The following is a 144,179-nucleotide window of genomic DNA, read 5'->3' as shown; positions in this document are numbered from 1 at the left end:
AACTTCCATTAAATATTAGTCAAAACCAAATATTAAGAAAAAACTTAACATTAAAAAGAAAGCTTGATTATGTATGTGTATTGCAATGCATTCAGAAAATGAACACAATTATTAAAATAACAATTGAGAGGGGTATCAAGATGGTGGAATAGGAGAATATGGAGCTCACCTCTCTCCACAAACACCTCCAACATGCAACTACAGGTGAAACAATTGTCATGTAAATTTAACTGGAAATGGGGAGAAGAGCTCCTATAATACCAAAGCTGAAAGATCTCCTTGTAACTGGGTGGGACAGAAATAAAAAGGCTTCAGGTCAGGATCTCTGCCCCTGAGAGGTAACTGTAAGCAGGAGAAGGTCCACATAAGTGAACCCTAGCCCTGGAAAGTAAGCAGGTTGACTTACAATCTGAGCAACCCAGTCCCGAAGTCCTAGGCAGAGGAGATATGCCTCCTTGCCTGCTGGGAAATCTACTGAGATTTGTTGACGGGATGAATAAGCCTAGACTCTATTCATGAGGATTATGCACATATTGGCTTGCTAATAATCAGGGTGGAAAAAGCCTTGCACTGGCTGCTGCCACCCAACCATACTTCCCAATCTGAATGAATGAACACTCAAGCCCTGCTAAACTCTACATCACAACCTGGAAGGGAATCAGGGCAAAGATTAAGTCTAGCTACAAAGAAATAGATCCAGATACCTGGGGTGTAATCTGGACAGAGGTTTGAACATCATTGTCAATGCACACATTGGGGCAGCAGATTTAACTGGGCAGACATTGTCAGCTTGTGCACAGGGAGGCATATCTATCTGGGCAGACATCTTAAGAGTATGTACTGTATGGCACCACAAGAATGCGCAGCAGCTAAGCACTGAATCTTGGGCAGACAGGCCCTGGGAAGGCATATGCAGTGTTTTGTTTCCCAGCCTGAGCACCCTGGCTCCACTCACTCCACAGCAGAGCTTAGAACTAGATCTGGGGCAAACAGATCCTGGGAGGTTTCTGGCTCAAAGACAACCCAGATCTCAGGCAGCAGCATAGCCTCCTCAATCCCACAACCACAACACCCAAATCCCAAACCCCAGCCTATTCCACACCAAAGTGTAGCACGTGATCAGGGACAAACACAACAAAGAAAGGGACACAATATTGGGATGCTTCTGAGCAGAGCCATGGACACATACATGGGCAGTCAGATTTGTTGTGACCTCATCAGCCTCACTGGCTTCAGTAATCACCTCCTTGGGGGTAGGGCATGCACACAAGTGCAACAGAGTCTAATAGAGCCCAACAATTATGATTTCTACTCTAATAACTGGGAGCATACACAGTGCCCCAAAGAGTACAGGTACAGTGGCAGCCACAGAGCAAAGAGGAAGGCCTGCCTCACATCCAGCATAGACACTAGACACTACGAAACCAACCACATATCCTGTCATGGGAATAATAGCCAGCACATACTGATGAAGGATTTAGCTAGCATCCATACCAAAACCAGCCATTGCACCAAAAATATTGGACACACCATCTATACAGGGATGCTCCTGCATTAAAACACCCCTTCAAAACTACAGCAGATAACTGTTTCTCCTAATTTATAGAGAAAGAGGAAATAAAGTAAAATAAAATGGCAGAAGAACTATTCCCAATTTAAAGAATAAGAGAAATCCCCTGAAAGAACAAATAATGAAACAGATATCAGCAATCTTCTAGACTGAAAAATGGGGATAATAAAATGCCAAAGGAATTAAAGATTATCAGTAGAAATGCAGATCACCATAATGAGAAACAATACCATATTGTTTCCTAAAGAAGAAACAATAAAAAAGATATGTCAATTGCTGAGAAAAATATAGAACCAATGTTATAGCACACTACATGACACAGACGAATGAAAAAGTGATTTGGAAAATAGAATAAAGGAAACCATCCAATCAGAACAGGAGACAGAAAGACAAATAGAAAAGTAAAGTGGAAGCAACATATGAGATCTATGGAATAATATAAACTTGCTAATGCATGCATAATAGGTGTTCCAGAAGAATAGAGAGATGGGGGATTAAAAAATGTATTTAGGAGTTCCCGTCGTGGTGCAGGGGTTAACGAATCCGACTAGGAACCATGAGGTTGCGGGTTCGGTTCCTGCCCTTGCTCAGTGGGTTAACGATCCGGCGTTGCCGTGAGCTGTGGTGTAGGTTGCAGACGTGGCTCGGATCCTGCATTGCTGTGGCTCTGGCGTAGGCCAGTGGCTACAGCTCGGATTGGACCCCTAGCCTGGGAACCTCCATATGCCGCAGTAGCGGCCCAAGAAATAGTAAAAAGACCAAAAAAATGTATTTAAAGAATTTATGGTTGAAAAACATCCAAACCTAAAGAAATAAATAGATATTAAATTACAGGACACAGATTGTCCCCAACAACAACAAAAAAAACCCAAACAGATTCATGCAACCTGTAATATGCTGCTTACAACAGACTCACTTAAGGGTGAAATATGTGTGCACATATTGAAAGTGAAGGGCTGGAAAAAGATGTTTAATTAAAATGGAAATGAAAAGAATGCTGGGGTAGCAATACTCATTTCAGATAAAATATATGTTAAAACAAAGGGCATAGGAGTTCTATTGTTGTGCAGTGGGTTAAGGATCTGATTTTGTCATTGCAGCAGCTTGGGTCATTGGTATGATATGGGTTTGATCCCTGGCCTGGGAACTTCCACGTACATTGGTCATGGGCAAAAAAAAAAAAAAAGACAAAGATTGGCATTATATAATGATAAATGGTTCAGTAAAATAGGAAGATATTATACTGATTAACTTATATACATACAATCACCTAAATATATAAAATAAATACTAAAAGACATAGAGGGAGAAATGGGCTGTAATACAATGAAAGTAAGTGGCTTTAATGTCCCACTGACATCAATGGATAGATCATCCAGATAGATAAATTAATAAGGCAACAGGTGTCCTAAATTGCACAATAGACCAGTTCGACTTAATTGACATCTACAGGAAACTACATCTAAAAACATCAGAATACACATTCTTTTCAAGCATAAATGGAACATACTCTAGGGGAGACTGCATACTTGGCTACAAAACAAGCCTCAAAAATTTAAGAAGATAGAAATTATTTCAAGCATCTTCTCTGACCAAAACAATATGAAACTAGAAATCAACTGCAGAAAGAAAAATGGAAAAAGTATGAACACACAGAGACTAAATAACATGTTACAAAAAAAATGGGTCAATGATGAAATTAAATATCAGGAAATACCTCCAGACAAAGGACAATGAAAACACCTTAGGAAAACCTATGGGATGAGAAAAAACAATTCTAAGAGGGAAGTTCAAAATGGTACAGACCTTCCTCAAGATACAAGAACAATCTCAAATAAACTACCTAATCTACTCCCTAAAAGAATTAGAAAAAGAACAAATAAAACCCAAAGTCAGCAGAAGAAAGTAAATAATAAAGAACAAAGAGGAAATGAATAAAATAGTATTTTTAAAAATAGAGAAAATCAATAAAACCAACAGCATGTTTTTGAATAAAATCAAAAAAACTTCTGGTCAGGCTCACCAAGAAAAAAAAGAGAGAGGAACTGAATAAACAAAATAAGAAATTAAGAAGGAGAAAAAACAACTGAAAGCACAGAGATACAAAAAATATCATAAAAGAACAGTATGAAGAGTTATATGCCAACAAAGTGGAAAACCTGGAAAAAATGGACAAGTTTCTAGACAGCCTACTAAAACTTAGTGAAGAAGAAACATAATTTGAAAAACAGATCACTACAAGTGAAATTTAATCTGTACTTAAAAAAATAAAGCCCTCTGCAAAGAGAAATCCAGGAGTGGACAGCCTACTTGTAATTCTGCCAAATATACAAAGAAGATATTATACCTATCCCTCTCAAACTATTCCAAAAAAAATGAATAGGAGGGAATAGTCTCAAATTAATTCTATGAAGCCACCATCACTCTGTTACCAAAACCAGAAAAAGAAAATACAAAAAAGAATTAGAAGCCAAAATTATCTATGAAAATACATGCAGAAATCCACAACAATGCTGAATCCAACAATACATAAAAATTATACACCATAATCAAATTGGATTCATTCCAGTGTCACAGAGATGGTTCAACACACTCAAATTGATCAATGTGATACATCATATTAACAAAAGGAAAGACAAAAACCACATGATCATATCAGTAGATGCTTTTGACAAAATTCAATATCCATTGAATTTCAATATCCATTCATGGTAAAAACTCCCACAAAAGTGGGTATAGAAGGAACATACCTCAACATAATAGAAGCCATTTATGACAAACCCATGGAGGATAGAATACTAATGGTTAAAAGCTGTAAGTCTTCCTGCTAGATTCAGGAAAAAGACAAGTATGCTCACTCTCACCATTTCTATTAAACATAGTATTGAAAGTCCTAGCCACAGCAGTCATACAAGAGAAAGAAAAAGTCTCCAAATTATAGGGGATCAGGAGAAGTCTCAATTTCTGACAGCAGGTCAGACTGCCAGAGTTGCAACCCAATACATGTCAAGAGCCCATGTAAGTCCTGCCTGCCCATGATGGGGTTCCACATGGTGTGGGGGCAACAGAAGCTGAGGAAAGTGATTGACTTTGAGGGACAAATGAGTTTCAGATACACTGGGGGCTACAATTACTAGCTCTTGTACAAATGGCTCATCAGAAGCAACCAGGACCAGCCAGGTATAGCCCAGACCTTGTCACAAACTGAGAGCCCAAAGGGACCCTTTGGCTACTGCAATGCTTCCTTCTGGATCAAGGGTACCAGTACTGGGAGAGGGGAGAGCTCACATTTAAAGAGAACAGAGTCATCTTGGAGATGACTCTCAGGGCTTTTGCTCCATAAAATTTGGATCTGATCACACCCCTAATAGGTTAATGATGGTGACTGAGCAGAGAAGAAACCCCACCTCACACTTGACTCCAGCTCTATCCTCTCCATCTCCAACTTCATATACTACCAAGGCAACAGCTTCCAACACACCCTGAGGAAAGATGTGCCTTATGTTCAGAACAAATCCAGCTCTCCTACAAAAGGCTCTGTGCATACAGAAACTGTATAGTGACACCCTCATTTAAGGACACCTCTTCAAAACCACACAAGATAACAGTTTTGCCTAAATTCAAAGAGACAAAGAAATATAATAAAAATGAAAGCACAGAGAAGCTGGTTTCAATTGAAAGAACAAAAGAAAACCACTGAAAAAAAAAACAAATAAATAATAAAACAGAAATGAGCAACTTACCAGATAAAAATTCAAAGCTGAACACAGTGAACATTTTAACAAGGAACAAAAAGTTATAAAAAAGAACAATAGATAATGGGAGAATTCAACAACTGAAAAGAAAAACACAAGGAGGAATGACTAGTAGACTTAGTAATGCAAAAAAGGGAATAATTAAATGACCTAATCAAAATAGCAAAAAGAAAAAAAAGGAGAAAAATTTAATGAATCTCTATAATACCATTAAGCATGAAAACATTCACATTATAGGGGTACCAGAAAAAGAAGATAGAGAGAAGGGAGTCAAAATATATATGATGAAATTATGGCTGAAAACGTCCAGAACCTAAAGAAGGAAACAGATATCCAGGTACAGGAACCAAAGAGGGTCCATCACAAGATGAATAAAACAGACCCCCACTAAGATATATCATAATTAAAATTTCAAATGTCCAAGACAAAGAAATAATTATGAAGAGAGTAAGAAAAATATGCAGTCATATACAAGGCAGCTCCATAATGCTATCAGCTAATTTTTCTGTAGAGTCTTTATAAACCAGAAGGGAGAGACATGATAAATTCAGTGCTCGAGGACAAAAAACCTGCAACCTAGGATCCTCTACCTAACAATATTACCATTTAGAGTTGAAGGAGATATAAAGACCTTCTCAGACAAAAAAAAAAAAAAACCCTTAAAAGTTCATCAATACTAAACCTGAAACATTGAAGTGTATTCCCTAAGTAGAAAAGAAAAGGCTATATAGCAATAAGTGAGAACCTATGGGAAAGAAAAATTCTCACTAGGAAAGGATATAATAAGGACTGAGTATCAACTACTTAAATGAGCTAATAGAAAGATAAAAGACAAAAAATTGTAAAAATAACCATGATTACAATAAACAGTGGAAGGTATAAACAGAAGATGTAAAATATAACATTAAAAACACAGAATGTGGAATAAATGAGTAAAAAATACATCTTTTAGACTGTGATTGAACTTTAATGAATATCTGTTTTTTAAAAATTAGATAGTAAACATATATGAACCCTAAGGTAACCACAAGTCAAAAACCTATAATAGATACACCAAAATTAGAAAGAAAGAACAGAAGCTTACTACTAAAGAAAATCATTGAAAGGGGAAAAAACAAGAAGAAATGAACAGATAAGAACTAAAAAAGAGAAAACAGGAAATAAAATGTCATTAAGTACCTATAATTACTTTAAAAGTAAATGGACTAAATTTCCCATCAAAAGACATATGGTAGCTGATTATATTTAAAAAGATCCATATGTATGATACATACAAGAGACTCGCTTCAGAGCTTAAAACATAGCAGATTGAAAATGAGGGGGTGGAAAAAGATGTATTATGTAAATTGAAACAGCAAGAAAGTAGAGGCAGCAATACTTATACCAGACAAAATAGACTTTAAAACAAAGGCCATAAAAAGATAACTATAAGCATTATATATGATTAAATTGATGGATACAAGAAGATATTGCATTTTTTAACATATATGTACCCAATACAGGAGCACTTAAATATATAAGGCATATGTTAACAGATATAGATGGAGATCAACAATAATGCAATAATAGCAGGGGACATTAACATCCTACCTAGATCAATGGATAGTCCATCCAGACAGAAAATCAATAAGGGAACAGTGGTCTTAAATGGCAAAATAGATGAGTTGGACTTAATAGATATCTATAGGAATTCATCCTCAAACAGCAAAATACATATTATTTTCAAGTGAACATGGAATATTCTCCAGGAAAAAATCACATACTAGGCCACAAAACTTATCTCAACAAATTTAGGATGATAGAAATTACATTAAGAAGTTTATTCTGACCACAATGGTATGAAACTAGAAATCAATTATAGGAAGAAAAATGGGAAAATCACAGACATGTCAATAATAAAAATAAAAGATGGTATTACTTTCTAGTTGTGATTTCCTCCATTCTAATAGAAAACAATCACTTAAAAGAGCTAATATACAGATCTAAAAGAAAAAAAAAACATTGTAAAAGTGACAATAAACACAAGGAACAACGAAAGGACAAACATGAACATGTTAAAAAAAAGGACTTCAAAATCATAAAATGTGGGAAAGGAAAGTAAGAAAATATACAGTAGGTTTTTTTTTTAAAGAATGTTTTTGAGCCTATATGACTATCAGGGTAAAGCAAGTAGATATAGTAAGGAGGGGTTAACATACTTAAAAAATAGGGCAACCACAAATCAAAACCAAATGCCACATTCACAAAAATGAAAAAGAAAAGGACACAAGCATAAAATAAAAGGAAATCATCCAACTGCCCCCCTCAAAAGAAAGAGAAGAACAGAATAAACTGGAAACAAGGTTTAAAATGGAAATAAACACATATTTATCAATAATTACCTTAAACGTCAATGGACTGAATGCTCTAATCGAAAGACATAGACTGGCAGGTTGGTTACAAAAGCAAGAGCCGGAGTTCCCGTCGAGGCACAGTGGTTAACAAATCCAACTAGGAACCATGGGGCTGCGGGTTCAGTTCCTGCCCTTGCTCAGTGGGTTGACGATCCGGCGTTGCTGTGAGCTGTGGTGTAGGTTGCAGATGCAGCTTGGATCCTGCATTGCTGTGGCTCTGGCATAGGCTGGCAGCTACAGCTCCAATTCGACCCCTAGCCTGGGAACCTCCATGTGCCACAGGAGTGGCCCAAAGAAATAGCAAAAAGACAAAAAAAAAAATAGCAAGAGCCTATACTATGCTGACTGCAAGAGACTCACCTTAGGGCAAAGGACACATATACATCAAAAATGAGGGAATGGGAAAAGGTATTTAATGCCAGTGGAAAAGACAGGAAAGCAGGTGTTGCAATACTCATATCAGACAAAATAGACTTTAAACAAAGGCCATAAAGAAAGACAAAGAAGGACACTATTTAATGATGAAAGGATCAATTCGAGAAGAGGATATTACATTCATCAATATATATGCCCCTAATATAGGAGCACCCAGATACCTATGACAAATACTAACAGACATAAAAGGAGAAATTGATGGGAATACATTAATATTAGGAGACTTTCACACCCCACTCACATCAATGGACAGATCCTCTAGACAGAAAATCAATAAGGCAACAGAGATCCTAAATAACATAATAGAAAAGTTAGACTTAATTGATATTTTCAGGACATTACATCCAAAAAAATCAGAATATATGTTCTTTTCATGTAACATACTCAAGGATTCAAAAAGCTAACCTAGACAAATTTAGGAGTATAGAAATTATTTCAAGTAACTTCTCTACCACAATGGCATGAAACTAGAAATGAAATGAGAAAAAACTGACTACATGGAGACTAAACAACATGTTATTAAAAAGAATCAATGAGGAAATTGAAAAGGAAATTAAAAAATACCTTGAGACAAATGATAATGAAAACACAGCCATTCAAAATCTATGGGATGCCATAAAAGCAGTGGTTAGAGGGAAGCTCATAGTGATATAGGGCTTCCTCGAAAAAGAAGAAAATTCTCAAATTGACAACTTAATCCACCACCGAAAAGAATTAGAAAAAGAACAAAACCCCACAAACCAGTAGAAGGAAGGGAATCATAAAGATCAGAGAGGAAATCAATAAAATAGAGATACAAAATCAATAGAAAAAATCAATAAAACCAAGCTGCTTCTTTGGAATGGTAAACAAAATTGACAAACTTCTGGGCAGACTGACAAAGAAGAGGAGAGAAAGAATCCAAATAAACAAAATAAGAAATGAAGAGGGAGAAATCTCAACAGATACTGCTGAAATACAAATAAAGTATGAGAATACTATGAACAATTTTATGCCAACAAATTTGACAACCTGGAATAAATGGACAACTTTATAGAGACTGCCCACCTTTGGTATATATACACAAATGGAATACTACTCAGCCATAAAAAGGAAAATAATAATGCCATTTGCAGCAACATGGATGGAACTAGAGACTCTCATACTAAGTGAAGTAAGTCAGAAAGAGAAAGACAAATACCATATGTATCACTTACATCTGTAATCTTATATACAGCACAAATGAAACTTTCTACAGAAAATAAACACGGACTTGGATTACGGACTTGTGCCAAATGGGATGTGGGATGGACTGGGATTTTTGGGGTTAATAAATGCAAACTATTGCATTTGGAGTGGATAAGCAATGAGATCCTGCCTGCACAGGGAACTATATCTAGTCACTTGTGATAGAACATGATTCAGAATAATGTGAGAAAAAGTATATACATATGTATGTGTAACAGGGTCACTTTGCTGTAAAATAGAAATTGATAGAATGCATTAAATCAACCTAATGGGAAAAAATAAAAAAATAAAAAAAGCATGGTATTAAATGATCATTTGTTCAATGAGGAAATCAAAGAGAAAATGAGGAAATACCTCAAGTTAAAATGGAAACCCAACACTCCAAAATATATGGGATGCAGCAAAAACAGTTCTACAATGGTAGTTTATCATGATACAGGCCTTTCTGAAGAAACAAGAACAATATCAAGAAACCTATCCCAAAGTCAGAAGAAGGAAGGAGATAATAAAAATCAGACAGGAAATAAATTAGAGCCAAAAAAATAGAAAAGATCAATGAAACCAAGTTAGTTTTTAAAAAAGATAAAATTGATAAACCTTTATCCAGGCTCATCAAACAGAAAATAGGGGAGATCTAAATAATCAAAATCAGAAATGGAAAAGGAGAATTAATAATCAATACCACAGAGATACAAAAAGTCAGAAGACAATATTACAGACATGAATATGTGAACAAATTGGATAACTTAGAAGAAATGGACAAATTTCTAGAAACATGTAAACTGAAGAGACTGAATCAGGAAGGAAAAGACAATCTGAAGTCTGATCACTAGTAGTGAAACTGATTTTGAAATAAAGCAAAGTCCCAGCAAACAGAAGCCAATAACTAGACAACTTCACTGGGGAATTCTAACAAACATACAAAGAAGAACCTATACCCATTCTTCTAAAACTATTGCAAAAAATTGAGGATAGAACATTCCCAAACACATTCTATGAGGCCACAATTACCATGATACCAAAACCAGGCAAAGGCAATACAATTAATGAAAATTACAGGACAACATATTTGATAATTATAGATGAAAAATTCCTCCATAAAATATTAGCAAACTAAATTGAACAATACATTATAAGGAACACATAACATGATTAAGTGGGATTTATGCCAGAGATGTAAATGATTGTTCCGTTTCTGCAAATCAATCAATGTGATATATCACATTAACAAACTGAAGAATAAATATCATATTACTATCTCAATTGATGCTGAAAATGCTTTTAACAAAATTCAACATCCATTTATGATGAAAACTCTAAACAAAATTGGTATAGAGGGGGCATACCTTAACACAATAAGGGATATTTTTGACAAACCCAAAGCCAAGTTCATATACAGTGGTAAAATCTAAAAGCATTTCCTCTAAAGTCAGGAAAAAGATAAGTTTGCCCACACTCGCCACTTCTATTTAACAACAATAAAACAAAGAAAAGAAATAAAAGGCATCCAAATTGGAAGGAAAGAACTAAAACTGTCACTCTATACAAATGACATGACACCATACATAGAAAACCCAAAAATATCCACCAGTAGAGCTATTAGAGGAATTTCTGCTCTGGCACAGTGGGTTAAAGATCTGACTGCAGTGGCTTGGGTTGCTCTTGGGGCACAGGTTCAGCCCCTGCCGGGGCCAGCTCAGCAGGATGGAGCTGGAGAACGGGTGCTGTGGACCTTAAGGAAAAATAGTTAACATAAAACAAGACATAGAGACATTTATCTTAAGTAAAGGTGGGAGCCAGGGAACTCAAGGTCTCAGGGACCAAGCGCGCCCTCAAGAATCCACACTGCTTTTATTGTGATCTTCAGATGAGATCAAGTGAGGAGTGGCTATGGGTGGATGATACAGGGTTTGTTTACTATTATATAAGTTCTTTTACTATTTAGAAAGCCACTTAGGTGGTAAAGGGTTAAGCTCTTACTCTGACCTCTAGGCACATAAGCTTAAGTCACTTATGCCTTTAGGTCTTTGCTCTTAAGCTTAAGTCATTTACCAGCACTGTGACTGTTTTTCAAAGCAGGAAGATGGGATAAAGTAAGACAAGAAGATGGGATAAAGTAAAGAAGGACAAGATGGAGTTTTCAAGGAAACATGTCTTGCAACAAGCCCCCAGCCCAGCTCAATGGGCCAAAGGCTCTGAAGCTGCTACAGCTGCAGAGTAGGTTGAAGCTTCTGTGGTTCAAACTTGATCCATAGCTTGAGAACTTCCATATTCCAGAGGTATGGTATTAAAAAAATGCTATTAGAAATAACAAATGAATTCAGTAGTTACAGGATATGAGATTAATTAATATACAGAAATCTTTTGCCTTTCTTTACATTAATAATAACCAATCAGAAAGAGAACACATGAAACAATCCCAATTAAATTCATATAAAAAAGCATAAAATACATAGGAATAAACTTAACCAAGGAGGTGAATGTTCTATGTTCTGAAAAATTATAAAACATTGAAAAAGGAATTTGAAGATGATACATAGAAATGGAAAAGAACCCCATATTATTGGATTGGAAGTGCTAATATTTTTCAAATGTCCATAGCTCTGAAAGTAATCTACTGACTTAACACAATTCCCATCAAAACACCCACAACATTTTTTCACAGAACTAGATCAAATAATCTGAAAATATTTACGGAATCACAAAAGACCCCTAATTGCCAAAGCAATCTTGAGAAAAAAGACAAAACTGAAGGTATTACTCTCCCACTCTTTAGACTATACTACAAAGCTAAAGTAATCAAAACAGTGTGGTATTGGCACAAAAACAGATATATTAGTCAATGGAACAAAAAAGAGAGCTCAGTAATAAACCCACTCAGTCATGGTCAATTAATCTACAACAAATAAGTCAAGTGGTAAAGGACATTCTCTTCCATAGGTGATGCTGTAAAACTGAACAGCTACATGGAAAAAAATGAGATTAGAACAATTTCTTTCACAATATAAAAAGGAAACTAAAATTGGTTAATGGACTAAATGTAAGACCAAAAATCATGAAAGTCCTAGAGGCTAACATAAGCAGAATCCTCTTTGGCATAAGTCATAGCAATAATTTTTTGGCCCTATCTCCTAAGGCAAAACAAATAAAAGCATAAATAAATGAGACATAATTAAACTTAAAAGCTTTTGCACAACAAAGGAAAACATCAACAAAATTAAAAGACAACCTACTGAGTTGAAGAAAGTATTTGCAAATGTTATGACTAATAAGATTTAAGATCCAAATTATATAAACAGTTTAGACAATTCAATAGCAAAAAACCCCCACAAACAACTATTAAAAATGAGCAGAAAAACTGGACTGACTTTTTCCAAAGATGTCATACAGATGGTGAAAATGCACATGAAAAAATGCTCAACCTCATTAATCATTAGGGAAATGTAAATCAAAACCATGACAAAAGGACCTCCCATCATGGCTCAGCAGTGATGAACCCAACCAATACCCATGAGGATGCAGGTTCAATCCCTAGCCCTGCTCAGTGGTTTAAGGATCTGGCATTGCCATGAGCTGTAGCGTAGGTCACAGATGCAACTTGGATTCTGCATTGCTGTGGCTGTGGCATTGGCTAGCAGCTACAACTCAGATTTGACCCCTAGCCTGAGAACTTCCATATGCTGCAAGTGCAGCCCTAAAAAACAAAATAAAAAAAAGATGAGGTAACACCTCACACTTGTTAGAATGGCTATCCTCAAACAGATCAAACAGTGACAAATAACAAATGTTGGCAAGAATGTTGAAAAAGGAGAACACTTGTACACTGTTTTGGGGAAAGTAAATTGGTATAATGACAGTCAAAAACATTATGGAGTTTCCTCAAAACAACTAAAAACAGAGATATCATATGACCCAGCAATTTCACTCCTGGGTGTATATCTGAAGAGAATAAAAACACTAATTAGAAAAGATAAAAGATAAAAACACCCCAGTGTTCATAGCAGCATTATTTGTAATAGCCAATATATAGAAGCAGCCTAAGTGTCCATCAACAGTTGAATGAATAAAGATGTGAGATACACACACATGGCATGGAATATTACTCAGCCATAAAAAGAATATAATCTTGCCACTTGTAACAATGTAAATGGACCTATAGGGTACTATGCTTAGTGAAATAAATCAGAAAATGACAAATACTCTAATCACTTATATGTGGAAACTTAATAAACAAATGAGTTTATATAACAAAACAGAAACAGATTCATAGGTATAGAGAAGAACTAGTGGTTACCAATAGGGAGAAGCAATGGGTGGTTGCTGAGATAGGGGTATAATATTGAGATACAAACTACTATGTATGAAATTTATAAACTGCAAAGATGTATTATACAGCACTGAAAAATATAGACATTTTTTTAATAACTTTAAATGGAATGTAATCTATAAAATGTTGAATCAATGTGTTGTACCTCTGAGACTACTTCAACTATAATTTTAAAATATTGACCAGTGAGGAAATCAGCCAAGATAGAGGAGGAACGCTAGACAACTGATTGAAGCAGTTAAAATGGAAACAATCTTCCACAACAGTCAGTGCTACAGCAACTATATGTGGGTTCCAGCAGGTGTCAGGAACTAAAAATCTAACCTTAGAGATAAAATTCAAAGAGAGAGCTGGGGATGGCTACATAGAAAAAAATAGTTGGCCATCAGGAAACAGTCTGGAGATGCTAGAGTATAGGGCAACCAAATTTGAGGGCATAAGCTGAGGCAGCCCATTTGGGCTTAGAGGCCAAGTGCCATTGTTTGGGATTGCTGGAGGGAAGGGGTAGGAACCACTGCTATAGGCTTGTTCCCTGAGCACATTCTCAGGCTGCAGCTCATTCCCAGGCTTCAGCTCTGGGAGCCACTCCACAGCAGCAGCTCCCTAGCAACATCTCAGAAGAAGCTCTGCCCTTAGGGATACAGAGAACTTGGAGCAGGTGAAGTAACCACCTTGGGGAATAACATACCCTCCTAGCTCTTGCCAGTGGCCCCACAGGAGCAGCACCCATTCCAGGCCAGAAGAGCTGTGCTGTACTCTGCAATGCGGCTGCAAACTTCCTGACTAGGGAAAGCACAAGCTCTGAGGCTCTTTCCAGTATCCCTGCAAAGGCTCAGAATAGAGAAACCTGCTCTGCACCAAAAGAACTGAGAAAGGGCAGCTGGTGCACACTCCCTGTGGGAGCTGTGTGTCGCACAGCTGGAGTTAATCACAAGTTACAAGATAAAAACACAGAAAAACAACTAAATGATGAGGAGATAGACAATCTACCTGAAAAATAATTCAATGATGATATCAAAAATTATCCAAGATCTTTGAAAAAGAATGGAAACACAGATGGAGAATTTAAAAGAAATGTTTAGCAAAGAGCTAGAGGATTTAAAGAGAGAGATGAATAGCACAATATCTGACATAAAATGTACACTAGAAGGACTCAATAGCAGGGTAACAAGGCAGAAGAACGAACAAGTATGGTAGAAGACAGAGTGTTGGAAATCACTGCCACAGAAAATGATAAAGAAAAAAGAACTACAAGAGTCTAAGAGACATCTGGGACAACATTAAACGTACCAACATTCACATAGGAGTTCCAGAAGGAATAGAGAGAGAAAAGGGGCCAGATAAAATATTTGAAGAGATTATAGCCAAAAATGTCCCTAATATGGGGAAGGAAACACTAACTCAAGTTGAGGAAGCACATAGAATTCCATACAAAATATATCCAAGGAGAAAAACAGTGAGACACATACTAATAAAATGGACAAAAATTAAATACAAAGAAAAAATATTAAAAGCCATAAGGGAAAAAAAAAAAAAAACAAATTGTATACAAGGGAACTCCCATAATGATAACAGCTGGTTTTTCAGCAGAAACTTTTCAAGTCAAAATGGAGAGTCAAGATACATATGAGGTGATGAAAAGGAATCACCTAGAACCAAGAATACTCTCCCTAGGAAAGCTCTCATTCAGATTTGATGGAGACATCGAAAAGCTTTACAGACAAGCAAAAGCTAAAATAATTCAGCAGCTCCAAATCAGATCAACATCAACTACTAAAGGAACTTCTCTAAAGCAGAAACGGAAAAGAAATAATTAAAAACAAGAACATTACAAATGAAAAAGTTCACTAATAAAGGCAAAGATAATTTAAAAGGGACACATATGATATCAAGACTATCAAGCATGAAGAGTTCCCATCGTGGTGCAGTGGAAATAAATCAGACTAGGAACCATGAGGTTGGGGGTTTGATCCCTGTCCTTGCTTAGTGGGTTAAGGATCTGGTGATGCTGTGAGCTGTGGTGTAGGTTGCAGAAGTGGCTTGGATCCTGCATTGCTTTGGCTGTGGCATAGGCCAGCAGCTGTAGCTCTGATTTGGCCTCTAGCCTGGGACCCTCCATATGCCAAGGGTGTGGCCCTAAAAGGCAAAAAAAAAGCATGAGGAAAGGACAAATGCAGATCATTGAAAATGCATTTGAAATTAAGAGACAAGTGACCAGAAACAATTCTGCACACATGTAGATGACTATATCAAAGTATAATGGGAAAAACAAATCAAATAGATATAATGATCACACATAAAAAAGCAAGGCAAACATAACACTAAAGATAGTCAGCAAATCATAAGAGAAGACAACAAAAGAGGAAGGGAAGAAAGGAGACCCAAAATAACAATAAAAATTAAGAAAATGGCAATAAGTATATTCTTATCCATAATTACATTGAATGTAAATTTATTAAGTACTCCAACTAAAAATCACAGGCTCACTGAATGGATATAAAAACAGGACCCATGTATATACCGTTTACAAGAAACCCACTTTTGATCTAAGGTTACATACATACTTAATGTGAGGGGATCAAGAAAATATTACATGAAAATGGAAATCATAGAATAGCAGGATAAGCAATACTCATATCAGACAAAATAGATTTTAAAAAAAAGAAGGTCACGTGATGGAGTTCCCATCATGGCCCAGGAAAAATGAATCTAACTAGTATCCATGAGAGTGCAGATTCAATCCCTGGCCTCGCTCAATTGGTTAAGCATTTGGCATTGCTCTGGGCTGTACTGTAGGTCGCAGACATGGCTTAGATCTGGCATTGTTGTGGCTATGTCATAGGCCAGTGGCTAAAGCTCAGATTCAACCCCTAGCCTGGGAATCCCCATAAGCCATGGTTGTGGCCCTAAAAAAATAAACAAAAAAAGGATCAAAAGAGACAAAGAAGGGCATTACATAATGATTAAAGGATCAATCCAAGAAGAAGACATAACAATTGTAAATATGTATGTACCCAAAACTGATAACACAATGTGTAAGTCAACTATAACAGCCATAAAAGAAGACACTGACAATATCATAATAATAGTGGGGAATTCACCATGCTACTTACAGCAATGGACAGGTCATCCAGAAAGAATCAACAAGTAAAACTAGCCCTTAAATGACACACTAGACCAAATAGATTTAACTGATATCTACAGAACATTTTACTCCATAGCAGCAAAATATATTTTCTTCTAAAATGCACATGGAACTTTCTCCAGGATAGATCACATCTTGGTCCACAGATTAAGCCTTGGTAAATTTAAAAACATTGAAATTATTTCAAGCATTTTCTTTAAAATGCTACAAGACTAGAAATCAACTAAAAGGAATAAACCACAAAACAGAAACAAACTCTGGAAGCTAAACAATATGCTACTAAACAACTAAGGGATAATTGAAGAAATCAAAGAGGACATTAAAAAATACTTAGACACAAATGACATTGAAGATACAGCAATCCAAAACCTATAGAACACAGCAAAAGCAGTTTTGAGAGGGAAGTTTATAGCAATAGAATCTTATTTCAGGAAAGAAGACAAAACTCAAACAACCTAATCTTACACCTAAAACTTCTAGAGAAGGAAGAGACAATGTCCAAAATTAGTAGAAGAAAAGAAATCATAAAGATTAGAGCATAAAGTAATGACACAGAGACAAAGAAAACAATAGAGATCAATGAAAACAAATGTTGGTTCTTTGAAGAGATCAACAAAAATGATAAACCTTGGAGTTCCATTGTGGCTCAGCAGGTAAAGGACCCGGCCTTATCACTGCTGTGGAATGGGTTCAGTCTTTGGCCCTGGAACTTCCACGTGTTGTGGGTGCAACCAAAAAATCAATAAACAAAGGCAGAGAGGGAGCAGAAAAAAAGGAAATTATTTTTAAAAATTGTAAAATTTAGCTAGACTTATCAAGAGAAAAATGGAGAGGGTTCAAATCAATACAATTAGAAATGAAAAAGGAGAAGGTACAACTGACATCACAGAAAAACAAAGGATCATAAGAGACTACTATGAACAACTGTACACTAACTAATTGGACAACCTAGAAGAAACTGACAGATTCTTACAAAGGTACAGCCTACCAAGACTGAAACATGAAGAAAGAGAAAATATGAACAGAACAATCACAAGTACTGAAATTAAAAATGTGATTTAAATACTTCCAAAAAAAAAAAAAAAAAAAGACCAGGACCTGATGGCTTCACAGCTGAATTCTATCAAATATTCAGGGAAGAGTTAACATCTGTTCTTCTGAAATTCTTCCAAAAAATTGCAGAGGAAAGAAGACTCCCAAGCCCATTCTAAGGGGCTACAATCACCCTGATACACAAACCAGACAAAGATAACAAAAAAGAAATTTGCAGGCAAATATCATTGATAAATATAGACACAAAAATCCTCAAAAAATATTAGCATACTGCATACAAATATATATTAAAATATCATATAGCATGATCAAGTAGGATTTATCCCAGGGATGCAAGGATTCTTCAATAGCCACAAATCTATCAATGTGATACACCACATCAATAAACTGAAAAAATAAAAACCATATGATCATCTCAAGAGATGCATAAAAATATCTTTTGCCCAAATTCAACACCCACTCCTGATAAAAACTCTCCAGAGAGTGGGCATAGAGGGGAACTACCTCAGTATAGTAAAAGCTGTTTATCACAAATCCACAGCTAACATCATTTTCAATGGCAAAAAACTGAAAGTATTTCTGCTAACATCAGGAACAAGACAAGGATGCCCACTTTCACCAGTGTTATAAAATGCACTTTTGGAAATCCTAACCATGTAAATCAGAGAAGAAAATAAATCCAAATTGGAGTTCCCATCATGGCTCAGCAGAAAATAATCTGACTAGTATCCATGAAGATGCAGATTTGTTCCCTCCCTTGCTCAGTGGGTTAAGGATCCATCATTGCCATGAGCTGTGGTGTAAGTTGCAGTGGTGGCTTGGATCTGGCATTACTATGTCTGTGGCTTAGGCTGGTGGCTACAGGTCAGATTGAACTCCTAGCTTGGGAACCTCCATATGCCCTGGGTGCAGCCCTAAAAAGAGAAAAAAATGAAGGATGCCAAATTGGAAAAAAAAAAGTAAAACTATCACTGTTTGCAGATAACATGATACTATACCTAGAAAATCCTAAAGACATTACCAGAAAACTGTTAGAGCTCATCAATAAATTTGGTAAAGTTGCAGGATACAAAATCAATACAGTGAAATTGATTGCATTTCTATATACTAAAAATGAAAGATCAGAAACATAAATTAGGGAAACCATTACATTTACCATCACATCAAAAAAATAAATAAATAAAAGGCCTAAGAATAAACCTACATGAAAGGACAAAATTCCTGTTTGTGAAAACTCTAAGACACAGAGGAAAGAAATCAAAGATGACAGAAATGGAAAGACATACCATACACTTGGATTGGAAGAATCAATATTGTCAAAATGACAATGTTGTGTGTAGACTGTAGTATGTAGTATGGTGATCTACAGATTCAATGAAATCCCTATCAAAATACTAATGACATTTTTCACAGAATTAGAACAAAATATTTTAAAATTTGTATGGAAACACAAAAGGTCCCAAATAGCCAAAGCAGTATTGAAAAGAAAAAGTGAAACTGGAAGAATCAAGCACCCTGACTTCAGATTATACAACAAAACTACAGTCATCAAAACATTATAGTACTGGCATAAAAACAGAAATATAGATCAATTGAACAGGATAGAAATCCCAGATATTAACCCATGTACCTGTGGTCAACTAATCTATGACAAAGGGAGCAAGAATATTCAGTGGAGGAAAGATAGTGTCTTCAATAAATGGTGTTGGGAAAATTTGACAGCTACATGTGAAAGAATGAAATTAGATCATTCCCTAACACCATACACAAAAAATAAATTCAAAATAGATTAAAGACCTAAATGTAAGGCCAAATACTATAAAATTCTTAGGTGAAAACATAGGCAGAACATGGATGGAAATAGACTCTCATCCTGGGTGAAATAAGTCAGAAAGAAAGATAAAGAAAGATACCATATGATATCACTTCCATGTGGTGTCTAACATATGGCACAAATGATCTATCTACAAAACAGAAAAGATCTTGCACATATAGGACAAACTTGTGTCTGCCAGGGTGGAGAGGGAGGAGGTAGGATGAATTGGGAGTATGGGGTTAGTAAATGAAACCTCTTGCATTTGGAGTGGACAGGCAATGATATCCTACTTATAGCACAGGGAACTACATATCTAGTCACTTGTTATGGAATATGTTGAAGGATAATGTGAGAAAAATAATGTATATATATGTGCGACTGGGTCACTTTGCTGTATAGCAGAAATTGACAGAACATTATAAATCAATCATAATAAAAATTAAAAAAATAACAATCCACAAAAAATCCTTATGTCAATATTAATTAAATCAAAATGGAATAAAATAACCAATAAAAAAGAAAAACAGTAGCTAAATTAGAAAGAAACACAATCCAACTATATGCTTCCTATAAGTCTCACTTTAAAGACAAACATTGAAAGTTGGTGGACAGGAGTTTATGCTGTGATGCAGCAGTTTAAATATCCAGCATTGTCTCTGTGTAGCTTGAGTTTGGCCCACTGCAGTATGTTAAGCTGTGGCATAGGATTGTGGATGCAGCTTGGATTCAATCCCTGTCCCAGAAACTTCCATACGCCACAAGTGCAACCAAAAAAAAAAAAAAAAAAGAAAGAAAAAGAAAGTGAGTGTACTTCTTTCTCTCTAAAATTAGGAGCAAGCAAAGGGTGCTCATACTCATAACTCATATTCCACATACAGAAAGTCTTAGGTAAGAAAAAAAAAGAAGACACCAAAATCAGAAAGAAAGAATAAAAATTATCTCTGCATATGGCATGATTATATACATAGAAAACCAAAAAGATGTCACCAAACACTGCTAGAATTAATCAAAAACTCAGTAATACTGCAGGACATAAAATCAGCATGCAAAATGATTTGCTTTCCTATGCACTAACAATGAAATATTTGAAAGAGAAATAAAATAATTTCCCCTTACAATAGCACTAAAAAAAAAATACGAGACTTCATAATATATGTTACCAAGTGGTGGACAGGTCTCTATGCTGAAAACTATGAGACATTGAAGAAATAAACTGAAGACACAAATGAGTGGAAAGATTTCCCATATTTATGGATCATAATAATATTGTTAAAATATCAATACTACCCAAAGGCATTTATAGATTTGTTGCAATCCCTGCAAAAATCCAATAGCATTTTTCACAGAAATAAAGGCAAACAATATAAAAATGAGTATAGAATTTCAAAAGATTCCAAATAGCTAAGGCAATCTTGAGAGATAAGAACATAGCTGGAGACCTCATGTTTCATGATTTCAAACTGCATTTCAAAGTTTTAGTAATCAAAACAGTATGGTTTTCACATAAAAACATTAACATGTAAAAATAGAGCAGAAAAGAGTCCAGAAATAAAAGGCAATGCATCATGGTCAACTAATATTTGACAAGGGATTAAAAACTCTCAATGGGGAAAGATAGTCTTTAGTAAATGATAGTGAGAAAATTGGGTATTCACATGTAAAATAATGAAAGAAGAACCCTATCATACACGACTCACAAAAATTAGCTTCAAATGAATTAAAGACTGAAATGTAAGACCTGAAGCCATAAAATTCCTAGAAGAAAACTCAGAGAAAGGGCTCCTTGACATTGATTTTGGCAAAGATTTTTAAAATTTGAAACCAATGCCTAAGACATCCAAAGCAAAAATCAGCAAGTGGGACTACATCGCAAGTTGCTTCTTCACAGCAAAATAATCAACAAAATTAAAATAAATCTACAGAATAGAAAATATTCTCAAATCATGTATCTGTTATAGGGTTGTTATCCAAAATATGTAAGAAAATTCTACTAATAAAGAGCGATCATCCAAATAACTCAATAGAAAATGAGCAGAGGGAGTGACCTGGGCCCACCAGATAAGTAAGGCACCATTGTTGAGAAGTATGAGAGGACAGGGGTATGGACAATAATAGGAACTTCTTTCTTTGTGCACATGTAGGCTCTCAGGCAGCAGGACATCTCTTACACAGGTTTCAGGGGCGGGTGCAAATCACAGAATCTACCACAGACTGAGAGGTGGAGTGGCCCACCACCACTGAGGGTCCCTTGACCAAGCACCACCTGACCCGCCAGTCAACCCAAAGGTTGCTCCCTGAAGCCAAGCACTTCCCAATGCCCAAACCTCTCTAGGAATGAACACACCACCTTTGCAGCTGTCAAAAGCACTTGGCCCTGACCCCACCTCCGTGTGTGTCGCTGCCACTGCCAAGGGCCCTCAAGCCTGGCACAGCTTTAGCCTCCAGCTCTCCATGGGTTCTGCCATTGCCAAGGGCCTGGTGACCAGGTGCCCCATGCAGGCACTACTCATTGCCCCACCTCCCAAGAAGAACACACAGGCTGTGCAACTGCATCTCCCCTAATAGGGGACAAATGGCCTGCACACACTGAGGAAAGAGGCAATAAGCATCCAAATCAAAATCAGCCCTCACACCAAAAAAAAAAAAAAAAAAAAAAAAAACCAAAAAAACAAAAAAACAAAAAAACAGAGAAAAACTGACTGCATGGAGACCAGATATCATGCTATTAAAAATCAGTGGTTCAGCAAGAAAACAAAAAGTAAATTAGTGGACTTACTAATGAAGGCCATTCTGACTGGTGTGAGGTGGTATCTCATGGTAGTTTTGATTTGCATTTCTCTTATAATCAGGGATGTTGAGCATTTTTTTCATGTGCTTGTTGGCCATCTGTATATCTCCCTTGGAAAAATGTCTATTTAGGTCTTTGCCCATTTTTCAATTGGGTTGTTGGCTTTTTTGCTGTTGAGTTGTATAAGTTGCTTGTATATTCTAGATTAGGTGCTTGTCAGTTGCATCATTTGAAACTATTTTCTCCCATTCTGTAAGTTGTCTTTTTGTTTTCTTTTGGCTTTTCTTTGCTGTGCAGAAGCAGGTCAGTTTTATTAGGTCCCATTGGTTTATTCTTGCTTTTATTTCTGTTGCTTTGGGAGACTAACATGAGAAAGTATTCATAAAGTTGACATCAGAGAATGTTTTGCCTATATTCTCTTCCAGGAATTTGATGGTGTCTTGTCTTACATTTAAGTATTTCAGCCATTTTGAGTTTATTTTTGTGCATGGTGTGAGGGTGTGTTCTAGTTTCATTGATTTGCATGCAGCTGTCCAGGTTTCCTAGCAATTCTTGCTGAATAGACTTTCTTTTTCCCATATTATGTTCTTGTCACCTTGGTCAAAGATTAATTGACCCTAGGTGTCAGGGTTTATTTCTGGGTTCTGTATTCTATTCCATTGGTCTGTCTGTCTGTATGGTACCAGTACCACACTGTCTTGATGACAATGGCTTTGGAATATTGCTTGAAATCTGGGAGAGTTATGCCTCCTGCTTGATTTTTGTTCCTCAGAAGTGCTTTGGCAATTCTGGGTCTTTTGTGGTTCCATATAAATGTTTGGATTGTTTGTTCTAGTTCTGTGAAAAATGTCATGGGTAATTTGTTAGGGATTGCATTGAATCTGTAGATTGCTTTGTGTAGTAAGGCCATTTTTACCACATTAATTTTTCCAATCCAGGAATGTGGAATATGTTTCCATTTCTATACATCTTCTTTAATTTCCTTGATTAAAGCTTTATAGTTCTTGGTATATAAGTCCTTTACCTATATTCCCAGGTATTTGATTTTTTGGGGTGCAATATTAAAAGGTATTGTATTTTTGTATTCGTTTTCTAAAGTTTCATTGTTAGTACACAGAAATATGACTAATTTCTGAATGTTAATTTATAGCCTGCTACTTTACTGAATTTGTTGATTGGTTTAACCAGTTTTTCTGTTGAGCCCTTAGGGTTTTCTATAAATAGTATGATGTCATCTGCATACAGTGACACTATTACATCTTCTCTTTCTATTTGGATGTCTTTTATTTATTTTGTTTGTCTGATTGCTGTAGCTAGGACTTCCAGTACTATGTTGAATAAGAGTGGTGAGAGTGGGCATCCTTGTCTTGTTCCAGATTTTTGTGGGAAGGCTTTCAGCTTTTCTCCATTGAGTATTATATTTGCTGTGGGTTAGTCATAAATGGCTTTGATTATGTTAAGGTATGTTCCCTCTATACCCACTTTGGCGAGAGTTTTGATCATGAATGGATGTTGGACTTTGTCAAATGCTTTTTCTGCATCTACTGAGATGATCATGTGGCTTTTGACTTTTCTTTCATGACTGTGGTGGTATTCCAGGTTATTTATTAAAGATTCTTCTTGTTTTATGAGGCAAGCTGATATTGCTATGAACTTCCTTCTAAGAACTCTTTGCACCATCTCATAATTTTGTATGGATGTGCTTTCTTGCTTCTCTCAAGGTATTTTTTAGTTTCCTTTTTATTATTATTTATATTTTTAAATAGTTATTTCCCTAATATGATTTTTTATAATGTACTGCATGGTGACCCAGTTACAAATACACATACACATTATATTTTCACACATTATCATGTTCCATCATAAGTGACTAGACATAGTTCCCAGTGCTACACAGCAGGATCTCATTGCTAATCCATTCCAAAGGCAATATCTGCATCTATTAACCCCAAGCTCCCTAAGCACCCCACTCCCTCCCACTCACCCTTCGCAACCACAAGTCTATTCTCCAACTCCATGGTTTTCTTTTCTGTGGAAAGTTTCATTTGTGCCATTTATTAGATTGCTGATATGTGATATCATATGGCATTTGTCTTTCTCTTTCTGACTTATTACACTCAGTATGAGAGTCTCTAGTTCCATCCATGTTGCTGTAAATGGCATTATTTCATTCTTTTTTTATAGCTGAGTAGTATTCAATTTTGTATATACACCACATCTTCCTAGTCCAATGGTCTGTCAATGGTCATTTGGCTTGTTTCCATGTCTTGGATATTGCGAATAGAGCTGCAATTAACATGTGGGTGCACGTGTCTTTTTTACAGAAAGTTTTTTTCTGGATATATGCCCAAGAGTGCAATCGCTGGATCATATGGTAGTTCTTTGTATAGTTTTCTAAGGTACCTCCATACTGATCTCCATAGTGGTCATACTGGCTTATATTCCCACCAACAGTGCATGAGGGTTCCCTTTTATCCACACCCTCTTCAGCATTTGTTATTTGTGGACTTATTAATGATGGCCATTCTGACTGGTGTGAGGTGGTAACTCATGGTAGTTTTGATTTGCATTTCTCTAATAATCAGGGATGTTGAACATTTTTTCATGTGCTTGTTGGCCATATGTACCTCTTCTGTGAAAAAATGTCTATTCTATTCAATAGAGTATTAGAAATCCTACCCACAGCAACCTGCCACACATAAAGATACGAAATCTATCTAAATTGGAAGGGAAGAGGTAAAATTGTCACTATTTGCAGATGACATGATTTTACATATAAAAAACTCTAAGGACTCCATACAAAACTTCTTGATCTGATAAACCAAATCAGCAAAATAGCAGGATACAAAATTAATGTTCAGTAATCATTTGCATTTCTATATACTAACTATGGATCATTAGAAAAGGAATATTAAAAAACCTTTAAATCATACCAAAAAAAATAAAACTAGTCATAAACCTAACCAAGGATGTGTATAACACTTCAAATTATAAAACCTTAGTCTAAGAAATTAAAGAGAATTCAAAGAAATGGAAAAATATCCCATCCCCTTGGATTGGAAGACTTAATATTGTTAAAATGGCCATACTACCCAAAGGAATCCTCAGATTTATTGTGATCTTATCAAATTACTTGTGACATTTTTCACAGAACTAGAGAAAAAAAAACCAAATTTTATGTAGAACCATAAGAGACCCAGAATTGCCAAAGCAATACTGGGGTGGGGACAAACAGGAAACATAACTCTCCTTGATTTTAACAATGTGACAAAGATACAGTAATGAAGACAGTGTGGCACTGGTTCAAAAACAGACATGGGTCAATGGAACATAATAGAAAGCCAAGAATTAAATCTACACACTCATGGTCAATTAATCTTCAGCAAAGGAGGCAAGAATGTAAAATGGGAAAAAAGTCTCTTCAGCAACTGGTGCTGATTAAACTGGATGGTTTCTGTAAATCAATGAAACTAGAACAGACTTTCACACCGCACACAAAAAGAAACTCCCAATGGCATAAAGACTTAAACATAAGATATAACACCATCAAAATCCTGGAAGAGAACATAGGCAAATCATTTTTGGGCATAAATCGTACAAATGTCTTCTTAGGTCATTCTTCCTAGCCAATAAAAATAAAAACAAAATAAACAATGGGGCCTAATCAAACTTCAAAGCTTTTTTCAAGCAAAAGAACTCATAAAACAATGAAGAGACCACTTATTGAAAAGATAAAATTGCTGCAAATGATGCAACCAACAAGGGCTTAATCTTTAAGGTATAAAAATAATTCATAGAACTCAACACCAAAAAACAAACAAAAAAACAATCAAATTGAAAAATGAGCAGAAGACCTAAATAGACATTTCTCCAAATAAGACATACATATAGCCAGTAAGGAACATTAAAAACCTATCTTCAAACAGAAACAAACTCACAGACTTGTGCTTGCCAAGTGGGAGGGGAGAGGGAGTGGGGTGGATTGGGAGTTTGGGGTTAACAGATGCAAATATTACATTTGGAATGGATAGACAATAAGGTCCTACTCATAGCACAGGGAATTCTATCCAATCTTCTGGGACAGACCATGATGGAATGTAATTTTTACAAAAGAACGTGTATATATATATATACATATACATGTGTATATATATGACTATATATATATATGTATATATATGACTGAGTCACCTTGCTGAATGTGTGTGTATATATATGTAATGTAATTTTTACAAAAGAACGTGTATATATATATATATATACACATATATATGTATATATATGACTATATATATGTATATATATGACTGAGTCGCCTTGCTATACAGCAGAAATTGGCATAACACTGTAAGTCAATTATACTTTAATTCTTAAAAAAATAAAAAATAATAGATAAGTGCTGGCAAATACATGGAGAAAGGGGAACCCTAATGTTATTTTGAAAAGAATATACATTGATATAACCACTATGGAAAAAAGTATAGAGAGTCCTCTAAAAATTAAAAAAGAGCTGTTATATCATTCAGCAATCCCACATCTGAGTCTATATCCAAAGGCAAAGAAATCACCATTTCAAATTATTATTTGTATCCCAAATAATTGCAGATTATTCACAATAGACTAGACATGGAAACAAATTAATTGTTCATCCATGGATACATGAATAAAGAAAATATTGTATGTGTATATGTAATGGAATATTATTCACCTATAAAAAGTGGGAGGCAAGGAAGGTTAATATATAATGATCAAAGGATCAATCTAAGAAGATACAACAATTTTAAATATCTACGCACCCAATATAGGTTCACCGCAATATATAAGGCAACTGATAACAATCTTAAAAGGACAAATTGACAATAACACAATATTAGTGGGGAGCTTTAACACCCCTACTTACAGCAATGGACAGATCATCCAGACAGAAAATAAATAAGGAAAGACAGGCTCTGAATGAAGCATTAGACCAGGTGGACTTAAAAGATATTTATAGGACATTCCATCCAAAAGCAGCAGAATACACATTCTTCTCAAGTGCACATGGAACATTCTCTAAGATTGATCACATCCAGGGCTACAAGTCCAGCCTTGGTAAATTTAAGAAAATTGAATTCCTATCAAGCATCTTTTCCAACCACAACACTATTAGACTGGAAATCAACAACAAGAAAAAAACTGTAAAAAACACAAACATGTGGAGACTAAACAACATGCTACTAAACAACCAATGGATCACTGAAGAAATCAAAAAGGAAATGAAAAAATATCTAGCAGCAAATGACAACAAGAATATGACACTCCAAAACCTATGGGATGCAGCAAAAGCCATTCTAAGAGGAAAGTTTATAGCAATACAAGCCCACCTCAGGAAAAAAGAAAAAGCCCAAATAAACAAGCTAACTTTACATCTAAAGCAGCTTGAGAGAGAGGAGCAGACAAGACCTAAAGTTAGTAGAAGGAAAGAAATCATAAAGATCAGAGCAGAAAGAAATGAAATAGAAAAAAACAAAAAAAAAACATAGAAAAGATCAATGAAACTAAAAGATGGTTCTTTGAAAAGATCAATAAAATTGATAAACCCTTAGCCAGACTTATCAAGAATAAAAGAGAGAAGACTCAAATCAATAAAATTAGAAATGAAAAAGGAGAAGTAACAATGGACATCACAGAAATTCAAAGGCTCATAAGAGACTATTATATGCAACTATATGCAAATAAAACAGAAAACCTAGAAGAAATGGACAAATTCTTAGAAAAGTACAATCTTACAAGACTAAACCAAGACAAAAGAGAAAAGATGAATTGATGAATCACAAGTCCTGAAATTGAAACTGTGATTAAAAAACTTCCAACAAACAAAAGTCCATAACCTGATTGCTTCACAGGAAAATTCTATCAAACATTTAGGGAAGACCTAACACCTACCCTTCTGAAAACATTCCAAAAAACTGCAGAGGAAGGAACACTTCCAAACTCATTCTATGAGGCCACCATCACCCTGATACCAAAACCAGACAAAGATACCACAAAAAAAGAAAATGACAGGCCAATTTCTCTGATGATCATAGATGCAAAAATCTGCAACAAAATACTAGCAAACAAAATCCAACAATACATTAAAAGAATTGTACATCATAATCAATTGGGATTTATTCCAGGGATACAAGATTCTTCAATATCCACAAATCAGTGTGATACACCACATTAACAAACTGAAGAATAAAAACCATATGATCCTCTCAATAGATGCAGAAAAAGCCTTTGACAAAATACAACACAAATTTCTGATAAAAACACTTCAGAAAGTGGGCATAGAGGGAACCTACCTCAACATAATAAAGGCCATATATGAAAAACCCACAGCAAACATATTCTTGATATGAAAAACCTGAAAGAATTCCCACTGAGATCAGGAATAAGACATGGATGTCCACTCTCGCCACTATTATTCAATATAGATTTGGACGACCTAGCCATAGAAATCAGAGATGTAAAAGAGATAAAAGGAATAAAAATTGGAAAGGAAGAAGTAAAACTATCACTATTTGCAGATGACATGATACTATACCTAGAGAATCCTAAAGACTCTACCAGAAAACAGAGCACATCCATGAATTTGGCAACATCGCAGGATACAAAATTAATACACAGAAATCGATGGCATTTCTATACACCAACAATGAAAGAGCAGAAAGAGAAATTAGGGAAGTAATCCCTTTTACCATCACAGCCAAAAGAATGAAATGCCTAGGAGTAAACCTACCTAAAGAGACAAAAGGCCAGTATTCTGAAAGCTACAAGACACTGATGAAAGAAATCAAAGATGACACAAATAAATGGAAAGCTATACCATGCTCTTTCTTTGGAAGAGTCAATATTATCAAAATGACTATGCTACCCAAGGCAATCTATAGATTCAATTCAATCCTTATCAAATCACCAAGATCATCTTTCACAGAACTAGGACAAAATATTTTAAAGTTTCTTTGGAAACGCAAAAGACCCAGAATAGCCAAAGACACCCTAAAAAAGAAAAATGGAACTGGAGGAATCAGGCTCCCTGACTTCAGACTATACTACAAAGCGACAATCATCAAAACCATATGGTACTGGTACAAAGACAGAAATATAAATCAGTGGAACAGGATATAAAGCCCAGAATTCAACCCACACACCTACAGCCAACTAATCTATGACAAAGGAGGCAAGAATATACAATGGAGAAAAGACAGCCCCTTCAATAAGTGGTGCTGGGAAAACTGGACAGCCACATGGAAAATAATGAAATTAGAACACTCCCTAACACCATACACAAAAATAAACCTCAAAATGGATTAAAGACCCTAATATAATACCAGATACTATAAACCTCTTAGAAGAAAACATTGGCCAAACACACTCTGACATAAACGACAGCAACATCTTCTCAGATCCACCTCTTAGAGTAATAACAGTAAAAACAAAAATAAACAAATGGGACCTAATCAAACTTAAAAGTTTCTACCCAGCAAAGGAAACCCTAACCAAAATGAAAAGACAACACTCAGAATGGGAGAAAATATTTGCCAATGAATCGACTGACAAGGGATTAATCTCCAAAATTTATAAACACCTAATACCACTCAATAGCAAAACAACAAACAACCCCATCGAAAAATGGGCAGAAGATCTAAACAGACAGTTCTCCAAAGAAGACATATGGATGGCCAAAAATCTCATGAAAAGATGTTCAACATAACTCATTATTAGAGAAATGCAAATCATAACCACTCTGAGGTACCACCTTACACCAGCCAGAATGGCCATCATCCAAAAGTCTACAAACAGTAAGTGCTGGAGAGGGTGTGGAGAAAAAGGAACCCTATTACACCATTGGTGGTATTGCAAATTGGTGTGATCCCTGTGGAAAATAGTGTCCTCAGAAAACTAAACATAGAACTCTCATTTGATCCAGCAATCCCACTCCTGGGCATCTATCCAGAGAAAACCATGACTTACACAGACACATGTACTCCAATGTTCATTGCAGCCCTCTTTGCAATAGCCAAAATATGGAAACAACCTAAATGTCCATTGACAGAGGAGTGGATAAAGAATATGGGGTACATATACACAATGGAATATTAGCCATTAGAAGGAACAAAATACCTTCGTTCTTAGCAACATGGATGGACCTACAAATTATCATGCTAAGTGAAGTTAGCCATACAGTGAGACACCAACATCAAATGCTATCACTGACATGTGGATTCTGAAAAAAGGACACTATGAACTTTGCAGTACAGATTTCCAAAGGAGACAGTTTGGGTCATGGGGGGATATGCTGGGGGTGTGGGATGGAAATCCTATAAAAATGGATTGTGATGATCATTGTACAACTATAAATGTAATAAATTCATTGAGTAATAAAAATAAAATAATATAAAATAAAAAGTGGGAGGGAGTTCCTATTGTAGCTCAGTGGCAACCAACCTGACTAGTGCCCATGAAGATGCGAATTTGATCCCTGGCCTTGTTCAGTGGGTTAAGTGTCTGATGTTGCTGTGAGATGCAGTATAGGTCACAAATGCAGCTTGGATTCTTCATTGCTGTGGCTGTGGCATAGGCCAGAAGCTGCAGCTCCGATTCAACCCCTGGCCTGGGAACTTCCATATGCCCTGAGTGCAGCTCTAAAAAACAAACAACAAGCAACAACATGTGTGGACCTTGAGGGTATTATGATAAATGAAGTAAGTCAGTGAAAAACACATACATATGATACCACTTTTATGTAGAATAAAAAAATGTAACTCAAACTCACTAGAATGATGGTTGCCAGGGGCTAGAGCTTGTGCAAAATGCAGATATATTTTCAAACAATAGAAATTTCCAGTTAAAAAATGAATACATTCTGTAGATCTAATATTCAGCATGGTGACTATAGTTAATAATACTGCATTATATACTTGAAGGTTGTTAAGAGATGTTGTTAAATGTTCTCATTACCAAAAATATGTAATTATTTGAGATTATATATATATATATATATATATATAAACTAGTAACTATCATTTTGTAAACCTTAAACTTACACAGTCTTATATGCCAATTATATCTCAATAAACATGGGGTTGGGGAAGGAGAGGAGAGGACAGTTCCTGTGGCAAACTTTAATAAGACCACTTAAAAAGGATGCTGGTCATCTTTTTTGGGGGGGGGGGTTTCTTTTGCTGTGCCAAAGCTTGCTAGTTTGATTAGGTCCCATTGGCTTATTTTTGCTTTTGTTTCTCTTGCTTTTGGAGACTGACTTGAGAAAACATTTGTAAGGTTGATGTCAGAAAATATTTTCTCTATGTTCTCTTCTAGGAATTTGATGGTGTCTTGTCTTACATTTAAGTCTTTTTTTTTGTCTTTTGTCTTTTTAGGTCCATACCTGTGGCATATAGAGGTTTCCAGGCTAGGGTTCCAAGGGGAGCAACAGCTGCCATTCTATGCCACTGTCACAGAAACGCAGGTACTGAGCCATGTCTGTGACCTACACCACAGCTCATGGCAACACCAAATCCTTAACCCACTGAGTGAGGCCAGGGATCGAACCCGTGACCTCATGGTTATTAGTTGGGTTCGTTAACCACTGAGCCATGATGGGAACTCTTCATTTAAGTCTTTAAGCCATTTTGAATTTCTTTTTGTGCATGGTGTTAGGGTGTGTTTCAGTTTCATTGATCTACATGCAGCTGTCCAGTTTTGCCAGCACCACTTGCTGAAAAGACTTTTTTTCCCATTTTGAATTGCATCCTTTGTCGAAGAAGAATTGACCATAGGTGTCTGGGCTTATTTTTGGGTTCTTTATTCTGTTCCATTGGTCTGTATGCCTGTTTTGGTACCAGTACCACACTGTCTTGATGACTGTGGCTTTGGAATTAATGCCTGAAGTCTGGGAGAGTTATGGCTCCTGCTTGGTTTTTGTTTCTCAGGATTGTTTTGGTAATTCTAGGTCTTTGTGGTTCCACATAAATTTTTGGATTGTTTGTTGTAGTTCTGTGAAAAATGTCATGGGTAATTTGATAGAGATTGCTTTGAATCTATAGATTGCTTTGTGTATTATGGCCATTTTAATGGTGTTAATTTTTCCAGCTTAGGAGCATGGAATATCTTTCCATTTCTTTGAATCCTCTTTAATTTCCTTGATTAATTTTACAGCCCTCAGGATATGTCTTTCACTTCTTTGATCAGGTTTACTCTCAGGTATTTGATTTTTTGGGAAGCAATTTTATTTATTTATTTATTTATTTATTTATTTATTTATTTATTTATTGCTTTTTTGGGCCACTCACGTGGCATATGGAGGTTCCCAGCCTAGATGTTGAATCACAGTGTAGCCGCCAGTCCACACCAGATCCACAAAAAAGCCAGATCTGAGCTGTGTCTGTGACTTACACCACAGCTCACAGCAATGCTGGATCCTTAACCCACTGAGTGAGGCCAGGGATTGACCCACAGCCTCATGGTTCCTAGTCAGATTTGTTTCTGCTGATACACAGTGGGAACTCCTTTTTTTTTTTTTTTTTGGAGGGGGTGCAATTTTAAAAGGTATTGTATTTTTGTATTACTTTTCTAATATTTCATTGTTAGTACAGAGAAATGTGACTGATTTCTGAATGTTAATCTTAAATCCTGCTAATATTCGCTGAATTTGTTGATCAGTTCAAATAGTTTTTGGGTTGAGTCCTTAAGGTTTTCTGTATGTAGTATCATGTCATCTGCATACAGTGACAATTTTACCTCTTCTCTTCCAATTTGGATACATTGTATTTCTTTTGTTTGTCCAATTGCTGTGGCTGGTACTGCCAATAGTATGTTGAATAAAAGTGGTGAGAATGGGCATCCTTGTCTAACAAAATACATTTGAAGAGGGTCACAACATTCAATTTTTATTTTTTAAAAAATTTTATTATAATTGGTTTACAATGTTCTGCCAAATTCTGCTGTACAGCAAAATGACCCATATATATATGAATATGTATATTCATATATATATGAATAAGTATATGTATATTCATATATATATGAATAAGAATATGTATATTCTTTTTCTTACATTATCCTCTATCTTTATCCATCACAAGTGATTGTTTATACTTCCATGTGCTATAGAGCAGGATCCCTTTGCCCATCCACTCCAAATGCAACAGTTTACATCTACTATCCCCAGACTACCAATCCATGCCCCCATACCCCAGGCAAACACATGTCTGTCCTCCACATTCATGACCTGTTTGTGTTTTGTAGATAGAACATTGCGCCATATTTTAACTCCACATATAAGTGATGTAATATGGTGTCTGACTTTCTCTTTCTGACTTACTTCACTCAGTATGAGAGTATCTGTGTCCATCCATATTGCTACAAATAGCATTACTTTGTCCTTTTTATGGATGAGTAGTATTCCATTATATATATATGCTACGTCTTCCTAATCCATTCATAGGCTGATGGGCATTTAGGTTGTTGCCATGTCTTGGCTATTGTGAATAGGGCTGCTATGTATATACTGATGGATGTATCTGTTTCAATGAAAATTTTGTCCTGATATATGCCCAGGAGCAGGATTGCTGGGCTATACAGTATTTTTATATTTAGTTCTCTGAGGTATTTCCATACTGTTTTCTATAATCATTGTACCAATTTACATTCCCACCAACAGTATTAGAGGGTTCCCTTTTCTCCACACCCCTTCCAGCATTTGTTGTTTGTTGACTTTTTAGTGATGGCCACACTAACTGGTATGAGGTGGTACCTCATTGCAGTTTTTATTTGCATTTCTCTAATAATTGGTGATGTTGACCATTTTTTCATGTGCCTGCTGGCCATCTGGATGTCTTCTTTGGTGAAATATCTATTTAGGTCCTCTGCCCATTTTTCAATTGGGTTGTTTGTTTTTTTGTTGTTTAGTTGTTTGTATATTTTGGGGATTAAACCTTTGTGGGTTGAGTCATTTGCAAAAAATTCCTCCCATCCTATAGGTTGTCTTTTCATTTTTAAAAATGGTTTCCTTCGCTATGCAGAGGCTTTTGATGACTGCAGCTTTGTGGTAGTGTCTGAAGTCAGGGAGCATGATTCCTCTAGTTCTGATTTTTATTTTCAGTATTGTTTTAGCTATTTGAGGTCTTTTATGTTTCCCTACAAATTTTAAAATATTTTGTTCTAGTTCTGTAAAGAATGTCATTGGTAATTTGATAGGGATTGCCTTGAATCTGTCAATTGCCTTAGGTAGTATTGTCATTTTGGCAATATTGATCCTTCCAATCCAAAAGCATGGTATATTTTCCCATCTATTTGTGTCTTCTTTGATTTCTTTCTTCAATGTCTTATAGTTTTCATGTCTCTTGTCTCTTTAGGTAGGTTTATTCCGAGGTATCTTATTCTTTTTGATGCAATGGTAAATGAGATGGTTTCCCTAATTTCTCTTTCTAATCTTACATTGCTAGTATATAGAAATGCAATTGATTTCTGTGTATTAAATTTGTATCCTAAAACTTTACCAAATTCATTGATGAGCTCTAATACTTTAACACATCTAGTTTGTTGTTTTGATGATTAATATGGCAATTCATATATTAAATTACAGAAGGGTTGACTTTATCATTAGCATTTTGGTTTGAAGCTTCATAAAAACCATGTTAAAGAGAAAATAACCAGGGAATGGTAAAATATTCCATCAAAAACAAACAAAAGAATGAGATATTAAAATATTTATATAATTAATGACACAATGAAATATAAGTTATTTGTTTTATGGTCAGGTTAAATGTTTCATCATGTAAAACATACAATATTTCAATATGTGAGGGTATGAAATAGTTACTGAAATGGACTGAAAAGAGGCTGACCTTTTAATAACCACTTAGAATTTTGAAATTGAATACAAGCAAGATGTGTTCTCTGAATTGATTGGGGTTTCATGGTCAATCAGTTTTGAAAATAGGTTTCTCTGCACATATTGCTTAATCGAACATTTAATGACCTTGCCTGTGATTGCCAAGACTCATTGTGCAGTTTAAAACTGTGCACAGGGTAGTTGATACATCTGCGTATGAAATGGATTAGAGACCACAGCAGCATAAAAATCTTAGGGCTACTGTGACCCCTGGTGGAGGTAGAGAAGAATGCCATCAAATCTCCCAAATAAAGGAGTTTAGGTATAAGCTATATATAAAAAAATACATAATACTGGAAAGAGTCCTCACAGATGTGTAATTGGGTTTTGCAAGAGCTAGTAAAAACACATTTTAGAAGTGGTTCAGTTGAGATCTAAATGTTTTAGGCATCCCAATACAAGAGTTTTCTAACAGGGGGCATTCCAAAAATCAAAAGTTTCATGAGACTCAATCATGCTACTTCAGAGCATCTCAATGAAGGAGCAACAGACCTCTAATTCTTTGGTTAATATCTGAAAATTCTAGGAATATCAAGTTTTGAGAAATGACCTTAGGACAAAGTGGCATAACAAACTGAAAGAAGGCAATAATTATTCTCTCTCATAGTTTCCTATAAATACCAGTGAGGCCATGACAGACATTAGCCAGTTTCTCATAAAACTAAGTCAGTTTGCCAAAAAAGGGCAGGTAGGTTCAATTTGGCCTAGTTCATGGATCTATGCACTGACAACTGCAGAACATGTGAAAAGAGACCACTAGAAAAGTGGTTTTATTTGAAGTGCTCTTAATGTAATACAGCTGTGGAGATTTAGACAAACTGACAAAACAAAATATTTAAAGGAGACATTCGTATCTGAATACTTTATTTGTGATAGAGATATTCTTTGTCCATTAATGATACTTGGTCAATTGGATAAACATTAATAAAAAACATGAATCTTTACTTCTCTTTTGCATGTATAGAAAAGTCAATTATAAGGGATTGAACATAAGAGAATATAATTATGACCTTGCAGGTAGGTTGTGAACAGGTAGATATGTTTACCAATATTTGTTTCAATATATATTATCTGTGTTATTTTGGGGACTGTTTCTATTGATTGATTTCTCTCCTCATTATGGGTTGTATTTTCCTGCTTCTTTGCATGTCAGGTACTTCTTGATTTGATGCCAGAAATTGTGAATTTTACATTGCTGGATGCTGAAGTTTTTTCTTTTAAAAGCTTTATTCTCTGACACAACTAACATATTTGGAAGCAGTTTGAACACTTGAAGTTTTGGTTTTAAGAGATTTTAAGTGATACCAGAGCTACAAAAATATTTTGATCTAAGACTAATTTGTCCTGTCTTTGTGGGCAATATACATCTGAATACTGTATCTGATATCCCACTCATTAAGAGATTTGGTCACTTAGGTATACAACAGTACTCGAAGAAACACTGTAAATCAACTATGTTTTAATAATAATAAAAGGAAGAGATTTTGCTGACTTTGGCTTTTTGGAATGTGAACTCTTTACATCCCTGTTTGAGCTCCAAGATTTTTCTACCTAAACCTTTCTGATTGTCTGATGGTAGTTTCTTCACATACATGATCAGAACCCAGTGGAAGACTAGAAAGGGGAGGTCTTTGCACATCTCCAGAGGTCTCACTCTGTGCAGACTTTTCCTCTCTAGTGCTTTATAAAACTTTGCCTTCCTCAAATCCTCAGCTCTGTCTCCTCTACTAAGTGAAAACACCAGACTCTTTTGGATTCTTGCTTCCTGCATTACCTCTTGGAACCTCCTTTCTCACAGTAAGCTAGGGTGATTATAGGGTTTATATATATATTTTTCCTACTCTCAAGGATCCTGTGAGGCTTTGAGGTCCAGTGTTTAAAAATCACTGTTTCATATATTTTGTCTGTTTTTCTCCCAGTTTTATTGAGAAACAATTGCCATATATCATTTTATTAGGTGTATATCATGACAGTTTGATTTACATATATTGTTAAATGATTATGACAATAGATTCAGCTAACATCCATTTTCTCATACAGATACAATAAAAAAAAGAAATAAAAAAGAAAAATTCCTTGTAATGAGAATTCATATGACTTACTCATTTAACAACTTTCTCATGTATCATGCAGTAGCATTAGCTAGTCATCATGTTGTATATTAAATATCTAATATCTATTTATCTTGTAGTTAAAAGTTTGTATCTTTTGAATTCCTCTCTCTAAAAAAATTCACCCTTTTCTCACTCTCCACCTCTGTCAATCACAGTCTGATTTCAAATATCATAGGATACCACTTATATGTGGAATCTAATGATACAAAAGAAGTTATTTATGAAACAGAAACAAACTCACAGATTTCAAAACCAATCTTATGGTTACCATAGGGGAAACAATGATGGGGAGGGAGGAATTAGGAGTCTACAAACAACATATACACACTACTGTATAAAACAGATAATTAACAAGAACAGGGATATAGCACAGGGAAATCTACTTAATAGTTTGTAATAATCTATATGGGAAAATAATGTGTGTATATATATATTATATATCTAATGTGTGTATATATATATGTATCTGATTTAATTTGTAGTACACCTGAAACTAATATAGCTTTGTAAGTTAACTATATTCTAATAAAATTAATTTAAAAAGAAACAAATTATAAAAAAGAACTATCATATCATCCAGCAATTCCACTCTTGGGAACATATCTGAAGAAAATGGAAACACTAATATGAAAAGATAATTGCACCGTAACTTTCAGAGTAGCATTATTTACAATAGCGGGATATGAAAGCAACCTAAATAGCCATCAACAAGTGAATGGATAAAGCAGAGTATCCATCCACAAAAAAGAATGAAGTTTTGCCATTCTCAAAAACATGGATGGATCTGGAGGCTATTATGCTTATAAGTCGAATAGAAAAAGACAGATACTGCATATTATCAGTTATATGGGGACTCTAAAAAATGAAATGAATGAGTATAATGAAACTGAAACAGACACATGGACATAGAGAACAAACTAGTTTTTACCACTAGGAAGATGGCAGAGGAGAGGGGCAAGAAAAGGGTATGCGATTAAGAGGTACAAATAACTATGGATAAAATAGATGTTACAAGGATATATTACGCAGCACAGGGAGTATATCCAACATTTTATAATAAATGTTAAATAGAGTATAAACCATAAACATTTTGAATCACTATGTTTTACACCTGTAACTAATATAATATTGTAAATCCTATCGATTATCCTGAATGAGTATCCTATCCTGGTGATGCTTTATTTTCACTTAAAAATTTTAAAAAAATGATTCTTATTTCAATCATCAGAATCTAAAATATTTATTCACGTGAGATTGCACACGAAAATTTTATCTTTCTCTTCATTTACCAGAATATCAGTATTCTGAGCCCAAAGCCTGAAAACCCAAAGACTAAAATAAAGATAATTCTCCCAGGTAACAAATGTGATCTTTTGAAGGCCTGATGAACCAGTCTTCCCCAGGCCTCAACTATATGGCATATTGCAACTTTGTCCTTCTTCATGTTATGGAATTTTCTATAAATTCTATAAATGAAATTTTCCTTATTTTGCTAACAGTATAGTTTTGAGAATTAAATTAGATTGTACACATAAAAACACCCTTTGAATTAACCAAAAATAGTAATAAAAACATAAAGAATTGTGAAAAAATCACAACTCTGATCTTTTCTTCTTTGGGTTGTTTTTTTCAGATTTCACATTTAAGTGAAATGTTTGCCTGTTTGCCTGACTTATTTCACTTAGCATAATATCTGCCAGGTCCACCAATGATGTTGTAAATGGAAGAAATTCCATGACTTTATGTCTAAAAAATATTCCACTGTGAGATATATGTATGGAATATGGTATACCACAACTTCTTTATCCATTCATCCATCAATGAACATTTCAGATGTTTCCTACCATGGCTATAGCAAATAATGCTGCTCTGAACATGGGGAAGCATATATCTTTTTTCCTCATTCTGTAGCTTTTATTTTAATCATCTTTTTTAAAAATAAAGCTTATTGGAGTATGGTTGACTTACAAAGCTGTTTAGTTTCAGGTGTACAACAAAATAAATCAGTTATACAAACACATATATCCATTCCTTTTCAGATTCTTTTCCCATAAAGGTCATTACGCAGTATGGAATTCATTACCCTGTGCTGTGCAGGAGGTCCTTGTTAACTATCTACTTTACATGGAGTAGAGGTAGTTTTTTCTTTTCCTTTGGATACATTAACAGAGGTGAAATTGCTGGATCATATACAGTAGCTCTTTTGTTTTTAAATTGTAATTTCCCCAATAAAATTTTTTTTCTACTGTACAGCATGGTGACCCAGTTACACATATATGTATGCATTCTTTTTTCTCACATTATCATGCTCCAGCATAAGTAACTAGACATAGTTCCCAGTGCTACATAGCAGGATTTCATTGCTAATCAATTCCAAAGGCAATAGATTGCATCTATTAACCACCAGCTCCCAATCCACCACACTCCCTCCACCTCCCCCTTGGCAACCAAAAGAAGATTCTCCAAGTTCAGGATTGTCTTTTCTGTGGAAAGATTCCTTTGTGCCATATATTAGATTCCAGATATAAGTGATATTATATAGTATATGTCTTTCTCTTTCTGACTTACTTAACTCAGGCTGAGAGTCTCTAGTTCCATCCATGTTGCTGCAGATGGCATTATTTTGTTCTTTTTTATGGCTGAGTAAGTAGTATTCCATTGGGTATATATACTACATCTTCCTAATCCAATCCTCTGTCAATGGACATTTGGGTTGTTTCCATGTTTTGGCTACTGTGAAGAGTGCTGCAATGAACATGTGGGTGCATATGTCCTTTTCAAGGAAAGTTTTGTCTGGATATATGCCCAAGAGTGGGATTGCTGGGTCATATGGTAATTCTATGTAGAGTTATCTAAGATACCTCCATACTCTTCTCCATAGTGGTTGTACCAGCTTACATTCCCACCAACAGTGCATGAGGGTTACCTTTTCTCCACACCCTCTCCAGCATTTGTTATTTGTGGACTTATTAATGACAGCCATTCTGACTGGTGTGAGGTGGTAACTCATGGTAGTTTTAATTTGCATTTCTCTAATTATCACTGATATTGAGCATTTTTTCATGTGCTGTTGGCCATCTGTGTATCTTCCTTGGAGAACAGTCTATTCAGGTCTTTTGCCCATTTTTCCACTGGGTTGTTGGCTTTTTTGCTGTTGAGTTGTATAAGTTGTTTGTATATTTTAGAGATTAGGCCCGTATCAGTTGAATCATTTGAAACTATTTTCTTCCATTCTGTAATCTGTCTTTTGTTTTCTTTTTGGTTTCCTTTGCCATGCAAAAGCTTGTCAGTTTGATGAGGTCCCATTCATTTTTTTTTTGCTTTTATTTCTGTTGTTTTTGGAGACTGATCACAGAAAACATTTGTAAGTTTGATGTAAGAGAATGTATATAGACACAAAAATTCTCAACAAAATTTTGGCCAACCAAATCCAGCAACATATAAAAAGATCATACATTATGTCCAGGTGGGATTCATCCCAGGTGCACCAGGATGGTTCAACATATGCAAATCAATAAACTTCATACACTACATCAAGGAAAGAAAATCAAAAACCACATGATCATCTCAATAGATGCAGAAAAAGCATTTGACAAAGTCCAACATCCATTCATGATCAAAACTCTTACCAAAGTGGGTATAGAGAGAATGTACCTTAACATAATCAAAGCCATTTATGACAATGCCACAGCAAATATAATACTCAATGGAGAAAAGCTGAAAGCCTTCCCACAAAAATCTGGAACAAGACAAGGATGCCCACTCTCACCACTCTTATTCAACATAGTTTTGGAAGTCCTAGCCACAGCAAATAGACAAACAAAAGAAATATAAGTCATCCAAATAGGAAGAGAAGAGAGACAAGATGGCAGAAGAGTAGGGGGACACGCTCGCCCCTTCCCACAAACACAACAACAACAACAAAACACATCTATAGGTGAAACAACTTGCACAGAACAGAAATAATCTCTGGCAGAAGAACCTAAACTCCAATAATGGTAAGACATAACTGAGTAAAACAGGAGAAAAGAGGAGAGTTGAGAGAAGGGGAATCTGGGCTGGAAAGGCACTCCTGAAAGGGAACTGTGGAGGAGAAAGGGATCCCACACCCTGGAAACTCACCTACTCAATGGAAAAATCAACTGAATCAGAGGGATCTCCAGATGCAGAGAAGAATGCAGTGATAAGTCTGAAATGTGAAGAGCAGAGAACTGAACATATCATCCAAACTACTGGCACAGTCACCAAAAATGGAGATGCTTGGGTGGGGGCTGGGCACTGAGACCTCGGCTCTGGAGGTTAGTCCCTGGGAACGGGCTGGGGTGGGCGGTGTGGAGACTGCTTGGGAAACTAGAAACTGGCCAGTCGGGTTCACAGGGAAGAGACCATCCTGGGGGTCTAGGAAGCAGTCTATCAGATTGGCGGGGCAGAGACTGCCTGGGAGTCTAGAAAGTGGAGCGTGGCGGGTGGAGGGAGCAATACGCTAAGGGCTGGGGAGCGGAAAGCCACTTCAGAGGGAACCTGGTAGAAGAGCTGGATCTTCAGAGGGAACCTGGTAGAAGAGACAAGGGGCCAGACATTTTTCAAAAGAAGACACATGGATGGCTAGTAGGCACATAAAACAATCCTCAACATCTAATTATAAAAGAAATGCAAATCATAACTATAATGAGGTACCATTTCACACCAGTCAGAATGGCCATCATTAACAATTCAATAACAAAAAAAAAATGCTGGTAAGGGTGTGAAGAAAAGGGTACATTCCTTCACTATTGGTGGCAGTGTAAATTGGTACAACCATTATGGAAAACAGTATGGAGGAGCCTCAGAAAACTAAATATAGAACTATCATTTTATGATCCAGAAATCTCACTCCTGGGGGACAAAATTTAATTCAAAAGGATATATATACCCTTGTGTTCATTGCAGCACTATTCACAATAGCCAAGACATGGAAGCAACCTAAATGTCCATCAATATATGAATAGATTAAGAACCTGTGGTACATATATACAATGGAATACTGTTCAGCCATTAGAAAGGACACATTATGCCATTTGCCACAATATGTATGGAACTAAAGATTCTCATACTAAGTGAGGTAAGTCAGAAAAAGAAAGACAAATACCATATGATATCACTTCTATGTAGAATCTAACATATGACACAAATAATCTTATCTACAAAACAGAAACAGATTACAGACATGGAGAGCAGAGTTGTGATTGCCAGGGGGCAGAGGAGAAGGAATGGGATGGATGGGGAATTGGGGGTTGATAGATGCAAACCATTACATTTAGAATGGATAACAAATGGGGTCCTACTGTACGGCACAGGAACTGTGTACATTCCCTGGTATTAGAACATGAGAAGATAGCTTAAAAAAAAGAATGTGAGGGGATGGGTCACTTTTGCTCTACAGCAGAAATTAAAGGAGCATTGTAAATCAACTATAGTTTAATAAGAGTTTTTTTTTTAAATTGGCAGACTTAAATAGACATTTCTCCAAAGACATACAGATGACCAGTAGGCATATGAAAAAATGCTCAATACCACTAATTTTTAGAGAAATGCAAATCAAAACTGCAATGAGATATCACATCAGAGTGGTCAGAATTACCATCATTAAAAGTCCACAAATAAATGCTGGAGAGGGTGTGTAGAAAGAGGGAAGCTCTTTCACTGTTGGTGGGAATGTAAATTGGTACAACCACTATGTAAAACAGTATGTAGGTTCCTCAGAAAATTAATTATGGAACTACCATATGATCAAGCAATCCCACTCCTGGGCATATTTCCAGATAAAACCTTCATTAAAAAAGATACATATACCCCTTAATTCATTGCAGCACTATTAAAAGTAGCCAAGACATGGAAACATCTTACATGTCCATCAATAGATAAATTGATTAAGAAGATGTGGAATAGTACTCAGCCATAAAAAAGAAAAAAGCAATGTCATTTGCAGTAACACAGGTACAACTAGAGATTCAAATACTAAGTGAAGTAAGTCAGAAAGAGAAAGAAAATTACAATATGATATTACTTATATGTGGAATCTAAAATACGGTGTAAATGAATCTATCTACAAAACAGAAACAGACTCAGGGACATAAAGAGACTTATGGTTGCCATGGTGAGGGGGAGGAGGTAGCATAGAGAGGGAGTTTGAGGTTGGTAGATAAAAATTACTACATTTAGAATTGTTAAGCAATGAGGTCCTACTGTACATCACAGGGAATGATAACCATTCCCTTGAGATAGAATATGTTGAGAAAAAATGTATATTTATGTATGATTGGGTTATTATGCTGTACAGTAGAAATTGACACAACACTGCAAATAACCTATACTCTAATAAAGATAAATAAATTAGAGAAAAAAATTGTGGTTGTATATAACATAGAGACCACAAATTCTGACATGTATGTGGAGATAAGGGAACTCATATGCAATGTTGGTGGGTTCGTAAAATGATACTGCCTGGCAAACAATATGGAAGATGCTGAAAAGATAAAAAAATAGAACTACTAGAATTTGAAGGTGTCTTGTCTTATATTTAAGTCTTCAAGCCATTTTTAGTTTATTTTGGTGCATGGTGTGAGGGTGTGTTCTAGTTTCCTTGATATGCATGCAGATGTCCAAGTTTCTCAGCAATACTTGTTGAAAAGACTTTTTCCCATTTTATGTTCTTGCCTCTTTTGTCAAAGATTAATTGACCATAGGTGCCTGGGTTTATTTCTGAGTTCTTTATTCTGTTCCAAAGTTCTGTATGTCTGTTTTGGTACCAGTACCACACTGTCTTGATGACGGTGGCTTTAGAATATTGCCTGAGGTCTGGGAGAGTTATGCCTTCTGCTTGGTTTTTGTTCCTCAGAATTTCTTTGGTGATTCTGGGTCTTTTGTGATTCCATATAAATTTTTGGATTGTTTGTTCTCATTCTGTGAAAAATGTCATGGCAAATTTGATAGGAATTGCACTGAATCTGTAGATTGCTTTGGGTAGTATGGTGATTTTTACAATATTAATTTTTCCCACCCAGGAGCATGGAATATCTGTCCACTTCTTTACATCTTCTTTAATTTGCTTGATGAATGTATTATAGTTCTCAGCATATAAGTCCTTTACCTCCTTGGTTAAGTGTATTCCCAGGTATTTGATTTTTGTGGTGCAATTTTAAAAGGTATTGTATTTTGTATTCATTTTCTGTTTCATTGTTAGTACACAGAAATGCAACTAATTTCTGAATGTTAATTTATAGCCTGCTACTTTGCTGAATTTATTAATCAGTTCAAGGAGTTTTTGGGTTGAGTCCTTAGGGTTTTCTATATATAGTATGATGTCATCTGTATACAGTGACAGTGTACCTCTTCTCTTCCTATTTGAGTATTTCTTTTGTGTATTTATTTTATGTTATTTTCCCAATATGTTATTTTTTTTCTACTGTACAGGATGGTGACCCAGTTACACATACATATATACATTCTTTTTTCTCACATTATCATGCTCCATCATAAGTGACTAGACATAGTTCCCAGTGCTACAGAGCAGGATCTCCTTGCTAATCCATTCCAAAGGCAATAGTCTGCATCTATTAACCCCAAGCTCCCAATCCATCCCACTTCCTCCCCCTCCCATTTGGTAAACAAAAGTCAATTCTCCATGTCCATGATTTTCTTTTCTGTAGAAAGGTTCATTTGTGCTGTATATTAGGTTCCAGATATAAGTGATATCATATGGTATTTGTCTTTCTCTTTCTGACAAGTTTTGATTTTTAAAAATTTTATTATTTTTCCAGTGCATATATATATATATGCACTGGAAAAATATATATATATATATACACATACACACACACATATATATATATATATATATATATACACACATACATATATATATATAAATAAAATATATATATTTATATATATAAATAAAAAAAATATATATATACACATACATACATACATATATATATATATATATGTATGTGTGTGTGTGTGTGTGTGTGTGTGTATTCACACACCACATTTTCCTTATCCATTCACTTACTGATGGACACAGATTATTTCCATATATCCTCTTGTTTCATCTTAAATGATCTTGTCTTACCTGGGGAGAATGGCACCTACCTCAAAACTTGATGTGGCCTTACTGCTTTCTTTTTGATTGGGTTCCATCTTGCTCACTGAATCTTGCTTACATATTTTTTCTTTTCATTGCTGTCTTGGTTATTTATAAGTATGCGGCCTTTCCCTTCAGGAAGGAAATTCTCCTGCTACATGGTCAATTTTTCCAGTTTCTTCTCCAGTGCTGGGAGAAGCATGCTCTGCTTTCCTCTGAAATAAAGCATTTCATGTGATTTGTGTCCAGGAAATTATTGTCCCTGACACTTGAGTTCATCTGACCTGACTATCTCATCACTGTTTCTGCAAGTGGATTCTCACAATTGGGATATCTAGAGGCCTGCCCTATTTCTTTTTCTCCCTGACGTAGACACACTCTCTTCAGAACTTTGGTGACAAGCATTAGATAAACTCCAAAACATTTAATCTGTCATTGAAGATTTTTGACCTTGTAAGGGAGAGATCTCAGCCACAGCTCAAAATGATTTATCTCTGGTTATGAAGAGCATAAAATCTTTGAAGACTGAAAAAGATTCACCCACCTGGGCACATCACAGTGAGAGGAATCTATTTACTTTGGCACTAGGAACCATGGCCAAAAGTATTAAGCTCTTAATCCTTTTGAATGATTGTGGATCCATCTCACACATGCGAAAGTTTTGCAATGCACTGATGAGCCCACTCTCTTAGTTCCGTGTCTAATCTCACCAGGAGTTTCTCACCCAGGTGTTCCAAAATGCCAGTGTTTGAAATTTCAACAGTGATCTCAAATACAGAGAGACAACACTTAGCTGGGGAATTGATTGGAAGATTTGAAAAAGAAGGTCAGGTTGCTGAGGAATGAAACTTCCAAATACTCTTTTTCTCATTATTGTCTCTGCTGGGAAAAGTTTATTTGTTTAATTAATTTATTTATTTTCTTGCTTTATTATTTAATTTTTTCTGCTGTACAGCATGGGGACCAAGTTCTCCTTACACGTATACATTTTTCCCCCCATCCTTTGTTCTGTTGCAATATAAGTATCAAGACATAGTTCTCAATGCTACTTGGCGGGATCTCCTTGTAAATCCATGCCAAGTTGTATCCAATAACCCCAAGCTCCCGATCCCTCACACTTCCTCCCTCTCCCTCTGGGCAGCCACAAGTCTATTCTCCAAGTCCATGATTTTCTTTTCTGTGGAAAGGTTCATTTGTGCTGGATATTATATTCCAGTTATAAGTGATATCATATGGTATTTGTCTTTGTCTTTCTGGCTCATTTCACTCAGTATGAGAGTCTCTAGTTCCATCCATGTTGCTGCAAATGGCATTATGTCATTCGTTTTTATGGCTGAGTAGTATTCCATTGTGTATATATAACACTTCCTCATAATCCAATCATCTGTCAATGGAAAACTGGGTTGTTTCCATGTCTTGGCTATTGTGAATAGTGCTGCAATGAACATGCGGGTGCACGTGTTTCTTTTAAGTAGAGTCTTGTCCAGATAGATGCCCAAGAGTGGGATTGTGGGGTCATATGGAAGTTCTATGGATAGATTTCTAAGGTATCTCCAAACTGTTCTCCATAGTGGCTGTACCAGTTTACATTCCCACCAGCAGTGCAGGAGGGTTCCCTTTTCTCCACACCCCTTCCAGCACTTATTATTTGTGGACTTGATAATGATGGCCGTTCTGACTGGTGTGAGGTAGAATCTCATGGTAGTTTTGACTTGCATGTCTCTTATAATTAGCGATGTTGAGCATTTTTTCATGTGCTTGCTGGCCATCTGTATATCTATCTTGAAGAACAGTCTATTCAGGTCTTTTGCCCATTTTTCCATTGCTTGATTGGCTTTTTTTGCTGTTGGGTTGTATAAGTTGTTTATATATTCTAGAGATTAAGCCCTTGTCGGTTGCATCATTTGAAACTATTTTCTCCCATTTTGTCAGTTGTCTTTTTGCTGTGGAAAAGCTTATCAGTTTGATGAGGTCCCATTGGTTTATTTTTGCTCTTATTTCTGTTGCTTTGGGAGACTGACCTGAGAAAATATGCATGAGGTTGATGTCAGAGAGTGTTTTGCCTATGTTCTCTTCTAGGAGTTTGATGGTGTCTTGTCGCATATTTAAGTCTTTCAGCCATTTTGAGTTTATTTTGGTGCATGGTGTGAGGGTGTTTTCTAATTTCATTGCTTTGCATGCAGCTGTCCAGGTTTCCCAGCAATGCTTGCTGAATAGACTTTTCTTTTTCCCATTTTATGTTCTTGCCTCCCTTGTCAAAAATTAATGGACCATAGGTGTCAGGGCTTATTTCCGGGTTCTCTATTCTGTTCCATTGGTCTGTCTGTCTGTTTTGATACCAGTACCACACTGTTTTGATGATTGTGGCTTTGTAGTATTTCTTGAAGTCTGGGAGAGTTATGCCTCCTGCTTGGTTTTTGTTTCTCAGGATTGCTTTGGCGATTCTGGGTCTTTTGTGATTCCATCTAAATGTTTGGATAGTTTTTTCTAGTTCTGTGAAAAATGTCATGGGTCATTTGATATTGAATGGGTCATTTGCATTGAATCTGTAGATTGCTTTGGGTAGTATGGCCATTTTTACAATGTTGATTTTTCCAATCCATGGACATGGAATATCTTTCCATTTCTTTACATCTTCTTTGATTTCTTTGATGAAAGTTTTATAGCTCTCAGCATATAAGTCCTTTACCTCTTTGGTCAGGTGTATTCCGAGATATTTGACTTTTTGAGGTGCAATTTTAAAAGGTGTTGTCTTTCTGTATTCCTTTTCTAATGTTTCATTGTTAGTACACAGAATTGCGACTGATTTCTGAATGTTAATCTTATATCCTGCTACTTTGCTGAATTTATTAATCAGTTCAAGTAGCTTTTGGGGTTGAGTCCTTAGGTTTTTCTATGTATAGTATCATGTCATCTGCATACAGTGACAGTTGTCTCTCTTCTCTTCCTATATGGATGCCTTTTATTTCTTTTGTGTGTCTAATTGCTGTGGCTAGGACTTCCAAAACTATGTTGAAGAGCAGTGGTGAGAGTGGGCATCCCTGTCTTGTTCCAGATTGGAGTGAGAAGGCTTTCAGTTTTTCCCCATGGAGTATTATATTTGCTGTGGGTTTATCATAAACGGCTTTGATTATGTTAAGGAATGTTCCCTCTATACCCACTTTGGCGAGGGTCTTGATCATGAATGGATGTTGGACTTTGTCAAATGCTTTTTCTGCGTCTATTGAGATGATCATATGATTTTTGACTTTTCTTTTGTTAATGTGTGTATGATGTTGATTGATTTGCATATGTTGAACCATTCTTGTGAACCTGGGATGAACCCTACCTGGTCATGTTGTATGATCTTTTTGATATGTTGTTGGATTCAGTTGGCTAAGATTTTGTTGAGAATTTTTGATCTATATTCATCAATGATATTGGGCGATAGTTTTCTTTTTTGGTGGTATCTCTGTCTGGTTTTGGAATGAGGGTGATGGTGGCATCATAGAATGTCTTTGGGAGTGTTCCTTCTTCTTCAACCTTTTGAAAGAGGTTCAGGAGGATGGGCACCAATTCCTCTTTATATGTTTGATAAAATTCACCTGTGAAGCCATCTGGTCCTGGACTTTTATTTGTAGGAAGTGTTTTTATGATATCTTCAGTTTCATTTCTAGTGATCAGTGTGGCCAGTTTGTCTGTTTCTTCTTGATTCAGTTTTGGCAGGCTGTAAGATTCTAGAAAATTGTCCATTTCTTCCAGATTGTCAAACTTGTTGGCATATAGTTGTTCATGGTATTCTCTTATGGTTTTTTGTATTTCTGCTGTATCCATTGTTATTTCTCCTTTTTCATTTCTAATTTTGTTTATTTGGGTTCTTTCTCTCCTCTTTTTAGTGAGTCTGGCCAGGGGTTTGTCAATTTTGTTTACCTTTTCAAAGAACCAGCTCTTAGTTTTATTAATTTTCTCTATTGTTTTTTGAGTCTCTATTTTATTGATGTCTTCTTTGATCTTTATAATTTCCTTCCTTCTGCTGCCTTTAGGTCTTTTTTGTTCTTCTTTTTCTAGTTCGTTTAGGTGGAGGGTTAAGTTGTCAATTTGGGATCTTTCTTCTTTTTTGAGGAAGGCCTGTATTGCTATGAATTTCCCTCCGAGCACTGCTTTTTGCAGCATCCCATAGATTTTGAGAGGTTGTGTCTTCATTATCCTTTGTCTCAAGGTATGTTTTAATTTCCTTCTTGATTTCCTCATTGACCCATTGGTTCAATGTTGTTTAGTCTCCATGTAGCAGGTTTTATCTCATTTCCTTTCCTATGGTTGATTTCTAGTTTCATGCCATTGTGGTCAGAGATGATCCTTGAAATAATTTCTATGCTCCTAAATTTGTTGAGGTTAGCTTTGTGTCCCAATATGTGGTCGATTCTTGAGAATGTTCCATGAGCATTTGAGAAGAATGTGTATTCTGATTTTTTTGGATGTAGTATTCTGAAGATGTCAATTAAGTCTAACTTTTCTATTGTTTCCTTTAGGCTCTCTGTTGCTTTATTGGCTTTCTGTCTAGAGGATCTGTCCATTGGTGTGAGTGGGATATTAAAGTCTCCTACTTTGATTGTAGTCCCTTCAGTTTCTCCGTTTATATCTGTTAGTATTTGTTGGAGGTATCTGGGTGTTCCTATATTTGTGGCATATATATTGATGATTGTAATATCCTATTCTTGAATGGATCCTTTAACCATTAAATAGTGTCCTTCTTTGTCTTTCTTTATGGCCTTCATTTTAAGGTCTATTTTGTCTGATATGAGTATTGCAACTCCTGCTTTCCTGTCATGTCTATTGGCATGAAATGTTTTTTCCCACCCTTTCACTTTCAATCTATATGTATCCTTTGTCCTAAGGTGTGTTTTTTGTAGGTAGCAGACTGAAGGTTTTTGCCTTTTTATCCACTCAGACACTCTGTGTCTTTTGGTTGGAGCATTCAGTTCATTGACATTTAAGGTGATAATTGCCATTTTAAACTTCATGTTCCAGTTGATTCTATGTTTCTCCATTCTTCCTTTATTTTTTTGGTTGGGCAGTCTCCGGTTATTATCTGCTTGAGTGTTCGTTTTTTTTTTCCCATTTTTTTGCAAATGCAATGTTTGGTTTTGGCTTGTGGTTGCCCTGTTTTTTAAGTATGCTAACCCCTTCCTATAATTGTGTGTTTTGGCCTGATGGTCCTGTAGGTTCAAACACTTCATTACTATACTGAAATTAAGAAGAGAAACAAGCAAACAAAAAAAAGAGTCTATTAATTTCCTTACTTCCCTTGCCCACATATTATGATTTTGATGACTCTTTTTTTTCTCTTTAATTTTATTTTGTTTGAAACTTGTTCATTATTAAATCCATATGCTGGCTTATTTGAGTGACTGCTCTCTGATTATGGTTTCCTCAATCATCCTTTCTTTTTGGTTTAGAGAAGCCCTTTCAATATTTCTTTTAGCCTGGGTTTTGTATTGCTCTATTATTTTAGCTTTTGTTTGTTGGAAAAAATTTTTATGTCCCCTTCTATTTTAAATGATACTCTTGGTGGATAGAGTATTCTAGGTTGCATATTTTTTCCTTTTAGCACTTTAAATATCTCTTGCCAGTCCCTCCTGGCCTGTAGTGTTTCTGTAGAGAAATCAGCTGATACCCTTATGGGGCTTCCCTTGTAGATAACATTCTGCTTTTCTCTTGCTGCCTTTAGGATCCTCTCTTTATCACTAACTTTTGCCATTTTTATGATAATGTGTCTTGGTGTGCATCTATTTGGGTTCAACTTGTTTGGGGCCCTCTGTGCTTCCTGTATCTTGAACTCAGCATCCTTTAGATTTGGGAAGTTTCCATGGATAATTTCTTCAAATATATTTTCCATCCCCTTATATTTTTCTGCTCCTTCTGGAATTCCTATTATGTGTAGATTGGCCCGCTTTATATTATCCCATAGGTCTCTTATATTGCTTTCCAGTTTTTTGATTCGGTTTTCTGTCTGTTGACCGGATTGGGTGATTTCCATTATTCTATCTTCCATATCACTGATTTGTTCTTCTGCATTATTCATTCTGGTTTCTACTGCCCTTAGTTCCGTTTGCATCTCTGCAAATGAATGTTCTAGTTTTTCTTGGCTCCTCCTTATATTTTCCAGTTCCTTTCTGAGGGTGTCTGCATTACTGTTCATATCTTCTCTTAATTCCTTCAGTATTTTCACTATTTCCCTTTTGAACTCAAAGTCTGTCAGGCTGCAGAGTTCTTTTTCATTATTGACTGCTTTAGGTGAGTTCTCCTGTTGGTTTAATTGGGGGTGGTTTCTGAGCTTCTTCATCTTGCTTGTTGTTTTCTTTTTCTTGGTGGAGTTGTACTGTCCTTGGCCAGGCAGGGTTTGCCTTGGCACTGCTGTGGAATGTTTCCAGAGGGTTGGCTTTGTTGGTCAGTCTTCTTTGAGGCAGTGTGGCTTTTCCAGAGGGTGGGCGGGGCTGACAGAGTCTCTCTGAATCAAAGAGGACTTTCTGAGGGCAGACAGGACTGGAAGGTCCACACTGTGATGGAAGAAGATTTCACTCGACCAGGCACAGCTTGCTCTTGTGTTTTTGTGCTGTGGGGCTCCTGCAGGGGGCTGATGGTGCTGGTTCCATGGGAGTGCAGCACCTCCCATGGGCTGGAGCAGCTAGATGGGCCACTGAGAACCCAAGGGGCTCTTTCCCAGGGCAGCTGGACTCAGATGGACTGCCTGAAAGTGGAGGCAGATTTTTCATGGCCCGGCTGCACTTTTTCTAGCTTTTCTGGGCTGTGGGGGCTTTTGCAGGGGTCTGGCAGTGCTGGACAGCTGTTCTTCAGGAGTGAAGCACCCCCCAAGGGCTGCAGTGGCTACCTGGGCCGCTGAGAACCCAAGGGGTTCTTCCCCAGGCCAGCCCGACTCAGAAGGACTGCCTGAGAATATAGGCAGATTTTTCATGGCCTGGCCAAGCTTTTTCTAGCTTTTCTAGGCTGCAGGCCTTTTACCAGGGGCTGGTGGTGTTTTTGGTGCTGTTCCGCATGGGTTTACCCCCTCCAAGGGGAAAGCAGGCCAGGGCAGGTAAAGCCCCTGCGGTGGTAGGCTTCTGGCAATTGTTGAGACCAGCCCTCTGGGATGGCAGTCAGCCTCAGGTCCAGCATGTGCGTGAGGGGTAATGCCCTGGGAAGCACAGCTTTCTGATAGCTGGTGGGCCAGTGAGCTCGCTGTGGGGTGGGGAGTATTCTATGGTGGTCCACTCCTTCTTCTCTCCCCTCCCCAACACTGGCACCTTGTCTCTCCTGCAAATCCAGCTCTTCTTCCAGGTTCCCTCTGATGTGCCGTTCCACTTCCCAGCTCTTAGCGTATTGCTCCCTCCCCCGTGACACTCTGCTTTCTAGTCTCCCAGGCAGTCTCTGCCCTTTCAAACCTGACAGACCGGTTCCTAGACACCCCCAAAGACTGTCCGCCTCCAAGCAGTCTCCGCACCCCAGCCTGTTCCATTCCCAGGGACTAACCTCCAGAGCTGAGGTCTCGGTGCCCAGCCCCTGCCCAATCGTCTCAATTTTTGGTAGTTCAGATGATCTGTTTGGTTCTTGCTCTGCTTTTCAGTACTCTGACTTACTGCTGCACTCTTCTCTGCAGCTGGAGATCCCTCTGATTCGGTTGATCTTTCCGTCGAGTAGGTGACTTTCCAGGGTGTGGGATCCCTTTCTCCTCTATAGTTCCCTTTTGGGAGAGCCTATCCAGCCCCGATTCCCCTGTTTTACCCAGTTATGTCACGAGATTCTCGTCGTTATTGGAGTTTAGGTTCTTCTGCCAGTGATTGATTGCTGTTTTGTGTGAGTCATTTAAACTGTAGATATGTTTTTGTTGTTGTTCTTGTGTTTGTGGGAGTGGGCAAGCATGTCCCCCTACTCTTCCACCATCTTGCCTCCCCTTATTGTGTTCTTTTTTACGGCTGAATAAATAGTATTCTTTTGTGTATATATACTACATCTTCCTAATCCAATCATCTGTCAATGGACATTTGGGTAGTTTCCATGTCTTGGCTATTGTGAATAGTGCTGCAATGAACATGCAAGTGTATGTGTCCTTTTCAAGGAAAGTTTTGTCTGGATTTATGCCCGAGAGTGGGATTGCTGGGTCATATGGTAGTTCTATATTTATTTTTCTGAGGTACCTCCATACTGTTCTCCATAGTGGTTGTACAAATTTACATTCCTAACATTATTGGAGGGTTCCCTTTTCTCTACACCCCCTTCAGCATTTGTTATTTGTGGACTTATTAATGATGGCCATTCTGACTGGTGTGAGGTGGTACCTCATAGCAGTTTTGGTGAATGTTTGATAGAATCCAGCTCTAAAGCCATTGGGTTATGGACTTTTGTTTTTTGGAAGTTTTTAAATCATATTTTTTGTTTAAGGGCTTGTGATTTGTCTATTTCTATTTTCTATTTCTTCCTGGTTTGGTCTTCGTAGATTGTAACTTTTTAAGGATCTGTTTATTTCTTCTAGATTGCCCATTATGTTGACGTATAATTTCTTATTGTGGTCTCTTAGATTCTTTGTATTTCTTTGTGTCACTTGTAACTTCTGCTTTTTCATTTCTAATTTTATAGATTTGAACCCTCTCCTTTTTTTCTTGATGAGTCTGATAAAGTTTCATCAAATTTGTTGATCTCTTCAAAGAATGAAAATTTGCTATCATTGATCTTCTCTATTTTTCTTTATATTTCACTTTTTTTCTACTCTGATTTGTATTATTTCTTTCCTTCTACTAATTTGGGCTTTGTTCTTTTTTCTCGTGACATTTTTGGTATAAGGTTATTTGAGATATTTCTTCTTTCATGAGATAAGATTTTATTGCTATAGTCTTCTCTCTCAGAACCACTTTTTCTGTGTCCAATAAGATATGGATTGTCATATCTTAGTTGTCATTTGTCCCTAAGTATCTTTTGATTACCTATTTTATTTCTTTAGCGATTCATAGGTTATTTAGTTGCATATGGTTTAGCTTCTAGGAGTTTGTTTTTTCTTTTTTTTATTTTTTTCCTTATTGGTTGGTTTCTAGTTTCATAGAACTCTGATCAGGGAAAATGCTTGAAACAATTTCAGTTTTTTAAAATTTACCAAGCCTTGATCTCTTGAACAATATATGATCTATCCTGGAGAATGATCCATGTATTCTTGAGAAAAATGCATATTCTGCTGCTTTGGGATGGAAGGCTACGCAAATATCCGTTAAATCTATCTGGTCTAATGTGTTATTTAAAGTCTGTGCTTCCTTGCTAATTTTCTTTCTGGATGATCTGTCCATTGATGTAAGTGGGGTGTTAAAATCCCCCACTATTATTGTGTTTCTGTCAATTTCTCCTTTTATTGTTGTTAGCAGTTGCCTTATATACTATGGTGCTCCTATGTTGGGCACATAGACCTTTAAATTATTACACCTTCTTCATGAATTGATCATTTATTATTAAGCCGTGTCTTTCTTTGTCTTTTGTGACTTTCTTCACTTAAAAGTCTGTTTTTTTATGATATGAGTATTGTTACTCCTGCTTTTCTTTCATATCTATTTGCATGCAATGCCTTCTTCTATCCCCCCACTTTCAGTCTGTGTGTGTCCTTAGGGCTGAAGTGCATCTTTTCTAAACAGCATTTGTATGAGTCATGCTTTTGTATCCATCTGACCAGTCTATGTCTTTTGGTTGGCACATTTAATCCATTTACATTCAAAGTAATTATGGATATATATGTATTTATTGCCATTTTCTCAATTATTTTGGGCTGGTATTTTGGGTCTTTCCCTTCCCTGCCTCTTTTGTTGTCCTCTCTTGTGATTTGCTGACAATATTTAGTGTTCTGCTTGAATTACTTTTTCTTTTTTATGTGTAAGTCCATTATAGTTTTTGGTTTATGGTCCCCATTAGATTTTTATACAACTATTTTTATGTGTACAGAATTATTTTTGGTTGTAGGTCACTTAATTTCAAATATTTTCAATGTTGTCTATTTGTCCTCTCCTCTTCTCAAGCTTGCTAGTTTTGATATCATAAATTGTCAATGGGTGATTTTCCCACTTTTATATTTTCTTTCCCTTTACCAGTGAGCTTTTTCATTATTAATATTCTTATTTTAAATTGTTGCTTTCCCTTTTCTACTTAGAAATTTTCCTTTAGTAGTTGTTGTAGAGCTGATTTGGAGGTGCTAAATTCTCTTAGCTTTTGCTTAACTGATGTGCTTTTGATTTCTGCATCAAATCTGAATGAGAGCCTTGCTGTGTAGATTAATTTTGGTTCTAGGTTCCTTCCCTTTCTCTTAAATATATCTTACCACTCACTCCCTTCTATCTTTCAGAGTTCCTGCTAAAAATTAGCTGTTATTCTTATGAAGGTTCCCTTGTATATGATTTGTTGCTTTTCCCTTGTGGCTTTTAATATTTTTTCTTTGTATTTAACTTTTGTCAGTTTGTTTAGCATGTTTATAACTTTGTTTTGCCTTGGGTTTATCCTGTATAGGCTTCTCTGTTCTTCTTCAACTTGAGTGAGTGTTTCCTTTCTCATATTATGGATTTTTTTTTGCTTTAATCACTTCAAATATTGTCTTGGCCCTTTCTCTCTCTTCTCCTTCTGGAACCCTATGATGTGAATATTGGTACATTTATTGTTTTCAGAGATGTCTCAAACTCTCCTCTGTTTTTTCTTTTTCTTTTCCCTGTGTAAATGATTTCCACTACTGTCTTCCACCTTACTTATTCATTCTTCTACATCAATTATCCTTATATTGATTCCTTCTAATGTATTTTTCATTTCATATATTGTAGTATTCATTTTAGTTTGCTTGTTCTTTAAATCCTCCAGTTATTTGTTCAACATTTCTTGTAACTTCTAGATTTGGGTCTCCATTCTTTTTCTGATATCTTGAATAATCTTTGCTGTTATAACTCTGAATTATTTTCAAGGAAGATTTCCTATCTCCATTTCATTTTTTTTTCATTTGTGTTTGTTTTGTTAGTGTGTGTCTGAAAGCTATTTTTTTAGTCTTCTCTTATTGTTTAACTATGTTTATATTCCCCTTGACAGCAGATATGTAGACGCACCTGTTGGTGCCCACCCCAGGAGTTCTCAGGGGTTGTAATGGCTCTTGTGTACCCAGAACATGTTATGGGAGCAGAGATATCAGGTTACCTCTTCTGGAGTTGGTGACTGCTAAGGATGGTGTCTGTGAGGGAGGTGACATTGATTTCCAGTTCACAGGGGTGACTTTGTAGTAGAGGGGATAGCATTGTCTCCTGTTACCCCTCCCACTACCAGTCAGCTCTCAGAAACATTTCCTATAGCTCTTGGTTCTCTTTGTCATAGATCAGGTGCTGCTAGTGTGAACTCTGCAGGAACATTGGGCAGAGCCACTGAGCTTGTGCTTTTCCTGATTTACAGATCTTGTGGTGAACAGGTGTTGGGAACCCTCCATAGGCTCTTTTAGAGCCATTGCCAATAGCACAAGTTCTGGCAGATCCATTCAGCAGAGACACAGATCTTGTGTTCCTCCTGGCTGTACAGTTTTTAGCTTTCATTCAGAATGGACATTGATGGCAGCTCTTCTGGCATGGGTTGGGCACCACTAGATGGAGACCACTGGCAGGAGCTGGGAGCTCATGTTGATCCCCCAGTTACTCCACCTGCTCCAAGTACTCTGTAGCCCTTAGGGTAGGGCCATTTCCTAGCTGTAACTATGGAGTTTCAGAGGCTGAATGGGTCCAAGAGTAGAAGCTGACAGTGTCCTTCAGCCTGAGAGTGTGCTTGGGAAATAAAGCTGTCATGGTGGAGTCTGCCCCTTCCTTCCAGAAATCCCAAACAATGGCGCCTGACTTCTAAGCCTGAGTTGTCTTTGCTTATGCCCTCAATGGTGGTAGTCCTATACTCTAGTCCCTCCAGGCTGTTTACATGCAACCAACACTGTTTTTTTCCCCACATAGCCAGCCTAATCTCTCCCTTTGAGTCTGATCTCTAAAGCCAGAGTTTTAGTTCCCAACACCTGCCGGCACCTGTATAGTGTTGTCCCTAGAAATAACCATTTGTGGAAGATTGTTTCCATTTTAATTGTTTCACACCAGTTGTGTAGAGTTACCCCTCTGTCTTGGCTGATCTTCTCACTGGTAGGGGACTTTCCCAGGGTGCAGAAGCATTTCCTTTTCCAGCTTCTTCCTAGGGGTGCAGATCCCTTCTCACTTCCTTTTGCTTCCTTTCCTTCTTTCTTTTTTTACTGTCTGGCTTTGGTAAATTTTTTCTTGCTCTTTCATAATACTGTGGTCTTTCGTCAGTTTTTAGGAAGTGTTCTGTGCAAGTAGTTACACATGTAGATAGATGTATTTTCAATGTATTTGTGGGAGTAGGTGAGCCTAACATCACACTACTCTGCCATCATTTTTGTCTCTTTGACAATGACTTTTGACACTAATGCATATTACTTTTAAAAGGAAGTGGAAATATATAAGAAAAGAAAGAAAGTTTATTTTATTTTCAAACTAAAGTTAGAAATTTATTTTCTGAGATGAAGGCTTAGCTAATGGTATTGAACAGCAGAATGTATAATGCAGAAGAATGAAGTGACTTGGAAGAATAAATGAATTCACTCAATCAGAATAGCGGACAGAAAGTCAAATTAAAAAAAAAAGACATCAATGTAATTCTATTGGGTAATATAAAGCCTGAAAACATATTCTTAATAGGGATCCCAGAAGGTGATGGATGAAAAAAGGGGATTGAAAATGTGTAGGAAATAATTATGGGTGAAAAGTTCCCAAATCAAAGAAACAGGTATCCAGATACTGGAGGCACAGAGGGTCACCAAAAAGATGAACACAAACAGACCTATAACCAAGACATATTATAACAAAATAACAAATGTTAAATATAAGCAGAGGATTCTAAAGACAGCAAGAGAAAAAGAGTTAAATGCAAGGGAACTCCCTTAAACATATCAGTTGATTTCTCTACAGAAATGTCACAGGCCAGAATGGAGTGGAAAGATAACACACAAAGTCCTAAAAGGGAAAAATTTGCAACCTAGAATAAACTACACAGCAAGATTTTTTTTTGATGGAATGAACTTATTTTACTTTTTTTACATTTTATTTTTATTTTTCCATTATTGTTTATTTACAGTGTTCTGTCAATTTCTACTCTAAAGCAAAGTGATATATATATATATATATATATATATATGTATTTTTTTCATATTATCCTCCATAATGTTCCATCCAAAGTAAGTGATGGGATACAGTTCATTGCTTATTCACTCCAAACACAATAGATTGCATCTATTAACTGAAAATTCCCAGTCCATCCCACTCCCTCCCCCTCCATCTTGGCAACCACAAGCCTGTTCTCCACGTCCATGATTTTATTTTCTGTGGAAAGCTTCATTTGTGCCATATATTAGATTCTAGATGTAAATGATATCATGTGGTATTTGTCTTTTTCTGTCTTACCTCACTCAGTATGAGAGCCTCTAGTTCCATCCATGTTGCTGCAAATGCCATTATTTTTTTTTCTTTTTTATGACTGAGTACTATTCCATTGTGTATATATACAACATCTTATGAGTCCATTCATCTATCAATGGACATTTATGTTGTTTCCTTTTCTTGGCTATTGTGAATAGTGCTTCAATGAACATGCTGGTTCATATGTCTTTTTCAAGGAAAGAATTGTCTGGATATATGCCCAAGAGTGGGATTGCTGAGTCATATGGTAGTTCTATGTATAGCTATCTAAGGTATCTCCATACTGTTCTTCATAATGGTTGTACCAATTCACATTCCCATCAAGAGTGTAGGAGGGTACCCATTTCTCCACACCCTCTCCAGCATTTGTTATTTGTGGACTTTATATTGGTGGCCATTCTGAGTGTTGTGAGGTGGCACCTCAGTAATTTTGATTTTCATTTCTCTAATTATTATTGAGGTTGAGCATCTGCACATCATTTTGGAGAAATGTCTATTCATGTCTTTGGCCAGTTTTTCAATTTGGTTGTTTTTTTTTTTTTTTGAGTTGTATAACAAGTTGTTTGTATATTTTAGAGATTATGCCCTTGCCAGTTGAATCATTCAAAATTATTTTTCTCCCATTCTTTAGGTTGCCTTTTTTTTTTAAGGTTTCCATTGCTATGCAAAAACTTGTCAGTTTGATTAGGTCTCATGGTTTATACTTGCTTTTATTTATGTTGCCTTGGGAGTCTGGCCTAAGAAAACATTTGTACAGTTGACGTGAGATAAAGTTTTGCCTATGTTCTCTTCTAGGAGTTTTATGGTATCTTGTCTTACATTTAAGTCTTTCAGCCATTTTGAGTTTATTTTTGTGCATGGTGTGAGGGTGTGTTCTAGTTTCATTGATTTACATGTGGCTGTCTAGTTTTCCCAGCACCACTTGCTGAAAAGACTTTTTTTCCCATTTTGTATTCTTCCCTCCTTTGTCAAAGAAGAATTGACCATAGGTGTCTGGGTTTATTTCTGGGTGCTCTAATCTGTTCCATTGGTCTCTATGTCTGTTTTGGTACCAGTACCACACTGTCTTGAAGACTACAGCTTTGTAACATTGCCTGAAGTCTGGGAGAGTTATGCCTCCTGCTTGGTTTTTGTTCCTCAGGATTGCTTTGGCAATTCTGGGTCTTTTGCATTTCCATATAGATTTTTGGATTGTTTCTTGTAGATCTGTGAAAAATGTCATGAGTCATTTGATAGGGATTGCATTGAATCTGTAGATTCTTTTGGGTAGTATGGCCATTTTTACAATAGTAATTTTTCCCACCTAGGAGCATGGAATATCTTTCCAATTCTTTGAATCTTCTTTAATTTCCTTGATTAATGTTTTATATTTCTCAGCATATAAATCTTTCACCTCCTTGGTCAGGTTTATTCCCAGGTATTTATTTTTTTGGAGTGTGATTTTAAAAGGTTTTTTAACTTTATATTCCTTTTCCAAAATTTAATTTTTAGTATACAGAATTTCAAGTGATTTCTGATGGTTAATCTTGTATCCTCCTACTTTGCTGAATTTGTTGATCAGTTTGAGTAGTTTTTGTGTGGAGTCCTTAGGTTTTTCTATATATAGTATCATGTCATCTGCATAGAGTGGCAGTTTTACCTATTTTCTTCCAATTTGGATACCTTTTGTTTCTTTTGTTTGTGTCTAGGACTTCCAATACTATGTTAAATAACAATGGTGAGAGTGGGCATCCATGTCTTTTCCCAGATTTTATTAGGAAGACTTTCAGCTTTTCTCCATAGAGTATTATATTTGAGGTGTGTTTGCCATAAATGCCTTGATTATGTTAAGGTATGCTCCATCTATACCCACTTTGATAAGTGTTGTGAGACATGTTTTTATAATATTTTCTTAGCCTCTTTGCTGAAAACTCCATCTTGTCCTGCTTTACTTTATCCCATATTCCTGCTTTACTTTATCCCATATTCCTGCTAGGAAAAACAGTCAGAGTGCTGGTAAATGACTTAAGCTTAAGAACAAAGACCTAAAGGCATAAGTCATTCATAGGGTCAGCTGAATGAGGACATAATACATTGGTCTAGGCACACCAGACCTGTGCAGATTGGCACACCATTTGCACAAGCATGATATGTCCTCTAAGGAATAAGAGAAAGAGGAACCTCATGGCCAAGTGGTTTATGAGTGGTCGTTAGCAGAATATGCATTAGCAAAGAGAACCAAAGTGCAAACCTAGGCACACTGGGTTGCCACAAATAGACATGCCATTTGCAGAAGCACAGTGAGGATTCTCTGAAATGCTATGCAGAGATAGCTAACTCAAATGCTAATGATTGTTATGTGCCTAAAGGTCAGAGTAAAAGCTTAACCTTCTACTAGCTAAGTGACTTTTAAAATAATAAAACAACTTATAAAATAAGAAACAAACCCTATATCCTCCACCCATAGCCCCTTCCTCACTTGACATAATCCTAAAAAGCACAATAAAAGCAGTGTGGTTTCTCGAGGTGGTGCTCTTGGTCCCTGAGACCTTGAGTCCCCTGGTTCCCACCTTTACTTAAGATAAATGTCTCTTTGTCTTGTTTTATGTTAACTTTTTTCCTTAAGTTTCACATTACCTGTCCTTCAGCCCCATCCTGGTGAGCTGGTCTCAGCAGGTAAGAGTTTTGATCATGAATGGATGCATTTTGTCAAATGCTTTTTTGCACCCATTGACATAATTGTGTGGTTTTTTACTTTTATTTTGTTAATGTGGTGTATGACTCTGAATGGTTAGTGTATGTTGAACCCTCCTTGTGAACCTGGGATGAATCAAACTTGGTCAGTTTCTATGATCTTTTTTATATATTTTTATAGTTTTTAAATATAAGGAGAAATAAAGGATTTCTTAGACAAGCAAAACTAAAAAATACAGCAATAGTAAACCTAACCTAAAAGAAATATTTAAAGTTCTTTTCTAAATAGAAAAGAAGTAAGAAGATATAAGATAGAGGAAATCACAGTTGGAAAGCAATCACATAAACAACACATGTACAGTTCCAAAAGAAAAACAAAAACCCATTTGTGAAAGCAATGATAAACAGAAGGAACATGAAAAAGACAAAGATGATGATGAAAACATTTTATGATGCCAATCATAAAATGTTGGAAAGCAGTGTAAGAAAATCTACACTCTTTCTTAGATGTGTTTGAGTCTATATGACTACATTCTAAAGGATGCAGATATAGGAAGCATTTAACATATTTTCAAAATGCCAAACACATATCAAAAACAAATAAATGATTCATCAAACCCCAAAAGATATGGACACAGGCATAAAATAAAAAGAATTTATCCTACCACATAAAGAAAAATAATGTAACAAAGAAGAAACACAGAATCAACTGGAAAACTTGGTTTTAAAATAGCAAGAGATACATAGGTATCAATAATTACCTTAAAAATCAAAGTACTGAATGGTCCAGTACAAAGATGTAGAGTTGCAGACTGTATAATAAAACCAGAGCTTAGTTTTTAAGCTAATATGCTGCCTAGAAGAGTCCTCTTTGCAAAGGACACACACAGATTGAATGTGAGTGCATGGGTAAAGATATTTCTTGCAAAGAAAGAGACGGTTTCAATACTCATACCTGACAAAATAGACTTTAAAACAAATGCCAAAAGAAAGATAAAGAAGAACATTATTTCATGATAAAAGGATCAATTCAGCAAGGGGATATTGCACTTGTAAACGTATATGCACATAATATAGGAGCAGCCAAATACATAAAACAAATACTAACATACCTAACAGGAGAAATTGATGGGATAGAATAACAATAGGGGACTTTAACAACCCACTCACATCAGTAGACAGATATAGACAGAAACTCAAGACAGCAACAGAGATCCTAAATGACCCAATAGTACAGTTAGACTTAATTGATATTTTCAGACATTACTTCCCAAAATATACAATTTACATTCTTTTCAAGGATACATTCTTTAGGATTGACCACATACTGGGGCACAAATTTAACCACAACAATTTAAAAAATAAGTAAATCATTTTAAGCATCCTCTCTGACCACAATGATATGAAATTAGACAACCAAGGGGGAAAAATGAGAAAAACCTGGCTGCATGGAGACTAGACAACATGCTACTAAAAAGCCAATGGGTTGGCAAGAAAATATAAAAGGAAATTTATAAACACCTTGAAACAACAATGAAAACAAAACCTTACAAAATCTATGGGATCCCAGAAAAACACTTAGTGGGAATTTCATAATGCTGGAGGCCTCCCTCAGAAAAAAAAAATAAAAATTGTAAATAAACAAACTACCTTATCACCTAAAAGAATAAGATAAAGAAGAACATAAATCCTAAATACACAAGAAGGAAGTAAATAATAAATATCAGAGATCAAGTTAATAAAATAGTGATTCAAACAACAAAAGAATCAATAAAACCAGGATCTGGTTCTTTGATATTGTAAACAAAATCAACAAATGTCTGGTCAGGCTTACGAGGAAGAAAAAAGGAGAGAAGGAGAGAGCCCAAATAAACAAAATAAGAAGAGAAAAAGGAAAAATCTCAGTGGATACTGCAGAAATACAATAAAAGCAAAAAGAATATTATAAATAATTGTATGCTAACAAATTTGAAAACCTAGAATAAATGGACAAATCTAGAAATATAAAGTTCACCAAAACTGAGTCAAGAAGAAATAGGTAATTTGAACAGGCAGAATATTAGAAATAAAATTGTATATGTAATAAAAAATACTCCCTACAAACAAAAGTTCAGTACCAGAGGGCTTCAGAGGTGAATTCTTCCAAACATACAAAGAAGAACTTATACTGATTCTTCTTAAACTCGTCCAAAAAATTGAAAAAGAAGGCATATTCCCAAAGATACTCTATGAATCCACCATCACTGTAATACCAAAACCAAAGATACTAACAACAAAGAAATTTATAGGCCAATATCTTTGATGAATATAGTGCAAAAATTCTCAAAAAAATTAACAAACTAAATCCAAAAACTCATTAAAAAGATCACAAACCAAATGGGATTCATCCCAAGGTTACAAGAAAAGGTCAACATATAAAAAAAAAATGTAATAAAACAAAGTAAATAAAAGAAAAATCTAAACCCACAGGATCTTCTCAATAGATGCAGAAAAGGCATGTGACAAAAATTCAACATCCATTCATGATTAAAAGGCTTAACAAAATGGTTATAGAGGGAACATATCTTAACATAATAAGAGCCATTTATGACAAAATTTTGTTCAATATAATACTCAATGGAGAAAAGCTGAAAGCCTTCCCACTATAAGCTGGAACAACACCAGGATGCCCCCTCCCACCCCTTTTATTCGACATAGTATTAGAAATCCTAGCCACAGCAATGAAACAAAACCAGAAATAAAATATATCAAAATTGGAAGGGAAGATGTAGAACTGTCACTGTGTGCAGATGACATGACACTATATGTAGAAAAGCCTAAGGATTCCACACAAAAACTACTTGAGCTGACCAATGGATTCAGCAAAGTAGCAGGATACAAGCTTAACATTCAGAAATCTGTTGCACTTCTGTATACTAAAAATGGAATATTAGAAAGTTAATATAGAAAAAACAATACTTTTTAAAATTGCATCAAAACCTTTAGGAATAAATATGACCAAGGAATGTGAAATACTTACATGCTGAGAAGTCTAAAACTTTAATAAAGGAAGCTAAAGAGGCTCCAAAGAAATGGAAAATTATCCCATGCTTCTCGATTGAAAGAGTTATTACTTTTAAAATGGCCATACTACCCAAAGCAATCTCCACGTTTAATGTGATCACTATCAAACTACCCATGACCTTTTTCACAGAGCTAGAACAAATAATCAAAAAATTATATAGAACCATAAAATACACAGAATTGCCAAAGCAATTCTTAGGGGAAAAAACAGTAGGTGGCATAACTCCCAGGCTTTAGACAATATTAGAAAGCTGCTGTAATCAAAACAGTGCAGTATTGGTACCAAAATGACATTCAGATAAATGGAACAGAATGGAGAACCCAGACACCTATCTATGGTCAATTCAACTTTGACAAAGGAGGCAAAAATATAAATGTAAATGACAGTCTGTTTAGCAAGTGGTGCTGGGAAAACTGAACAGCTGCACAAAAATTAATTAAATAGGACACACCCTCACACCTTACTTAAAAATAAACTCAAAATAGCTTAGAGCTTAAACATAAGACATGACACCTTAAAACTCCTAGAACAGAACATGGTGAAAACATCCTTTGAAATAAACTGTACCACCTGTTTTCTTAGGACAGTCTTCCAAGGCAATAGAAATGGAAACAAAAATAAAGTTTTACACAGCAAAGAAAATCATAAAAACAAAAAGACAAGCTACAGAATATTAGAAAATATTTGAAAATGATGCAACCAAGGTCTTTATTTCCAAAATATACATACAACTCATAAACAAAAAAGCAAGCAAGCAAACAAATTGAAAAATGGGCCAAACACCTAAATAGACATTTCTCCAAAGAAGAATTAGGGATGGGCACTAGACACAGGAAAAGATGCTCCATATCGCTGATTATTAGGAAATAAAAATCAAAATTACAGTTAAGTACCACCTCACACTGGCCACAGTTTTAAAGTCTACAAATAACAAAAGCTGGAAAGAGTGTGGAGAAAAGAGAAATCTTCTACACTGTTGGTGGGGATATAAATGGTACAACTACTATGGAAAACACTATGGAGATTCCTCAAAAAACTAAAAATAGAATTACCATTACCAGATATACCACTCCGTGGTATATATCTAGACAGAAATATAATTCAAAATGATACATTCACCCCTATGTTCAGAGCAAAATTATTCACAATAGTCAAGACATAGAAACCATCTACATGTCCATTGACAGAAGAATGGATTAAGATGTGGTGGACTACTACTCAGCCACTAGAAAAGAAGGAAATAATATCATTTGCAACAATGTGGATGCAACTGGAGTTTATCATAATAAGTAAATTATGTCAGAAATAGAAGGACAAATACCTTATATAAGAAATCTAACATATGGTACAAATTAACCTGTCTACAAAACATAAACAGATTTATAGACATAGAGGACAGGCTTGTGGTTGCCAAAGGGGGAGTTGGAATGGAGTGGAATGTATTGGGAGGTTGGGGTCAGTAGATGCAAATTCTTACATTCAGAATGGATAGAAAATAAGGTCCCACTTTATAGTACGGAGAATGAATATCCAATCTCTTGGGTGGACCATGGTGGAAAATAATATTAAAAAATAATGTAATTATATATATGACTGAGTCACTTTGCTATACAGCAGAAATTGGTGCAACATTATAAATCAACTATACTTTAATTAAAAAAAATTAAAAACCTGGAGTTCCCGTCGTGGCGCAGTGGTTAACGAATCCGACTAGGAACCATGAGTTTGCGGGTTCGGTCCCTGCCCTTGCTCAGTGGGTTAACGATCCGGCGTTGCCGTGAGCTGTGGTGTAGGTTGCAGACGCGGCTCGGATCCCGCGTTGCTGTGGCTCTGGCGTAGGCCGGTGGCTACAGCTCCAATTCAACCCCTAGCCTGGGAACCTCCATATGCCGTGGGAGTGGCCCAAGAAATAGCAACAACAACAACAACAACAACAACAAAAAGAGACAAAAAAAAATTAAAAACCTGCATTGCAAAGGAAGCAATCAACAGAATGAAAAGGCAACATAAGTAATAGGAAGAAATATTTCCATACCATAATTCTGATAAGAAGGTTTTTTCCACAACTCAATAAGAAAAAATAGCAATAAAATAATTAGAAAATTGGCAATAATCCTAATAAACATTTTTTTCAAAAGAAGATATACATAAGAACAAAGGGTTCATAAAAAAGATTTTCAACATCACTAATCATCAGGGAAGGAAGATCAAAACCACAATGAGTTGTCACCTCACACCTCTCAGAATGGCTATTATAAAAATAAAAGAGATAACATGTTGTTGAGGCTGTGGAGAAAAGGGAACACTTGTAAAATGTTGATGAAAATGTCATATGGTACAGATATTATGGAATATAATACAGAGGTTCTTTAAAAAATTTAAGATAGAACTACCATACGATCCAACAATCCCACTTCTAGTTATATGTCTAGGGGAAATAAAATCATTCTTTTGAAGAATTATATGTACTTTTATATTTTTTGCACCATTATTTACAATAGTCAAGATATGTAATCAACATGTGTCTATCAATGTATGAATAAATAAAGAATATATAAGTATATAAGCAAATATTATTCTTCAATGTTAAGTATGAGATCTTGCTATTTGTGATAATCTGGATGAAACTATAGGATATTATGTTCAGTGATATTAGCCCATCAGAGGAAGACACTTACTGTATCATCTCACTTACAAGTGGACCCAAAAAATTCAAACTTTTCTTTTCTTTCTTTCTTTCTTTATATATATTTTTTCTACTGCACAGCATGATGACCCAGTTACACATACATGTGTACATTCTTTCTTCTCACATTACGTGTTCAAACATGATTGACTAGACAGAGTTCCCAGTGCTACACAGCAGATCCTATTGCTAATCCATCCTGAAGGCAACATTCTGCATCTATTTACCCCAAGCTCCGAGGCTCTCCCACTCCCTCCCATTCCCCCTTGACAACCACAAGTCTATTCTCCAAGTCCATGATTTTCTTTTCTGTGGAAAGTTTCCTTTGTGCTATATATTAGATTCCAGATATAAGTGAAACTTTTAGAATCAGAAAGTTCAATGGTGGTTGCCAGAGTCTATTGGGTGGGGGAAAGGAGACATTGGTCAGAGCTAACAAGTTTTAGCTGTAAGATAAACAAGTTCTGATGATCTAATGTGCAGCATGATGATTATTGTTAATATTACTGTATTGTATACTTTGTTTGCAAAGGGGGTAGATCTTAAAGCATTTTCACTAAAAACATGTATGTGACATGATAGAGATGAATGTGATAATTAACATAATTGTAATTATTTCACTGTATATATGTGAAACTCATCATTTTGTAAATGTAAATATATATAATCTTGTCCATTACATTTCATTGAAATTGGGGGAAAAAGATGCTGAAGTGAATGGACCTGCAGGAATAGCTATACTATGTGAAGCCAGAAGATACAGCAAAGGATAATATTCCACATGGGGAAACAGAGAACATCCCATTCACCATGGCCATGGGTAATCCACCATGAAAGAGGCACCGGCATCACTAAAGAATTTAGTATGCACGTGTGGCCATAAAAACAAAAATAAATTTAAAAAAATGAAGAAACAAATTGAGATGAACAGCAGAATAACTGAAATGAAAAATTCACTAGATGGAATCAATAGCAGAATATAGGAGGCAAAAGAATGAATAAACAAGTTGGAAGATAGACTGGTGGAAATCACTGATGTGGAAACAATAAAGAAAAAAAGAATGAAAAGAATTGAAGACAGTCTAAGAGAATTTTGGGACAACATTAAATGCACCAACATTCACATTATATGGATGTTAGAATGAGAATAGAGGAAGAAAGAGTTGGAGGAAATTTGTGAAGAGATAGTAGCTGAACAATTCTGTAATATGGGAAAGCATTCACTCACTGAATTCCAAGAATAACCAGTGGAGAAACCATATAAAATCAACCAATGGAGAAACACCCAAAAACTAATATTAATCAAACTGACCAAAATTAAAGGCAAAGAGAAAATGTTGAAAGGATATAGGAAAAAGCAACAAATAACATACAAGGGAACCCCAATAAGGTTATCAGTTGATTTTTTTCAGTGGAAACTGCAGTCCAGAAGGGAGTGGCATACTTAAAGTGATGAAGGGAAAAAAAAAACTACAACCACAAACACTCTACCAACCAAGGCTCTCATTCAGATTTGACAGAGAAATCAAAAGCTTTACAAACAAGTAAAAGCTAAGAAAATTCAGTACTACCAAAGCAACTTTTCAAAAAAGGCTAAAGGAACTTCTCTAAGGGAAAAGAAGAGGTGACAACCTCAAACAAGATAAAGGCAAACATAGTAAAGGTAGGAAATCATCCACACATAATTATGATATCAAAACCAGCAATCATGAGAAGAGGAGAGTACAAATGCAGGATATTGGAACCAGAAACGTAAAACAAACTTGTATAAATATAGACTCCTATATTGAAATGCGGGGAGCCGAGAAAATGCAGGGACTCAAAAAAGGACCTTGCCTGATGGCAGAAAAACCTGAAGGCAGGTTCCTAACCAAGAAAAGGAGCTCATCTGAAGGTACAAGCCGAAGGTGGGCTTCTGGTCAAGATAAAAGCTCACCTGAATGGTGCATGCCTAAGGTGGGCCTCTGGTCAGGATAAAAGCCTGCCTGCAAGGTACAAGCCAAGGGCAGGCCTCAGGTTACACAGCTCTCATTTTGATGTTGATGGGGAAGAATTGGGGCTTTCCTGGGAAAACAATTTCCATGTTTGTGCCAGAGAACATGAATTGTTTCTTGGGTGACCTAGTCTTTCCTGTTGTTTTATTTGGTATTCGGTTTTCCTCAGTCTTTCCTGATTATTTACTTATTATTCTTATTCCCCATTCTTATTTTCCTGTGGTGATTTGTGATTTAACAAAATTACAACAATAGTATAATAAGAATTTCATCCTGAAGGACTTTCCCCTATTTAAATCCAACTTAGCTAATACATAGTGTTTATCTACTAACTAGCTACAGTAAACATTAGAGTTAGGATTTTAATGAGGTTCACAGAAGTTAGACATATATTATTCTTGATCAAAAGAAACCCAGCTGTGAGTTTTGTCCTTGATTTTAGAAGCTTCTAAGCAGTAGCTAATTAAGTTGATTTATATTTTCTTATACTGTCTTCCTGCCATAACACTTAAAGATATACATTGGTCTAAAAACAAGATTTGTAAATGCAAAATTCTTGTGTCCATGACCTCTTCAACTTGTGGAGACTTGATGGCCATGGGATGATTTGTACTGAGTCTCCTCCTTTCCACATGATGTATTGTACCTAATTGCCCTTAAATTGTACTCACTAAATGTAGTTAAAACAAAGATCTTAGAACATGATGTATAGCTGCTGTACCGTGTAAAAGTTAACCAATGTATTTTTAACACTATGATGTAATCTATAGTTAGAAACCATCTATATAATCTACCACTTATGCCAATAAAATTTGAGCAGTCCAGCGCCCTGAAAGAAGGGACAAAGAGGCTGTCTCCATATGGACATTCGCCAATGCCATGTCCCTCTCCTATCGGGAAAAAAGTGTACACTCCCTGGCCGCCAGAGCTGGCCTCTGGCATTGAAAGGTTATAGTAACTGCAAACCTAAAAATACAATAGACATATATACAAAGAAGACAGCAAGATGGACACAAAAGACATGAAAAGATGCTCAACAATGCTGATTATTAGAGAAATGCAAATCAAAACTACTATGAGCTATCACCTCATACCAGTCAGAATGGCCATCATCAACATGTTTACAAACCATAAATGCTGGATAGGGTGCAGAGAAAAGGGAATCTCCCCTATACTGCTGGTGAGATATAAATTGGTACAACCTCTATGGAAAACAGTGGGGAGGCTCTTCAAAATATTAAAAAATAGAATTACCATATAATCCTGAAATCCCACACTTGGGCCTCCATCCAGAGAAAACCATAATTCTAAATGGCACATGCACCCCTAAGTTCATATTAGCACTATTCACAATCGCCAACATATATAACACACCTAAAAGTCCTTTGACAGAGGAAAGGATAAAGAAGATGTGGCAAATACATACAATGGAATAGTACTCAGTCATAAAAATAATGAAATAACACCATTTGCATTAACATGGATTGACCTAGAAATTGTGATTCTAAATAAGTTAGAAAAAGATAAACGTCATATGATATCACTAAAGTATACAAATGACCTTCTTTGAAGAAGAGAAACAGACTCACAAGACATTGACAATAAACCTATGGTTACCAAAGAGGACATGTTGGGGGAGGGATGGATTGGGAGTTTGTATTGACATATGAATACTGAGGTATATGGAATAATTGACCAATAGGGAAATGCTGTATATCATAGGAAACTCTAACCAATATGGTATGATAATCTATATGGGAAAATAATCTGAAAAAAGAATGTCTGTGAGTCTATTTCAGGTTTGTAAATAAGTTTGTTTCATTTTTTTAAAGATTCCATATACAAGTGATTTCATACAATATTTGTCTTTCTCTGATTTATATCACTTAGTATGATAATCTCTTTAATGCTGTAAATTGCATATATATAGTACAAAGATTACATATATAGATATGATACACAATACAGATTAAAAAGAATATTCATCTTCCTTAATAGATCCTTAAAATCACTAAGGCCGCTTTAACTGAGTTTTGATTTTGCCCTTATACCAGGTCATATTTGTGTTGAGCAGAAAAGAGGCTAAAATAGAGTCAACCCATCTTCCATTGATAAAGCCTAAGTTGAGTAGAAATCTTTTTTTATTGTCTGCTGTTGTTTTTCACTTTGATTAGTTTTCCCATAGAAATAGAACAAGACATAATAAGCAATGTGCTTAATAAATATAGAAATAAACATTGTCTAAGAAAAATGAAGTATATGCATTAAATCATAAACTTCTATATGATATTTTGTCTTCAATAGGAAAAATACATATGCCCAGAAACCAAGGGATATACTCAAGAGTGGCCTCATTTACCATCACTTCCATGACTTACTGGGGGGCCTATGTTCTTGTTGTATTCGCTCTGGCCACTGCACATTCATAGGTCCTGATCCCAAAAGAGGGGCATATTCTTGCCAGGGAATATTTCAACAGTATCCATTGAAATACACATTATGGATGCTACCAGGGAACTTTGGATGAAATTGTCATGCCTAGATGCCAACTGTCATGAAGAAGAGTTACTATCTTGACAAAGGTAATTTAACCTGATGAGCAGGAGGAGATAGAACTACTTTTAACTCTAAGAGAAGGAATGAATATCTGTGGAAGCCTCATGATCCACTTGGGAATCTCTGGATACTCCTTTGCCCAATTTTATTTGTGAATAGAATTTGAGGAGGGTATGGGTATGATACTAGAGCCTTATTGCCTTCAGGAATTAAGTTTGGGATTATACTGTTATGTTAGGCAACAAAACCTCTCTGTAATAGCTGAGGATGAGTGTAATTTAGAATGAATAGTGTAGGAGGTCCACAAATTGTGGCAATAAGACACATCACACTGATGGAGGCTATAGTTTTTGCATTATCTCTTCTGTTTTATTTTATTTTTATAACAGTTTCAAAAAATAATTATAATTAATTTACTATGTTGTGTTAGTTTGAAGTGTACAGCACTTGATTCTTTCCTTCTTATTAGAAGATATATGGTTCCCTGTGCTATAGAATTGGTTCTTGTTGTTATTTATTTTCTACATAGTGGTGTTTATATATTAATACCAAACTCCTAATTTATCTCTCCCTCTACCCTTGGTATCCACTTTGGTAACCATAAGTTTTTTTTTTTTTTTGTCTGTGAGTCTATTTCAGGTTTGTAAATAAGTTCATTTGTTTAATTTTTTAAAGATTCCATATACAAGTGATTTCATACAATATTTGTCTTTCTCTGATTTACATCACTTAGTATGATAATCTCTTTAATGCTGTAAATGGCATTAGTTCATTATTTTTTATGGCTAATATTCCATCATGTATAAATATTACATCTCCTTTATCTGGCTAATATTCCATCATGTATAAATATTACATCTTCTTTATCCACTAATCTGTCAGTGGGACATTTAGGTGGATTCCATGTCTTGACTATTGTAAATAATGCTGCTATGAATATTGAGGTGCATGTAATTTTTTGAATTAGAGTTTAGAGTTTTCTCTGGATTATATGCTTAGGAGTGGGATTGCATGATAACATGGTAACTCTAGTTTCAGTTTTTTGAGGAATCCCTATACAGTTCTCCATAGTGGCTGTACCAATTTACATTCTCATTAACACTATAGGAAGGTTCCCCCTTTCTTTGCACCCTTTCTAGCATTTATTATTTGTAGAATGTTTGGTGATGGCCATTCTAATTGGTGTGAGGTGATAACTTAGTTTTGATTTGCATTTCTCTAATAATTAGCGATGCTGAACATTTTTCATGTGCCTATTAGCTATCTGTATGTCTTCTTTGTATATAAAATATCTTATCCTTTCTCTTTTAAATTTTCCTGAGGAGAAGCAGTCCAGGGGAAATTTTGGCTATTGAATATGGATGGAGAAGTGGATCTTTATAGTGAGAGTCATGGGAATTTGTTGCTGAAATATCACTTGAAGAGAGATCAAGATGTGAGGCATGTAAATCACCTGACGCTTTATAGCTGCTGCAAATTTGAGATCCACCAATGTGCAAGCTGGGGTCAAACTCTCAGTAGTAATTGAGCACCATGTTGGTACTAAGGCCAGGATATTCCTGCCCAATGCAGAGGTCCATTCTCCACATTGGCCTGTTTGTGGCTTTCTTTGAGGTACCTAAGAAGGTGAGGCTCTTCCTATTCAGGTCTCCTTTCTTTCCTTTCTACTTTTACAGGAGTCAGAACTACATGTAGTCTGAAGATTCTCCCCAGCTATTTCTCTTCCTTTTCTCCTTTACGCCTCATCAGTGTTTTTCTTAGTAATTCTTTTATACTTCTAATTACATTTTAGCTTTTGAATCCTGGAGGATACCTGGGACTTCAGGTGGAGAAAGCCAGAGTGAAATTTAAGGTGGAGGGTGAGCAGAGTAGTTGCCATTTATTGACTATTTTAGAAGTATTTTATCAACCAGCATGGCTCTATCCTTGCATATTATATGAAGAGCAGTATTGGGTCTAAACTTCATTCCTGTCCCTCATATATTTTTTTCCAAACAATACTCCTCCTTTATGAGTTATTATTACTTTATTTGGCATCCTTTCAGAGTTTCTTGATATTCATTCATTCATATATATTTATATATATTCATTCTCTCTCCCTCTTTTAGAAAAATACTATAGTTCATATGACATATACTCTCCTCTGTACCTTGATATTTTTCACTTAAATTTATACTGGACATCTTTCCATCTTACTGCATAGAGAGCTTCCTTATTCTTTTTCACATTCACATGATTTTTCACTGTGGAGAAGTAATATTACATATTCAACCAACTGATTATTGACAGATGATTGGGCTGTTTCAAAACTTTGTATTTACAATGTTTCAATTAAAAACCTTTTATTCATCATTTAAGTCATGTATAAGGCTATCACACATGCTAAAATGATACTTCATTAAAAATTGTATCTGGAATATAGTAATTTTTAGAGTAAATGGAAGTCCGTATTACAATAAAAAGGCAGAAAGCAGACTGGGTGATGCAAAAGAGGTGGCCAAATTTATATCTATCTATAATTCTATCTAGTTTGAATATTTGTGTCCTCTCAAAATTTATATGTTAAAATCCTAATGCCCAATATTATGGTATTAGGGTGTGAGCCTAATACCTCAAAAGTAGGACCTTTGAGAGGTGCTTTTGGAGGATAGTGCCCCCATGGATGGGATTAGTACTTTTATAAAAATACCTCACAGAACTCCCTAGTCTACTTCCACTATGTTAGGACACAGTGAGCGAGGCCATCTATGAACAAGAAGGTGGGCTCTCACCATACACTGTATCTTCTTGTGCCTTTATCTTGGACTCTCCAGCTTCCAGAAGTGTGAGAAATAAATTTCAGTTGTTGACAAGCTACCCAGTTTTGATATTTTTGTTGTAGCAGCCTGAACTGGCTAAGAGCCTCTATCTCTATGTATGGATGTATGAATGTACATATGTATGTATGTATGTATGTATCATCTATCTATCTTCTTTATTTCTACATTCCATTCCTCTCTCAAGAAAGAATACAACAAGCATATTTATGGAAATTTATAAAATGATTGATACATTTATACTATTCTTCTAGGGATACTTTCAGTTTATCATTAAATAAAGTAATAAACTAAATAAAAATGTCTAAAGTTTATGGTTGCATTTGGAACTCTGTATATATATGTGGGAAGTGGGTATTACTATCCACATATAGCCCCATATTTCTTTTAACAATGGGAAAGATATGGTTCCATAAATTCTGTTTATTTTTGTAAAAAAGAAATTTAACAGAACATGATAAGAGAATCCCAAAGGATATTGCTGAGTTTAACCTAAACATAAAATGACTTTCAAAGTGAAGTGGTGTAAAATCCTGCTGTATTTTGGTTTGAGCAGTTCAGGCTTTTAGTAAATAAAGCACACACCTCTATAAATCACCTTTATAAGTTACATGTAAAAAATAAGTTCATGGTACTCATGGAAGGCTTGTTTTTATTTATTACAGTTCCACAGTACAAATGCTCATTTGAGAGTAGCTAGTGTTAACTGTGGTAAGGCCATTCTGTGGAATGAAGTGATCAGTTGTTCTCTAAAGCAGCTTGCGAATCCACTTTGCTTCAGGCTGAGGAATAAAATAGAAAAAATTAAAATACAAAGTAAAAATGTATTTTCCTACTAATTATTGGGAGTTACAGGTGTGAAAAGACCACCATGAAACACAGAATGACATAGGCAGAAGGGAACTTGGATATTATTTTTATTTTTTATTAAAAAGGGAGCCCCCTGGACTCCATCTCAGATGTACCAAGTAAAAGCCTGAGATGGAGTCAACAATGTGCATGTTCAAACACCAATGTCCAGTGAAAGACAGAGTACTGAATGGTAGTCCAACTACAAGCATTTGTGTAGAAACTAAGTCCTAGGCAATGTTACATTAGGAATCTAAGATTTCATAACTATTTTAATGTACTAGAACTTCAAAAATTGATGCTATAAAAATATAAAATACATTTAAAATATAGATAATATCTCCAAATTCTACCACACTAATATAAATATTTTCACATTTGCATATTTTTGCTTAGCTGTAGTTATACCCAACTTCTTTCTCTTAGCATTATGGTATAAACTTTTCCCTCTAATTCTCAAATTTTCATAATGGGTATTTCAACTAATGCGTGCTATTCTTGCTTTATATTTTACTAAACTACCCTCATAATTTTATACATTAGGTTTAATTTCAAGGTTTTTCTCTTATAGACAATATTACAATCTTCTTTATGCCTAGACATTTTTCCTTCTGCTGATTTTTTACTACAATATATTCCTATTAATGGGATTACTGAGTCAGAAAGTATTGTCCCCTATGTGACTCTTCTTACATAATCAATATAGATCCAGAGGAAGTTTTATGCTGTCCCGCCTTTGTCATCAGAAGTGAATTAATGTAGCACTGTTCCTGAATCAACAGATTTCAGTAACATATATATATAATCTCTATGTAGGATATCTTGCATACATAATACATATAAAATTATTTATTTATTTATATAATTTAGATACATATTTTTACTGCATTATTAGATGAGAAATTATCTCATAAGGTTGCTTTGATTACTAACCATGGTTAATATTTTTTTCATGATTTTGTTTCTTATATTTATTTCTCCTGTATAAATTATTTGTTCCTAATTATTATAGGATCTTGATTTTATTCTTAGAAATGCGTGCCTTAAAACTAACACAGTTGATTCACCATTCAGCATTCTTTTCTACATCATGATGCTTCCCCAGTAATTGGGATGAAGTGTTAACTGGATCTAGTCTTAAATACAGGTGGAATAACTTATGTGTATATATTGTGATTTGAGAGAGGCACTAGAAATGCCATTTTATAAAGCATTCCACATTACCTTAAATCCAAACATTTGAAATGCATTCATTTATATTTTATATTTAAGATCTCTAAAAGCCTCGATTAAACTATATTTAATACCAGAAGGATAACTGCTATGGACTCAATGTTTATGTCCCCTTAAAAATTCATATTTCAAAGCTCTAATCCCAAATATGATTATATTTGGAAGTAGAGCCTTAAGGAGATTTTTTGGTTTAGGTGATATAGTAAGGGTGGATCCCCCATGATGAGATTGGTGCCCTTATAGGGAAATGAAGAGAGCAGAGCTCTCTTTGCCATGTGAGGATACAGCAAGAAGGTGACATCTATAAGCCAGGAATACGTTCTTCACCAAAACCCAACCATATTTGCCTCCTGATCAAGGACTTCTAGCCTCCACGCCTGTGAGAAGTAAGTGTTGTTTAAGCCACCCAGTTTATAATATTTTCTATAATAGCCTGAATTAGGACAGTAATAAAAACAAAACTTGTAATACCTCAATAGGGAATTAACTTGACAATTCAAGGAACAGTAGTTTTTTCTATACAGAAAACAGTTTTGGGAATGTTCAGTAAATTGAACATTGCATAAGGAAGCAGATAGTGGAATTAGAGTTTATTCTTGACAGTCAGAGGTCGGCAAAAAGACATCTAAACTAAGGGTGAATGAGGGGAATGGGGGTAGACTAGTTGCATGCTTAGAGCACAGCAAAGCAACAGTATACCAAACAGTTATATAACTGGCAAAAATAAATCTTTTGAAGCTATCTGAGTTTTTAAAAAAATCAAAGAAGACATCATGGAACAAATCAGTGCTTTGTTCATCTTTCTTCAATTTAGTTTATAGTTGAATATTTTAAAAAATTATAGTGGTATCATAGTTTTCTACTGCTGTTTTAATGCATGTAAGACTTTTAATATGCTTACTATACCATTTGCCAACACTCTGTCCCTCCCATCATCTACTTTGTCTGGCTTCTGGTCTGGACATTTTGTTTCATCCCTCAGTAATGTCATCTTTTAATGTAATACTCTTACAATCTATCTCACAATGCAATTGCATTGCCTGGCTCTACTGTCAACTAGTTGGACATTTTGGATAGAAACTTCCGCCACTCTCTCTACCTTTCAAAATCTTTCTTATCTTTCATGACCCAGATCAAATATCACTTTTGTTGACTGAGTGAATGAGCAAATTAATTCATGAACTGGGCACACTAAAAATTCATACTACTTAGTGCTATATGGATTCTTAGAAGTGTACAGCAATTCTTTCATTCATTTCTTGCTAATTCTCTAATAAACGATGTTAATTTACTTATAAATATTGGGGGCCAGCCACTCCCTTCGGCATATTAGTAAATAAAACAAAGTTTTGTTCTTGAAACTTCATGGAATAAAGTAGATAAGATGAGAATTAGCATTCAGGAATGTGTATTGTTGCAACTTTAAATAGTGTGGTTAGATTAACCTCATTGAAAAATTGACATTTGAACAAATATTTGAAAGAGAGAATTAGCCACATGGAAGTCTGAGGAAATAGCATTCTAGGTAAATAAATGGACAAGTGCAAAAGACCTAGATAATATTCCTAGTATGTTTGGAAGGATGCCAATGTGGCTTCATCAGATTAATGAAAAAGAAAAAAAATGAGATCAGAGAGAATAAACAGCAAGCCAGATTAACTAATACTTATTGGCAATTGTAAGCATTTTGACATTCATTCTGTGTGAAATGGTGAAGTATTAGAGTTGTTGCTATTGTTTGTTGTTGTTTTCAAGTTTGTTTCTCTTAGGTTTAATTTAACGTTGGTAATTCTAAACATATATTTAATCAACTTTATTGATTAAATTCATGTTCACTTAACTGTATCTATTTTAATTGTACAACTTGCTAAATTATGAAAAAAAAAATATATATATATATATATATATATATATATATATATATATAATGAAGACCTAAGATTCTAGTTTTCAAGAATAAGGTAGGTAAGGAAAAATATAAAGGTGGAATGGAATGTTTATATGATATTTTGAATGTTTGTATTCTCAGGGAAGGCTAGTTTTTTTTTTCTTTTTAAGGCTGCACCTGTGGCATATGGAAGTTCCAGGGCTGGGGTTGAATCAGAACTGCAGCTGAGGCTTACAGCCACAGCAACACCAGATTTGAGCCACATCTATGACCTAAGCTGAAGCTTGTGGCAATGCTCCATGAATATGCATAACACAATATCAGATGCTATACTTGTTATTCTGTATACTTCATTTTCCTATAAAGAATGTCTTGTTAATGTCCTATTTTATACTTGAGGAAAATAATGTTCCAAATGATTAAGAAAATTGCCCCCAAAGTGTCCTGCTACTAAGCAGTAGAGTAAGGATTCAAACCAAAGCTCTCTGACTCCCAAACTGTAGGTAATAGTCATTAAATTATCCAACATGCATGGCACTTCCTACTTTCAAACAACTTTAGATATTTGGGGGGAGCTTAAGAAATCTCCTTTTTTACACATTTCAGTGTGATATAACCTCATTTATCAAAATACTCAGAGTTTTGGAGTTGATGGCCATTTATTATTTAATGAGGAGTAGTTTGGGGGATTTTTTAGCTCTTGTTCAAAACTACCTTATGGAGAAGATAATTTTCACCAATATATAAAGGCAAAAATAAAATAAATTACTGATATATTTGACTATATAAAATATAACTTTTTGCACAGTGAAATAAACAATAAAAAATCAATAGACATATGAGAGTTGTGGGTAATCCAACAAAGGCAGATGAAGAATTAATTTCCAAATATACAAAGACTATTTCATAAATTGACAAAATAGCTATAAATAACTTAGAAAAATGAACAGAGAATACAAGGAAAAATTATGAAATGATTAAATTCAAGAGAACATAAATCATTCAAATGTTCAAAATCAATAGTAGGGAAATGCAAATTAAATTATCAATGAAGTATTTTTCTACTCATTAGAGTGGCAAAAGGAAGAAATGCAACATTTATTGCTCAATGGGATGCAGAGAAGTATATATTATTTTATTTCCTTTAAAGAGCAAATAAATCTCAATCTCTCTCCTGTTCTGTGCACCACTCCTCACATTCACCTATCCCCTCACCCCATGTGGGGTGTGTGTGTGTGTGTGTGTCTGTTTATTTTTGTTTGAATATTTGGCATTATAAACAGAATCTTGGAAAAAGTATGGGATGATACATAGTAGCTTGTTGATAAGTATTACCTAGGGAAGAGATTAGGAGGTAGCAATGGATGAGAGTATACAAGTAGAGTGAGGAGAAAGCAAAATTAAATGATTGAAGTAAAACAAATCTAGAAAGTATAATACCCTACCATGTAAAATTATGTTTGTGTTTTCATAAATACACAGGAAATAAAAATAATAGTATTAGATATATGTCTAATGACTTATAAGGATGACTGGGATAACATAAACTGATAAAGTTATTAAGTACTGCATATGCATGATTGTATTTCATTCAAAACAATTTATCTATATATCTGGTTAGATGTGCTTGCAAGTAGGAGAGAATGATATAAATTTAAAAGTGACAACTAGTTGTGAACATTGGTTACAAGAGGATGCAAGTGTAAGGAAAGTTGAGTGGAGGAATGAGCATAAGGATTTAAATTATTTTGTTTGCATATTTTGTATTTTTTCAGGTATAATAAGTTTGTGTTGCTTTTGTTACTAAAATATATATATAAAGAAAAAAGTTAATAATACAGAAAGAAAATCTATAAGGAAATATTGGATTTATTTATTTATTTATTTGGCTGCATCCTCAGCATATGGAATTTCCTAGGCCAGGGATCAAACCTGTGCCACAACAGTGACCTGAGAAAAAGCTGGATCCTTAACACGCTGTGCCACAAGGGAACCCCAGGAAACATTGTTTTTAAATGACATTAAACAAGATGAACTTAACTGATATATACAAAGCACTCCATGCAAAAGTAATGAAATACATATGATTCTCAAATGCACATTGAACACTTCCAAGGACAACTCATGTTAGGCCACAAAACAAGTCTTAATAAGTCTAAGAAGAATGGATTCATATCAAACATCTTTTCCAACCATGGTGACATGAAACTAAAAATAAATTACAAGAAACCTGGAAAATTCACAGATATGTGCAGATTAAACAACATGCTACTGAACAACAAATGTTTCAAAGAAGAAATGAAAAGAGAAATAAAAATATACATTGAGACAAGTAAAAATGGAATAACAACTTACCAAAACGTATGGAATTCAGTAAAAGCAGTTCTAAGGAGAAAGTTAATAATGATAAATGCCTGCCTCAAGAAAAAATAAAACTTAAATAAACACCAACTCTGCACTGCAAGGAACAAGAAAAACAAGAACAAACTAAGCTCGAAGTTAAAATATTGGTAGTAATAACAAAGATCAGAAAAGAAATAAATGAAATAGAAATAAGAACAGAAGAGATCAGTGAAACTATGAACTTGTTCCTTAAAAAAAAATCTTTTTTTTTTTTTGCATTTTTAGGGCTGCACTTGCAGCATATGGAAGTTCCCATGCTAGGGGTTGAACTAAAGCTGCAGCTGCCAGCCTACTTCACAGCCACAGCAGTCCTAGCCACATCTATGAACTACACCACAGCTCATGGCAACACCAAATTCTTATCCCACTGAACAAGGCCAGTTATCAAATCCACATCCTCATGGATTCTAGTCAGGTTTGCAACCTGCTGAGCCGTAACAGGAACTCCAGAAAAGACAAATCTTTGCTAAACTCACTAACAAGACAAGAAGAGAGAGGATTCAAATAAATAAAATTAGAAAGAAAGAGGAGATGTTAACAACAGATACAATAGAAATGCAGGCAATCATAAATCTATAAATAATTACACAACAAATTGTACAACTTAGAAAAAATAGAGAACCCCCAAAACACATGACATACCAAGACTGAATCATGAAGAAATAGAATATCTGAACAGACAGTAAGCAAATTAAATCAGTAATGACAAAACCCTCAACAAATTTCAGGATTAGGTGGCTTCCCTGTTGACTTCAACCAAGTATTTAAAGAATAATTAATACCAATCCTCTCAAACTCTTCTCCCCCAAAAAATAGAGGATGTAACGCTGCCAAATTTATTTTATGAGGCCAGCATTACTTTGATATCAAAAAATCACATGATAATACCCAAGAAAAGTGACCAATATCCCTGATGAACCTATATGAAAAATCTTCAATAAAATATTAGCAAACTGAATTCAACAATACATTTAAAGGATTGTATACCATGATCAAGTGTGATTTATCACTGGGATGGATGGATGGTTCAACATCTCCAAATCAATCAATATGATATATCACATTCACAAAATAAAAGATTAAAAACATGATCATTTCAAGAGATGCAGAAAAATCACTTGCAAAATTCAATAATTATTTATAATAAAAGCTCTCAATAAAATGATATATAAGGAATGTACATCAACATAATAAAAGCCATATATGAGAAACCCACAGCTAACATTTTTGAATGATATAAAACTGAAAGGAATTCCTATGAGATCAGGGGAAAAAAGGTTGCTCACTCTCACCATTTTATTCAACATGGTATCAGATATCCTCACCAGAGAAGTTATGAAAGAAAAGGAAAAGGCATTGGAATCAGAAAAGAAGTGAAACTGTCATTATCTGGAGATGACTTGATATTTTATATGGAAAACCTTAAAGAAAATGGTGACAACTAAAAAATACTTTCAGTAAAGCTGCAGGATATAAAATACATATGCAAAAAATCTGTTTTATTTTTTTCTACACTAATAATAAACTAATGGAAAGATAAGAAAATTCCATTTACAGTTGCAATAAAAAAATATAGTACCTAGAAATAAAATTAACAGGGAGATGAAAGACTTGCTCACTGTAAACCATAAGACATTGACAACAGGAACTGAAAAAAAAATAGAGAGCTATTTCATGCTCATGGATTGAAAGAATTAATTTTGTTGAAATAAATTTACTTTCCAAAGGAATCTGCAGATTCATGCACACTTTATCAAAATTCCAGTGATTTTTTAACTGAACAAAATTAAAAATCCTAAACTTTGTATAGACCATTTTAGACCCCAAATAAGAGCAGTTATGAGAGAGAAGAACAAAGCTGGATGCACCATGCTCCTTGATTTAAAACTATATTACTAAAATACAGCAATCAAAAGAGTGTGGTTTTTGACTACATGGATTACAGATGGAGTACTACATGGATTACTACATAGCAGAGTAGAACTATTTGAGGTCACCTCCTTTCATGAAAACAACAAATTCACAATTAAATGCTGCATAATCATTGACAAAAAAGGCTGGAACCTAGCAAAAAGACATTCACCTAAAGACAAAGAAGAAGCCACAGTAAGATGGTAGAAGGGGAATATTTGTAATATAATCAAATCCCATAACCACTGGGTGAATCAATCACAAACTGGAAAATAATTATAAAACAGAGGTTTTCCCATATGAGTGAAAGTTCCAAAATTTATGACAGATTCCCCAGTCTGGATCCCTGGAATTGGGAGGAGGAGCCCCCTGAGCTTTTGGCATTGAAGGACAAAGAAGTTTGAGTTCAGGTGCTCCCCAGGGCTGGTAGAAACAGAGACTCTGCTCATGAAGGGTTCACAGAAGTTTTCACATGCACTGAGTCCCAGGGAAAGGCAGGTTCTACATTAGACTCTGGGCCAGATTCACTTGCAAGTCTTGAAGGGTCTGCTGGGGAGGTAGGAGTTGGCTATGGCTCACTGTGGGGGAAGGAGACAGGAGGAGCTGACCCATGAATATCATCAGAGTGAGCTCCTCTAGAGGCTGCCATTTTGGAAAGTTACAGCCTCACCTAAAATCCTGCAGACTTCAGTGCTGAGAAGCCCCTGGCCAAACTACCAACAAGGTGGGAATACAGACCCACCCATCATTAGAAAGGCTGCCTAAAGTCATACAAGTGATACCTCTAATCATACCACTAGACATGGCCCTGCCCACCACAGGGATGAGACCCAGTTCCATCCATGAGTGGACAGGCACAAGTGCCTCCTGCATAAGGCTATGAAACAACTTCACCCACCAGGGGGCAGACACTAGAAGCAAGAAGGACCACAGCCTGCAGCCTGCAGAAAGGAGACTGTAGACCAAAAAAAAAATAGATAAAATGAAATGGCAGAGAAATGTATTCCTGAAGAAGGTAAAAGATGAAATCCTAGAAGACCTAAGTGAAGTAGAGATAAGCAACCTATGTGAAAATAATTCAGAGATATGATATTATGGATGATCCAAGATAATAAAAAAAGAGGCACAGATCAAGAAATTATAAGAAAGAAATAACAAAGAAATAAGAGATTTAAAGGAAAAAACCCCAGAGATGAATGAAATGAAAAATACACTAGAAGGAATCAATAGTAGACGAATGAATAAGTGACATGGAAGACAAATTTGTGGGAATCACTACTGTGGAACAGAATTTTAAAAAAGAATGAAAAGAAGGATGGTTTAATAGGCTTCTGGGACAACATTAAATGCATCAACATTCATGTTAGAAGGGTCCCAGAAGAAGGGTGAGAGAAAGGGTCAGAGAAAATATTTGAAGAGCTAATAATGAAAAACTTCTCTAACTTCAAAAGGGAAATCTTTACTAATATACAGGAAGCACAGAAAATCCCATAGAGGATAAACCCAGGGAGGAACACACCAAAACATATGTTAATCAAGTTCATCAAAATTAAAAATAAAATATTAAACCAACATGAAAAAGCAATAAAATACATGCCATGGAACCCACATAAGGTTATCAGCTAATATTTTTAGCAGAAACTCTGCATGCCACAAAGGACTTGTGTAATGTAGTTGAAGTAATGAAAGGGAAAAAAAAACTATAATCAAAAATACTTTACCCTGCAAGGCTCTTATTCAGATTCAATAAAAGTCAAAAAATTTACAGACAATCAAAGGCTAAGAGAATTCAGCACCACCAAAACAGCTTCACAACAACTGCTAAAGACATCTCCAGTTGGAAAAGAAAACACCACACCTAGAAACAAGAAAATTACTAATGGGAAAGCTCACAGGTAAAGATAAACATATAGTAAAGACAGGAAATCAACCACAAATGACTTGATATCAAAACCAGAAATCATGAGGAGCATATGAATGCAGGATATTGGGAAAATATTTGAAATTAAGAGAGCAGCAACTAAACTTAAAACATATATATATATATACATACATTTCTATATCAAAGCCTCATGGGAACTGCAAACCTAAAATTCACAACAGATACAGAAATTTTGAAAAAGCAATCCAAGGGTGCAGGCAAGATGGTGGAAGAGTAAGAGGTCCTGATCACCCTCTCCCACAAACACATTAAAAAAAACACATCTACATGTAAAACAACTTGCACAGAACATCAGCTGAATGCTGGCAGAAGGACATAAACCTCCAAAAAGGGCAAGAAACTCTTGATATAACTGGGTAGAACAAAAGAAAAAAGAGAGAGAGGATGGGACTAGCATTCCCGAGAGGGAGCTGTGAAGGAGAAAAGGAACTCACACCCTGGCAAGCCACCTAACCAACAGAAAGATCAGCAGAGTTGGAGAAACCTCAAAGACAACAAGAAAAGCATAGCTTCAGGTCTGAGAATGGAAAAGCAGAGTGAGACTCACAGATCATCTGAACCACTGGCACAACAGACACCACAGCCTGAGATACTTGGGTGGTGGATGGGCACTGAGACTTAGGCTCCAGAGGTCAGTCCCCGGGAATGGGCTGGGATTGGCAGTTTGGAGACAGCCTAAGGGGCTAAAGAGCAGTGCACCATGAGTGGAGGGAGTGATACACTAAGGGCTGGGGAGTGCTAGCCTGCTGTGGACTGGGTGCCTCCCGCAGCAAGAAGCTGCTTGCTAGCCCACAGCAGACTGTACCTGCAGGTGGCTGGAGCAAACCACCACAGTTATCCCTGACTCCAGAGGTGAGTGTGGCCCACTGGCACTTAGGGTATCTGAAAAAAAATCATTTGTAGTCCCAATCACTTCAGAGGACATCACAGAGAAGGACACTACAACAGAATACAACCTGATGTTATTCTTGCTCCCCCAGGAGCACACCAGCCCTGCAGCTGCCAATGCCAAACACACTGGGCAGTGTCCAGACTCTTGATTACTGTCCCTTCCCAGGAACCTGCAACTAAGAGCACCTTGTGCAGCACATCTTGTGGGGGCTAAGCAGGATGAGGTGCTTCTTGCATGATTTACAGGTGGCAGTGGCAAACAACTGCAGTTATCTCTGGCTGCAGAGGTGGCAGTGGCCCGACACCACTAGGGGTTGGTGAACAGGCACCCCTTGCAGCCCCAATCACTTCAAGGGCATCACAGAGGAAGGCACTGTGACCGAGTACCACCTGTTGGTGCACTTGCACCCTTGGAAACCAAACGGCCCTGCTCCTATCACTGCTGAATGTTCAGAGTCATACCCATACACCAGATCTCTGTCACTTCCCAGGACCCTGAAACTAGGAAAAGCCTGTGCAGCACCTCCTATGTGGGCTAGGTGAGAAAGATCACTTCATGCATGGTCTACAGGTAGTGGAGGCAAAACACTGCAGTTAACACTGATGCTAGAAATGGCCATGGCCTGCTCCCATTATGGGTCCCTGAATAGGCACCACCTGGGGTTCCAATAACCTCAGAGGGGGGCATTGAAATCAAACACAAGCTGTTGTTGTTCTCAATCCCCTGGGAACTCACATACCCTGCTCCTGCTACTGCCAAATACTCTGGTCACCTTGTAGATCCCACTAGAGCTCATTACCACTTCCAAGGGCCCTGAAACTAGGAGTAGCTTGTGCCATCTTCCTGAGGTCTTTGCTTCTGTTGAGAGCCCAACAAAGAGGCACTGACTGCCGGCCCTACCCATTGCCTCCTCTTTGAAAACACACTGAGCATCCTGGGGATAGCAGCCTCCTCACACCAAAGAAACAGTAATGATTCAAACTCCCACACCAAAAATAAAGAGTAACCCACTCCCAAAATACAAAGGGATATACTTGCATAGAAATAGCCTTACAAGACTACAGTTTGGCTTCCCCAAATTCACAGAAAAAGAAAAACACAAGCAAGATGAAGAAGCTCAGAAAACATTCCCATTTAAAGCAAGAGGATAATTCACCTTAAGCAGTCAAAAATGAAACAGAACTCTGCAGTTTCACAGACTGAGTTCAAAAGGGAGTAGTGAAAATACTGAAGGAATTAAGAGAAGATATGAACAGTAATGTAGATTCCCTCAGAAAGGAACAAGAAAACATAATGAGGAGCCAAGAAAAACTAGAAAATTCATTTGCAGTGATGCGAACTGAGCTAAGGGCAGTAAAAACCAGAATGAATAATGCAGAGGAATGAATTAGTGATGTGGATTATAGAATAATGGAAATCACCCAAAAAAGACAGCAGACAGAAAACCAAATGAAAAAACATGAAAGCAATATAAGAGACCTACAGGATAATATAAAGCAGAACAATATACACAAAATTAGGAATTCCAGAAGGAGAGGAAAAATAAAAAGGAATTGAAAATATATTTGAATAAATTATGGCTGAAAACTGTCCAAATCTAAAGCATACTGATATCAAGATACAGGAAGCACAGAGGGCCCCAAACACGTTGAACCCACACAGGCCCACACCAAGGCATATTATGAAAAAAGTAGCAAAAGTTAAAGATAAAGAGAGGATTCTAAAGTAGCAAGAGAAAAGAAAAGCATTATAAGGGAACCCCCATTAGGCTATCAGCTGGTTTCTCTACAGAAACACAACAGACCAGAAGGGAGTGGAAATATATATTTAAAGTGCTGAAAGGAAAAAATCTGCAACCTAGAATACTTTATCCAACCATAATATGATTTAAAATAGAAGGAGAAATAAAGAATTTCTCCAACAAACAAAAGCTAAAAGAGTACAGCAATACAAAACCCATTCTAAAAGAAAAACTGAAAAGTCCTCTCTAAATTAAAAAAAAAGGAGAGGAAGAACTATGGTGGAGGAAACCACAATTGCAAAGCAGTCACTTAAATAAGCTAGCATACATATCTAAACATGAAGATATTTTTAAAAAGAGACATCAAAATCATACAATTTTGGCAAGGGAAGTAAAAAATATAGATTCTTTTTCTTTTTAATGATGTGTGTGAACCTATATGACTATCAGGCTAAAGAAAGCAGATACAGGAAGGGACTAACATCCTTAAAAAAACAGGGCAATCACAAATCAAAATCAAACATTACATTCACAAAAAATGAAAAGTATTCAAGCATAAAATAAATGGAAACCATCCAACCAAGAAAAGAAATTAGAAACATAGAATCAACTGGAAAACAAGATTTAAAATAACAATAAATAAACAACTATCAATAATCACCTTAAATGTCAATGGACTGAATGCTTCAATCAAAAGACACAGAGTGTCTGAGTGGATAAAAAGGCAAAAACCTTCAATATGCTGCCTCAAGAAACTCACCTTAGGACAAAGGACACATATAGATTGAAAGTGAGGGGATGGTAAAAAATATTTCATGCCAATGGACAAAACAGGAAAGCAGGAGTTGCAATACTCATATCAGACAAAATAGACTTTAAAATGAAGGCCATAAAGAAAGACAAAGAAGGACACTATTTAATGATTAAGGGGTCCATTCAAGAAGAGGATATTACAATCATCAATATATATGTCCCTAATATAGGAGCACCCAGATACCTCCAACAAATACTAACAGACATAAAAGGAGAAATTGATGGGATTACAATCATAGCAGGAGACTGTAATACCCCACTTGCAAAAATGGACAGATCCTCTAGACAGAAAATCAATAAGGCAAGAGAGATCCCAAAAGGACACAATAGAAAAGTTAGATTTCATTGACATTTTCAGGACATTACATCCAAAAATATCAGAATACACATTCTTCTCAAGTGCTCATGGAACATTCTCAAGAATGGATCACATATTGGGGCACAAAACTAATTTTAACAAATTTAAGAATATAGAAATTATATCAAGTATCTTCTCTGACCACGATGGCATGAAACTAGAAATCAAACACAGGAAGATAAATGAGAAAAAAACCTATTACACGGAGACGAAATAACATGCTACTAAAAAACAACTGGGTCAATGAGGAAATCAATAAGGAAATTAAAAAATACCTGGAAACAAATGATAATGAAGAAACAACCACTCAAAATCTATGGGATGCCACAAAAGCAGTGCTCAGAGGGAAGTTCATAGCACTACAGGTCTTACTCAGGAAAAATCCACATGATCATCTCAAGTAGATGCAGAAAAAGCATTTGACAAAGTCCAACATCCATTTATGATAAAAATTTTCACCAAAGTGGGTATAGAGGGAATATTCATTAACATAATCAAAGCTATTTATGGCAAACCCAAAGCAAATACAGTACACAATGGGGAAAAACTGAAGGCCTTCCCACTAAAATCTGGAACAAGGCAGGGATGCCCACTCTCATTAATGCTATTTAACATAGTTCTATAAGTCCTAGCCACAGCAATCAGACAAACAAAAGAAATAAAAGGCATCCAAATAGGGAGGGAAGAGATAAAACTGCCACTATATGCAGATGAAATGATACTATTTATAGAAAACCCTAAGGACTTAACCCAAAAACTACTTGAACTGATCAACAAATTCAGCAAAGTAGCAGGATATAAGATTAACATTCAGAAGTCAGTCGCATTTCTGTATACTAACAAGGAAATATTTGAAAAGGAATACGGAAATATAATGCCTTTTAAAATTGCACCCCTCAAAATCAAATACCTGGGAATACACCTCACCAAGGAGGCAAAGAACCTATATGCCAAGAAGTATAAAACAGTAATCAAGGAAATTAAGGAAGAGGTAAAGAAATGGAAAGATATTCCATGCTCCTGGGTTGGAACAATTAATATCGTAAAAATGGCTATACTTCCCAAAGCAATCTACAGATTCAATGCAATGCCTATCAAATTACCCATGACATTTTTCACAGAACTAGAACAAAAAATCCAAAAATTTATATGGAATCACAAAAGACCCAGAATTGCCAAAGCAATCCTGAGGAACAAAAACTGGGCAGGAGACATCACTCTCCCAGACCTCAAGCAATATTCCAAAGCCACAGTCATCAAGACACTGTGGTACTGGTACCAAAAACAGATGGACAGACCAATGGAACAGCATAAAAACCCAGAAATAAACCCTGACTCCTATGGTCAATCTTTTACAAAGGAGGCAAGAACATAAAATGGGAAAAAGTCTTTTCAGCAAGTGGTGCTGGGAATTCTAGACAGCCACATGTAAATCAATGAAATTTGAACACACTCTCACATCATGCACCAAAATAAACTCAAAATGGCTGAAAGACTTAAATATAAGACAAGATATCATCAAACTCCTGGAAGATAATATAGGGAAATAATTCTCTGACATCCACTTTACAAATGTTTTCTCAGGCCAGTTTCCCATAGCAACAGAAATAAAAGCAAAAACAAACCAATGGGACCTATTCAAACTGAAAAGCTTTGGCACAGCATAGGAAACCAAAAAGAAAAGAAAAAGACAACTGACAGAATGGGAGAAAATATTATCAAATGATGCAAATGACAAGGGCTTAATTCCGCATATTCATTGCAGCTCTATTCACAACAGCCAAGACATGGAAACAACCCAAATGTCCATCAATAGATGATTGGATTAGGAAGATGTGGTATGTATACACAATGGAATACTCTTCAGTCATAAAAAAGAACAAAGTAATGTCATTTGCAGCAACATGGTTGGAACTAGAGACTCTCATACTGAGTGAAGTAAGTCAGCAAGAGAAAGACAAATACCATATGATAGCACTTAAATCTGGAATCTAATATATGGCACAAAGGAACCTTTCTAAATAAAATAAATCATGGACTTGGAAAATAGACTTGTGGTTGCCTGGGGGCAGGAGGAGGAATTGAGATGGACTGGGAGTTTGGGATTAACAGATGCACACTATTGCCTTCAGAATGCATTAGTGATGAGATCCTGCTGTGTAGCACTGGGAACTATGTCTAGTCACTTATGATGGAACATCATAATGTGAGAAAAAACAATGTATACATGTATGTGTAACTGAGTCACCATGCTGTACAGTAGGAAAAAATAAGAAAATAAAATAGAAAGCAATCCAAACACAACACTAAAATGAGGCATGAATTCACATGAGACGAGAACAAAGAGGAATGGAAGGACAAAACCTACAAAATACATATGAGTGAATTAAATGCTCTAACCAAAAGACATACCCTGGCTGAATAGATACCAAAACTAGAGCTCTATAAATGCTGTTTAAAAGACGTCCACCTCAGATTTATGGACATATATAGAGTGAAAGTGAGAGGATGGAAAGTATTCCAAGTAAATGGAAATCAAAATAAACCTGGAGTAGCAATACTGATATACACATATCAGATAAAATAGATTTTAACATAAATATGGTTGCAACAGTCAAAGAAGGACACTACATAATGATCAAAGGATTTATCCAAGAAGAAGATGCAACAACTAGAAATATATTATGTACCCAACATATAAGCACCAAAATATATAAGGCAACTGCTAACATCTATAAAAGGAGAAATCAACAGTAGCACAATAATTGTGGGGGCATTTAAAACCCCACTTACATCAATGGCCAGATCATCTATACAAAAATTAAATAAGGAAACACAGGTATTAAATGATGCATTAGACTGGATCAACTTAATGGATTATTATAGAACATTCCATCAGAAAGTGACAGAAGACACTTTCTTCTTGAGTGCATATAGAACATTCTCCACAATAGATCACGGGCTGGGCCACAAATCAAGCCTTGGTAAATTTAAGAAAATTGATATCATTTACAGCATATTTCTGACTATAACGCTATAAGAAAAGAAATCAACTACAAGAAAAAAACCTACAAAATACACAAAAAGTGGGTCTAAACTATGTGCTATTAAAGAACCAAAGGATGCCTGAAGAAATCAAAGAGGAAATGAAAAAAAATAGACAAATGGCAATGAAAACACAGTAATTCAAAACTTATGGGACACAGCAAAAATGAAATGACAGAATTACATAGGAATACAATAAGACCTCAGGAAACAAGAAAAATTTCAAATAAGCAACCTAAAACAACTAGAGAAAGAAGAACAAACAAAACACAAAATTAGTAGAGGGAAAGAAATCATAAAAATCAGAGCAAAGATAAGTAAGATAGAGAAAAAGGAAACAATAGAGAAGAAAAGATAGACTGCTGTGGCCTGGGTCACCTCAGAAGCATGGGTTTGATCTCCAGCTCAATGCAGTGGGTTAAGGATCCAGCATTGCTGAAGCTCTGGTGTAGGTTGCAGCATGGCATGGATTCAATTCCTGGCCCAGTAATTTCCATATGCCATGGAGGTGGCAAAAAAAGAAAGAGAAGGCTCCAATCAATAAAATTAGAGAAGGACAAGGATAAATTACAACTGGCACCATAGAAATACAAATGGCCATAAGAGCCTACTACAAGGAACAAGAAGTCAATAAAAAGTACAACCTAGAAGAAATAGGCAAATTCTTAAAAAGGTACAACCTACAAAACCTGAACCAGGAGGAAACAGAAAATATGAATAGAACAATCACAAGAACTGAAATGGAAACTGAGACTTAAAAACTTAGAATAAACAAAAGTCCAGAACAGGATATTTTCACAGGTGAATTCTATCAAACATTTAGAGAATCCTTCTGAAACTATTCCCCAAAAATCAAAATGGAAACTGCCAAACTCATTCTATGAGGCCACCATTACCCTGATACAATAACTAGAAGAGGGTACCACAAAAAAAAGGAAATTACAGGCCAAATATGCTAATGAACATAGATGTAAAATCTTCAACAAAATACTAGCAAATGGAATCCAACAAATCATTAAAAGGATCATACACCATGATTGAGTGGGTTTATCCAAAGAATACAAGGATATTTCAACATCTGGAGGTCAATTTTTGTGATACACCACATTAACAAACTTAAGAATAAAAATCATATGGTCATTTCAATAGACACAGAAAAAGCTTTTGACAAAATTTGACACCCATTTATGACAAAAAAACTCTCCAGGAAGTTGGCATAGAGGGAAACTACCTCAACATAATAAAGGCCATACATGACACACCCACAGCTAAGGTAATACCCAGTGGTGAAAAGATAAATGCATCTCCTCTAAGATCAGGAAAAAGAAAAGGATATCCACTCTTGCCACTGTTATTCAGCATAGTTCTGGAAGTCTTAGTCATGGTAATCAGAAAAGAAAAATAAATAGAAAGAAACCAAATTGAAAAAAGAAAATTAAAATGGTCACTCTTTGCAGATAACATGATATTATACATAGAAAAACCTAAAAATGCTACAGAAAACTGTTAGAATTCATCAGTGAATTTAGCAAAGTTGTAGGATAAAAAATTAATTCACAGAAATCTCATATTCTCAAACTAACAATGAAAGTCAGAAAGAGAAATTTAAGGAAACAATCTCATTTACCATCACATAAAAAATAATAAAATACCTAGGAATAAACCTAAGGAGGCAAAAGGCCTGTACTCTGAAAACTATAACATGTTGATGAAAGAAATTGAAGATGACACAAATAGAAAGATATAACATGTTCTTGAGTTGGAAAAATCAGTGTTGTAAAATGTTTATATTAATCAAGGCAATCTACAGATTCAACGAAATTCCTATCAAATTCTCAATGACTTTTTTCACACAACTAGAAAAAAATTCTAAAATTTGTATGGAAACACAAAAAATCTCAAATATTCAAAGCAATCTTGGAGAGAAAAAAAGGAAGTGAACAAATAATGATCCCTTATTTCATATTATACTACAAAGATACAGTCATCAAAACAATATAGCACTGGCACAAAAACAGAAGTGTAGCTCAATGGAGCAGGACAGAAATCCCAGAGACAAACCTGCAAGCCTATGGTAAGCTAATCTATGACAAAAGAGGCAAGAATATATGATGGGGAAAAAACAATCTCTTCAATTAATGGTGCAGGGAAAATTGTACAGCTACATGTACAAGAATGAAAATAGAACATTCTCTAACAGTATACATAAAATAAACTAAATATGGATTAAAGACATAAATGTAAGATCAAATACTATAAAACTCCTTGAGAAGAACATAGGCAGAACTTTTTTGACTTTAATTCCAACAATATATTTTTTAAATTATTATTATTTTTTATAGTTATTTCCCCAATATTATTTTTTTCTACCGTACAGCATGGTGACCCAGTTACACATACATGTACACATTCTATTTTTGCACATTATCATGCTACATCATAAGTGACTAGACATAGTTACCAGTGCTTTAAAGGCACAAATGAACCTTTACACAGAAAAAAAAATCATGGATTTGCAGAGCAATATCTTTTTTGATCCACGTCCTAGAGCAATGAAAATAAAAACAAACAAATTGGACCTAATTAAACTTAAAAACTTTTTGCGCAACAAAGGTAACCATAAAAAATCCAAAAATATACACAGAGAATGGGAGAAAATATTCACAACAAAGTGACCAAAAGGGATTAATCTTCAAAATATGCAAATAGCACATGTCTCAATATCAATAAAACAAAAAGACCAATCAAAAAAATGGGCAAAAGATCTAAATAGGACTTTCTCCAAAGAGAGACATAGAGCCAAAAAGCACATAAGATGATGCTCAATATCACTACTTATTTGAGAAATTCAAATCAAAAATAAAACAAAGTATCACCTCACACCAGTCTGAATGGCCATCATCAAAAAGTCTACAAACAGTAACTTCTAGAGAGGTTGTGAAGAAAATGGAACCCTCCTACACTGTTGGTGGAAATATATTTTAGTGCAACCACTATGGAGATCAGTATGCAGGTTCCTGAAAAAACTGAAAACAGAACTACCATGTGATCCAGCGATCCCACTCTTGGGGTTATATCTGGAGAAAAACATAATTTGAAAAGACACATGCACTATTCTAATATATTTGAATATATATATACTTTTTCAAATGGAAGCGACCATGTCAAATAGACATGGAAACAATCTAGATTTCTATCAACAGAGGACAAAAATGAAAATAATTTGAAAAAGAATGGCTATGTATGGATATGTATATCTGATTCATTTTGCTGTACACCTGAAATTAACACATTGTAAATCACTAGATTCTAATAAAATTTATGTAAAAATTCCTAAAAAATAGATGTGGTACATGAATACAATGGAATATTATTTAGCCATAGAAAGAAGGAAATAATGCCTTTTGCAGCAACATGGATGCACCTAGAGATTGTCATAATAAGTGAAGTAAGTCAGACAAAGATAAATATCATGATATTAAACATATGTGGAATCTAAAAAAATGAAACAAATGAACTTATTTACAGAAGGAAAACATACTCAGACTTTGAAGTTGATCTTAAGATTGCAAAGAGGAAAGATGGGGAGAAAGGACAAATTGGGAATTTGTGATGGACATATACATACTACTACATATAGAATAGATAACATGATCTACTATAGAGCACAGGGAATTCTGGTCAATATTCTGTAATAACCTAGATGGGAAAAGAATCTGAAAAAGAGTGGATATGTATACATGTATAGCTGATTCACCTTGTTGTACAATGAAACTAACATAACATTGTAAATCAACTATACTCTAAAAAATTTTTTTTTTCTGTTTATGGCTGCATCCATGGCATATAGAAGTTCTTGGGCCAGAGATTAAATCAGAGTAACAACTGCAATCTGAGCTGCAACTGCAGCAATAACAGAACCTTTAACCCACTGCAGCAGGTTGGAGATCAAATCTGCACCTGCACAGTGGCTTGAACCACTGCAGTCAGATACTTAACCCACTGTGCCATAGCAACAACTCACAATAATTTTTTTTAATTATTTATTATTATTTTTTTCCCACTGTAGAGCAAGGGGGTCAGGTTATCCTTACATGTATACATTACAATTACATTTTTCCCCCACCCTTTCTTCTGTTGCAACATGAGTCTCTAGACAAAGTTCTCAATGCTATTCAGCAGGATCTCCTTGTAAATCTATTCTAAGTTGTGTCTGATAAGTCCAAGCTCCCGATCCCTCCCACTCCCTCCCCCTCCCCCTCCCATCAGGCAGCCACAAGTCTCTTCTCCAAGTCCATGATTTTCTTTTCTGTGGAGATGTTCATTTGTGCTGGATATTAGATTCCAGTTATAAGTGATATCATATGGTATTTGTCTTTGTCTTTCTGGCTCATTTCACTCAGGATGAGAGTCTCTAGCTCCATCCATGTTGCTGCAAATGGCATGATGTCATTCGTTTTTATGGCTGAGTAGTATTCCATTGTGTATATATACCACATCTTTCGAATCCAATCGTCTGTCGATGGACATTTGGGTTGTTTCCATGTCTTGGCTATTGTGAATATGCTGCAATGAACATGTGGGTGCACGTGTCTCTTTTAAGTAGAGTTTTGTCTGGGTAGATGCCCAAGAGTGGGATTGTGGGGTCATATGGAAGTTCTATGTATAGATTTCTAAGGTATCTCCAAACTTTTCTGCATAGTGGCTGTACCAGTTTACATTCCCACCAACAGTGTAGGAGGGTTCCCTTTTCTCCACAGCCCCTCCAGCACTTGTTATTTGTGGATGTATTAATGATGGCCATTCTGACTGGTGTGAGGTGATATCTCATGGTAGTTTTGATTTGCATTTCTCTTATAATCAGCGATGTTGAACATTTTTTCATGTGTTTGTTGGCCATCTGTACATATTCTTTGGAGAAATGTCTATTCAGGTCTTTTGCCCATTTTTCCATTGCTTGTTTGGCTTTTTTTGCTGCTGGGTTGTATAAGCTGTTTATATTTTCTAGAGATTAAGCCCTTGTCGGTTGCATCATTTGAACCTATTTTCTCCCATTCTGTGAGTTGTCTTTTTGTTTTCTTTTGGGTTTCCCTTGCTGTGCAAAAGCTTTTCAGTTTGATGAGGTCCCATGGGTTTATTTTTGCTCTAATTTCTATTGCTTTGGGAGACTGACCTGAGAAAATAGTCATGATGTTGATGTCAGAGAGTGTTTTGCCTATGTTCTCTTCTAGGAGTTTGATGGTGTCCTGTCGTATATTTAAGTCTTTCAGCCATTTGGAGTTTATTTTTGTGCATGGTGTGAGGGTGTGTTCTAGTTTCATTGCTTTGCATGCAGCTGTCCAGGTTTCCCAGAAATGCTTGCTGAATAGACTTTCTTTTTCCCATTTAATGTTCTTGCCTCCCTTGTCAAAGATTAATGGACCATAGGTGTCAGGGTTTATGTCCGGGTTCTCTATTCTGTTCCATTGGTCTGTCTGTCTGTTTTGATACCAGTACCACACTGTTTTGATGACTGTGGCTTTGTAGTATTTCTTGGAGTCTGGGAGAGTTACGCCTCCTGCTTGGTTTTTGTTTCTCAGGATTGCTTTGGCGATTCTGGGTCTTTTGTGGTTCCATATAAATGTTTGGGTTGTTTGTCCTAGTTCTGTGAAAAATGTCATGGGTCATTTGCTAGGGATTGCATTGAATCTGTAGATTGCTTTGGGTAGGATGGCCATTTTTCCAATATTGATTTTCCCAATCCAGGAACATGGAATATCTTTCCATTTCTTTACATCTTCTTTGATTTCTTTGATGAAAATTTTATAGTTCTCGGCATATAGGTCCTTTACCTCTTTGGTCAGGTGTATTCTGAGGTATTTGATTTTGTGAGGTGCAATTTTAAAAGGTATTACATCTTTGTATTCCTTTTCTAATATTTCATTGCTGGTATACAGAAATGTGACTGGCTTCTGAATGTTAATCTTATATCCTGCTACTTTGCTGAATTGATGAATCAGTTGAAGTAGTTTTGGGGTTGAGTCCTTAGGGTTTTCTATGTATAGTATCATGTCATCTGCGTACAGTGACAGTTGTATCTCTTCTCTTCCTATATGGGTGCCTTTTATGTCTTTTGTGTGTCTAATTGCTGTGGCTAGGACTTCCAAAACGATGTTGAAGAGCAGTGGTGAGAGTGGGCATCCCTGTCTTGTTCCAGATTGGAGTGAGAAGGCTTTCAGTTTTTCCCCATTGAGGATTATCTTTGCTGTGGGTTTCTCATAAATGGCTTGGATTATGTTCAGGAATGTTCCCTCTATACCCACCTTGGCGAGGGTCTTGATCATGAATGGATGTTGGACTTTGTCAAATGCTTTTTCTGCGTCTATTGAGATGATCATATGATTTTTGACTTTTTTTTTGTTAATGTGGTGTATGATGCTGATTGATTTGCGTATGTTGAACCATCCTTGTGAACCTGGGATGAACCCTACCTGGTCATGGTGTATGATTTTTTTGATATGTTGTTGGATTCGGTTGGCTAAGATTTTGTTGAGAATTTTTGCATCTATATTCATCAATGATATTGGGCGATAGTTTTCTTTTTTGGTGGTATCTCCGTCTGGTTTTGGAATGAGGGTGATGGTGGCATCATAGAATGTCTTTGGGAGTATTCCTTCTTCTTCAACCTTTTGAAAGAGTTTCGGGAGGATGGGCACCAGTTCCTCTTTATATGTTTGATAGAATTCATCTGTGAAGCCATCTGGTCCTGGCCTTTTATTTGTAGGGAGTGATTTTATGACCTCTTCAATTTCATTTCTAGTGATTGGTCTGTTCAGTTGGTCTGTTTCTACTTGATTCAGTTTTGGCAGGCTGTAAAATTCTAGAAAGTTGTCCATTTCTTCCAGATTGTCAAACTTGTTGCCGTATAGTTGTTCATAGTATTCTCTTATGGTTTTTTGTATTTCTGCTGTATCCGTTGTGATTTCTCCTTTTTCATTTATAATTTTGGTGATTTGGGTTCTTTCTCTCCTCTTTTTAGTGAGTCTGGCCAGGGGTTTTTCAATTTTTTTGACCTTTTCAAAGAACCAGCTCTTGGTGTTATTAATTTTCTCTATTGTTTTTTGAGTCTCTATTTTATTGATTTCTTCTTTGATCTTTATAATTTCCTTCCTTCTGCTGACTTTAGGCCTTTTTTGTTCTTCTTTTTCTAATTCGTTTAGGTGGAGGGTTAAGTTGTCCATTTGGGATCTTTCTTCTTTTTTGAGAAAGGCCTGTATTGCTATAAATTTCCCTCTGAGCACTGCTTTCGCAGCATCCCATAGATTTTGAGAGGTTGTGTCTTCATTATCATTTGTTTCAAGGTATTTTTTAATTTCCCTCTTGATTTCCTCATTGACCCATGGGTTTTTTAGTAGCATGTTGTTTAGTCTCCATGCAGTAGGTTTTTTCTCTTTCCTTTTCCCATGGTTGATTTCTAATTTCATGGCATTGTGGTCAGAGAAGATACTTGAGATAATTTCTATGCTCCTAAATTTATTGAGGTTAGCTTTGTGTCCCAATATGTGGTCGATTCTTGAGAATGTTCCATGAGCATTTGAGAAGAATGTGTATTCTGCTTTTTTTGGATGTAGTGTCCTGAAGACATCAATGAAGTCTAACTTTTCTATTGTTTCCTTGAGGATCTCTGTTGCTTTATTGGTGTTCTGTCTAGAGGATCTGTCCATTGATGTGAGGGGGGTATTCAGGTCTCCTACTATGATTGTATTCTCATCAATATCTCCCTTTATGTCTGTTAATATTTGTTGTATGTATCTGGGTGCTCCTGTATTTGGGGCATATATGTTGACGATAGCAACATCCTCTCCTTGGATGGATCCCTTAATATCATTAAGTAGTGTCCTTCTTTGTCTTTCTTTATGTCTTTTGTTTTAAAGTCTATTTTGTCTGATATGAGCGTTGCGACTCCTGCTTTTCTGTCATGTCTATTGGCGTGAAATATTTTTCCCCACCCTTTCACTTTCAATCTATATGTATCTTTTGTCCTAAGGTGAGTTTCTTGTAGGCAGCATATTGAAGGTTTTTGCCTTTTTATCCACTCAGCCCCTCTGTGTCTTTTGATTGGGGCATTCAGTCCATTGACATTTAAGGTGATAATTGATAGATGATTATTTATTGCCATTTTGAACCTCGTGTTCCAGTTGATTCTATGGTTCTGCATTCTTCCTTTCTTTTTTTTTTTTTTTTGGTTGGATGGTCTCCTGTTATTATCTGCTTGAGTGTATTTTTTTTTTCATTTTTTGCAAATGCAATATTTGGTTTTGGCTTGTGGTTGCCCTGTTTTTTAAGTATGCTAACCCCTTCCCATAATTGTGTGTTTTATCCTGATGGTCCTGTAAGTTCAAACACTTCATTACTATATTAAAATTAAGAAGAGAAACATACAAACAAACAAAAAGGGTTATTTACTTCCTAACATCTCTTGCCCACGTTTTATGGTTTTGATGACTCTTTTTTTTTTCTTTTTAATTTTATTTGTTTGAGGCCTGTTCATGATTAAATCTGTATGCTGGCTTATTTGAGTGACTGCTCTCTGATTGCAGGTTTCCTCAGTCCTAGTTCTTACTCTCTTCTTTTTTTTTTCTTTTCTTTTTTCTTCCCTTTCCTTCCTTTCTTTTGGCTTAGAGAAGCCCTTTCAATATTTCCCTTTAACCTGGGTTTTGTGTTGCAGTATTCTTTAAGTTTTTGTTTGTTGGAAAAAATTTTTATTTCCCCTCTATTTAAATGATATTCTTGCTGGATAGAGTATTCTAGGTTGCATAGTTTTTTCCTTTTAGCACTTTAAATATCTCTTGCCATTCCCTCCTGGCCTGTAGTGTTTCTGTAGAGAAATCAGCTAATACCCTTATGGGGGTTCCCTTGTAGGTAACATTCTGCTTTTCTCTTGCTGCCTTTAGGATCCTCTCTTTATCACTAACTTTTGCCATTTTTATTATGATGTGTCTTGCTGTGGGTCTATTTGGGTTCAGTTTGTTTGGGCCCTCTGTGCTTCTTGTATCTTGAACCCAGTATCCTTTAGATTTGGGAAGTTTCCAGCGATAATTTCTTCAAATATATTTTCCATCCCCTTATCTTTTTCTACTCCTTCTGGAATTCCTATTATGCGTAGATTGGCCTGCTTTATATTATCCCATAGGTCTCTTATATTGCTTTCCAGTCTTTTGATTCGGTTTTCTGTCTGTTGACCGGATTGGGTGATTTCCATTATTCTATCTTCCATATCACTGATTCGTTCTTCTGCATTATTCATTCTGGTTTCTACTGCCCTTAGTTCAGTTTGCATCTCTGCAAATGAATGTTCTAGTTTTTCTTGGCTCCTCCTTATATTTTCTAGTTCCTTTCTGAGGGTATCTGCATTACTGTCCATATCTTCTCTTCATTCCTTCAGTATTTTCGCTATTTCTCTTTTGAACTCCAGGTCTGTCAGACTGCAGAGATCTGTTTCATTGTTGACTGTTTTAGGTGAGTTCTCCTGTTGGTTTGAGTGGGGGTGATTTCTCAGCTTCTTCATCTTGCTTGTTGTTTTCTTTCTCCTGAGGGAAGTTGTACTCTCCATTATCGGGCAGTGTTTGCCTTGTCACTGCCATGGAATATTTCCTGAGGGCTAGGCGTTGTTGGTCAATCTTTTTTGAGGCAGTGTGGCTTTTCTGGAGTGTTGATGGGGCTAACAGTGTTTCTTGAAGCAAAGGAGGGACTTCCTGAGGGCAGACGAGGACTGGGAAGGTCCACACCACGATGGTAGCAGATTTCACTTGGTCATGCAGATCTTGCTCTGGTGTTTTTAGGCTTGTGGGGTTCTTGCAGGGGTTTGGCAGTGTTGGGCAGCTGTTGCCTCAGGAGTGCAGCACCCCCTGGGGGCTGGAGCAGCTATCTGGGTCACTGAGAACCTAAGAGGCTCTTCCCTAGGGCAGCCCAACTCAGAAGGATGGCCTGAGAATGTAGGCAGATCTTTTCACAGTCTGGCCAAGCTTGTTGCAGCTTTTCTGGGCTGCAGGGGCTCTTCTAGGGGGCTGGTGGTGCTGAGCAGCTATTCCGTGGCAGTGGGGCACCCCCTAGGGGCTTGGGCGGGTAGCAGGGCCACTGGAAACCCTAAGAGGCTCCTCCCCAGGGGCAGCCCTAACTCAGAAAGACCGTCTGAGATCGTTTCCCAGGCTTGGCCAGGCTTGTTGCAGCTTTTCTGGGCTGTAGGGGGTCCTGCCTGGAGCTGGCAGTCCTATGCAGCTGATCCACTAGGGCACCCCCTGGGGGCTTGGGCGGGTAGCAGGGCCGTTGGAAACCAAGAGGCTCCTCCCTGGGGCAGCCCGACTCAGAAAAACCATCCGAGAATTAGGCAGATCTATTCACTGCCTGGCTAGGCTTGTTCTAGCTTTTCTGGGCTGCAGGCCTTTTCTCAGGGGCTGGTGGTGTTTGGTGCTACTCTGCGGAAGTGTAGCCCCTCCAAAGGGCAAGCAGGCCTGTGCAGGGACAGCCCCTGCGGTGGTAGGCTTCAGGCAATTGTTGAGGCCAGCCCTCCTGGATGGCAGGCAGCCCCAGGTTCGGCGAGAGTGCAGGGGGTGGTGGGGTTGGGGGGAGGGGATGTACTGGGAAGCACAGCTTTCAGCTAGCTAGCGGGTCTGTAAGCTTGCTGTGGCGTGGGGGGTATTCTATGGGGACCCACCCCTTCTTCTCTCCCCTCCCCAGCACGGGCCCAGACCAGGCTCTTCTCCCAGGTTCCCTCTGATGCGGCTTTCCACTTCCCCACCCCTAGAGTATTGCTCCCTTCCTCTGCGACAGCTTTGTTTTCTAGTCTCCCAGGCAGTCTCTGCCCCATCAAATGGTTTCTAGACCTCCCAAGCAGTTTCCACTCTGCCCCGCCCCCCCAGCCCGGGGACTATCCTCTGGAGCCTAGGTCTCGGTGCCCAGCCCCCACCCAGGCGTCCCCCGGCCCTTTCCCAGGGACTAACCTCTGGAGCCGAGGACTCGGTGCCCAGCCCCCACCCAGGCGTCTCAATTTTTCGTGACTGTGCCCGTAGTTCAGATGGTCCGTTCAGTTCTTGATCGGCTTTTCCATACTCCAACTTACTGCTACACTCTTCTCTGCATCTGGAGATTCCTCTGGTTCGTTTGATCTTTCCCCCAGGTAGGTGACTTTCCAGGGTGCGGGATCCCTTTCTCCTCTGCAGTTCCCTTTCGGGAGCGCCCGTCCAGCTCGGATTCACCTTCTCTCACTCTCCTCTTTTCTCCCGTTCTGCCCCGTAATGTCACGAACTTCGTGCCGTTATTGGAGTTTAGGTTCTTCTGCCAGCGATTGGTTGCTGTTCTGTGCGAGTCATTTATTCTGTAGATGTGCTTTTTTTTGTTGTGTTTGTGGGAGAGGGCGAGCGTGTCCCTCTACTCCTCCACCATCTTTTCTCTACAATAATTTTTTAAAAGAAGTTTCTTCATAGAAAAGGAACCATTAACAAAATGAAAAGACAATACACACTACTGTATAAAATAAAAGATTAAGGATAAGCTACTGTTTAGCACAGGAAAATCTACTCAATAATTTTTAATAACATATATGGGAAAAAAGAATGGATATATTCATATGTATGATAGATTCACTTTGCTATACATCTGAAACTAATAAAACATTGTAAATAAACTATACTCCAATAAGATTAAATTAAAAATAAATAAATGTATGGAATGGATGAAAATATCTGCTAAGTGCTTAATGTTCAAAATATATAAATAATTCATATGACTCAATAGCAAAATAAACAATTCAATTAATATATGTGTAGAGGATCTGAATAGACACTATTTTTTTTCCAAAGAAGACATACTAATGATCAACAGGGACATGAATGGGTGGTCAACATCACTAATTAGCAGGGAATTACAATTCCAAACCACAATTAGATATCACTTCACATCTGTTAGGATGGCTATTATAAAAAAAGGAAGGAAGGAAGTGTTGGTGAGGATGTGTTAGGAATGTAAATTTTTAGTCACTAGGGAAAACAGTATGGGTTTTTTTTTAATTAAAATAGAACCTCCCTATGACCCACCAATCCCACTTCTAGGTATTTATAAGAAGAAAATTAAAACACTAACTCAAAAAGATATATGCACCCTCATGTTCATTGCAAAATTATTTTCAATATCCAAAACATGGAAACAAGATAAGTATCCATCAATGGATGGATAAAATTAAAATCGTGGAATAAATATTCAACAATTTTAATGGAATATTAATCCTATAATGGAATATTATTTAATCCATAAAATAAGGGAATCTTGCTGTTTGCGGCAACATGGATGGAACTTGAGGGAATTAGCCTCAGTGAAATAAATCAGACAGAAAAAGACAAATATTGTATGATCTCACTTATATGCAGACAATATTTTATACCCTAAAACAAAACAAAACAAAAAAACTGAATAAGAGAGAATTTATTGGCTGTTTTCAGATGTGAGGAGGGTGGAAGTGGACAAAAATGAGTGAAAGGGGTAAAAAGTGCAAACTTCCAGCTATAAAACAAACAAATCATGTAGATATAATGCACATCATAGTGACTGTGGTTAATAATACTGCATGCATATTTTATGAAGCATTCGAAGAGAAGGGTAGAGTTAAACAAAGTCTTGGCAAGAAAATTATCTTGGTGTGTATGAGAAACAAAAAGAATGTGAGTTTGGCTAGACCATAAAATGGAAAATTGGTTCAAGATGATGATGGAAAATAGGTAGGGGCTGGATGATGTAGCATTGAAAGCCAGAGTAAGAAGCCTGAGTTTATTCGGAATTTAATGAGAAACAAACCATTAGACTGTTTTAAGCACTGGAGAGTAGAGGTAGTAAGACTGGTTAGGAACTTTTGCAGTATTACAGCAAAGATGATGATGATATTGATGATGACTGGAACAATTTAGGTAGTAGTGATTGAGATGGAAAGAAGTGGATTGATTCAGGATATATTTTGGAGGTAAGGTAGACAAATTTTACTGATTGATTACATGTGGGGAAGGAGGAAAAGAGCAAAATCATAGACAATATACATATTTTTAAAAATAAAATTTGTGGATGGTACTGCCCTTTACTAAGATGGAGAATAGTTGGAAGGAATAGGTTTTGGAACTGGTTAAGAATATTATTGAGCTTTTTAAAGTTTGAGATGCCTAGTAGATTCACAAGGTCAAGAGCAAAATTTCAAGTAGGTGATTAGACGTAAGAATGTGGAACTCATTAGAAAGAATAAAGCTGTATATGTTCATTTTGGAGTATATATATATGTATATATATATGTATATATATATATATATACACACACACACTATATATAACAGTGTGTTATATATAAACAAATTTTTAAAATAAATAACAAACAATATTTATTAAATAAACAAATAAACAATATTTAAAGCTATTGAATTGGATGAACTCCCAAGGGAGAATTTTAGATAGATAAATCCAGGACCAAGTCTTAGATGACTCCAACATCTAAGGTGAAAAAGTGTAAGCTATAATCAAAATAGTTAAAATGTACCAGTAAGTAGAAAGAAAAGCTGGATCACAGAGTCAGTAAAGTGTTTTTAGAAAGAGGAAGAGGTTGGTTTAAATGATGCTGTATTGTAGAATAACATGAGGAGAGGAGATGGACCAGTATTTGTGGATACAAGAAAATATTTGGCATTATTTTTTTCTTTTTTATGGCTGAGTAATATTCCATTCTGTATATATACCATATCTTCCTAATCCAATCTTCTACTGATGGACTTTTGTGTTGTTTCCATGTCTTGGCTACTGTGAATAGTGCTGCAATGAACATGTGGGTGCATGTGTCTTTTTTAAGAAAGTTTTGTCTGGATATATGCCCAAGAGTGGTATTGCTGGGTCATATGGTAGTTCTGTGACTGGAATCTAATATACAGCACAAATGAACCTTTCCACAGAAAAGAAAATCATAGACTTGGAGAATAGACTTGTGATTGCCAAAGGTGAGGGGGAGGGAGTGGGATGGATTATGAATTTGGGGTTAATAGATGCAGATTATTGCCTTTGGAATGGATTAGCAAGGAGATCCTGCTCTGTAGCACTGGGAACTATGTCTAGTCACTTATGATGGAGCATGATAATGTGAGAAAAAAGAATGTATATATGTATGTGTAACTGGGTCACCATGCTGTAAAGTAGAAAAAAAAATGTATTGGGGAAATAAAAAAATTAAAAATAAAAAAAGTTTTCAGTAATCTAGAAAAGAGCAGTTTTAGTGAAGTGGTAGGGATGGAAGAGCCTAACTAGATGGTACTTATGCATATGGAACTTCATTGAAGAGACTTCATGTGAATACACGCAAACCCAGAATATACCCTGAAAGTTATTTTTTACAATTAAAATTAATCCAACTTGATTTCTTATATTTTACTTATTTTTCATAATATATGATTTTGGGGAAGAATTCAGCTTATTTTTACCTTTTATTTTATCATTATTTTTTCTTTTTATTATTAATTTTTCTTTTTATGGCTGCACCAGCAGCATATAGAAGTTCCAGGCTAGGGGACAAATTGGAGCTGCAGCTGCTGGCCTATACCACAGCCACAGCAATACTGGATTTGAGCTGCACCTTTGACCCATACTGCAGCTTGTGACAATGGATCCTTAACTCACTGAGCAAGGCCAGGGATCAAGCCCACATCCTCATGGATACTATTTTGGGTTCTTAACCAACTGAGACATAACGGGAACTCCAATAATTCAGCTTTGTGGGGGTCCATTTTTCTCATTTACCTTAAAAATTACCTTCCAATATATTTTCATTTCTTATAAATCTTGTTTCTTTAGTGTCTAATATGTTATTGACTCAACCTCTAAGACTGACCCCTAAATAAGGGAGTAATTAATCAGCTTTGAATCTCAAAACTGACATTTGAAGAAAAGAGAAAAATGGACTTAAAATCAAGAATTTTTGAGAGAGATAAAAGGAATTAAAAATAAAAGGAATTTATAAATCCCTCTCACCAAGTGGAAAATATGTGAAGAACAATACTTAAAGTTTTATTATAAACCAATGATCAAAAAAAACTTGGAATACAAGATAAATGGAGAGCCCCACCAGCGTAGAAAAGGAAATAGAAGCCCTTGGATAGATGAAGAACAAGAATAGGAGAAGGAGGAAGTGGAGAAAGGATTGGAGAAAATAAAATATAAAGCTTAAGGTCAAGACCCAATCATATCTACAGATGTTCTCAATTTATCAGGACAGAGAGCACTGGACCTACTATGTTGATAACAGACAACTAACACTGTGTGAAAGCAGAGGAAACACAGACCGATGCCCAGAAATCATGCGAATTGAAGTATAACAATGGGAAAGGGAGACCTTTCATTTAAAGTGAGATGTTTAAGATTCCCTTTACTGCCAGGTTTTGGAGGAAGAGTGATTGAAGGGGAGATCTTCTGGAAGATAAAACTTTAAATTTACAGAGGATTTACCTCCAAACAAATTGAATTAACCTTGAAGAGATTGCTGCAAACTAAAAAAAATCTAGTTACTTCCAGCAAGTTAATTTTTTCCCGGATTATCAGTAAGAATAACAGCTCCTAAAGTAGTTTAGTTAAGATATAGATTGAATAATCTTTTTTGCATATCTGAATCTTAGTCTGTTCTGTTTCTACCCTGCTATATCCGAATTTTGCTTGAGTTTTTACTATATTCAGCAACTTCCTAGGAAATGTCTTTAAATCACACCTAAATCTACACTTTAGAAATTTTAGTCAATTTTCATTTTTTTCTTTCTTTTTAGGGCCACACCCATGGCAAGGGGTTGAATTGGAGCTGTATCCACTGGCCTACACTACAGCCACAGCAATGCCAGATCCGAGCTCTGTCTGTTACCTACACCACAGCTAATGGCAGTGCTCATAGCTTAACCCACTAAGCAAGGCCAGAGATCAAACCTGCATCCTCATGGACACTAGTCAGATTCATTTCCACTGAGCCATGATGGGAACTCCATTTCTGATCTTTCTTAAGTATAGAAGAGTTAACCACTTGTGTAATATGAGCCTCTGTTCCAGTCTAAATATTATTCTTTTTTGTTTTAGCTGTGCCTGTAACATGTGGAAATTCCTGGGCCAAGGATCAAACCCAACCACAGAAGTGGCTTGAACCTCTGCAGTGACGATGTCACATCCTTAACCCATTGTGCTACCAGGGAACTCCTAAATTTTATTCTTAATATTTTCACATTTTTTTGGAATTTTTTTCAGTAGTTTAGAAGTACTGTTCATCTTCCTCATGAGTTCCAAACTTGTCATTATTCAAGTAAAAGAGAACTATTTTTTAGAGAAAATATAAATACAAACTTTTAAAATTTCTTTCATTTTAATCCAATATTCTTTAAAAATAAAATGTGAGTAAACATACCAAAGGAGCATATCTTGGTTTTGGATATGGAGGAGGGATCTGGCACTGACAGAGACGTCTGACCCTAGGTGATGGAAGTAAAGGCTCACAAGGAGGTAGTGGTGGTCTTTCTCTTGATGGAGGAACTCTACCTGTACTTATTTTTTTTCCTTTTTCTTTGAAAGTGGTCCTTCTGGATGGCATTTTGAATACTTTCTTTGGTTCCAGTGTTTCCTTCTTTGAATCTGTAGATGTGGCATCTGATTCATCAACTCTCTTTTTAGGCCCAAGTTTATGTAGTGATTCTTCAGATTCAGCATCTGAACTTTTAAACATTGGAGGGTTCTTTAGGTCTTTCTTGGAAGATACATCAGATTCAACATCACTAGACTCTATACCCTTCTTGGCATCTTTCTTTGAATCTTGCCTAACCTTCTTTGAACCTTTCCTGCTCTTCTTTGACTCCCAATCGGACTCTGTTTCAGTAGATTCTTCAGACTTCATTGCAGATTTATTTTTGTCACCTTTCTTTGAATCTTTCTTATCCTTCTTTGATTCCTTATTACCTTTTTTTGGATCTGCTTCAGATTCAGAATCAGCATCAGTAGACATGACATCCTTCTTAGCATCCTTTTTCTTGTCATCTTTCTTTGAATCTTTCTTACCTTTCTTTGACTCTTTCTTTGCATCCTTTGAGTCTACAGATTCTGCATCAGTAGACTCTGTGGCCTTCTTGGCATCCTTTTTCTTGTAATCTTTCTTGGAATCTTTCTTACCTTTCTTTGAATCTTTGTTTGCTTCCTTTGCGTCTACAGACTCTGCATCAGTAGACTCTGTGGCCTTCTTGGCATCCTTTTTCTTGTCATCTTTCTTTGAATCTTTCTTACCTTTCTTTGACTCTTTCTTTGCATCCTTTGAGTCTACAGATTCTGCATCAGTAGATGTGTCATCCTTCTTGGCATCTTTTTTCTTGTCATCTTTCTTTGAATCTTTCTTACTTTTCTTTGAATCTTTCTTTGCATCCTTTGACTCCCCAGATTCTGCATCAGTAGACTCTGCATCCTTCTTGTTGTCTTTCTTTGTATTTTTCTTATCTTTCTTTGCATCTTTTGAATCTACAGATTCAGCATCAGAGCTCTTCTTTGCATCTTTTTTTGTTTCCTTCTTTGGAGGCTTCTTTGAATTATTCTGTGAGTAATTCCTTAACCATATATCAAATTCCATGGATTCAGCACAAGACTCCTCTAAATACCTCTTTAAATCCTTATTTGAATTATTTTTTGAGCAAGTCTCTGATTTGTCATCAGAATTGTTCTTTGAACTCTTAGAATACTTCTTTGCACATATGGATTCAATATCCATATCCCTGGAAAACTTTGAATTTCTCTTATCTTTTTTCTGATCCGTTATTGAGATGGACTTTGATTCTTTGGAATCTGGGTTTATTTCTGATTTGGACTTTGATTTCTTAGATAGTTCACTTTCATGTGATGATTTTAGTGGAATTTTATCTGTTTTATTTCTTCTTTTAGGTTTCTCATAATTTACTATTTTATTGGATTCTAGAGTTGTTCCATGTGGGCTTATATCTTTCTTGAAAACTTTCTTTGAAGTTGTTCCTTTTTTTCCATTGGATTTTTTAGCTTCTGACATTTTAGGATGGGTTATAGGAGTATAAGGATGTCTGAATGAAACTTGTCTACTGATAGTTAAGTAAATAGATGGCCTTTGAAATTTTTTTCTTAAAGAATGCCTTATCCATATATGAGGTGGCTTCTGAACTTCCTTTAAATTTCTTTTGTTATGTCTCTGAAAAGATCAGTTAAAATAATAAGCTCTTTTGAATAAGTTATATCTTTTTAAATAGAAATAAAAATTGTATGGCTTTTAAATAACTATTTTTTTTTCTTTTTCAACATTCTGTGGGCATTTGTGTGTGTATGTGAGACAACTTCACTTTGGAAATAAAAGGAATTTAAGAGAAACCTTAGAATTTCCTCAGTGATTCATATTAGGATCAGCGTAGAACCACAATAATCCAAGACATTTCATGTCCTATCTTCACAACAGAGAGTAGGTTCCTTTGGATTCCTATATGGGAGAGATCTTTTGGAACATTTTTATTCCCTTTTGCCTCAAGTTAGGTAAAAAATAAGCTAATGCCGTTGAAGTTTGTCATGATAATTCTTGTGATAGGCTACAATTCTGTAGGCTTCAAACCTAGTCTGTTTCCTAAGTCCTCCTTTCAAGGTCTCTGTTCAAATTGAGAGCCTTAGATACCTGCTGTGATGTACTGCCAAAAACAGAGATGTAAAATATGACACATGTTTTATCCACATTGATTTTTTTTTTACTCCTACCCAAACTCTTGCCAAATTTGGTTGTTGCAGTGGCCACATAGATAAATTTTACATTTACTTCATATGTTCCTTCACTATCCAGTAGGGTTATCACCAGTCAGTGAAATGGTTATATGGAACTAAAGAAGACCATGAAGAGAAGTGTGAAACTTGGATATCTACAGATGTAATAGATGACTCTTGAATAAATGCATTTATTTTAACTCTGCTTTGGGTAATGTTTTAAAAACATATTTTGGTATCACTATGGGTGACTTCTGTAGGCTAGTTTTTACCTTTTCTAGTTGATAGAATAACTTCACTTTATAAAAGCAGTAGAAAACTGGCATCTCCAAGTATCCAGTATTTGAATGCCAAATTAAAGAAAATGGAGAGACATAAAATCTCAATATCACCTCCTGTTCTCAGATTCAAATTTTAGATGTATTTGCAGTTGGTAAACATTTCCTGAGGGATCCCACCATTTACAGCATTAGATCCTCCAGCTTGCCTAACATATGAGCTATATAATCCCTTTGAAATGGGATAAAGTTTAATATGAAGCAGTTGGGGGCAATCTACTCTACATGGAATTATAAATTTAAAAATATCTGCCACCAAAAGTAGAAAATTCTAGATTACATATATTTTATTTATATTTATATATTTTTAATCATCTTAGATTTAGTTTAACAATAACCTTTTCAGTACTTACAGGAACTGTGATTTGTAATCCTGAAGTTCTTGATCTCCTTTTTCTACCTGGCTGGGGTGGATTGGGGAATGTTAAAGTGAAGTATTGTTGATTCCATAATTTTTTGCTTGATTCACTGACTGAAATGAGAGAGAATAATAAAACATTTCCTCTACCTGATTGTTTCCTTTCTCATATTAGGGAAGTGTTCAGCTATATTCTCTTCAAATATTTTCTCAGACACTTTCTCTCTTTTTCTGGGACTTTTGTGATGTGGTGTAGGTGAATTTCAGCTCAATATATTAAAGAGATCTGTCCTAAAATTGTAGCTGTTCAACACATAAACTGTCCATTTTCATCTTTCTGACTATATTTTTTATCCACTTTGAGATTTATAATTGTGTATTTTAAACACAATGAAATATTATACAATTAAGGTTGGCTTTTATAATGAGGAAAGACTAAACATTTCCTTTTAAAATAGCTAGGACAATCCCACATCAAGGCCAGAAATATTTTATATACCAATATACACACTTCTCTTAAATTTTAACAAAAATTTAGGTAGGGCATTTTAAACTTTACAAACATTGAATGGAAGAGACCAGTTATTTTCCCTAAAATTATTTTCAAATATGATCTAAATAATATTGAAATCCAAAGACTAAATTCTTACTTGGTACTGAATTATCATACGTTCTGATGTTTACTTCTTGTCTGTTAAAAATAAAATGCTTTAATTAAATTTGTAGCAAGACTAATAATCATAATATGCTTTCTACAGTAATGTTTTGATACATCTCATGCATCTTCTGAGCTACATTATCTAATAATGTTTACCTATAATTCACATCACTCTTCCTTTCTCCTGAACAGAACTGTATAGATGAATAAGACTATATTTTCATCAGAAACTTGAACAAAAATAAACTATGGACCAAAGCTGAAATATAAACACTAATTTGAAAAAAATCTAAAATATGTACATTATCATATTTAATTATATAGAATGGTAACTTAAGCCAGTCTGTGCTGCAGTTCTCTATTGAAAACATCTAAAACCAATAATGAATCATATATTTTCTAAATTCACTAAATAAATTCTGAAGAAAACTCATAACTTTTTAATGTTCTTTGGACTTAAAGCACTAATGATGTGTGAGAGTAAGTCTTGGTCTGTATTTTGAATTACTCCTACACACAGGTAAAAATTGGTCCCTGATATTTTACATTTGTATAGTACCCATTTCATTTGGTAATAATTGTATTGTCTACTGAAGATACACATGGTATAGTTTATATTTTAACATTATTTCCTTATTAGTGAGCAGGAACAGTAGATTATGACAATTGCTAATTTTGAGATTTACTTTTATACAGATATGACTGACCTAAGCCATGAAGTTTGTAAAAACAAACAAAAATAGATCAAAATGGTCAAGTGTATTTATATTTTAGTAAAATCTATTTTCATTTTCTAAGTACATCTTCAGTACCAACACAAAGCCTGGCCCATATTTATCATTAAAATACTACTAACTAATTAGGAAAGATTTTGGAGACACTGAGTAATAAAAATATCTGGTCCAGGGAGTTCCCGTCGTGGCACAGTGGTTAACGAATCCGACTAGGAACCATGAGGTTGCGGGTTCGGTCCCTGCCCTTGCTCAGTGGGTTAATGATCCGGCGTTGCCGTGAGCTGTGGTGTAGGTTGCAGACACGGCTTGGATCCCGCGTTGCTGTGGCTCTGGCATAGGCCGGTGGCTACAGCTCCGATTCAACCCCTAGCCTGGGAACCTCCATATGCCGCGGGAGCGGCCCAAGAAATAGCAACAACAACAACAATAACAACAACAACAACAACAACAACAAAAAAAGACCAAGAAAAAAATCTGGTCCAGTGTTTCTCAAGTAGAGGTAAATAGCAGAGTTAATTTGAACATTTCAGAAATGTAAACATGTCTGAGAGCAACTCTTGACCCATGAAGCAGAATCTCTGTGTGTGACTCAAGTCTGTAATTAAAAACTATCCCAGTTTACTTGGACACTCAGTTCTGTTTAGGAATCTCTGCTCTGAATGACCTTGAAAAAGGAAACTTCATAGATTTCTGTAATTGTCCAAGCTTGTGCTATTTGCATTCACAGAAGGCAATTGATCAATTGTCTATTATTCTGTGTTAAAACCACATTCATTCTATAGAGCAGCTAGAAGATGTGGCCTGAGCGTCTGGAAATTTAATAGTTTTGAAGTCTGACATGCTTCCTGGATCACTGATTTTACATTTTGGAGAAAATACTTTATACTTTCACTGATTTTGACTTCCTTCCTACAGTCTAAAGTAGTGTTTCTCAAACCTTCTTCTGAACAAAATTCTATATGTGTGATGTGTGTATAATTCATATTTTACTGTAATAATATACCTTATAAATCATACATTAAGATGGAAATTTTGAAAGATGAACTAAAATATATAAATTTAAGTCCTAATATCTTATTACCACATTCCAATATCTTAAACAGGCACCTCAATTTGGAAAACATTAGAAAAGGCAATCAAGGAACAGTGAGAAATTGGAAAATTCAGCCAAATATCACAACACAACTGCTTTTTGTAGATGTGGCCTCAGTATCAGACTGTTGGAATTCAAACATAGTTAAACCTCTGAGAAACTTTCTTCATGTCTAAGCATTTTTCTTTTTCTTTTTGGTCTTTTTAGGGCCTCACCCACAGCATATGGGAGTTCCCAGACTAGGGGTTTAATTGGAGCTGTAGCCACTGGCCTACGCAACAGCTATAGCAATAGCAATTCAGGATCATGAGCCACATCTGTGACCTGCACCAAAGCTCATGGCAACACTGGGTCCTTAACCCACTGAGTGAGGCCAGGGACCAAACCTACGTCTTGGATACTAGTCAGATTCATTTCTGCTGAGCCACAATGGGAATTCTGCTTTTTTTTTTTAATGGTTGCACCTAGGGATTGAATCTGAGCTACAGCTGTGACCCACAATATAGCTGCAGTAATGCCAGATCCTTAACCCATTACACCAGGCTGAGGATCAAAGCAGCACCTCTGCAGTGACCTGAGCTGCTGAAGTCAGATTCTTAACCCACTGTGCCACAACTGGAACTCAGAAAACATTTTTTAATGTTACAAATGATTATGTGTATATTCCTTTGGTACATAGGTGATCTGAACCTTTATCTTTATATAAAGGGGAAAATTAATGATAGAAGCTAGAAGAGAATGCAATGATATATTTAAAGTTCTAAAAACAATGCCAATTTAGGATTTTTAGCACAGCAAATATATTTTAAAAAAATGAATATAAAATAAAGGAATTTTTAAAATAACAAAAACTATGAGAATTTCATTGCCAGCAGAAATAGCTAAAATAAGTACAAATAAGAATGTTTCAGGTATATGCAAATACATATGCATACCAAAGTAAATGGAATGATTGGGCAATGGGGACCTGCTGTATACCACAAAGAACTCTACCCAATATTCTTTGATAATCTATGTGGGAAAAGAAGCTGAAAGAGAATTTATGTGTGCACATGTATAACTGAATCACTTTATTGTACAGCAGAAATTATCATAACACTGTAAACAACTTAACTTCAATGAAACTTTAAAAAATAAAAAAAATTGAATGCTTCAGGTAGAAGGAAATGACCTAAAATGATGCACACCTAAATAAGATACAATTAAGAATGTAAAATATTTATGTGAAGAACATAAATATCATGTATTTACAAATAATAATGATAATCTACTGAGTTTAAAATAAAATAAAAAATTTTAAATATAAAATTTATTACAGTAATAGTGTATAAAGATGGGTGGAATATGTGGATTTAAAGTGTTATAAGAAAGAAGCTTGCATTTTTCTGAGGAGTGTGAAAAATACTAATTTTTTATAAAACATCAATAATTCAAAAAAATTCAAAATGTTAGATTTAAATCTGAATAAAAATTAATTACATTAAAAGCTAATGACCAAGAAGAATAAGTTATAGAGATTTTCTCTATAACACAGTGCCTATAGTAAAAAATACTGCATTGTACACCTAAAAATTTGTTAAGAGGGTAGATCTCGGAGTTCCCATCATGGCTCAGCAGTCAATGAACCCAACTAGTATCCATGAGGATGTCCCTAGCCTTGTTCAGTTGGTTAAGGATCCGGCATTGCCTTGAGCTGTGGTGTAGGTTGCAGATGTGGCTCAGATTTGACCCCTATCCTGGGAACGTCCATATGCTGAGGGTGTGGCCCTAAAAAGACAAAAAAAAAAAAAAAAGAGGATAGATCTCATGTTGTGTTCTTACCTCAAAAAAGTATGTGGACTAAGTACACTATTTTAAAAATGAAATTATCACAGTGAATTACAAGAGATAACACTTAAAATATGACATATAATGACTAAATTTTTTTTTAATGGAAAAGGGATGGAGTTCCCATTGTGGTGCAGTGGGTTAAAAATCTGAATGCAGCAGCTCAGGTTGCTGTGGTGGTGCATGTTTGACCCTTGGTTCAGCAAAATGGGTTAAAGGATCCAGCATTGCCATAGCTGTGGGGTAGGTCACAGCTGTAGCTCTTATTCAATCCCTTGCCCATGAACTTCCATATTCTGTAGGTGTGGCCACAAAAAAAAGAGAGAAATGATAAAAATGGAGAAGGAATACTCTGTGTACACTAATGGATAATAAGATAATGGAGCTAAACTAATGTCAACTAACTTTAAGATAAATAATAAACAGGGACTTTTTATAGTGATAAAATTTCAATCAATAGGAAGATGTAATAATTCTAAATATGTATATATCCACTGGCATGGCTCTAAAATATGTAAATCTGAAGTTTATAAAAGAAAAATCACAATATGCAATCTCACGATTATAGTTGGAGACTTTAGAATAGTTATTAGTAACTAATAGACCAAGAAGACAAAAATATGTCAACAGGGATACAGAATAATTGAATAACGTGATTAACAAAACTTGACATAACATAAGGACGCTACATCAAACAACACCATATTCATTTTTTTTAAGTTCACATGGAGCATTTAACAGAAGCATTTAACTTGTTGTAAACAAGTCCCAAAGTCTTAAATTACTGAAAACATGTGGCATATTTTGCTGACCACAGTTGAATAAATCTAGAAATTAATAACAAAAACTAAAAAATACCTAGACACTTTGAAATTAAGAATACAATCTTTGAGTTAAAGAATAAAATACAGGAGTTCCAAAAAGGGAGTTCCCGTTGTGGCGCAGTGGTTAAAGAATCCGACTAGGAACCATGAGGTTGTGGGTTCAGTCCCTGCCCTTGCTCAGTGGGTTAACAATCTGGCGTTGCCGTGAGCTGTGGTGTAGGTTGCAGACGCAGCTCGGATCCCGCGTTGCTGTGGCTCTGGCGTAGGCCAGGGGCTACAGCTCCGATTCAACCCCTAGCCTGGGAACCTCCATATGCCGTGGGAGTGGCCCAAGAAATGGAAAAGAGACAAAAAAAAAAAAGAAATAAAATGTAATGAAACTAGAAAATATTTTGAACACTATTTTGAATAGCATAAAAATAAAATTTTAAAATATTTATGGGATTTAATAACCTATTTAAATATTTAAAACTTTGTGCATTAGAAAAGAAGAAAAGCTGAAAAATCAATGACTTAATTATTCATTTCAGGAAACAAGAAATACAACATCAAATTGAAGCCAGCATATTTAAGAGGCAAAATGCTAAAGATACAAATAGTAAGGAATGAAAGAAAGAAAAAGCTTTATGCTAATATATTTGAAAATTAAGATGAAGTAAGCAAATTCCTTGAAAAATAACAATTATGAATTCTAAAATTAGGGGCAATAGAAAATATGAATTATTGTATGGATACAAAAGACATCTATTTGATAATTAAAAACTTACCGACATAGAGAATTCCATGTGTGGGTGTCTTCATTGATTAATTTTCCCAAACACCTAAGGAAAAGATAATAACAATATTCAAAAACTCTTCCAAAGAATAGAAAAAGAGCAAAACATCAATTTGTTCAATGAAAAGAGCATAACTTTTCCAAATCTGACAAGATCATTAATGGAAAACAAAATTAATCTCATAACATATGTTTAAATCCTTAAACATTTAATCTAATTCAATACATAAAAGTACATTATATGACAATCGAGTGGAGTTTATTTCAGATGTTTAATATTTGAAATATACCACATTAACACATACAGTAAAGAAGGGAAAGAAGTATGTATTTTATTTTTGTCTTTTTGCCATTTCTTGGGCCGCTCCCGCGGCATATGGAGGTTCCCAGGCTAGGGGTCGAATCAGAGCTGTAGCCGCCGGCCTATGCCAGAGCCACAGCAATGCAAGATCCGAGCTGCGTCTGCAACCTACACCACAGCTCAAGGCAATGCCGGATCATTAACCCACTGAGCAAGGGCAGGGACCGAACCTGCAACCTCATGGTTCCTAGTCGGATTCGTTAACCACTGTGCCACGACGGGAACTCCAAAAGATTTAAATATGAATGTAAAATCTAGCACACTCATGGTAAAAAAAAAAATAGCAAAGAAGGGATAGAAGGAAATTTCCTTAGCCTGCTAAAGAATCTCTAAAGAAAACTAGAACAGATGTAATAATAAATGGAGAAGCTTTAGAAATATTCCCCCTGAGCTCAGGAGTAATAAAAAGGATTTCTGCTAATACAACATGAATGTAACGTTTTACTAGAGGTCCTAGCTAGTTCAGTAAGGCAAGAAAAAAATAAATTAAAAGTCAGAGTTCCCATTGTGGTTTAGCAGGTAAAGAACCTACACAGTGTCCCGTGAGGATGCTGGTATGATCCCTGGCCTCACTCAGTGGGTTAAGGATCCAGCGTTGTGCAAGCTGTGGTGTAGTTTGCAGATGTGGCTTGGATACCATGTTGCTGTGACTATGATGTAGACCAGTAGCTGAAGCTCCGACTTAACCCCTAGACTGGAACTTCCATATGCTGCAAGTGCAGCCTAAAAAGAACAAACAAATCAAAACAAAATGTAAAAGTCTAAGAATAGAAAAAAAGATAAAACACTCAATACTTACAGGCACCATGTTTACATAGAAAATCCAGGAGTTCCCGTCATGGCTCAGCAGAGGTGAATCTAACTAGGATCCATGAGGATGCAAGTTCAATCCCTAGCCTTGCTTGGTATGTTGGGGATCCAGCGTTGCCATGAGCTGTGGTGTAGTTCACAGGTGTGGCTCAGATCTTTCATTGCTGTGGCTGAGGCATAGTCCAGGGGCTACAGCTCCAATTCAACCCCTAGCCTGTGAACCTCCATATGCTGCAGTTTCAGCCCTAAAAAGACAAAAAAAAATCTATAATATCTATAGGCACACAATTATAAATAATAAAAGAATTTAGTAAAACTGCTAGATACAAAGACTGTGAAAATCAATTTTATTTCTATGTAAAAAAAACAATTTAAAATATTTTAATATCATTTATCCAATAACATAAATACCAGTTAGAAATAAATCTTAAAAAAATGTGCAATGCCTCTACACTGAAGAGTACAAATCAATATTAAGATAAATTAAAGAAAACATAATAAATGGAGGTATATACCATGCTTAGGGTTTGGAAGATTCAATAATTTGTGTAGCAAATTTTAACAAATTGATACACTGATTCAATGTCATACCAATATAATTTGTTTTGACTTTTTGTGATAACTGACTGTATAATTCCAATTTTACATGGAAATAAAAGAGCCAAGTATATACAAGACAATTTGAAAAAAAAAACAATTAATGTGAAAGAAATACATTACTGGTATTTTCAATAAATGACACCAGTCAATTTCATACCTTCAAGGGAAAACATGTGATTCTATCTCACATTAAACACTCAAGTCAATCCTGGATGTATCACACATTTAGGGTGAAAGGTAAAACAATACAGTTTCCAGGAGATAACCTAGGTGAATATATCAATGCTGGAGTGAATATTTCTTAAACAGCACACACAATCTGTAATCATAATGGAATAGAATGTACCATTCTTCCCTTTTCCAATAGTGGCAATGTTAAAAAAAATAGAATACAATACAAGAAAAGATACATTGCTTCTTTGAACATCATAATGAGGGCTTTGAGAGAAATGGTATAGTGATGAAAATAGTAATAACAATAATAATGAATATGCTTACTATGTTTTCATAGTGTTTTGCTATTTCAAAGGTACTTTCAAATATACTATATCATTTAATAATATTGTATAATTTTTTATTTGCCTGATTTGTTCTGAAGTGAAATCTTGCTCTAAAAATTCCCTATTCATTCTCAATTAATGTATCCCGTGCATCAAATCTAATTTTTTATAATATGACTTCCCTCTTGTCTTATTTATTTTGTTCCATTTTATTTCATTCATTACCCTTGAAACTATGTTCCCTGGTAACTGAATTAGTCAATCATTCAAATTTGAATAATAAAATTTTAATGTGATTCAGTAATTTATTAATTTAGCTAATCAATACTGAGCACTCTGAAAGGCTGATAAATTATTCCTTAAAATATTTGTATCAGAATCCCTGGAATCTGTGAATGTTGCCTTATTTGGAAAAAGAGACTTGGCATATGTGATTAACTTAAGAACTTGGGATCAGAAAATTATTTTTTAAAAAACCCTCATTTTGGACTTTTGCTCTCAAAAACTGAACTATAAGATAATAAACTTAGGTCATTTTGACAGAGTAAGTTTATTATAATTTGTGCATTGGCATTTGGAAATGAATACACAAGGCAACAAGTTAGGAGGATTTAACAATTGTCTAGATGTGAGATCAAAATTGTTTAGAGTTGGTGGTGCAAAATTGGTTATTAGAAGTGACCAAATTCTAGATATATTTTAAAGGTGCTCTCTGTGGGATTTGCTGATATACTGGACCTTAGCAGCTAGAGAAAGGGTACAGTCAAGGATGACACCAAAAAGTGTTGGCATGTATGTGTTTGTGTGTGTTTGCTTGAGTGACCCAATGAATAGTGGTGCCAATTTCTGAGATGGAGACCACTTATGGATGAGCGTGTTTAGAATGAAGAAAGAACTTTGTTTTCAGATTGAGTTTGAGATATTAGGCATTCAAGTGGAGAAGTCGATAAGGTAGTTGTATGTGAGTCTGTAAATTAGAGAAAAGTTCTGCATGGATTAGGATACAAATTTGGAATTCATGATCATATAGGTGGGATATAAAATGATGGTACTGATGATATTGTATATTAAATGGTTATAGATAAGAAAGAGAAGATGTCCAAGAACTGAGTTTTGGAGTTTTCCAACATTTAAAAAAGATGAGAAGAGAAAAACCAGCAATAAAGTTTGAAAAGGAATAACTTGTATGGTAGAAAGGAAAACAGGAGAGGATATTGACACAGTACTAAGAACAATTAAAGAGGATCAAATCTATCAAATATTGCTAGTGGATGTAAAAATGTGAAGGTCATTCTTTCCATGGAATGGTAAGAAAAAAAGACTAGGATTGGAGATAACTAATATAATTTCTTCAAAGAGTTTTGCTATGTTATGGTGATAAAAAATGGACAGTATGTGTGGTCAAGGGAATTTTTTTTTTCTTTTTGGCCATGCCCACAGCATGTGGATGTTCCTAAGCCAGGGCTGGAACCCACACCACATCAGTGACCAAAGCTGCTTCAGTGACAATGCCAGACCCTTAACCACAGAGGAACTCTGGAGAAATATTTTTTAATGACAGGGAAAAAAATCCTTTTTTTTTATACACTGATGGAAATGAGCCTACCAAGAATTAAGAAAAAAATGATAGAGTGATGTCAGAAACATGACTGAATAAGACATCCCTCATCATATCACCCCTCCAAACAATAGAAATTTATTTATACACAGACAAAAGGGCCTTCAAGGAATTTGTGGGATTGAGCACAATATTTCAAGGGACATAGGGGGTGTCTTGTTTAGCTTTGTTTAACTTGGCCTTGGTCCCAGCTGTGGATTCCTCAGTAGCCCATGAACTAGCCTCAGCTCCTCTCAATCATGGTACAGGATCCCCTGTTGAACATCATCTTAGATAATCACCCACACATGAGAAAACATTTGTGGAACTCCAGACTTCTAGTGGAGAAGTTCCAGCCCATAATGAGAGGAAAAAATATGAATTTGGGTGCTTGGTGAGGGTAAGAGCAATAGTTGACCTTACAAGCATCACCCCTTCCCTAAAGCAGCAATGTTCACTACCAAAACTGACTTTGTCAGCCTGTGACTTCTCCCATGGGGGAGAATGAGGTCATGTGAGTAAGCAGCCAGCTTCCTCAGCTGTGTGGAAGAGGCTCATTTCTCTCTCAATACATCCAGAGCACTGAGTCAGGAACAGCATGGATGAAGAGCAGCAGATATTACCCTCATAGGTCTTTAAAGGGATATATAAATCCTACTGAGTTGCAGAATATATCAAGAAGCCTACACACAAGCTGCTGGAGATAACTTGCTCATGAATCACCCACAGGCTCCCTCCATGTCCCACAATACTCCCATTCTGTGGCTGGCTTCTTAGGCATTCTTTTGATGGTGGTGACAGTTAGCTTTCAAAGATGGCTAGTAGCATGCAGAGAGCTGACTTGAATCTATGGGCCAAGTAGGGACCATAAACTTGAGTATTAGTTATGTCCCTAACAAGTAAAAGAGAGACTGTCAGCACTTGGCCTGTGAAGTGTGCTGCCTGCCTTAGGGGAGGATGATACCTGGTGCATTGAAAGATTGAGAGAAGATATACTAGCTTAATAATTCTACCACAAAAGGGATCAAGAAGAATGGAGCAGGAATATTCATAGAAGATCTGAGAAAGTTCAGAATCTCCAGCAGGGCTAATGTAAATATTTCCTGAAATCAGTCAGTAAAGAATGGAGGAGGAAGTCACTGCTACTTCAGATGTAACACCAGCAATGCAAGACTTCAAAAAAAACCATGAAAAATCAGAGTTCCCGTCATGGCTCAGCAGTTAACGAACCTGACTAGCATCCATGAGGACACAGGTTTGACCCCTGGCCTTGCTCAGTGGGTTAAGGATCTGGCATTGTGGTGAGCTGTGGTGTAGGTCACAGATGTGGCTCAGATCCTGTGTTGCTGTGGCTGTGGTGTAGGCCAGCGGCTACAGCTCCAATTGGACCCCTAGCCTGGAAACCTCCATATGCCATGGGTGTAGCCCTAAAAAGATGAAAGGGAGCTGTTAAAAATCAAAAATTCTTGGAAGTGGGATCTACCAAGCTCAAACACCCCATCCTTCCCACTTCCTTCCTGTCCCCTGGTCCCCTGGCAACCACAAGTGTGCTTTGGGTATCCCTGGTTTGTTTCTCTCTTGTTGATAGGGTCATGTGTGCCATATTTTAGTTTCCAAATATGAGTGATATCATATGGTATTTTTCTTTCTCTTTCTTTTTATTTATTTATTTAATAGTTATTTCCCCAATACAATTTTTTTTCTACTATACAGCATGGTGACCCAGTTACCTATACATGTACACATTCTATTTTTTCACATTGTCATGCTCCATCAAAAGTGACTAGACATAGTTCCCAGTGCTACACAGCAGGATCTCATTGCAATAGTCTGCATCTATTAACTCCAAATTCCCAGTCCATCCCACTCACTCACCCCCCCCCCCTTGGCAACCACAAGTCTATTCTCCAAGTCCATTTTTCTTTTTGGTGGAAAGGGTCATTTGTGCCATATATTAGATTCCAGATATGTGATATCATGTGGTATTTGTCTTTCTCTTTCTGACTTACTTTACTCAGTGTGAGAGTCTTTAGTTGCATCCATGTTGCTGCAAATGGCATTATTTTTTCTTTCTTATGGCTAAGTAGTATTCCATTCCATTTATATGTACCACGTATTCATAATAAATTCATCTCTTGATGTTAATTTAGGTTGTTTCCATGTCTTGGCTATTGTGAATAGTGCTACAATGAATATAGGAGTGCATGTACCTTTTTGAATAAAAGTTTTGTGTGGACATATGCCAAGGGGGGGGGTTTCTAGATCATATTATAGTTCTACATTTAGTTTATTGAGGAACCTCCATGATGTTTTTCATTGTGCTTGTGTCAGTTTACATACCCATCAACAGTGAAGAAGTGTTCCCTTTTCTCCACACCCCCTTCAGAATTTTTTTGTTGTTGACTTCTTAATGGTGGCCATTCTGACTGGTATGAGGTGGTACCTCATTGTAGTTTTGATTTGCATTTATCTAATAATTAGTGATATTGATCATTTTTTCATGTGTCAGCTGGCCATCTTTATGTCTTCTTTGGAGAAATGTCTGTTTATGTCTTCTTCAGTCCATATTTCGATTGGGTTCCTTGTTTTATTTGTTGTTGTTGTTGCATTGTATGAGCTGTTTGTATTTTTTGGAGATTAAGCCCTTGTTGGTTGTATCATTTGCAAAGATTTTCTCCCATTCTCTGGGTTGTCTTTCACCTTTTTTAATGGTTTCCTTTGATGTGAAAAAGCTTTTTAGTTTAATAAGGTCCCACTGGTTTATTTTTGTTTCTATTGACCTTATTCTAGGAGGTGGATCAAATAAAATGTTGCTTTGATTTATGTCAAAGAGCATTCTACTTATGTTTTCCTCTAGGAGTTTTATAGTTTCTGGCCTTATATTTAGGTCTTTAATCCATTTTGAATTTATTTCTGTGTATGGGGTTAGAGAGTGTTCTAACTCCATACTTTTACATGTAGCTGTCCAATTTTCACAGCATGACTTATTGAAGAAACTCTCTTTCTTGAACTGTATGTTCTTTCTACCTTCATCATAGACTAGTTGACCACAGGTGCTTGGGTTTCTTTCTGAAATTTCTATCCTGTTTCATTGATCTATATTTCTGTTTTTGTGCCATTACCATGCTGTTTTGATGACTGTAGCTTTATAGTATAGTCTGAATCCAGGAAGACAGATTCCTCCAATTCTGTTTTTTTTTCCAATGTTCCTTTGGCTATTCAGGGTCTTTTGTGTTACCATACAAATAATTGAATTTTTTTTTCTGGTGCTGTGAAGAATGTCCTTAGAAATTCGATAGGGGCTGCATTGAATCTATAGATTGCCTTGGGTATTGTGGTCATTTTGACCATATTGATTCTTCCAATCCAAGGGCATGATATAGCTTTCCATTTGTGTCATCTTTGATTTCTTTCATCAGTGTCTTATAGTTTTTATGTACAGGTCTTTTGTCTCTTTAGGTAGATTTATTCCTAGGTATTTTATTATTGTTGATACTATGGTAAATGGGATAGTTTTTTAAATTTCTCTTTCTGATCTTTCATCATTAGTATATAGAAATGCAATGGACTTCTTTGTACAAGTTTTATATCCTTAAATTTTATGAAATTCATTGATATACTCTAACAGTTTTCTGGAATTGTCTTTAGTATTATTTAGGTATAGTATAATGTCATCTGCAAACAGTGGTAATTTTACTTCTATTTCAATTTGAATTCTTTTTATTTATTTTTATTCTCTGAGTGCCATTGCTAGGACTTCCAAAATTAGGTTGAATAATAGTGATGAATGTGTAAATTCTTGTCTTCTTCCCAATCTTAGAGAGAATGCATTCAGTTTTTCACAACTGAGAATATGTTAGCTCTGGATTTAGCATATATAGCTTTTATTATGTTGAAGTAGTTTCCCTCTATGCCCACATTGTGGAGAGTTTTTATAAGAAATTGGTGTTGAATTTTGTCAAAAGCTTTTTCTTTATCTATTGAGATCATGATGTGTTTTTATTTTTCAGGTTGTTGATGTGGTGTATCACTGACTTATTCGCTGATGCTGAAGAATCTTTGCATCCCTGGGATAAATCCCACTTGGTCATGGTGGATAATCCTTTTAATTTCTATTTGAATTCAGTTTGCTAATGTATTGTTGAGGATTTTTGCATATATGTTCATCAGTGATATTAGCCTATAATTTTCTTTCTTTTTTTAAAAAAAATTCCTTGTCTGGTTTTTGTATAAGGGTGATGGGTGATGGTGGCCTCATAGAATGAGCTTGGCAGTGTTCCTCTTCAAATTTTGGAAGAGTTTCAGAAGAATAGGTGTTAACTATTCTCTGAATGTTTGATAGAATTCTCCTGTGTTGCCATCAGGTCCTAGACTTTTGTTTTTTGGAAGTTTTTAGATCAAATTTTCTATTTCAGTACCTGTGATTGTACTATTCAAATTTTCCATTTCTTCCTGGTTAGTCTTGGTAAGGTGTGCCTTTGTAAGAATCTGTCCATTTAGTCTAGGTTGTCCATTTTATTGGCATATAGTTGCTTATAGTTGTCCCTTATGCTCCTTTCTATTTCTGTGGTGTCAGTTGTAACTTCTTTTTCATTACTAATTTTATTGATTCGAGCACCCTCCCCCTTTTTTGATGAATATGGCTAAAGGTTTATCAATTTTCTTTATCTTTTATGCACTTTTGGTTTAACTGATCTTCTCTAAGTTTTTCTGTGTCTCAATTTCATTTATTTATGCTCTCATTTTTTGATTCTCTCCTTGAACTAATTTTGGGTTTGTGAGTTTTTCCTTCCCTATGTTTTGTGTGTTTTCTCTTCCCTATTTGTCTTAGGTTTAATTTTTGGTTGTTTACTTTAGATTTTTCTTATTTCCTGAGATAAGATTTTATTGCTATAAATTTCTATCTCAGAACTGCTTTACTGTGTCCTACAGGTTTTGGATTATCATATCTTTGCTGTTGCATATTTTTTTAATTTCCTTTCATTTTTTCAATCATCCATTTGTTGTTTAGTAGCATATTGCTTAACCTCAAGGATTTTTTGTTTTTTACTGTTTTTTCCTTGTAGTTGATTTCCAGTTTCATAGCATTGTTGTTGGAGAAAATGCCTAAAATAATTTCAATGTTTTAAAATTTTACCAAGGCTTTATCTGTGATCCAAGATGTGATCTACCCTAGAAAATATTCCATATGCATATGACAAGAATGTATACTCTACTGCTTTGGGATAGAATGTTCTCTAAATATCAGTTAAGTCTATGGTGTCATTTAAGGGCTGTGTTTCCTTGTTGATTTTCTGTCTAGATGATATATCCATTGATATAACTGAGGTGTTAAAGTCCCCCACAATTATTGGGTGGCTCTCAGTTTCTCCTTTTATGGCTGCCATAAGTTACCTGATGTATGTGTCAGATCTGAAGTGGGTCTCTTATAGACAGCACATATATGGATCTTGTTTTTGTATTCATTCAGCCAGTCTGTGTGTTTTGGTTGGGGTATTTAATCCATTTACCTTTAATGTAATTATGGATAAATATGTATTTAATGCAATTTTATTAATTGTTATGGATTATTTGTGATATTTTTCTTCTCTTCCTCTTTATTGTCTTGTGATTTGCTGACTCTCTCTAGTGTTGTCTTTGCCTGGTTTTGATTGTGTGTGTGTTCATTATAGTTTCTTGGTCTGTGGTTCCTAATGGATTTTGATATAACCACTTATATGTGTTCAGAATTGTTTTTGTTTGTTGGTCTTTTAATTTAAATGCATTTTCCACGTTCTGTATTTGTCCTGTTCTATTCTTATGCCTGCTATTTTTGATATGATATTAGTCAATCTTTGATTTTCTACTTTCATATTATCTTTGCCTTTTCTGGTGAGTTTTCTCATTTGTAACTTTCTTATTTCTAATTGTGGCTTTTTTTTCTGCCTGGAGAAGTTCCTTTCATAGTTGCTTTAAAGCTATTTGGAGGTGCTGAATTCTCTTAGCTTGTGCTTGTCTGAAAATCTTATGAACTCTCCATCAAATCTGAATGAGAACCTTGCTCTATATAATATTCTTGGTTCCAGGTGTCTCCTTATCATCAACTTCAACATACTTCTGCATACTTCAACAATCCTTTCTAGGTTACACAGTTCTCATTGAAAAATCAGCTGTTTTCCTTATTTGGGGTTCCCTTGCATGTTTGTTGCTTTTCCTTGTGGATTTTTTGGCTTTTAATATTTTTTCTTTGTATTTATTTTTTTGTCATTTTGATTAATGGGTGTCTCCCTGTGTTTCTCCTTGGGTTTATCCAGTATGGGCTCCTCTATACTTCTTCAATTTGAGTGAGGGTTTCCTTTCCATACTAGGGAAGTTTTCAGCTCTAATCTCTCCAAATATTTTCTAAGGCCTTTTCTCTCTCTGTTCTACATCTGGAACACCTATAATGTGAATATTGGTGTGGATAATGTTGCCTCAAATCTATCTTAGATTCTCTTCAGTTCTAGTTATTCTTTTTTCTTTATTATTTTCTGTGACAGTGATTTTGATTACATCTTCCACCACACTTATTTCTTATGCCTCTATTATCCTGTTATTGCATCATTCTAGTGTATTTTTCATTTCAGATATTGTGCTATTCATCTTAGTCTGCTTATTCTTAAAATTCTATAGCCCTATGTTTAACATTTCTTATAACTTCTTTTTCTGTACATCCAGTCTTTTTCTGAAATTTTGGATCATCTTTACTATCATCACTCTGAATTCTTTTTCAGGTAGATTGCCTATCTACTCTTCGTTTAGTTGTTTTTGTTTGCGTTCTCATTTTTTGTCTGAAATATATTTATTTGTTATTTCATAAAGTCTAAATTTATGTTTATCATTCTATTGATAGGTAACATGCAACAACTGGTGCCCAGTCTTGGAGTTCTCAGGGGTGGTAGTGTTTCTCTTATACCCAAAGCACATGATGGGAGCAGTGGTATCACACTACCTCACCTGGGGCAGGGTGGCTGCTAAGAATGGGGTCCATGAGGGAGGTCCAGTGGTTCACAGTTCATGGTATGGCTTTTGTAGTGGGGGGATCATAGTGATTCCTGCAAAACCTTCTTCTACCAGGTAGCTCTCAAGACCATTTGCAATAGCTGGAAACTTCAGTAGCTTCTCCTGAAGTCTCTCCATTTTTCAGAGAGACTCTTGGGTCTTCTCTCTGTAGCTGCAGGGTTAGGTGCTTTTCCACAATCACTACCTTTCTTTGCCAACTCATGGGAGCATTCTCTGTAGCCCTAAGGGTGGGGGCTACTTCCTATCTATTGATAAAATGCTCTCTCTGTAGCCACAGGATGTGCCCCATTCCCATGCTCCCTTCCCCCTGCCAGACCACTGGCAAGAGTGCTCTCTGTAGCTGCAAAGGAGAATGTGTGCTGGTGGACTTTTCACTGGTCATTTGGACATCTGTGAAGTGTTCATCACTTTATCAATCCCCTGCCTTGACATTGGCAAGAGCCATGGATCTTGGGCTATTCCCTCAATCACTCTGTGCACTCCATGTTCTGTCTCCCTAAGGGATGCAACTGCTCCAGGGTTACTTCTGAAGCTGAAGCAGCTGGTTCCCTGCAGCCTGAGATCATATGCAGGAAATAAGGCTATAGTTGTGGATCTCACCACTTCCCTCCAGCACCCCCAAACAATGCTGCTTATCCTCCAAGCCCTATCACGTTTCCCCAAATTACTCCCTCAAATGTGGTCGCTCTAGACTCCAGTCCCTTCAGTCTGTCTCCATGAAGCCAATCCCAGTTTTTTGTTGTTGTTGTTTCATGTAGCCATCCCCAGCTCTCTCTCTGAGTCTGATCTCCAAAACTGGAATTACAGTTCCTGACCCCTGCCTATACCAGCATGTGGCTGGGAATTGCAGAGCAGTAGCACTGACAAATTTTGGAGGACATTTTCCATTTTAACTGATTCACATTCCTCTATCCTGGCTGATGTTACTGGTGGGGGAGATATTTCCAAGGTGCAGGAGCATTTTCTTTTCCAACTCCTTCCTAGGGGCACAGGTTCTGTGTTGCTTCCTTTCTCATTTTCTCTCTCTCTTTTTCTTCTCTCTTTTGTCCTACACAGTTTTGTGAAGTTTTTTCCTGCCCTATCAAAATCCTGATGTCTTTTGTCAGAATTCAGTAAAATTTCTGTAAAAATACTTCCACATATAGATGGATGTTCAATGTATTTGTGGGAGTAGGTGAGCCTCACATCTTACTCCTCCACCATCTTTTAGGTTCTTGTGCCTTGGGAAGACCCCACATTTTTGTGGAGATCAGTTTGGAAGAAGAGGAATTTCAGATGCTCAGAGGAGAGTACAGGAACAAATTTGTGGCAAGCAGAACAGAGAAAACCATTCACAGATGGCCCATACCACTGCCCCGTGGTCCCCAGCCTGAGGTGCATATCCATTAGTAGTAAAAGGTGATGGGTGTTGAAATTCAGGCTTCAGAGGACAGACCTGTTGAGAAGACTAGGTTGATTACAGGGAGACAGCCCAAAGGGACTGGAGTGTAGAAAAACTGAAAATAGGGATGTTTGTGGAAGGAACCTGGGACCAAAATAGTGGTAAAGTCCCATTATTAAGGGGCATGTGAAGGGAGGGTCAGGGCCAAAAATAGCAGCCTATTTTCTCTGTGATCTTTAAGACAATAGGGCCCCACTTTTGTGGGATCTGTGACTGGGTCCACCTGACACCTTTGTGAGCTCTGGTGGTGTGCCATCAGCTGTTACTTCTGCACATCTCCTAGTGAGGGGAAAATGGCCAGCACATGCTGAGGGAAAAACAAGCAGGCATATACTTAAAAAATAGCTCTTGCAATGTAAATATTAAACACATACAAGCTATACAGAAAATTCCCACATAAAAATATCCCTCCAAGACCACACTGGATAATCATTTCCTCTAAATTTATGGAGTAAATGAAATGTAAGTAAAGTGAAAAGCAAAGAAACCAATCCCAGATTAAAGTCCAAGAGAATTACCCAGAAAGAACAATGGAACAGACATTTTTATCCAATAGACACAGAGTTCACAAAGGAGATAAAGAAAACACTGAAGGAATTAAAGAAACCCTATTGATAGAAATGCATATTACTACATAAAGGAACTAAAAGTTATAAATACAAACCTAGAAGAACTAGAAATCTCATTTGCAGAGATGAAAGCTGAGCAAAAGGCAATAAATAGCAGAATGAATAATGAAGGAGAATGAGTCAGTTATCTGGAAGATTGAATAAAAAAAAAACACCCAATCTAAAAAACAGAAGGAAATGTGTAAAAAAAAGCAATATAAGCAGTTCCCATAATGGCTCAGCAGTAATGAACCTGACTAGTATCCAAAATGATGAGGGTTTGATCCCTGGCCTTGCTCAGTGGGTTAAGGATCTGGCATTGCCATGAGCTGTGGTTTAGGTTGCAGATTTGGCTCAGATCTGGCATTGTTGTGGCTGTGGTGTAGACCAACATATTCAGCTCTGATTTAATTCCTAGCCTGGTAACTTCCATATGCCATGGGTGCAGCCCTAAAAAGTCTAAAAAAAGCAATACAAGATACTTATAGGATACTATAAAGTATGTCAATCTACACATAATAGGGATTATAAGAGAATAAAGAGAAAGGGGATCAAAAAGTATTTGAAGAAATTATGGCTGAAAACTTCCCAAATATAAAGAAGGAAACAGATATCCAGGTAGAGGAAGCAGAAATATTCCCAAAGAAGATGAACCAAAAGAGAGCCACATCAACTTATAATAAAAATGACAAAAGTGGAGTTCCCGTCATGGCACAGTGGTTAACAAATCCGACTAGGAACCATGAGGTTGCGGGATAAGTCCCTGACCTTGCTCAGTGGGTTAACAATCCAGCACTGCCGTGAGCTGTGGTGTAGGTTGCAGACGCGGATCGGATCCAGCATTGCTGTGGCCCTGGTGTAGGCCAGTGGCTTCAGCTCCAATTACACCCCTAGCCTGGGAACTTCCATATGCCATGGGAGCGGCCCAAGAAATGGCAAAAAGACAAAAAAAAATGACAAAAGTAAAAAATAAGGAGAGGATTCTAACAACATCACAAGAAAAGAGGTAATTACAAGAGAACTTCCATAAGGCTAGCAGAAGCTTTCTCTACAGTTTTGCAGGTCAGAAGGGGGTTGCAAAATATACTCTACCCTACCCAGTAAGATTATCATTTGGAATGGAGAGATAAAGGATTTCTCAAGCAAGTAAAACTAAAAAAAAAAAAAAAAATAAAGCAATACTGAACCAATCCTAAAAGGAATATTGAAAGTTCTTCTCTAAATAGGAAAGAAACAAGAGTCTACAGGAAAGTGAAAATCACAATTGGAAGGTAAGTCACTTAAATAAGCCAGCATATAGTTAAAAAATCATTTTTGGTAGTAGTATTATGGCTATAATAAGGAATAAAAGGTAAACAAGAAGATAAAAAAGAAGACATAAAAATCATGAAATGTGGGGAGAAGAGAAAGACAAGTAGATTGTCGTTTGATTTTTCCTTTTCAGAATGTACATGCATATCAGTTTGAAGCAGGTAGAGGGAGGAAGGAGTTAACATACCTGAAAAACAGGGCAACCACATATCAATACAAACAAGAGATTCAAAAAAAAAAACAAAACAAAACCAAGAAATGGATAAGGCATAAAATAAAGGAAATCACAGAATACAAAAAGAAAAAAAGGAACAAAGGAGAAACATGGAACCAACGGGAAAACAAGGTTCAAAAGGCTATAAATACATATCTATCAATAACTATGTTAAATTCCAATGGACTAAATGATCCAATCAAGACCATAGAGTGGCAGATTGTTTTTTTTTTAAATCCCTCAATATGCTGCTTATAAGAGACTTACTTTATTGTGAAGGGCACATGTAGAATGAAAATAAAGGGATGGGAAAAAAACTATTTCATGCAAACAGAAATGATAAGAAAGCAGGAATCACAGTATTCATATCAGATAAAATAGACTTTAAAACAAAGCCCATAAAGATAAATAAGTACACCATAAAATGATGAGAGAATCAATACAAGAATTGATTTTACTCATCAACATATATGCACTCAATATAAGAACCCCCAATACAGAAAACAAATAGTAACAGACATAAAGGGAGAAATTGATGGGAATACAATTAACAGTAAGTGAATTTAACACCCCACTCATATCAATAGACAAACCTTTTATATAAAATATTAATAGGGCAACAAAGATTCCAAATGAGACAATAAAACAATTAGACTTAATAAATATTCTCAGAACATCACATCCAAAAACCCCTAGAATATGCATTCTCTTCAAGCTCACATGGAACATTCTTGAGGACGAATCACCTAAGGGCACATAACAACCCCAAATTTAAGATGATAGAAATTATTTCAAGCACATTTTCTGACCACAATGGCAAGAAACTAGTAATCAACTATAGAAAAATAAATGAGAAAAGAATTACATGGATACTGAACAGCATGCTACCAAAAAAAAAAAATGGGTACAAGATGAAATCAGATAGAAAATTTAAAAAACATTCAAGAAAAATGACAATAAACATAGAGCTATATGAAGTCTATAGGCTGCAACACAAGCAGTTTTAGAGGGAATTTTATAGTGATAAAGGCCTTCTTCACAAAAAGAAGGAAAATTTCAAATAGTCAAACTAACCTACCACATTAAAGAATTAGAAAAAGATGAACAAACAAAACCTAAAGTCAGTAGAAAGAAGAGAATAATAAAAGATCAGAGAAGAAATAAATAAAATAGAGATTAAAAAAGAAAAAACAGGAGTTCCTGTCGTGGCTCAGAGGTTAACGGATCTGACTAGGAACCATGAGGTTGCGGGTTTGATCCCTGGCCTTGCTCAGTGGGTTAAGAATCCGGTGTTGCTGTGAGCTGTGTTGTAGGTGGAAGACGCGGCTGGGATCCCATGTTGCTGTGGCTCTGGCATAGGCCAGCAGCTATAGCTCTAATTAGACCCCTAGCCTGGGAACCTCCATATGCTGCAGGCGAAGCTCTAGAAAAAGGCCAAAAAAAAAAAGAAGAAAAAGAAAAAACAATAAAACCCAGAGCTGCTTCTTTGAAAGGATAAAGAAACAATAAACCTCTGGCTAGGCACATGGAAAATAAAAGAAAGAGGACCCAAATAAAGAAAATAGGAAATACAAAAGTAGAAATAGCAACCAATATTGTATAAACACACAAAAATACACATAAGAGAATATACAAAGGTGAAATGCTAAAAGCCTTTGCACTCAAATTTGGAGCAAGGTAAGGATGCACATTCTCACTACTTTTATTCAACATAATATTGGAAGTCCTAGCCACAGCAATCAGAAAAGGAAATAAAAGGTATCCAAATTGAAGGGAAGAGATAAATTTTTCATTATATGCATATGACATGATATATAAAACCCTAAAGGCCCCACAAAAAACTATTAGAACTGATACAAGAATTAAATGAGGTAGCAGGATACAAGGTTAATATAGAGAAATTGGTTGTTTCTTTGCACTAAAAATTCAATATCAGGAAGCGAATAAAAAACAACCTTTTAAAATCATATTAAAAATAACTATGAATTAACCTGACCAGGAAGGTGAAAAACATATATGCTGAAAACTATAAAATATTAATCAAGGAAATTAAATAGGATTCAAAGAAATGAAAAGATATCACATGTTCTTAGACTGGAAGAATTAATATTGTTAAAATGGCTGTATTACCCAAACCAGTTGGATTTGATGTAATTCCTATATAATTACCCATGACATTTTTCATAAAACCCTAAAAGATATTCCTAATACTTATACAGAAACAGAAAAGACTCCAAATTGCCAATGCAATCCTGAATAAAGAAACAAAGCTGGAGGCATAACCCTCCCAGACTTCAGACAATACTACAAATTCAGTAATCAAAACAATGTTGTAGTGTCCTAAAAAGAGACATATGGGTCAATGGAGAAGAATAGGGAACCCAGAAATAAACGCATATACCTACAGTCAAACTTGGACCAGGGGCAAGAACATACATTGGGAAAAAGAGTCTCTTCAGCAGATGGTGTTGGGAAAGTTGGACAGCTGCATATAAATCAATGAAGTTAGAATACACCATCACATCATACAAAGAAATAAATAAAAAGTCTTAAGGACTTAAATGTAGGATATTATACCATAGCACTCCTAGAAGAGGACATAAGCAAAACATGCTCTGACATAAATTTTACCAATATTTTCTTAGGTCATTTTCATAAATGCAATGGAAATAAAAGCAAAAATAAACAAAAAGAACCAGAATATTCTAATACTGTAACATGATAATATGAACCACTACTTAATTAAAGTTAAGTATTTGTTAGTGTAAAATGGACTACTATATCAATAAGATATTTTTGTAAGACTGATGGTAGCCATAAAGCTAAAACCTTCAGTAGATATGCAAAAAATATAGAAAAGTAAATAAAAGCATACTGCAATGGATAATGAATTCACAAAGGAAGAAAGCAAGGAAAAAAGAAACAGGGGAATTATAAAATATCAAGGAGACAAATAATAAGATGATATTAATAAGTCTGTACCTTTCATTAATTACTCTAATTTTAAATGAATTAAAGGCTCAAAACAAAAGACATAGAGTGGCTGAATGTATACAAAACAAGATATAACTATATGATATTCACAAGAGACTCACTTAAGCTTTAGGAATACACATAGGCTCAAAATGAAGTGATAGAAAAGTACATTCCATACAAGTGGAAATCAAGATATAACAGAGGAAACTATGTACATCAGACAAAATAGGTTTTAAGTCAAAAACTGTAATAAGAGAATAGAGAGGGGATTAAGATGGCAGAATAGAAGGACTGGAGCTCAACTTCTCTCCTAAAAACAACAAAATTACAACCAAATGCTGAGCAATCTTCAACCAAATAGACTGGAAACCTTAAAAAAGATATCCTAGTCCAGAAGACAAAGAGGAGGCCACATCAAGAGGTAGGAGGGGTGATTACAAGATATAAGCAACCTCATACCTCCTGGGTGGGAAGCCCCACAGACTGGAAAGTAACTGTATCACAGACACTCACCTACAGGAGGGAGAGTTCTGAGGCTCACATCAAACCCACATGCCTGGGGATCTGGCACTGGGAGAACAAGCCCCCAGAGCATCTGGCATTGCGGGCCAGTGGGGTTTGTGTGCAAGAGCTCCACGGGACTGGGGGAAACAGAGACCCCATTCTTAAAAGGCACACACAGGCTTTCACATGCACTGCATACCAGGGCAAAACAAAGGCTCCATAGGAATCTGGCTCAGACCTGACTGCAGTTCTTGGAGGACCTCCTGGGAAAACATGGGTGAATGTGGCTTGTTGTGGGGGAAGGGCATTGGAAGAAAAGCTCTTGGGAATATTCATCAGTATGGTTTCTCTGAAGGTGGCCATTTTGGGAAAGTATGGCCCCACCCATCAGCGCTGAGAAGCTGCATACCAAAAAACAATCCAAGTGGGATCACAGCCCCACCCATCAGTAAACAGGTTGCCTAGAGACCCCCCCCAGGCACACAGCCACCTCTAATCTCACCCAGAGACAAAGCCCCACCCACGAGAGGGATAGAAATCATCTGCATTTAGCAGTGGACAGGCATCAGTGCCTCCCATCAGGAAGTCTACAGCAAGCCCCTGTACAAACTTCAACCACAAGGGGGGGCAGACACCAGAAGTAAGAAAGGCTAAAACTCTACTATCTGTAAAAAGGTCACCACACTGAAAATCTGTAAAAATGAAAAGACAGATAACCAACTCTGATAAGGGAGAAAGAAAAAAAAAAAACAGAAAAACAGCCTCCAGGAAAAATACTTTAGACCGTTGATGCTGAAGATGATGCAAAGCATGGAAATAAACTGGAGGCAAAGATGGATAACTTACAGGAAACATTAAGCAAAGAAATACAAGATATAAAACTTAAGCAAGAGTAGATGCAAAATACAATAACTGAAATTAAAAATTTATTAGAAGCAGCCAACAGCAGTATACACGGGGCAGAATAATGAATAAGCAAGGTGGAGAACAGATTAGTGGAAATTACTTCTGTGTAACAGAAAAGAGAAAAAAGATTGAAAAGAAATGAAGAGAGTCTCAGAGAACTCTGGAACAACGTTAAATGCACCAGCATGCATATTATAGGGGTGCCAGAAGGAGAAGAGAGAGAGAAAAGGACAGAAAAAATATTCAAAGAGATAATAGCCAAAAACGTTCCTAACATGGGAATGGAACCACTCACTCAAATCCAGGAAGTGCAATGAGTACCATATAAAATAAACCCAAGGAAGAACACCCTGAGAAACATATTAATCAAACTAAACAAAATTAAAGACAAAGAGGAAATATTGAAAGAGGCTAGGGAAAAGAAACAAATAACATACAAGAGAATCCCAATAAGGTTATGGGCAGATTTTGCAAAAGAAACTCTGCAGGCCAGAAGTGAGTGGCATTATATACTTAATGTGATGAAAGCAAAAAACCTCCAACAAAGATTACATTACCCAGCAAGACTCTCATTCAGATTTGAAGGAGAAGTCAAAAGCTTTAGGGATAAGCAAAAGCTAAGAGAATTCAGCAACAATAAAACAGCTTTACAACAAATAATAAAGGAACTTCTCTTGGCAGAAAAGAAAAGGCCAAAACCAAGAAAAAATACCACAAATGACAAGGCTCAACATTAAAGTTATATATACAGTAAAGTTAGGAAATCATCCACACACAATTATGCCACCAAAAACGGAAATCATGAGAAGAGGATGGTACAGATGCAGGACACTGGAGATGAACTTGCAATTAAGAGTACAACAACTTAAAAAAAATCTCATGTAAATATAGACTCACATCAATACTTCGGAGTAACTGCAAACCAAAAACATACAAGTGATACACAAATAAGAAAAATCAACTCAATTACAACACTAAAGATAGTCATCAAACAATAAGAGGAGAGAACAAGAGAAGGGAAGAAAAAAGAGCAACAAAACAAATCCAAAGCAATTAATAAAATGGGAGGGAGGGGGAGGGAATGGGAGGGATCAGGAGCTTGGGCTTATCAGACACAACTTAGAATAGATTTACAAGGAGATCCCCCTGAATAGCATTGAGAACTTTGTCTAGATACTCATGTTGCAACAGAAGAAAGGGTGGGGGAAAAATGTAATTGTAATGTATACATGTAAGGATAAACTGACCCCCTTGCTGTACAGTGGGAAAATAAAATTAAAAAAATAAATAAATACAAAAAATAAAAAAATAAAATGGCAATAAGAACATACATACCAATAATTACCTCAAAAGTTGATGGGCTGAATACCCAACTAAAAGACATAGACTGGCTGAATGGATACAAAAACAAGAACCATATATATGCTGTCTTCAAGAGACCAACTTTACTTCTAGGAACACATACAAATTGAAAGTGAGAGGATGGAAGAAAATATTCCGAGACGGAGGACAAGATGGCAGAGGAGTAGAGGGACACGCTCGCCCTCTCCCACAAACACAACAAAAAAAAAGCACATCTACAGAATAAATGACTCGCACAGAACAGCAACCAATCGCTGGCAGAAGAACCTAAACTCCAATAACGGCACGAAGTTCGTGACATGACAGGGCAGAACGGGAGAAAAGAGGAGAGTGAGAGAAGGTGAATCTGAGTGGGATGGGCACTCCCGAAAGGGAACTGCAGAGGAGAAAGGGATCCCGCACCCTGGAAAGTCACCTACACGGGGGAAAGATCAAACGAACTGGAGGAATCTCCAGATGCAGAGAAGAGTGTAGCAGGAAGTTGGAGTATGGAAAAGCCGATCAAGAACCAAACGGACCATCTGAACTACGGGCACAGTCACCAAAAATTGAGATGCCTGGGTGGGGGCTGGGCACCGAGACCTAGGCTCCAGAGGATAGTCCCCGGGCTGGGGGGGCGGGGCAGAGTGGAAACTGCTTGGGAGGTCTAGAAACCATTTGACAGGGCAGAGACTGCCTGGGAGACTAGAAAACAAAGCTGTCGCAGAGGAAGGGAGCAATACTCTAGGGGTGGGGAAGTGGAAAGCCGCATCAGAGGGAACCTGGGAGAAGAGCCTGGTCTGTGCCCGTGCTGGGGAGGGGAGAGAAGAAGGGGTGGGTCCCCATAGAATACCCCCCACGCCACAGCAAGCTTACAGGCCCGCTAGCTAGCTGAAAGCTGTGCTTCCCAGTACATCCCCTCCCCCCAACCCCACCACCCCCTGCACTCTCGCCGAACCTGGGGCTGCCTGCCATCCAGGAGGGCTGGCCTCAACAATTGCCTGAAGCCTACCACCACAGGGGTTGTCCCTGCACAGGCCTGCTTGCCCTTTGGAGGGGCTACACTTCCACAGAGTAGCACTAAACACCACCAGCCCCTGAGAAAAGGCCTACAGTCCAGAAAAGCTAGAAAAAGCCTAGCCAGGCAGTGAATAGATCTGCCTAATTCCCGGACAGTTTTTCTGAGATGGGCTGCCCCGGGGAGGAGCCTCTTCGGTTTCCAGTGGCCCTGCTACACACCAAAGCGCCCAGGGGGTGCCCTAGTGGATCAGCTTCATAGGACTGCCAGCTGCAGGCAGGACCCCCTACAGCCCAGAAAAGCTGCAACAAGCCTGGCCGAGTTGGGAAAAGATCTCAGGCGGATTTTCTGAGTCAGGCTGCCCCGGGGAGGAGCCTCTTCGGTTTCCAGCGACCCTGCTACCCACCCAAGCCCCTAGGGGGTGCCCCACTGCCGCGGAATAGCTCCTCAGCACCACCAGCCCGATGGAAGACCCCCCTGCAGCCCAGAAAAGCTGCAACAAGCTTGGCCAGACTGTGAAAAGATCCGCCTACATTCTCAGGCCATCCTTCTGAGTTGGGCTGCCCTAGGGAAGAGCCTCTTAGGTTCTCAGTGACCCAGAGAGCTGCTCCGGCCCCCAGGGGGTGCTGCACTCCTGAGGAACAGCTGCCCAACACCACCAACCCCCTGCAAGAACCCCACAAACGAAAAACACCAGAGCAAGATCTGCATGACCAAGTGAAATCTGCTACCATCGTGGTGTGGACCTCCCAGTCCTGTCTGCCCTCAGGAAGCCCTCCTTTGCTTCAAAGAAACACTGTTAGCCCCATCAACACTCCAGAAAAGCCACACTGCCTCAAAAAAGATTGACCAACAACGCTAGCCCTCAGGAAATATTCCACAGCAGTGACAAGTCAAACACTGCCCGATAACGGAGAGTACAATTCCCTCAGGAGAAAGAAAACAACAAGCAAGATGAAGAAGCTGAGAAATCACCCCCACTCAAACCAACAGGAGAACTCACCTAAAACAGTCAACAATGAAACAGATCTCTGCAGTCTGACAGACCTGGAGTTCAAAAGAGAAATAGCGAAAATACTGAAGGAATGAAGAGAAGATATGGACAGTAATGCAGATACCCTCAGAAAGGAACTAGAAAATATAAGGAGGAGCCAAGAAAAACTAGAACATTCATTTGAAGAGATGCAAACAGAACTAAGGGCAGTAGAAACCAGAATGAATAATGCAGAAGAACGAATCAGTGATGTGGAAGATAGAATAATGGAAATCACTCAATCTGGTCAGCAGACAGAAAACCGAATCAAAAAACTGGAAAGCAATATAAGAGACCTATGGGATAATATAAAGCGGGCCAATCTACGCATAATAGGAATTCCAGAAGGAGCAGAAAAAGATAAGGGGATGGAAAATATATTTGAAGAAATTATCGCTGGAAACTTCCCAAATCTAAAGGATGCTGGGTTCAAGATGCAAGAAGCACAGAGTGCCCAAACAAACTGAACCCAAATAGACCCACAGCAAGACACATCATAATAAAAATGGCAAAAGTTAGTGATAAAGAGAGGATCCTAAAGGCAGTAAGAGAAAAACAGAATGTTACCTACAAGGGAACCCCCATAAGAATATCAGCTGACTTCTCTACAGAAACACTACAGGCCAGGAGGGAATGGCAAGAGATATTTAAAGTGCTAAAAGGAAAAAATATGCAACCTAGAATACTCTATCCAGCAAGAATATCATTTAAATTAGAAGGGGAAATAACAATTTTTTCCAACAAACAAAAACTTAAAGAATACTGCAACACAAAATCCAGGTTAAAGGAAATATTGAAAGGGCTTCTCTAAACCAAAAAGAAAGGAAGGAAAGGGAAGAAAAAAGAAAAGAAAAAAAAAAGAAGAAGAGGAAGAACTAGGACTGAGGAAACTGCAATCAGAGAGCAGTCACTCAAATAAGCCAGCAAACAGATTTAATCATGAACAGGCCTCAAACAAAATAAAATTAAAAAGAAAAAAAAAAGAGTCATCAAAACCATAAAACGTGGGCAAGAGATGTTAGGAAGTAAATAACCCTTTTTGTTTGTTTGTATGTTTCTCTTCTTAATTTTAATATAGTAATGAAGTGTTTGAACTTACAGGACCATCAGGATAAAACACACAATTATGGGAAGGGGGTAGCATACTTAAAAAACAGGGCAACCACAAGCCAAAACCAAATATTGCATTCGCAAAAATTGAAAAAAAAAATACACTAAAGCAGATAATAACAGGAGACCATCCAACCAAAAAAAAAAAAAAGAAAGGAAGAATGCAGAACCATAGAATCAACTGGAACACGAGGTTCAAAATGGCAATAAATAATCATCCATCAATTATCACCTTAAATGTCAATGGACTGAATGCCCCAATCAAAAGACACAGAGGGGCTGAGTGGATAAATAGGCAAAAACATTCAATATGCTGCCTACAAGAAACTCACCTTAGGACAAAAGATACATATAGATTGAAAGTGAAAGGGTGGGGAAAAATATTTCACGCCAATAGACATGACAGAAAAGCAGGAGTCGCAATGCTCATATCAGACAAAATAGACTTTAAAACAAAAGACATAAAGAAAGACAAAGAAGGACACTACTTAATGATATTAAGGGATCCATCCAAGGAGAGGATGTTGCTATCGTCAACATATATGCCCCAAATACAGGAGCACCCAGATACATACAACAAATATTAACAGACATAAAGGGAGATATTGATGAGAATACAATCATAGTAGGAGACCTGAATACCCCCCTCACATCAATGGACAGATCCTCTAGACAGAACACCAATAAAGCAACAGAGATCCTCAAGGAAACAATAGAAAAGTTAGACTTCATTGATGTCTTCAGGACACTACATCCAAAAAAAGCAGAATACACATTCTTCTCAAATGCTCATGGAACATTCTCAAGAATCGACCACATATTGGGACACAAAGCTAACCTCAATAAATTTAGGAGCATAGAAATTATCTCAAGTATCTTCTCTGACCACAATGCCATGAAATTAGAAATCAACCATGGGAAAAGGAAAGAGAAAAAACCTACTGCATGGAGACTAAACAACATGCTACTAAAAAACCCATGGGTCAATGAGGAAATCAAGAGGGAAATTAAAAAATACCTTGAAACAAATGATAATGAAGACACAACCTCTCAAAATCTATGGGATGCTGCGAAAGCAGTGCTCAGAGGGAAATTATAGCAATACAGGCCTTTCTCAAAAAAGAAGAAAGATCCCAAATGGACAACTTAACCCTCCACCTAAACGAATTAGAAAAAGAAGAACAAAAAAGGCCTAAAGTCAGCAGAAGGAAGGAAATTATAAAGATCAAAGAAGAAATCAATAAAATAGAGACTCAAAAAACAATAGAGAAAATTAATAACACCAAGAGCTGGTTCTTTGAAAAGGTCAAAAAAATTGAAAAACCCCTGGCCAGACTCACTAAAAAGAGGAGAGAAAGAACCCAAATCACCAAAATTATAAATGAAAAAGGAGAAATCACAACGGATACAGCAGAAATACAAAAAACCATAAGAGAATACTATGAACAACTATACGGCAACAAGTTTGACAATCTGGAAGAAATGGACAATTTTCTAGAATCTTACAGCCTGCCAAAACTGAATCAAGTAGAAACAGACCAACTGAACAGACCAATCACTAGAAATGAAATTGAAGAGGTCATAAAATCACCCCCTACAAATAAAAGTCCAGGACCAGATGGCTTCACAGGTGAATTCTATCAAACATATAAAGAGGAACTGGTACCCATCCCCTGAAACTCTTTCAAAAGGTTGAAGAAGAAGGAATACTCCCAAAGACATTCTATGATGCCACCATCACCCTCATTCCAAAACCAGACGGAGATACCACCAAAAAAGAAAACTATCGCCCAATATCATTGATGAATATAGATGCAAAAACTCTCAACAAAATCTTAGCCAACCGAATCCAACAACATACCAAAAAAATTATACACCATGACCAGATAGCATTCATCCCAGGTTCACAAGGATGGTTCAACATACACAAATCAATCAGCATCATACACCACATTAACAAAAAAAAGTCAAAAATCATATGATCATCTCAATAGACACAGAAAAAGCATTTGACAAAGTCCAACATCCATTCATGATCAAGACCCTCGCCAAGGTGGGTATAGAGGGAACATTCCTGAACATAATCCAAGCCATTTATGAGAAACCCACAGCAAATATAATCCTCAATGGGGAAAAACTGAAAGCCTTCTCACTCCAATCTGGAACAAGACAGGGATGCCCACTCTCACCACTGCTCTTCAACATCGTTTTGGAAGTCCTAGCCACAGCAATTAGACACACTAAAGACATAAATGGCATCCATATAGGAAGAGAAGAGATCAAACTGTCACTGTATGCAGATGACATGATACTATACATAGAAAACCCTAAGGACTCAACCCCAAAACTCCTTGAACTGATTCATCAATTCAGCAAAGTAGCAGGATATAAGATTAACATTCAGAAGCCAGTCACATTTCTGTATACCAGCAATGAAATATTAGAAAAGGAATACAAAAATATGATACCTTTTAAAATTGCACCTCACAAAATCAAATACCTCGGAATACACCTGACCAAGGAGGTAAAGGACTTATATGCCGAGAACTATAAAACTTTAATGAAAGAAATCAAAAAGATGTAAAGAAATGGAAAGATATTCCATGTTCCTGGATTGGGAAAATCAATATTGGAAAAATGGCCATCCTACCCAAAGCAATCTACAGATTCAATGCAATCCCTAGCAAATGACCCATGACATTTTTCACAGAACTAGGACAAACAATCCAAACATTTATATGGAACCACAAAAGACCCAGAATCGCCAAAGCAATCCTGAGAAACAAAAACCAAGCAGGAGGCATAACTCTCCCAGACTTCAAGAAATACTACAAAGCCACAGTCATCAAAACAGTGTGGTACTGGTATCAAAACAGACAGACAGACCAATGGAACAGAATAGAGAACCCGGACATAAACCCTGACACCTAGGGTCAATTAATCTTCAACAAGGGAGGCAAGACCATAAAATGGGAAAAAGAAAGTCTATTCAGCAAGCATTTCTGGGAAACCTGGACAGCTGCATTCAAAGCAATGAAACTAGAACACACCCTCACACCATGCACAAAAATAAACTCCAAATGGCTGAAAGATTTAAATATACGACAGGACACCATCAAACTCCTAGAAGAGAACATAGGCAAAACACTCTCTGACATCAACATCATGACTATTTTCTCAGGTCAGTCTCCCAAAGCAATAGAAATTAGAGCAAAAATAAACCCATGGGACCTCATCAAACTGAAAAGCTTTTGCACAGCAAAGGAAACCCAAAAGAAAACAAAAAGACAACTTTCAGAATGGGAGAAAATAGGTTCAAATGATGCAACTGACAAGGGCTTAATCTCTAGAGTATATATACAACTTATACAACCCAGCAGCAAAAAAGCCAATCAATCAA

The 144,179-nt window shown here is 36.2% G+C and overlaps 1 protein-coding gene across 1 annotated transcript; it reads right to left on the bottom strand.

Moving 5' to 3' along the window:
* Nucleotides 1–75,701: 75,701 nt before the first annotated feature.
* On the bottom strand, nucleotides 75,702–128,434 carry CYLC1 (cylicin 1). The gene is made up of 6 exons (XM_047764219.1): nucleotides 128,307–128,434; nucleotides 117,401–117,454; nucleotides 112,148–112,188; nucleotides 111,493–111,611; nucleotides 108,460–110,247; nucleotides 75,702–75,734 (listed from the first exon to the last, which is right to left on the bottom strand). Exons 1-6 carry the CDS (start codon nucleotides 128,432–128,434, stop codon nucleotides 75,702–75,704), a joined length of 2,163 nt encoding a protein of 720 aa, XP_047620175.1.
* Nucleotides 128,435–144,179: the final 15,745 nt, after the last annotated feature.

This window comes from Phacochoerus africanus, chromosome X, assembly GCF_016906955.1.
Source record: "Phacochoerus africanus isolate WHEZ1 chromosome X, ROS_Pafr_v1, whole genome shotgun sequence".
NCBI lineage: Eukaryota > Metazoa > Chordata > Mammalia > Artiodactyla > Suidae > Phacochoerus > Phacochoerus africanus.
The sequence above is the reverse complement of the archived record's forward strand: the minus strand, read 5'-3'. Positions and strand labels throughout refer to the sequence as shown.

Excerpts from the sequence above, each read along its gene's own strand:
- CYLC1 (XM_047764219.1), bottom strand. The coding sequence starts at position 128,434 with ATGGAGAGACTTCAGGAGAAGCTACTGAAGTTTCCAGCTATTGCAAAT. Across the intron at positions 111,612-112,147 it reads GTATGATAATTCAGTACCAA|TCAGTGAATCAAGCAAAAAA; the intron begins GTAAGAATTTAG and ends CTCTCATTTCAG. Across the intron at positions 75,735-108,459 it reads AACCAAGATATGCTCCTTTG|CCTGAAGCAAAGTGGATTCG; the intron begins GTATGTTTACTC and ends TTTATTCCTCAG.